At 37.6% G+C, this 121,896-nt stretch overlaps 2 protein-coding genes across 2 annotated transcripts; both read right to left on the bottom strand.

Moving 5' to 3' along the window:
• Positions 1 to 1,833: 1,833 nt before the first annotated feature.
• On the bottom strand, positions 1,834 to 60,764 carry GC (GC vitamin D binding protein; the record flags this gene model as incomplete). The annotated part of the gene is made up of 12 exons (XM_079710666.1): positions 60,683 to 60,764; positions 48,104 to 48,173; positions 47,391 to 47,523; positions 45,092 to 45,303; positions 43,816 to 43,948; positions 43,421 to 43,515; positions 39,421 to 39,550; positions 38,145 to 38,347; positions 37,295 to 37,424; positions 36,763 to 36,860; positions 35,011 to 35,197; positions 1,834 to 1,980 (listed from the first exon to the last, which is right to left on the bottom strand). Exons 1-12 carry the CDS (start codon positions 60,738 to 60,740, stop codon positions 1,834 to 1,836), a joined length of 1,596 nt encoding a protein of 531 aa, XP_079566792.1. The 5' UTR covers positions 60,741 to 60,764.
• Positions 60,765 to 105,026: 44,262 nt separating this feature from the next.
• LOC307053912 (E3 ubiquitin-protein ligase TRIM41-like) lies at positions 105,027 to 106,881 on the bottom strand (the record flags this gene model as incomplete). The annotated part of the gene is given in 2 exon segments (XM_079705378.1): positions 105,027 to 106,821; positions 106,823 to 106,881. Coding segments are annotated over 2 exon segments (1,854 nt in total).
• Positions 106,882 to 121,896: the final 15,015 nt, after the last annotated feature.

Below are 121,896 nucleotides of genomic sequence, written 5' to 3'. Positions count from 1 at the left end.
GAAGGTTATATGAAGATTGAAGCTAAACATCTTCTTCTTCATAACTTCACCCAAAGCTGCCTCAGCTCCTGAACTCATTTTCCTCTGCCCTTGCCCTCTACCCCACCCCCTATACTGGCAGGCTTGAAGGCCACATATTAAATGATTGGAGTTCTTTTCAACTCGGGGACACAGTTTACCATAAGACTCAGTGTCACAAGAGTGCCAGCTGAGCATCATAGAATTCCACCTCCATTGCCCTATTTTTCCAGTCACTGATGGCTTCATTTGTCACATTTGCTAATTTTGTCATCATTTTCATGTGACATCTGTAGTAACCTTGAAGACCATTGCTTATAAGAGTTCTAGGATAAAGTATAAGGATGCCTATATTTTTACAGCTTTACTTTAAGGTATTCAAAAACAATTGTTTGGGCTTCCCTGGTGGCGCAGTGGTTGAGAGTCTGCCTGCCGATGCAGGGGACACGGGTTCGTGCACCGGTCCGGGAAGATCCCACATGCCGCGGAGCGGCTGGGCCCGTGAGCCATGGCCGCTGAGCCTGCGCGTCCGGAGCCTGTGCTCCACAACGGGAGAGGCCACAACAGTGAGAGGCCCGCGTACCACATAAAAAACAAAACAAAACAATTGTTTTAGGTTGTTAGTTAACCAATTTAGGAGCATATTGAAATGGTGAGAGTTCACACTGCTCTAAAGCACACAGAAAGATGATTACATGTAATTTGCTGGAATCCTCCTTGTGTTTATGTCATCAGTAAATCTCCTGTAAGCAGTTTAGTTGTTCACACACTGAAAAGTATGTGGATTATGGAGAGTAAAAGACTGTGTGGGAATTTATAAAGATCAGGAGCATTGGCTCGCCCTGCTGAATCCAATTTTCTCTTCTTCATGATCAGCTTAGAATCAGAATAATATTGCTGAAATGGACTATTATTGCTGAAATTAGACTGTTAGTTTAACATATGAAAAAATCCAATTAAATGGCTTGCTCCAGGTTACACAGCTGGTAGATGCCAAGACCAGGCATGGGTTATAGATCTTCTGACCTCCTGCCAATTGTACCATGTTTATGAAGCAATTCTAAAGAACTCACCATTAGCGGGGATGGCATTCAGAGTGCCAGAGGCCATCAACTGTACTAGGCATGCAGGGAGTTTACATCCTTTGGAAGCCTAGATCCTGGCTTTAGTTTTTGTTTGGGGTGGTTGAATTCTTTTGTACGCTTATGTATACGTTCAGCTTAAAAGTCAGGAAAGGGCTAAAGATCAGGGAGTTTATGACTCTGCACTTCAGTGTCTCAACAGGACATTATCACAAGCTTTTGCTTTCAGTATATACTCGGTTGTATCATCGACAACAACAGTAATGAAGGCAAACATTCACTGAGAGCACAGGTACGCCAAGCACCAGATTAGTCACCAGTGATAAAGCAGGTAAGCCAGGTTCAGCCTCTACCCTCAATGAGCTCAGTGCAGTGTGGTCTGTGTCTGCAGAATTTTTCCTGAGCTAAAAAGTATAATTGGAGGCCAGCCTTTTCTCTCTTTGCCTCTTATTCTATTTTGTATTCATTACTCTTTCTAAATGTGAGATAATGCATTTAAGAAATGTTTAGTCTTGCTTGCCTTTTTTGAAGGCTCTGAGGAGTCTACAGTGAATAAAGAACCAGTGTTGGAAGCAGATAGATTCTTAATACTGCCTCATTTAAGGGGAAACCACAGGTTTGTTTTTTTTTTTCTGGTTTCTTCATCACCCCTGGCAACCTCAGATCTTGGAGTTCTCCTAAGTCTTACGTTCTTGTCTCATCCCTGCCAGTATCTAAAGGGTGCTAGATATTTCTAGACCCAGCTCATCTCTGGTTCTGCTTTCTCATCACCTGTTCTGATCTTGAGTGGCTGGGCTACATCCTCCATGGCATTTGCCCTGCTAGGCCGTGTTCTCTGGTTCACCACTCTGTTGGCACTGATATCTTGACTGGACTCACCCTGTTACACAGAACAAGTTATCAGTATACACCTATGTTCCTGCTAAATAAAATATGTGCTAAACACTGAATTATTTTTTTAAAAAAAAGAAAGAAAGAAAAAAGAAAACCAGAGAAATCTGTTGCAGTGTAGGCTTCTTTGGAAAAAGAGGTGGAGTGGGTAAAGGGATCGTTCGTACTAGGAACTAAAGCTAGTTTTTGCTCTGCTTTGCGCTTTAATTCTGCTAGGTTATAGCATCCAATGTTTTCAAAGTGATGATAGCTAGTGAGGTCAGAGAAGCACAGTGGCTCCTAGGAATTTTATTTGTTTCCATTGACTCGATACCTTTGGCCTTTTCATGTATTTTATGTCTTCAAGAATTTAAACAAATATCTAAGAGAAAATGGTAACTCTTGCCACACAATATGTAATACAATATTTTTATTTAGAAGCAATATAATTGATTATTGTGATAAATAATCATCAGAGCCAGTTCAAGAAGGAACCAGAAACACTGGCTTCTGCAATCTAGGTTAGGCATCTTTCAGAGTTACTAGTCTTTGTAGTGCTTTGCTAAGATTGGAAGTCCACCATGTTTACCTGGAGGCCTTCAGGTTGAGTCCCCATTCTTTAAAGGGGAATCCAAAAGACTACAGGCTACAACTCCAGACCTGAGGGCTCTTTCAAGGAGTTTTAGTGAGGATTGATTAAAGCAAAACACCTAGATTTCTTCAGGACTTACAGATCCAAGGCCTAGAACTATTTGCAGCAACTTAGACTGAAGAGGATTCCATGAGGTATCTCTGGACCCGTGTGCTGTTCTGTGTAGACTCTGAACCTATAAATAAGAGTCAACCTAAAGTCACTGGCTTATACCTTCAAATATCAGGAGAGAGGGGTGGTAGGAATAATGGTCTGAGGGAGTCCAAATGCCATGGAACAAAATCATAATAATATAAAACATAATAATTAATAAACAATAATTTCTAAAAATGACTGACATTTATTAGCTGCTTTACTTGTCACATCTGTTTACTCATTACAACATCCCTTAGAGATACTCTTATTTTCTCCATTTTACAGACAAGCAAACAAAAATATTGTTAATTGCCCAAGGTCTCATGGATAGAAAATGGAATTTTTCTTTGTGTCAAATGCAAACTGTTTGAACGGCTCAAGGTAGAAAAAGAGGACATTACTGTTTAACATTATCTTGTTCTTGCTATGGTAAGGATATTCACATCACAGTTTTAGATCTGGAAGATGCCCTTTGATTTAATGGTAGGTAATCAGAAACCCCAAATGGCCCATTTGGCCAAGATCTTAGTAATAAATGGCAGAACTGAATAAAACTCAGTTTTTTGATGACCAAGGCAAAGTTCTCCCATTAACTCTGATATTAGAATTCACGGTGTTATGAAGGTTGAATTGGCTACTACAATCATACCAGGAATCTGCTACCATCTAGTGGGTCAACTGAGTAATTAATTTTTTCAAAAAGTTTCAGATGTTGGGCATAGAGCAGCAACAAACACACACACAGTATACTGTTGTCAGAGAATATGGGGTGAATAAAGAATTATAGAGGTTATATAGTCCATTGTCAGCATTTTACAGATGGGAGTTTTGGGAGATTGAATGAAATCTCCAAGGTCACACAATATGATGGTGGCAAAACTAGGATAAAGCTCTGGTCTCTCTGCTTTCAATTTAGTGTTCTTTTTCTCTGGTATTCCACCAATGGGAAAGAAGGATTCCTTTCAATTCACAGAATACGGAATGAAAGTACTTGCTTGAAGTATTGTGAGGCTTTAAGTGCATATAATGTCATTCAAGTTCCCATTTTGGCAGTCAGTTCTTAGTTATATTAATAGAAGGAAAATCTGGTGTATGTAATATGGATATTCATCTATATCTCCATATCTGTATATTTTATGGCTATGTCTGTACCTCCATCTGTATCTATAATCTTTTTTCTAAGGTTAACATTAGAATAAGTTTCCATTTCTTGGGCCCTTGATAACTTATAATAGCCTAGAAGTTTGCTGGATGACAGTAGACTGCCTGCTCAGTTTTTTAAAAAGTTACTAAAATAAAAAAAGTTTAGTAAAGTACACATAATAGAGTATACAGCATACATTATATAAAATACACTTTATGCTATTGTAGTCATAGCAGTAGAGGAGTTATGTAATAAGTTTCAATGATGTTTATTTCAAAAACAGATTTTTATTTCTACTTTTGATAACTTAATTTTGCATGTCAGATAACATACAAGATCTACCGTGTTAAACTTTTAAATATTTAAGAACCGGTTTGTTGTCTCTATGCTTGAAATGGACAATAACTTAAAATGGTGGATTCTTCTCTCTTCCTCACATTTGCTAGTTTGTTTCTTCAATTCTTTTACCTCAAACAATGTATTGAATATCTGGAGGAGTTAAGAACTGTTTATTTAGTGGTGTTCTTTTGAAACACAGTGGAGCTAGGAGAGAGAGAAACACAGGCTTCTACCAGGAAAAAGCATTTCTTGTGTTTTGGGGGATGATCTTGTCTATATGTGAAATATTGGAGATTTAACAAAAATTTTTACTTCTTTTCTAATTTCTCCAAGCCATTCTCATAGGTGGAAGCCACTATCAAATGTCTTATTTGTTGTCACCTTCAATTTTGCAGTATGCTGGACACATTAATAAAAATTCCACCTCATTTTCAGCAATTTTATAACGACAGAAGAAAGAGAGAGAAGGGTGGGAGGGGAAGAGGGAGAGAGGAAGGAGGGAGGGAAGGAAGGAAATAAAGAAGAAAGAAAAACAAAAAACCTTGGATCCAGACAAAAATATATTAAATGAGCCTGGCTTTTAGAATATATAGGTAGAAAATGCCTTTCTGACCAAACCATGAACAACTTCTTCTATCATACCTTTGGGCATAATTTGGAGAATTTGGTCTTCCTAAACTACCAGACCCAAGGGGCAGAGACAGTGGTGTACAAGTTGAGTACATGGGCTCTGTGTCATATTACCCTGCTTTGAATCCCAGCTCCACCACAATTTACTAATGGGTAGCCTTCACCAAGTCACTTAATCTCCCTATGTGTCAGTTTTCTGATTTATAAGATTGGCATAATTATTGAACCTATCTCATAGAGGTTTCTGTGTGTGTTTTGTGTGAGTGTGTGAATATGAGATAGCACAGTTAAAGTGTTTTGAACAATGCCTGGCATAGTAAACAATTTTCAGCTATTAAAATAATTCTTATTAATGGGCTGTAGTTAGAGATCTTGAAGTAATCTAAGTCTAGCTTAGCTCAGTGGGGTCATGACTCACATAACATTTCTCTTGAACTAATCCCCATTCTAACCATTTAGAACTAATTCTGTTCCTTGGAGAATAGTTCTTCAATGTCTTGTAAAGAACAGGGTTTTCTGTGGATGTGTTAAATTTGACTCTGCTCTGTACTATGCGGGGGCTAGGCTACCACAGCAGGATGCAAATTAGTCTAATGCTGGAACGATTATTTCTTTTTTTTCCTCTGTAATTGTTTGAATTGCTTGACATCACAAGAGTAAGTGACAATGTAGGCTACTCTTCAACAGCATACAGACAATGCTAAGTTCTGGCCTAGTTCTTGGCTAACTGGCCCCTGGGCAGGAGACTACAGGCACAACTGGTCCCTGGGAATGATGTCTTAATGACAGGTTGGGCCTGGCCCAGAAGACCTGGACATTGGAGCCCTGGATGATTTACATTGGAGAATTCCTTGGGATACCACATCATATCCTCCCCATTTCCCTCAACTATTGTTATAGACCATGGGAGAGGCCTTGGACAAAGCCAGGGACAGTGTGGACCTGAACTATACATTGTGTGTAGGAGTGATAAAGTCCTGGCATAACATTTTGAGATTTTAGACCTCATTTCCATATCTGAGCTAGAATATTTTTTCTTTCTTGTTGGATCTCAAGTGCAGAAGGTTAGTTAATGATAATCATTAACTAATGCATGTTCTCTTCTTTAGTTCAGTTAATGCATGTTCTCTTCTTTGGTTCATGTAAGGCCCAGCTCTTATTTAATTTATCCCCATTCCTCATACCACATGTCCCTTTGCCTATAAGTAACCATTCTATGTGCTTCCTATGTATACTTTCATTGTGTCTGTTCTTGTTAAATACAAAATTTTGTTTTGTATGTATGCATTTTAAATTTATGTAGATGGTAACGTGTAAAAACGTCATTGCATTTCTTGTATTTTTTGTCAGCACTGTGATTTTAAGATCCATGCACATTGCTATATGTACATCTTCTGATATTTCTAACATCTGTGTAATATTCCACGGGGTGCATCCCTCATGTTCTACCTGTTTATTCTTCTAGGCTAGGGCTGGATATCCAGTTTTTTTTTGACTCTGTTTCCACAACAGTATCCTTCTACATATTCTCTTAGGCACCCATGTGAGATCTATCTATCAATCAATCAATCGATTGATCTATCTATTGATCTATCTATCTATTTCCTGGAACAGAATATGGAGTCAGAGTTTGTACCTATATGTAAGTGACTAATGGCCTCTTAGAACACATACACCAGGCTGCACTCCAACCAGCAGTGCACTGAGGGTTCCTTTATCTGCAAATCTCCAAAGCCTGCATTATCCAGTTTTCCAAGTTCATTCAGTCTCACAGAGGTAAAGTGATATCTCACTACTGTTTTAATTAGCATTTCTTTGACAACTAATGAGTTTGACTGTCTCTTTATATGCTTGTAAGCCTTTTGGGCTTCCTCACCAATAAACCACACTTTTATTAATAGGCTTTATTCTTTAGAAGAGTTTTAGATTTAGAGAAAAATTGAGCCGATAGTACAGTTTCCGTATTCCCTCCCCCACCCCCATAGAGTTTCCCCTAATAACATCTTACATTAGTATGTTACATTTGTTGCAATTAATGAACCATAGTTTATTCAGACTTCCTTAGTTTTCACCTAACATACTTTTCCTGGTCCAGGATCCCATACAGGGCACCACGTTACACTCCGTCTTCATATCTCCATAGGCTGTGATGGTTTCTCAGACTTTTCTTGTTTTTGATGACCTTGAAAATTCTGAGGAGTACTGGTCCAGGTATTTTGTAGAATGTCCCTTAATTGGTACTTATTTGATGTTTTTCTCATTAATAAATTGAATTTACGAATTTTTAAGAGGAAGACACCAGAGGTAAAATTTCATTTTCATCCCATCACATCAAGGGTACACACTATCTACACAATTTATCACGGTTGATGTTGACTTTGATCACCTGGCTGAAGAGTGTTTTTCAGGCTTCTCCACTGTGAAGTTTATTTTTCCCCTTCTTTTTCCATATTGTACTTTTTGAAAGGAATTCACTATGCAAAGTCCGTACTTAAGGAAGGAGCATCTACATAACTTATTTGAAATGCTTTTGCAGGGGAGTTTTATTTCTTCTCTCTTATTTGTTAATTTGTGCAATCATTTATTTATATTAGTATGGACTAATTTATGGACACTTATTTTACACTTTGGGTTATAATCCAATACCACTATATCTATTTTGTTCCAGACTTCACCACTGTAAACTCTTTACATTGGCTCCTGTGTCCCTTGGACTTACCCCAACCTTTGTGTTTTTTCTTTTTTCCTTTTTTTGAGCACTTTCATTCTTCCTAGCACTACAAGGGTCTCCAGGCTGATTTTTAATATTTCCTCCCCAGTCCTAGAATAGTCAGTTCTCCAAGAATTCTGAGATCCCTTTATTGGAGAATGGCATTAGAAACAAGGATCTGGGTGCTAAGTGTGTTCAATTGCTCCTGGACTGTTGTTTCCTTTAGGCCTTCTCAGGTGACAGAGCAAGCAAATATATGTGTGTAAACTAACCCCTGTATAGACACACGTGTATAAATATTTCTGTGTGTGGCCATCTGTATCTGCCTTAAATTAAACATGAATCTTACTGGTATCTTCAACTCTAATCCATTACCGCACTGATCATTTCTGCCTCCCCCCTCACTTATTTGTAAACTTCCCCTCCAACAGTGAGAGACCTGGCTCCTACTAACCTCCATCCACTTAATTGTTCACTTCCAGAATACATGTATAGCAATATCAGAATTGTTAACTTGTATCCCCATGGGAAATAACTTTATCAACTGGAATACAGTGTTTATGTGAAATTCCTTTTGCCTTTAGTCCTACAGACTTCATTCATTTCTCAGGTTATGTAGGTTGATATCTTCTCCCTCTATCCCTTCAGTGAAGTTGTTTGATACATGTGTAATATGGTTAGATTCTCTTGTCACAGTCTGTATTCTTTCCTGGGATCCTCGCCCTCCTAGGTGAAGATTTAGAATTGCATACATTAAGGTTCACTATTTGTGTTTTGTACATTTTTATGGGTTTTGAAAAATGTATGTCATTTATTCACCACTACAGTATCATACAGAATAGTTTTACCACCCTAAAAATTCCCTGTGCCTCACCTATTCATTTGATTGATACATTTTTATTCTTTTCTTTGTGGATTTTGTTATATTTTCTAAATTTTAATGCCTTGCTGGTTTTAGATTTGCAAATATATTCTTTATCTGCGTATGGCTGTGAAATTTACCGTGGTATCCTTTGTTGAACAGAACTCTGTAACATCAACATTTTGCCTATGATTTGTCTTTTTTGAATTTTTATTAGGTAGTTCCTGATTCCATGTTACAAATATATTTACCTACATTTTTTATTAACTCCAGAGAATTATCTCTTACTTTAAAGTCTTTTTTATAGTCTACTTCGCATGTGCTGTTTGATAGGGTTTCAATTCAATTTTTCTACATAATTAAAAAATTCTACACCATCCAAAATAATCCAACCTTTTCACATTGATTTCTGGTGCCATTACTATCGTGTTTTAAGTTTCCATGTATATCTGGATTTCTATTTTATTCTGTTTAACTCTTTGTATGTTATTATACTGTTTATTATTTGTATTATGTCCTAATATCTGGTTATGCACATTCCCACACATTACACTTAGTACCTGCAAAATACAGACCTGACCTGAAACTGCAGGCCCAGGTGTAAGAGTCCAAATGGAGGTCCACATTGCATATGTCAAAATATTTGAAATCAAGCTGACAAGCTGTTAAATAAATAAAGTATGTTCTATCCTCCTCGCTTGTCAAATAAATATACCTTCATAACAACCTGAAAATCTAGGTTTAAGTTTAAAATCCTTAGATGCCTCCAAACTCTGTACTAGAATTTGGCAGAATGTAGAAAGCCAGCCTCCAGCCCATGGCCTGTCCCTGTTTCCTTCCCAGTTCGAATCTGTCCAGCTCTCTGATGATCTCATTTACACGCATGTGCAGACCTTGGCCCACGTGTCTAAACCATGTCCGCATCTTCTGTAAACAGCTGCTTCTTGGCCTGCTGACAGTGTGGTCTGCCTGGAGACCTGTGCAGGTGCTGGAATTCTGCAAGGAATTCTGGCACCCTGGGTCCTAGAGTGAGGTCTGGAAGGAGGAGAAATGGATTATTGGGTGGGCTTATCCCTTTGGCCCCTTGGATGTCTGGCTCCATGGGGAGGGTCCTGGCTGGATGAAGGCTAGAACAGGATACCTTAAGGTGTGATGCCCAGAGCTGGTGCTTTGTGTACCAGGTCTAAGGGAGGTCCTGGTCAAGAACTAGTGTTGCTTTCAGGCTTTGAAGAAAAAAATAGAATTCCTTTCATTTAAATTCTAAAGAGACATAGTTGTTGCTTCACACAGTATAAGGTAGAGCTTTCTGTCTGAGGAATAAAATGAACTGTGTATGTTGAGAAGAAAGACATCTCCCCGCAAATCCCTTTTCTTTCTGTTCTACTTGATAGTGCAGATAAGAATCACAAGTTCCCTCTTTCTCAGCCCAGCTATTAAATGAGAATGGAATGACTTAAAACAAGGCTGGGAAGTATGTGGATGATGACTGGGGAAACAGGCCACCTTTTAACAAAACCTCACTAAGTGTGGATAGTACAGTTGTTTTGAGGTTGTGTTATGACCAGTTTTAAAATCAAATTATGTGTTTACTTATCTGTATATGGAAAAAAGTGCTCAATTCTGAAAATTCCACATCACTGATGTTCTTAGCATTTTATTCCATGGGTAAGATGAATCTTTCATTAAGAAGGGGAGGGTGAAGAGGGCAAGGTATAGACCTTGTTCCTATATTGGAAAGATTATGCTCTGAACCAGCAGTTGCACAAATCAACCTCTGATTGGGAGGGGTCAACAGTACCGTATTTCATATAAAGTAGCAGAAAAGGCTCAAATCTCATAGGTACGCAAGTCAGACAGAGAGTGGAGTTCAAATGACTGGTCATTTATCATCCTTCCTGCGCTCAAATGCTTATGAAGTAGATGAATGGTGACTAGTGATGGCCTCATTGCACTTGGAGCACAAACGAAGGCATGGAGATCTTGTGGGTAATGGGCTCTGATAGCCTGAGTTTCTGGGTAGAAGTCTGGTTCTTTGTCTGGTGTTTCCTTTATACAATCCATCAATTTAAGCAGAGGGGTGGAGGCAGCAACTGGTTTCACGGACAGGTGGTCCTGAGAGAACAGTCTCTTTTTCTTAGTTCAGTATTTAAACCATAGCACACCCTGGCTTCATGGTTGTTTTTCAAAAATAGCTAAGAAATAGAAGAAAGCTCTGGAAGATCTATTTTCAGGAACAGTGATGGATGCTAAATTTTTGGCAATAACGGTGCTGTTTTATTTTTTATTTATTTTTAAAAAAATTTTATTTATTTTAAAATTTTTAAAAATTAATTAATTTATTTATTTTTGGCTGCGTTATGTCTTCGTTGCTGCTCGCGGACTTTCTCTAGTTGCAACAAGAGGGGGCTACTCTTCGTTGCAGTGCGCGGGCTTCTCATTGCAGTGGCTTCTCTTGTTGTGGAGTGCGAGCTCTAGACGCGCGGTCTTCAGTAGCTGTGGCATATGGGCTCAGTAGTTGTGACTCGTGGGCTCTAGAGCGCAGGCTCAGTAGTTGTGGCACACGGGCTTAGTTGCTCCGCGGCATGTGGGACCTTCCTGTACCAGGGATCGAACCTGTATCCCCTGCATTGGCAGGCACATTCTTGACCACTGTGCCACCAAGGAGGTCCCAACGGTGCTATTTTTAAATTTTTAACGTGTCAGAAAAAATTTCCTCAATGTTTGCATTATATAACGATTGAAATGCTTAGAGCAATAGCAATTTAAAAATGCAGCTGTGCTAATGAAAAATTATATAAATGATTTTATATAATTGCCAATTGATGAGAGTATTGATTTTATTTGAATCAAAATTAATCACAGGTTTCATCATTGCTGTCTTTTGAGTTAATAAACTGATGATCCTTCACAATTTAATTCTCTGCTTTTTATATAGAAACAATCCATTAGAATTAGAGTAACAGCTGAGTATAATTATCGATTTAGCTTGAGTATATTAGGTATCATAACTGGGAACATATGAATGACAATGAGCCGTATATATGACAGACCAGATGAGAAAAACTTATTATAGATTAGAACTCATTTTTTCCCCTTCTATGTTAAGTTTCTAGCACTTTTGGCCTTACTCTGAGTTTATATTAACTTATTTTCATCTGACTAATTTTATAATATCTAAATTTATTCTATGAATGACTTCTCAGATTATTGATATTGAAATTAATGTTTAAAAATGTTGATGATTTTGTTTCTGCTCAGCAAGTCTACATTTGACTTAGGCTTCTGTTTACATTATTTCCCCAACCTTAGGAGTGTTTTGTTCTATTCTGCATGGCCACTGCCAATGACAATGACAAATATGTCGATCTTAGAATTTTCCAAATGAGTAAAATTTATCTTAGATTCTTTCATTCTATCTTTTGGTGCCCCCTCTCCTTCTCCAAGGCTTTTCCTAACTCCTTCAGCTATTCCATTCCTGAATAACAGCCATATTGGGGGGTCCATCTGAATATCTGAATATTCCCTTGGGGAATATATAGATAGACACCCCCCACACACAATCCCATATGGCTGAGCCAGTTGCTGGTTGTTCATGGCCATCATCTGTTCTTACTGTTCAGTGTCCTGTTCTGATTAGTCAGGACCTATGCCATATCAATTGTTAAGTATTTTGAATCTCACCCCCATTAATGGGCTTTGGCCTCATTCCTTTCCTAACAGAATTTGTTTTTAACAAAGTCTCTGTGGTTTCAGTTATTTACACATTTCTATGAATTTGGGTCAGTGTCTTACATTTTCCAGGGCACTGCACTGGAGCATAGCTGAGATGGTTTTGTTTAAGGCAGGGGTAATTTGGAAGAACGGGTAAGACCCCTATGGGATTTGTTGGCCTCAAAAATGGGCAGAGAAGACATGTCCTCATGCTGCGATCTGGTCTCCTGGAGAGTCTACTGTTCTAAAATATTTTCTCCCATCCATGTGTTTCTAAATTTTGAGTTATATATTGAGTCCTTTGGCTTCTAATTTCAGTCAGTATATTTCTTTAAGAAAACAAATGTTTCTGGGAAAGAAAATACTAAATTAAACCAACATAAGGTTTTTAGCCCAATTTGGAGACTGGATAAACATCAAATGTACTAATAAAAACACAAATGCATTGAAAATAGTCAAAAAATACATAAACATAAGATGTTATTATCACTGTCATTAGGACACTGGAAACCTTGAGGAGAATTTGAGTGAAAAGGGGAATTAAGTAAAAAGTACAAAAGAAAGTCCAGAGCTGCATATTGAAGGACTTGGAAGATGTATTCTGTCTCCTCTTTATTTAACCAGGTGGGTTGTCTAGAGCCTGACTGTAGATGTGACAGCATGACTTATTTCTCTTTTAAGTTTTAATATTTTTTAAATTGAAGTATAGTTGATTTATAATATTGTGTTAATTTCTGCTGTACAGCAAAGTGATTCAGTTATACATATATATGTATAAATGCATATATATGTATGTGTATATATATATATGCATTCTTTTTTATATTCTTTCCCATTATGGTTTATCATATGATATTGAATATAGTTCTCTGTGCTATACAGTAGGACTTTGTTATTTATCCATTATATATAAAAGCTTACATCTATTAACCCTAACTTCCCACTCCATCCTTCCCCCAACCCCCTCCCCCTTGGCAACCACCAGTCTGTTCTCTATTCCATGATTCTGATTCTGTTTCATAGATAGGTTCATTTATGTCATATTTTAGATTCCACATATAAGTGATATCATGATCTTTTTCTTTCTCTGTCTGACTTACTTCACTTAGTATAATAATCTCTAGTTCCATCCATGTTGCTGCAAATGGCATCATTTCATTCTTTTTTATGGCTGAGTAGTATTCCATTGTATATATGTACTACATCTTTTTTTTTGACATCTTTATTGGAGTATAATTGCTTTACGTTGTTGTGTTAGTTGCTGCTGTATAGCAAAGTGGATCAGCTATATGTATACATATATCCCCATATCCCCTCCCTCTTGCATCTCCCTCCCACCATCCCTATCCCCTAACCCACCCCTCTAGGTGGTCACAAAGCACTGAGCTGATCTCCCTGTGCTATGTGACTGCTTCCCACTAGCTATCTATTTTACATCTGGTAGTGTATATATGCCCATGCCATGCTCTCACTTTGTCCCAGCTTACCCTTCCCCCTCCCCATGTCCTCAAGTCCATTCTCTATGTCTGCATCTTTATTCCTGTCCTACCACTAGGTTTTTTAGAACCTTTTTTTTTTAATTCCGCCTATATGTGTTAGCATACGGTATTTATTTTTCTCTTTCTGACTTACTTCACTCTGTATGACAGACTCTAAATCCATCCACCTCACTACAAATAACTCAATTTCATTCTTTGTATGGTTGAGTAATATTCTATTGTATATATGTGCCACACCTTCTTTATCCATTCATCTGTCAGTGGACATTTATGTTGCCTCTATGTCCTAGCTAATGTAAATAGTGTTGCAGTGAATATTGTGGGACATGACTCTTTTTGAATTATGGATTCTTCAGGGTATATGCCCAGTAGTGGGATTGCTGGATCGTATGGTAGTTTTATTTTTAGTTCTTTAAGGAACTTCCGTAGTGTTCTCCATAGTGGCTGTATCAATTTACATTCCCACCAACAGTGCAAGAGTGTTCCCTTTTCTCCACACCCTCTCCAGCATTTATTGTTTCTAGATTTTTTGATGATGGCCATTCTGACCGGTGTGAGGTGATACCTCATGGTAGTTTTAATTTGCATTTCTCTAATGATTAGTGATGTTGAGCATCCTTTCATTTGTTTGTTGGCAATCTGTATAACTTTGGAGAAATGTCTATTTAGGTCTTCTGCCCATTTTTGGATTGGGTTGTTTGTTTTTTTGATATTCAGCTGCTGCTTATAAATTTTAGAGATTAATCCTTTGTCAGTTGCTTCAATTGCAAATATTTTCTCCCATTCTGAGTGTTGTCATTTTGTTTTGATTATGGTTTCCTTTGCTGTGCAGAAGCTTTTAAGTTTCATTAGGTCCCATTTGTTTATTTTTGTTTTTATTTCCATTTCTCTAGGAGGTGGGTCAAAAAGGGTCTTGCTGTGATATATGTCATAGAGTGTTCTGCCTATGTTTTCCTCTAAGAGTTTGATAGTGTCTGGCCTTACATTTAGGTCTTTAATCCATTTTGAGTTTATTTTTGTGGATGGTGTTAAGGAGTATTCTAATTTCATTCTTTTACATGTACCTGTCCAGTTTTCCCAGCACCAGTTATTGAAGAGGCTGTCTTTTCTCCATTGTATATTATTGCCTCCTTTATCAAAGATAAGGTGATGATATGTGCATGGGTTTACCTCTGGGCTTTCTATCCTGTTCCATTGATTTATATTTCTGTTTTTGTGCCAGTACCATACTGTCTTGATTACTGTAGCTTTGTAGTATAGTCTGAAGTCCAGGAGGCTGATTCCTCCTGCTCTGTTTTTCTTTCTCAAGATTGCTTAGGCTCTTTGGGGTCTTTCGTGTTTCCATAAACATTGTGAAATTTTTTGCTCTAGTTCTATGAAAAATGCCATTGGTAGTTTGATGGGGATTGCATTGAATCCGTAGATTGCTTTGGGTAGTACAGTCATTTTCACAATGTTGATTCTTCCAATCCAAGTACATGGTATATCTCTCCGTCTGTTTGTATCATCTTTACTTTCTTTCATCAGTTTCTTTCATCATAGTCTTATAGTTTTATGCATATGGGTCTTTTGTCTCCTTAGGTAGGTTTATTTCTAGGTTTTATTCTTTGTTGCAATAGTAAATAGGGGTGTTTCCTTCATTTCTCTTTCAGATTTTTCATCATTAGTGTATAGGAATGCAAGACATTCTGTGCATTAATTTTGTATCCTCCTACTTTACCAAATTCGTAGATTAGCTCTAGTAGTTTTCTGGTAGTATCTTTAGGATTCTCTATGTATAGTAAGTATCATGTCATCTGCAAACAGTGACAGTTTTACTTCTTTTCTGATTTGGATTCATTTTATTTCTTTTTTGTCTCTGATCGCTGTGGCTAAAATTTCCAAAACTATGTTGAATAATAGTGGTGAGAGTGGACAACCTTGTCTTGTTCCTGATCTTAGTGGAAATGGTTTCAGTTTTTCACCATTGAGAACGATGTTGGCTGTGGGTTTGTCATATATGGCCTTTATTATGTTGAGGTAAGTTCGCTCTTTGCCTACTTTCTGGAGAGTTTTTATCATAAATGGGTGTTGAATTTTGTTGAAAGTTTTTTCTGCATCTATTATCATATGGTTTTTCTCCTTCAGTTTGTTAATATGGTTTATCACGTTGATTGATTTGCATATATTGAAGACGCCTTGCATTCCTGGGATAAACCCCACTTGATCATGGTGTATGATCCTTTTAATGTGCTGTTGGATTCTGTTTGCTAGTATTTTGTTGAGGATTTTTGCAACTATGATATTGGGCTGTAGGGTTTTTTGTGACATGTCTGTCTGATTTTGGTGTCAGCGTGATGGCGGCCTTGTAGAATGAGTTTGGGAGTGTTCGTCCCTCTGCTATATTTTGGAAGAGTTCGAGAAAGTTAGGTGTTAGCTCTTCTCTAAATGTTTGACACAATGCACCTGTGAAGCCATCTGGTCCTGGACTTTTGTTTGTTGGAAATTTTAAATCACAGTTTCAATTTCATTACTTTTGATTGGTCTGTTCATATTTTCTGTTTCTTCCTGGTTCAGTCTTGGAAAGTTATACATTTCTAAGAATTTGTCCATTTCTTCCAGGTTGTCCATTTTTTTGGCATATAGTTACTTGTAGTCATCTCTCATGATCCTTTGTACTTCTGCAGTGTCAGTTGTTACTTCTCCTTTTTCATTTCTAATTCTGTTGATTTGAGTCTTCTCCCTTTTTTTCTAGAGTGTGGCTAATGGTTTATCAATTTTTTTAATCTTCTCGAAAACCAGCTTTTAGTTTTATTGATCTTTGTTATCGTTTCCTTCATTTCTTTTTAATTTATTTCTGATCTCATCTTTATGATTTCATTCCTTCTGCTAACTTTGGGGTTTTTTGTTCTTCTTTCTCTGGTTGCTTTAGGTGTAAGGTTAGGTTGTTTATTTGAGGTGTTTCTTGTTTCCTGAGGTAGGATTGTATTGCTATAAACTTCCCTCATAGAACTGCTTTTGCTGCAGCCCATAGGTTTTGGGCCATCGTGTTTTCATTGTCATTTTGTTTCTAGATAGTTTTTGATTTCCTCTTTGATTTCTTCAGTGGTCTCTTGGTTATTTAGTAGCATATTGTTTAGCCTCCATGTGTTTTTATTTTTTACAGTTTTTTTCCCTGTAATTGATATCTTGTCTCATAGTGTTATGGTCAAAATTTTACGATTTCAATTTTCTTAAATTTACCAAGGCTTGATTTGTGACCCAAGATATGATCTATCCTGGAGAATGTTCCATGAGTACTTGAGAAGAAAGTGTATTCTGTTGTTTTTGGATGGAATGTCCTATAAATATCAATTAAGCCCACCCTGTTTAATATATCATTTAAAACTTGTGTTTTAAATAAGTATTTTTATTTTGGTTGATCTGTCTTTTGGTGAAAGTGGGGTGTTAAACTCCCCTACTATGATTGTGTTACTGTCAATTTCCCCTTTTATGGCTGTTACCATTTGCCTTATGTATTGAGGTGCTCCTATGTGGGGTGCAAAAATATTTTCAATTGTATCTTCTTCTTGAATTGATCCCTTGATCATTATGTAGTGTCCTTCTTTGTCTCCTGTAATAGTCTTTATTTTCAAGTCTGTTTTGTCTGATATGAGAATTGCTACTCCAGCTTTCTTTTGATTTCCATTTACATCGAATACCTTTTTCCATCCCCTCACTTTCAGTCTGTATGTGTCCCTAGGTCTGCACTGGGTGTCTTGTAGACAGCATATATATGGGTCTTGTTTTTGTATCCATTCAGACAGTCTATGTCTTTTGGTTGGAGTGTTTAATCCATTTACATTTAAAGTAATTATCAATATGTATGTTCCTGTTACCATTTTCTTAATTGTTTTGGGTTTGTTTTTGTAGGTCTTTTCCTTCTCTTGTGTTTTCTGCCTAGAGAAGTTCCTTTAGCATTTGTTATAAAGCTGGTTTGGTCATGCTGAGTTCTCTTAACTTTTGTTTGTCTGTAAAGGTTTTAATTTCTCCATCAAATGTGAATGAGATCCTTGCTGGGTAGAGTCATCTTGGTTGTAGATTTTTCCCTTCCATCACTTTAAATATGTCCTGCCACTCCTTTCTGGCTTGTAGAGTTTCTGCTGAAAACTCAGTTGTTAACCTATGGGGATTCCTATGGGGATTCCCTTGTATGTTATTTGTTGCCTTTCCCTTGCTGCTTTTAATATTTTTTGTTTGTATTTAATTTTTGATAGTGTGATTAATATGTGCTTTGGCCTGTTTCTCCTTGGATTTATCCTGTATGGCACTCTCTGCACTTCCTGGACTTGATTGACTTTCCCATATTAGGGAAATTTTCAACTATAATCTCTTCCAATATTTTCTCAGCCCCTTTCTTTTTCTCTTCTTCTTCTGGACCCCTACAATTCGAATGTTCATGTGTTTAATATTGTCCCAGAGGTCTGTGAGACTGTCCTCAATTTCTTTCATTCTTTTTACTTCATTCTGCTCTGTGGTAGTTATTTCCACTATTTTATCTTCCAGGTCACTTATCTGTTCTTTTGCGTCAGTTATTCTGCTATTGGTTCCTTCTAGAGAATTTTTAATTTCATTTATTGTTTTGTTCATCATTGTTTGTTTGCTTTTTAGTTCTTCTAGGTCCTTGTTAAATGTTTCTTGTATTTTCTCCATTCTATTTCCAATATTTTGGATCACCTTTACTATCATTTTTCTGAATTCTTTTTCAGGCAGAATGCCTATTTCCTCTTCATTTGTTTTGTCTGGTGGGTTTTTACCTTGCTCCTTCATCTGCTGCATATTTCTCTGTCTTGTCATTTTGCTTAACTTACTGCTTTTGGGGTCTCCTTTTCACAGCCTGCAGGTTCGTAGTTCCCATTGTTTTTGGTGTCTGCCCCCAGCGGGTAAGGTTGGTTCAGAGGGTTGTGTAGGCTTGCTGGTGGAGGGGACTGGTGCCTGTGTTCTGGTGGATGAGTCTGGATCTTGTCTTTCTGGTGGGCAGGACCACGTCCACTGGTCTGTTTTGGGTTGTCTGTGAACTTAGTATGATTTTAGGCAGCTCTCTGTGAATGGGTGGTGTTGTGTTCCTGTCTTGCTAGTTGTTTGGCATGGGGTGTCCGGCACTGCAGCTTGCTGGTCATTGAGCAGAGCTGGGTCTTAGCATTGAGATGGAGATCTCTGGGAGAGTTTTCACCAATTTATATTACATGGGGCCAGGAGGTCTCCAGTGGTCCAGTGTCCTGAACTCTGCTCTCCCATCTCAGAGGCTCAGGCCTGATCCCCGCCTGGAGCACCAAGACCCTTTTAGGAAGTGTGAGGTCCTCTGCCAGTGTGCAGGAGTTGTTCCATATGTAGTTGTATTTCTGATGTATTTGTGGGGAGGAAGGTGACCTCCATGTCTTACTCCTCTGCCATCTTGAAGGTCCTCTGTACCACATCTTCTTTATCCATTCATCTGTTGCTGGACATTTAGGTTGTTTCTATGTCTTGGCTATTGTGAACAGTGCTGCTATGAACATAGGGGTGCATGTCCTTTTTGAATTATAGTTTTGTCTGGATATATGTCCAGCAGTGGAATTGCTGGATCATATGGTAGTTCTATTTTTAGTTTTCTGAGAAACCTCCATTCTTTTCCACAGTAGCTGTAGCAACTTACATTCTCACCAACAGTGTAGGAGGGTTCACTTTTCTCCACACCTTCTCCAACATTTGTTAGCATGACTTATTTTAATTACTATTATTTGATGTGTCATCTTTCCACCTATCACTAAGGTAAACAAACAACAAACAAAACCCAAGCAATTTATGGTAACTTTTCAACTAGAGGCTGATGACTGATCTATCATTCTCATTGTCCTTCTGAACTTCAATTCCCAGCTGGAATTTTCAGGAAAGTTGACTTGGCTGGTGAGATGCAGGAGAAGAAATGACAGATGGCATGCTTCTTGCATGGGGTGAGGAACATTACAAGGTAACCTGCCCTGGAGCTGATTTAATAGCAGCGAGCAGCATCTCACCTTCAAGAGCCTGTGCTGATGTTCAAATTTAGAGACTTGCCACTGACCAGTTTTCTTTTCAGCTCTACTTCAGTGATTCCTTTCTCTTGCTTGTGTCATTTCCTCCCTAGTTTGTGGGTATAGATGCCTGTCTTTCCTATTAGAATGGAAGTTCCTCTGACGATGGGGAGTGTCCTTTGTAAATGCTGACCAGATGTTCAATAAATGTCTATTTAAAAGGTAATGTATTCTGCAAAACATAACCTGGCTAGATCTTATTTCCTTTTGGAAATGGGATAAAGAGAAGTATAAAATAGGGTTTTCCACTTTTTTTTAACCCGATAATTAAAGTTGATAGTGAAATACCCAGTATTGCCAGTGTATATCCAGCTACCAATTTCAATGTCAGTAGAGTATGTATATAGGTTAATAGTATAGCGTCTGGAGTCAAACAATCTGGATTCCAATTCTAACACTGTAAATTAGTTGTTGACCTTGGGAGGGTTATTTAACCACTTTGTGCCTCAACTTCTCCATCTGTAAAATGTGGATAATAGTAGTACCTACCTCATGGAGGTCAATGAAACTAACGTGTAGATGGTGGTTTTAAAATGTCTACAAATTATTTGATACTCTATTCATCACACACACACGAAAAGATGCAGGCTATTTCACCTCCCATTGAAACTGGATGGATCTTTGCACTGCCTGTTGAATAGAATGTGGTAGAAAGGATGCTGCCTGATTTCTGAGGGTTGATTAGATATGCCATCATATCTTGGGCAACTCACTCTGGGAATCTTCAGCCACCACTTGCAAAGTCTGGCTGCCCTGAGGCTGCTGTATGGAGACCACCTGAATAGACCACTAGAAAGAGATGCCCAAGGAATCCCATTATTCCAGACCCCAGCTGTTTGATTCCTTCCAGCTCATGCCAGCTTATATGAATGAAAAATCTTTCAAGATCGTCCCAGCCCCAGCCATTGCCTGACCGTAACTATATGAGAAACTTTGAGTCCGGTCAATCCCCAGATTTGTAACCATATTTAATGATTTAATTATTGTCCTAAGCTCTTTCAGGGTGGCACGTTACAAACAATAGATAAGTGGCACAATTACAGAGCAGTATGTGCCCTACCTGATTTAAGGAAAGTGCTTAGTAAATGTTCGTTATTGTTAGATCAGTGTTTGCTGTTAGCTTGTTATCAGTGTGCTCATCTCCCTGAACCCATTTTATCTGTAAATTAGATGTATTAGGACCTGGATTATCTGCTTCATGTAATGGTGATGAAGATTAGATGAGATAATAAATGTAGGAAAGTCCTTTGAAAAGTAATACAGTATGTAAAAAGTGAAGTATTTTACTATTTTTAACATCGTTTAACCTAAGCTTAGAAGGAGTTTAATATTGAGAAGATATACTTTATCACTACTGCTATCTTTTAAGAGATAAAATGGGTCTTTTTTTCTCAAAATTTTAAACATTCTAAGGAGCTAAATGAAAAACTTAGATGGATCATTTGGTGTGCGTGCACAAAGTTGCCAAATTGACACAGTTAAAATCTCTGAGAATAAAAGTTGAAAATTCTGTATGTTGTTAGCTTGCCTCCAAGCTTTTCATGTTGTTCTAAATAGAGCTGTAAGCTTGTTTAAGGTGATTACATACTATCAATTTTATTAATATCTGATTTTAGAATAGATCTCTGCACAGCCATTTGCATTTATACCTGTCATCCACAAGGTGGCAGTAAAGATTCTGATTTGAAATGGCCATGCCCTCCTGAGGCTATCCATGGCGCAACATACAAGGGACAGAACAACGCAACCAAAAATAATTAATTAATTAATTAATTTGAAAAAAAGATCTGTGCTTCTGATAATTGAAGAGTGAGGACACAGACACAGGATTCATTGTTAGAAACTTTCTTGCTGGGGTAGAAGCAATATAGGAACCTCCAACCCCTGATCTATGGATGAGTAAGTAGGTCCTATCATTGACTGTAGACCAGAATTTGCCAAAAAAGCTTAAGTTATGAAACTAAGAGTCTTGTGGCAGTGGGTGTGGTGGAAAGAACAATTAGGTACTTTCTTGGACAAATGGGAAAAAGAGTACTTTAGATCCTGGAAGAAATGGACAAGGATGAAATAGCTTCTGGGAAAGGCCATCTTTTGACTTGATTATCTATGACTGGGCTTTCTATAATGAGAGACAAAAATTTCATTCTGTACTTGACAGAAGTTTCAAAATGCAACAGCAGATTGAGATAAGGCAGCGTTAGAAATTTTCCCTTCTCTGGTACAATCAGTCATTTAGCCAACTGGTGCTTAAGTGGTTGATCTCAGAGGCTTTCCTTTTTCTAAGTGGGGTGAGGTGCCACACTTCTGGAGCAGTGACTTGCAGTCTTGGCTAGCAGCTTCCATCAAGACTGATTAAATCTGAATCTCAGAGAGGGGGGTCCTGGGCACCGTTCTGTTTTGTTTCCCTTCAGATGATCCCTTCTTCAGATGATTCTAATATGCAGCTAGGCTTGAGAATCACTGGTCTATAGGGAGTGGGGATGAGACTTCTGTGGTGGGGAGAGGTACACAAAAGGGAGGCCTAAGAAGAGAAGCTTCTGAGCCTTGTTGTTTATTTTTAGCTATTTATCACTAAATGGAAATAAACAGTTAAGTTGATTAAATTCTCACTTCATTAGAGTATATTACATACTGACATAATAGAACAGCTTTTCCCTTATGTTTTAAAATTTAAATCTCCAGGAAAAGAAGCTTTGTTTTCCAAGAATTTCCAGTTAGGTATTAATACACTAATCCTGTGTAGACCACTTAAGGAGATGGTTCCCAGGTGATGGTTTAAGAATCACCTGTGGGATGACTTAGGCATCCAGAAAAACACAGGATGTTAGTACTGCAACTTGAGAGACTTTAAACCTTGCAAAGGGCACAAAAATAACAGAAGGCTTGTGTGATGGTTAAACTTAAGGTGTCAACTTGGCTAGGCTATGATGCCTTTTTGTGTAGTCATACATTAGTCTAGATGTTTCTATAGGTATTTTGTAGATGTGATTAACTCTCCCACCAGCTGATTTTAAGTAAAAAAGATTATCCTTGATGATGTGCGTGGGCGTCAGCCAATCAGTCAAAGGCCTTAAAAGCAAAGACTGAGGGCTTCCCTGGTGGCGCAGTGGTTGAGAGTCCGCCTGCCGATGCAGGGGACACGGGTTCATGCCCCGGTCCGGGAGGATCCCACATGCCGCGGAGCGGCTGGGCCCGTGAGCCATGGCCGCTGAGCCTGCGCGTCCGGAGCCTGTGCTCCGCAACGGGAGAGGCCACAACAGTGAGAGGCCCACGTATAACAAAAAAAAAAAAAAAAAAAGCAAAGACTGAGGTTTCGCAGAGGAGAATTCTCTGTCAAGACTGTAACGTGCGTGAGTTTCCAGGCTGTTGGCCTGCCTTGCGGACTTTGGACTTCCCAGCTCCACGATTGTGTAAGTCAATTTTATCAATCTCTATATCTCCTATTCTGTTTTCTTGGAGAAACTCTGACTGATGGAGTCTGTGGATTTCATTCTTAGAAACAAACTATTGTTTTGTTTGTTTCTCTCATGAGGACCAGTGTTTTTTGAGGAAGGTGATATGTAAGGTATAAAAAATTGAGGACAACTTATATAATAGACATTAACCAGTAAAGTCAGCTATGGTTGACAGTAGTAGGTGGAAATTCAGAAGTGTCTCTTTAATGTTGGGAAGCACTTAGGAAATAAACATAAATTCTGGCAATATCTTCTCAAAAAATCTGTTTCCTACCAAATGGAACAAATGCAGGCATTATTATGGGTATAAAGTCTAAAATTAAAATTCTTGTACTAAAATGATGGAATATTTGGGTCAGTGATTTTTAATATTAAAAAATGGTGAAAGGTGTTCAGAGTTTGCTGGAAAATATATCCAGGGGAACCATGACAACACTACTTCAACCAATCATGTAATATTTATTGAATACTTAGTGATAAAAAAACACCCAGTTCTGCCTAGTCAGATGTAAAAATACTTGACCAAAATGGACCAGTTTGTAAGCAGTTCATGAATAATTTGTAAATGTGACCTCTCAGATAAGAGCAGAGCAGAAGTTTTCAAAATTAATTTCACAGAGCCATAATTCTGGGCCATATTGAAAGGAAATGAGATCACTGGTTAAACGTAGACTGTAATAAATTGTATACCGTAAGTTGTAACTCTTCAAGGGACATACACTACATTGTGATTCCAAAACTTATTTGATCAGTGAGCACATTCTTCAGGTATGCCTATGAATCTTGCCTGGTGTGCTAGAAATGAAAGCTAAGTCTTTGTTTTTTACTAACTCTGCTACCTTGGGCCCTTCGCCCCCCTTTATGGAGTCTCATTCCTCTTATATCTTTTATCAATGCTGTTTACTTCTCAGAGTTGGTTTTGAAGCTTCAGCAAGTTAATTTTAGAAATGAAAAATAGACTTTAAAAGGTCTAAAATGCTGCCTACAAGTGAAATGGGTAGGTTGCTGCTTTTTTACTTCATGGAATCATCTAAAGAACTACCCTGTTCGAGGTTAATTTTCCCTCTTGGAATCTTTGTGGGAGGATAGAACCGCATATTCTGCTGCAGAAGCTGCAAGGGGCAGGCATTGGCTTTCCCAGTTCTTGGCAGCTGAAGTCTTGAGCACCTGATCTTGGTTTAGTTAATGAAATGCAACCTGCTGGGACTTAGAATCTTGAGAGGGGACCAGGGATGATTTTGGTTAATATGACTCCAGTTATATTTGCTATAAAACATGCTTCGTCTCTACCATAAAACTCTACATCTACCACGAGATGAATTTCAATCCCTTGAAGCAGTTAACTATAAATATAGAAGGCTTTCCTTGGCTTGCATTGGTTTCAGAGGAATATTTATTCTGAAAACATAATCTTTCTTTCAAAGCAAAATCTGTTGAGTTAGAACACCTTCAGTTTCCATGGGCAAATCAAGCACATAGAAAGAATACCTTATAGTGTATATACGGTAAACTGAATTCAGCTGAAATCATTGTATTTACAACTTTGACCCAATAAATTGCTCTGAGGACTCGTCTTTAGCAACAATAGACTGGTTCAGGCTCCACAGATTTTCTTTTTGCCAGGCAGATACTACCTGGCATACAACTTGCATACAAGTTGGCATACAACTTGCAGCTGGGAGCAAGAAGGTATCCTCAGGAGGTTGCTTTTTCTTTAATTAAAAACAAATTTTTTCTTTAAGAAGTGAGCTATTCCAGGCTATTTATGGTAGAAGGCTGTTAACTTTTTCTTAATGGTACATATTACGCCTGAGAAGCGATCAAGGCATGGAACTCAGTGTGCTGGGAAATGTAAAGTGGATGCTTATGCCATGAATCTTTTAGGACACAGCAAATCTAGAAAAAAGCAGGGGCTTGTGAGGCTGAGGCTGCCTCCTGTAGTGTCTTTGTGAAGGTCACAGGAATAGTGCTGGAGACGAACATGGTAGCATCATGCTCAGTAGCATTTATGGTTTGCATTATAGTTCAATTTATTTTGTTAACAGATCATCACACTTAACATTAACAATAGTACGAGGCTCTTGCAGCTGATAACAAGCAGGGAGTATCCTAGTTGTCTCCCTAGGAGCTCTGGTTTTGCTTAGGTTAGGCCGTCAGATGTCATTCCCAGAGTGGTTCCAGCTCTAGGTCTGTGGGAATAATGGAAATAAATGTTAGAAAACCAGAGCTAATGGGCGACAGTCATCCTACAGTTCAACAGATGCATATAAGGTCAGGTTATTATGCGTAAAGATAAACCTGTCTAGCGTGACCCGTGTATCCACTACAGCCCACCTGATGGGTCCAGAGTCAGTGTAAGAAATTCCCAAGGCCTGAATATAAAGCCATCACTGTTAAGCTAAGGTACGTCATACAGTTTTTTTTTCTTTGAACAAATGGTGTATGTAAGTTTCTGATGTATGAGTATGAATAATCACTGCCAGAGCGAAAAAACCAACCAATGCACATGAGGCCCCTCAGTCATGGGACTGAGATAATAATTCAGTCGTTATTTTAGTAACTCACTGAGTGTAAGCTTTTAATCAAATCACCTTCTACTTTGTAATGAAGCAAATGTGTCTCCCCCTTGTTTATTTTCTTTTCCAAGACACCACAGCAGAGTTGTATCATAATTCTATTTGCACAGTGCAAGAAATTCCATCTTTCATTGACCTCAATGAGTTTATGCCTTGGAGTGAGGATGAGAAAGGAGACACCTCCAGGCTTCCCTCATATGTTTCTCTTGTGGTGTCAGCACCTAGTTGTGCTGAGTGTGATTCTAGTAGTATTTTCCCTCTGACTCGATTCTGCAGCATGAGCTAACTCCTTTATCTGTTGGCAACCCAAGGAACACTAATTGTTTCCAAAGCTGAAGGAAAAAGATAACTGGCTTTGTGTGATTTATTAAAAGACAGTAATTCCTTCTCCAATGGGGCATGCAAATATGGTCACAATCAACTTGGGGGTTAGAAGAAATTGATCAAGGGGCCCAATAACTGTCAAGATAAGTCAGTTTTATAAAAAGACTTTAGTTAAGAATGAAATAGCATCAAGCTGTTGAGTGAAAGACATGAATTGTGGGTGTACCTAAGGATGGGAACACCTTGAGACAAAGGCTTCAGCTTCTACAAGCTGTTCAAATCTCTAGAGTGGTGTAGGCTTTCAGTGAAAAATACATAGCCAGCCAAAGTTAGTTTAATGGATTTAGGAAATGCTTCATGCTAAATAATGTGCCACTTCTGTCATCAAGAGCATAATTGTTAGAGTAAGAAAAACCATAGAAGAACTTGGATATATTCTACAGCAATTTAAGATATGAAGAAAAGGCTGGTCTATGGGGAGAGGGAGGAGGGAAGACAAGTGCTCACTACTTAGTTTGGAATCAAAGTCAAGTGCTGGATTCAGAGCAGCTCACAGCTGCTGATAATTAAATGACTCCAGGATAGTCCTTCAGAGCTACAGAATTCTACCTGGAACCCAAGAATCATAATCTGCTGGCTGTGTTCTAGAAACCTAACAGAACTTTTAGGTTATGGCATCATTATTTCTAGACTTCAAGTGCCCGAGTCCCACAACCTTGTGAACAAGGTATAATTTGCTCTTTCAAAGCCACAATTGTTCCAAATATAACAACCCTTTATAATTTCAGATTGTGATTATAATAAACAGGCAGTGGGTAAAATAGAGCTTGAAACCTATGGAAGGAATATGTGAGTGATTTTTAGGGCTTCCTTCTAGCGGATCAAAATGTGTTTGGGTGGCCAAACAATTGGGTGATGCAGAAATTGAAGGACTAATTAAAGGCCATAGAAAAATATTGACTAATGTGAGAGAAATGATAAAATATTTATAGAAGATAGTGACTAGAACCAGAAGAATCAGTATATTAGAACCCTTCATTAATCTGTCACTGAAAAAAACAGTTTACCTGTTGACTTAGCTAGCATTAAATATTTCAGAAAGTTGTTAGGTTAAAAAAAAATCTCTTAATCTATCAAATTAGTGTTACCTCTCCTTCAAATACCCTGTTTTTCAATTTGTGCTCCCAGGGACTGAAAGAATATGAATATACATGAGACACCAAAAAATGCACTGAGTTCTTAGAGAATAACATAATCTGGTGAAAACAAATTCAAAGGTGAAGTTATATGGCTTTCCAAACAACCCGAATTCTTATTAAGGCTAGGGATACCTCAAAGGGTGGGAGGTGAGAAAACTGTTGTGTATTGGGATTTTAACTCTATAGATTATATGTGGATTGAGATGAAGGGAGACTGAATTAATTTAAATGAGGGAAAATGATTAGTTTAGCAGCAACAGAGACCATATACTATTTTTAACTCTAGAATAGTTAAGTAACTTCGCTTTTAATTTTTTTTTTTTTTTTTTTTTTTTTTGCGGTACGCGGGCCTCTCACTGTTGTGGCCTCTCCCGTTGCGGAGCACAGGCTCCGGACGTGCAGGCTCAGCAGCCATGGCTCACAGGCCCAGCTGCTCCGTGGCATGTGGGATCCTCCCAGACCGGGGCATGAACCCGTGTCCCCTGAATCGGCAGGCGGACTCTCAACCACTGCGCCACCAGGGAAGCCCAACTTCTAATTTTTTAATTGAGGTATAAGTGACATAACATATTAGTTTCAGGTGTGGCCTTTAGCCTTTTTCTCCAGAAATAGTTCAGTGAACTTACTTTCCCTTTAAGACACAATATTCATATGCAAAACACAAGAATATATAGGCAGGGAAACTTGTTTAGTTTAGATTCATATTGCAGACAAAGAATGTTGCCTGCCATGCCAATAAACAATAAATGTTGCCTGCCATCAGACACTGCAGCTGTCCTGACAGTGTGCCCTGAGGGGAATTCAGGATGGAGAAAAACAGAAAACTTTCGGTGCTCTGGATGCTGGTCCTATGCATATCTAAAGCAATAATTTCAATGATCCCAGATTCTTGCACCTTCCCATATAATAGAAAAGAACTAAAATCATTAACTTGAGATGTCTGTTCTTTGTGATTAGCAATAATCTTTGATGTTCAACTTCATGTTTATTTTTTCAGCAAAAAAACTCCTATATATCCTGGCTCCTCCCTTACCTCCTCAGAGCTATCTGAGAGGCTGTCTCCTGGGCTATAGTCCTCAGTAAGGTCCCCAAATAAAACATAACTCACAACTTTCAGGTTGTATGTTTTTCTTCAGTCGACAGTTGTATCAGTAGTAGAACTGGCAGCAGTAACAACTTTGCTAGTATTACTGCTATTTTCTAGGAATTTTATATGCATCATCATTTCACTTAATCATTACAACAATGCTGAGACGTAGATATTACAATTTATTTCTTACAGAAAAGGGAACTGAGCTCTAGGCCGTATAATTTAAGTTTATAAAGATAGACGGAGAGGGGATTCTAATCCAGATTGGGTGACTCCAAAAATGAGTTTCCTTGATCATCTCCATTGCAGTACCTCTCAGAATGTTAATTTTCTTTTGTTGTTTCTAATGATTCATATTGTTGATAGTTGGAAGCTTGAATTTCATTAGTCAAAGGCTTTTGCTTCCGTATCATTTTAGGAAAAGGTATCAGTAAATCAGCAAAGTTAAAATTTTACATCATTGAAAAGCCTGGTTAAGATCTGAGATAAACCAAAACCACTTTTTTTTTTTTTTTTTTTTTTTTTTTTTTTTTGCTGTACGCGGGCCTCTCACTGTTGTGGCCTCTCCCGTTGCGGAGCACAGGCTCTGGACACGCAGGCTCAGTGGCCATGGCTCACGGGCCCAGCCGCTCTGCGGCGTGTGGGATCTTCCCGGACCAGGGCACGACCAGGGCAGGGCAGGACCTGCATCGGCAGGCATACTCTCAACCACTGCGCCACCAGGGAAGCCCTAAAACCACTTTTTAAAATCATTTTTTTAAATTTCAGAAGCAATATCTTTAAAATGAATACAATTAAATCTAGAGAGAAAATATTTTTGTAGAAATGTGCACAGTTGAGGTCACCTTCAGTTTAAAGTATGGAGTTCTATTGAAATTATTTTATACTTTTAATATCTTTATCAGGCATTTTTTAATGGGTGAAAATATAATATCTGAAAGAAGCAAGTGGTACTATTTCAACAGTGTTGCTTTAATTTGAGGAATGCAGCTTTCCTTCTGAGAATCCTGCCATGTTATCTTTAAGACTTGATGGTCTCTGTCTTCAAACTCAGTTTTTTCTATTGAATGCGTTAAAATCCCTGAAATGATCTCTATACTGTCATTATCTTAGATGTGAGGTTAAGATGGATATAGTACCAGGCTGGGGATCTGAATTCTAGTCCTAAATTTGTCAGAAGTTGGTCGTGTATACTTGCGTAAGTGCCTTGACTTTTCCATATGCTTAATATTCTCGTCTCATAAAATGACTTTTAATAATTGTTAGAATAATTTGGACAAATAGTCTCCTTCCCATTATGATTTTAAAGATACATTGTACAAAGCTGGGTTCTTTGCTGCCTTTAAAAACCATACTTACCTAAGACAATACACATGCATCAGGACTATAGGGTATTCATTTCAGCATCAATCTGAAATGAAAAAAATTATTTAAATCATGGAGTGTTTTGTTTGTAGACTGGTAGGTCATTTCAGAAGGTATAACAAATTTTTTTGAACCTAGTTTAGAGGAAAGGATTCTTGTCAAAATGCAGTTTTATATTGAACTTTTTTTTTTTTTGCGGTACGCGGGCCTCTCACTGTTGTGGCCTCTCCCGTTGCGGAGCACAGGCTCCGGACGCGCAGGCTCCGGACGCGCAGGCTCAGCGGCCATGGCTCACGGGCCCAGCCGCTCCGCGGCATATGGGACCCTCCCGGACCGGGGCACGAACCCGTATCCCCTGGCATCGGCAGGCGGACTCTCAACCACTGCGCCACCAGGGAGGCCCTTATATTGAACTTTTAATTGACCATCCTTCACATCCTTATTTAGTTTTACAGTGTCCCTGCTCTTGAAGAGTTTACAGTATTCCAGGAAAAAAGACAAGGAAAAAATGATAATAGTTAATAGGTGCTAATTATTGGGTGTGCACTGAATGTTAAAGCAAAACAGCTTGGGTGCCAGGGAAGGATTCCCAGAGGAGGTGGTGTCTAAATTGAATCCAGAATCTTGATGAAAGATCGAGCCATGTTATAGGGTGCGAATAGGGCAATCTGGGATGAGTCATTAGGTGCAAAACCTTGATGTAAGAGCAACTTTAATGTACTTGAAAAATTGCAAGTAGTTCAGGAGAACCAACACAAGAGGAGCAAGAAGTAATGATCAGTTTGGAGAGGAAACCAAGGGTCCAAATTCTTTGATTAAAAAAGAAAATTGGACTTCAATTTAGAAGCAACAGAGAGCAATTAGAATGTATTAACAATTTTGTGCTTTGCAAAGGTTATTTTGACCTCAGTATAGAGATGGAATTGGGTGTGAGGCACTGGAGGAAGACTGGAGATGGGAGACCAAGGGTGTAATTCCGGCAAAAGATTGCCTAAGAGTACTGACAATGTAGAAGAAGGTATCTACTGAGAGATATTGAAGAGTTAGAATTGATAGGATTTGGCGTTTAGTTGAATGTATATAGAAGTCAAGGATTCCATTTTAGACAATGTGTGAATGATGATAATATTTATACATTTAGGAAATAAGAGGGGGTTTTAAGGGAAAGACTTTGGGCATGTTGAGTTTGAATTTCTTGTGGGACAAGAGAAGCCCCCATGGACAGTTGGATAAAAATGTTGGTGCTGAGGGGAGAGATTCTGGCTAGAGGTAGAGATTTGAAGATTGAAGGCATGTCCATGAATGAGAACACTCAGGGAAAATGTCATGTCATGAAAAGTGAAAAAGATCAAGGAAAAACTCTGGAAAACATGGAAACTTAAGGGATAGGTAGAAGAGGAAGACAATACTAAAGAGAGTAAGAAAGTAAGAGTCAGAAGGAAAAAGGTAGAATATGATAATGCAGATGACAGTTGTTTCAAGAAGAAAAATAATTGTGGGTATCAAGTGTTTTGCAGAGAAGGCTGGTAAGATAAGGACTGAAAAATGTTTATTAGATTTAGCAAGAAGATTTCAGTGTGACTTTGCCATTAGTGGTATGGTAGCATCAGAAGCCGTACTGCAAAGGGTAGAGGAATTAATAAGAGGTGTAAGGAATGAGAGTATATACTGTTCTTTCAAGAATCTTGGCTGTAAGGGAAGGAGAAAAGTAGCTAGGGCGTAGTGTCTAAAGTATCTTAGTTTTTTAAGATCAGGAGATAAGTAACTTTAAATTAGAATCATTAAAAAGGTATTGTTGAAACAAAAGAGTATAACTAATGAAAGAAGATTCCAAGGAAGTGGGATGAATGGAATTCAGAGTGATACTACTGACCTGGTATCATTTTTGCTATTTTAACAATAATTTTGGATTTTCAGTCAGTAATTAATAGTCTTCTGGTATCGGTAATTTGCCTTTGTCATTATTAGCTAAATTAGGGCTGAATTCTGACAACGACATGGAGTGACAGTAACAGACTCATGAAATAAACTTATGATTTTCCTTATATAATCTCTGTATATCTCACTCAACCCATGTGTAAAGGGGAATTATAATGTTACCTAACATTTAGAATTGTTTTAGATCATTCTATAAATACATGTAAAGCTATTAATATTCTGCTTAACAAATAGAAATGGTTTAATAATTGCTAACTATGACACTGAGGATTATAAAATCTACTTATACTGAGAGATGTAACAATTTTTCCTGAAGCATGAGAGAGAAGAAAAGGGGAGGGAGAGAAGGAGGTGAAGGGAATGAGAGAGGAAGAGTCAGTCTCCTCTTTGCCCAGCTTCTCTTGGCTATTTGCATTTGACTGTCTTCGAAATTTTAATGATCAACTCCAGCACATAACAGTGGCTTTCTGAAAACTTTGGGAAATCTGTTGGGACATCTTAGGGATAGCATAGTAATGAGTTTTCAGAAGAATGAACAGGGATGCCTTGCCTGAATGATGGAGAGAAATTAAAATCAAGTCTAATTTTGCAGCTGTAAGTTTTTCTACAGTCAGTGGGCCTCTATGGAATATAAAAATGGACCAGTTCTGAGTGCCATGGTAGAGCCAAAAGAAAATTACACTGATGGTTCTATTTCCTGATCATTTCAAGATCAGGGTGAGCGCAGGTAGGGGTAGATGACCACACAATGAAACACTGATTTAGTATGGTTCAGAGGCCCCTTCTGCCACTCTTCTAGCAACTGGGCCAAGTATATTTAGAATGGCAGACAGAAATGGATCCCTGGATATAAATGACTTGGAGTGAATGTAGTAGATGGGCACTACTTATAAGGAAAAGAAACTGTCAAGCATTTGGACAAGGAGATTAAATGATAAACTAATGATAAATTATAATCCAAATTATAGGGTAAATGGGACAAATATTTACACTAAGCATTGAGAATTAAAGTGAATGCTGTTCTAGCAGATAGAAGTCAGAAAGCAGAGGTGAGCACACCTACCTCACAATGAGATTAATGTAGAAAGACAATCAAAAAGGCTAACAAACACCAGAGGGTCTAATGTCCGAGGGCTCTAAATAATCAAATGTTCATGAGTATCTCAACTCCATTCCTCTCACTGTTCTTTAGCAATTACGGGAAGTCTGGCTACTCAGCAGCAGCACTGCTATAAATTTACTGGTTATAAAGCAAGAAAATAGAACATTACAAAACTGCCTTCTCATCATGGTTGTTGAAAATAAAGTTTTAAAATGGCAATGTGTTATAATGAAACATATAGTGAAAAGCAGATTAAAGAAATGAAAAGCAAGAGGCTTGAAGGAAGCATGTGCTTCATGCATAAAGCTCAGTTTGTCTTGTATGAGGTCAAAAAGAAAAGTGTGTAGCTGGATGAACAGATGATGGGACTAGAGATGGGTTACAAAAGTGGTATTTTTGACAGAATATAAGAAAAGGATTTAGGCTTTTTTTTTTTTTTTTTTCCTTGATGACTGCATGAGACCGTCAGAGCAAATTCTGCTGAGAGAAAACACCTTTTAGGTAAGGTGACTTTTTTTTTTTTTCCCTTCTGGAAAAGGCAGCCTAAGCAGCTATTTATATTACACAAAGCCACTTGGTAGTCCAGGAAGGAACTGTTCGATTTAGTTGCCTTATCTAAATGTTTTAATGCCGATAATGACCAAAATATCCTAATACTCCAAGTGTTGCAGTTTTTTAGAATCTTACTTGTTTTGAATTTTAATGAAAGGTGAACATGAGATATTTCTCAGCAGAATTTACAGAACAGGCTTTTATTCTGTTGTACTCTTTTCATCTGGAATTCTGACTTTACAAATTATTACAAACAAGGTTGGCAAATATGTTTGGGATTGGAGTGTATACATTGAAATTGGAGGAGAAATCAGAATCTTCAAGGGTATAGAGAAAAAAGACAAACAATATGATGTAGCTCGATTTGTTAATTTAAGGCTTTGTTTGGCAGTATACGGTGAAAAACAAAACTTCACTAAAACGTTAAGAGAATTGGTACGTATAACCCAAAACTTAAAAGAACAAAAACAAAGGCACAAACAGCTTTTCACAGTCTAACTTCCCAAAAACCACTTCAAATATAAAAGAGCCTCTACTGAGAAGAGAGAAAGACATTTTCTAGTTGGTAGAGAAAGCCAGACTAGACTCAGTAGAAATTATGAGGAGAATATCATGGTTTAGTTTATAGAAAAATGTTCTCATAAATGAAGCTACTGGGCAGTGAAATAGTCTACCTCTAGAAGAAAATAAATCGACTGTATTTAAATGGAAGCTGAATGACCTGTGGAAGGGATTAACAGTAAGAAATGAGCTTCAAGGTTTTTTTCTGACACATAAACTTTTGTGATTTTTATTATTAAGTTTTTGGATATTATCAGATGTGCTGTGATAGAATAGAAATAGAATAGAAAAATAAGAGAATAATAAAATGAAACCAGGCTTTGTTGCTTTCATGGTTTAGATGAACAAAAATTCATGTAAGTTCTTGAAAAAATTCTTTAACTTATAGAAAGGGACTTCTGATTGGCATTAAATCACTGGCCTAAGTAGTATTAACTTTTACACTATAGTTAAATTATTTTTATGTAAAGGCAAAAATGATGGGTCCAAAATGGATCATAAATGTTTCCTTCCCAATAGACAACAAAACCAACAATAGTTAAATCCGGCCAAAAGGGATACAACTTAATATCATGAACTTTAGAAAGAGGTGAGCAAAGGAAGATACTATTTTGGTATGGCATAGAGTTGTTCTTTTTTTTTTTTTTTTTGCGGTACGCGGGCCTCTCAGTGTTGTGGCCTCTCCCGTTGCGGGGCACAGGCTCCGGACGCGTAGGCTCAGCGGCCATGGCTCACGGGCCCAGCCGCTCCGCGGCATATAGGATCTTCCCGGACCGGGGCACGAACTCGCGTCCCCTGTATCAGCAGGCAGACTCTCAACCACTGCGCCACCAGGGAAGCCCTCATAGAGTTGTTCTTAACCCTGCCCCTATATTGCAGAAATAGAATGGGTGAGACATCAAAATTCTTGGAATTGTCACTAATACCTCCAAATTAGCTGTAAAGTGAAATGGAGTGCACTCTTTATCTTTTTTGACTATTCTAATATAGCATCCTGAAATGACTGCTGGAGAATAATGGGTCAAATGGAGGATGTAAATAAATGGATTACTGCATCTGAAAAGGCCAACAAAACATTTCTCCATGAATAGGACAGGCAATCAATAACAAATGAGTAAATCTTACTATATAAGTTCTTAATACTATGCAGTGATTAAGTAGAGGGTTAAATTTTCTTACCTCTGAATTGCAGTAGAGAGGAGGTGAGTTTATAGAACAACACTTGGAGGCAAAGTCTGAGCGCTTGTCAACCAGCTCTTCGAGTTCTGTCTCTGTGGCATCAGGCAGTTTTCCTCTTAGTCTCTCTGCCAGTCTGAAAGGCCAGTTTTATGTAAAGTTTTACTAGATGTGTTTTATAAACATGTCTAGTACAAAATGATAGCCACTTCAGATCTTTAGCAACAAAAAAGGAAAATATAGTTGCCCTTCTTAAGAAAACTTAATATCTGTGGAATGATTTTTAGTGCCTCAATTTGAGATTAGAAAGTGAAACCTGTCTCTTGAGATCATGAAAGTAAACATACAAACTGTTGCTGAATTTGAATTCCCGCCTTTCCCCTTTCATTCGCTCGGTTGCATCAATCAGCATGGATGACTTCCTCCTCTATTCTCCCTGACCTTTCATCTTCTCTCAAGTTCTAGATTTCAAACTCCTCAAAGAATACTTCCCTTACAGGACTTTGTCACCTTCATGTATACTCCCTCATTTTATGTAATTTTCCCTTCAGTTTGCCTACTTCTCAACTAGCTATACTAGAAAACACAAAAAAGGTTAAAAACTTAGGCTCTTGTTTTTACCTCTACTATTAACTAACTCTCTATCTCCCTTTCAAGACGGTGCTAGGATCTGAATTCTCTTGATTCTCTCCCAGTTTGATTGGTCTATGATCTTGGTAACTCTCTACCCTCATAATGGTTTATGACTCCGCCTGGTTTACGACTTTCTCCAAGAAATACTTGCCAGCCCAGTCAGTAGTGGGATTGGGAAGTAGTAGAGACCCAAGTTTTTTTTTTTTTTTTACTCCAGTGGTGTGGATGGGTTTTTGGGCCCTGGGAAGAAATAGGTGGGTCCCCGCTAGACCCAAGTTTATCTGGAGTTGGGATTAGTAAGATGGATACAGGGAAAGGACAAGAGGGTAAGGAGGACTAGCTTGCTTATAAAAGCGTTATTGAAAAGAGTTTGTCCCAGCTGAGAGGGAAAGCAAGTCAGACCAGAAGGAACTCACAGGATAGGGAGAAAAAGGGCGTGTATGGGATTGTAAATACCTAGACTCAATCTTCTCTACTTTCAAAACTCAAAATGTCAATTTTACTGCATTAACATTTTTAATGTATTGAGATTATATAAATTATCACTCAGTTGCCCCGTAATCCTGGAGTTCAAAACTGTTGGCAGAGAACTTAATCTCGCATTATCTGTAACATTCTATAACGCCTCCATAATCTATTAATTATGTAATTTCTTGATAACTGGGAAATAACCATTTTGAACTTAAGGATTTCACAGGTTTTTTTCTTTTAGAGCTTTGTTAAGGTAGACTTGATGGGGGTCACTGAAGAAGGTGTCATCCTTTTGGGATTCTTTATAAAGGTCTTTTTGTGGGGTTGTATTTGTGCTTGCTTGATCTGTGTTGTTTAAAATGATTTGAAATGAATCTAAGAAATTAATCAAATTGAGAATGAAATGATCTTCTCAACAGAGATTTTCCAGGAAGCCAGTAAAACTTTCATTATTATGTTAGTGTTAACACTTATTTATAAAGAAATGCCTTCCTTTTTGACTTAGCACATCTAAAGTCTTCAACTCTGCTTCAAATAGCAGTACTGGGCTACTATTATTGATAAATTTGGAGGAATCAGCCAGAACAAGTCCCTTACTTTTTCTTGTACTCAGTAAATGTGTTTTCTGAATAATCGGCACACAGTTCTTGTCCCTTTTCAATGAAAGAAGATAGTTCTCTCGTCAATTGAGGGCCCTGTAAGAAAACAATTATTTGTCTTGAAACACTGTCCAGGGAGATGTTAAATCAGAACTCCATGCAATGTATCAAGGTGAGTGTTTATTATCTATATCAGATATTGGCTAACATTTTCTACGTAAGACCAGATTGTAAATATTTTAAGTTTTGTAAGTCCTATACAGTCTCTGCTGTACCTACCCAACTGCCACCATGGCAAAAAAGCAGCCATAAACAATAAGTAGAGCTATATGCCAATGAGACTTTATGAACACTGATGTTGGAGTCTTATATAATTTTCATGTATAATGAAATATTATTATTTTTAGAGCATTTAAAAATGTAAGACCATTCTTAGATCACAGACACCAGGCCAGATTTGCCCTATGAGCTGCAGTTTGCCAACCCATGATCTATAGCAAAGTTGATAAAGAAAATGTAGCACATTGTACCTTAGCATTGAAACAGGCATTAGAGTCTTCAGAGTGGCAGCATTCATCAAGGCTTTGCAGGGTTGGCTTAAGTATTTTACTGAGGAATACTTCTGGGATATGAGTCTTCCTACTTAGGTCAAACGTATACCTAGCATGAAAGAGAAAGGAGATAACACTCTTTAACATGGGTAGATTTGTGTAGGCATGTCATGTTTTGAAATTTGACATCTATTAAGGCAGAATACCTGCCTTCTTAATTAAAAATAAGATTTAATTAAAATTGACTCCAAATCAACAGGTTTGAAGTTAAAATCAATATTCTCATTTGAATGCAAATTAACAGTTGCTTTGAAGCTATTGTAACTAGTTAATTTAACTCAAGTAAAATGCTGTATGTAGTACATATAAATTTGTTTATATATTTATATATAAACAGATCTACTTCAAATGCCTATGGAATTCTTTTATGCAACTATAATACAATGAACCCTATATAAAGCATCAAGTGAGTAACTTAGGTAGCTTTTCTGTGAAAGTAGTTTGTGTAAATTCTTCCATTGTCTCATCCCATTGTTTATGCATTTATAAAAACAATGAGTACTTAGACAAATGTAAATTAGTTTCAATCCAAATTCAGTCTAAATCCTGCTCTCTAATACTTGTAATTGGTTTTGGGGCCTGTTGACTTAATTGAGAAATATTTTTACACCTCAAGTATGCGCATACTCGTAGTTCATGCAACTCAGTATACGCAACCAATGGTTTATTTTAGTTCTTACCTGGAGGAAAACAGATAAAGGCTTACTATTTCTTCGTCACTTAATGCTAGTGAATATCAATACTGTCAAATTAGATCAACCCTACTTACTGATCCAGGACTTTGGTGTTTCCTTTATCACACACATCTTTGTTTGTGGGCAACTTGACATCTAGCAGGTCAGGGTTTGGGGCAGCTGGCATGAAGTAAGTGCACACAAAAATGTCCATGGGTGTTTTTTCTTGACAACAGTCCTTAAACTTAGAATTCTTTGTGGATAAGTTGTCACAGATTTTTACTGTGTATTCAGGCAGCTACAAAAGCAATTGTGAGTTTGTGCATTGTTAGTTTTCTAGTTAATCTAATTAAAAATAAGGAAGGCTTACAAAAGTCAGTGTGAATGCTCTTTCAAGGTGCATTGGTAGGACATTTGCAGAGGGCAGTTTGTCAATGTGTACTAAGAGCCTTAAAGTATACAATCTGATTTCCACGAATTTACTCTCAGAAAATAATTATGGGTGAAGGGAAGATTTAGCTATAAGGCTATTAAGGGCAGCATTGCTTAACATATTAAACTGAAACAACCTAAATCCAATAAAAGGGGACTGGTTAAATAAAAAGATGGCATATCTAGGTAGATAAATGCAGCATATGCAATACATACATAGAGTCCCACTTAGCCATTATAAGTCAGGTTATAGAAAAACACCTATGGACACAGACAGGTATCCTTAATGAAAAAAGGCCAGGTAACAAAGTATCTATTGCTAAAGAGGTCCACAGACATGTAGTGACTTTTATTTAAGTAACAGTTCAAATTTTTATCTACTTGAAAGGATTATATAAATGAAAGGTGAGAAATTTGGATGACTATCAAATTTTAATAGACATAACAAAAACAGACGCTTTTAATAATGGTTGTAGTGTTGTCTAATAGAACAGCATAACAAAAACAGTCACTTTTAATAATGGTTGTAGTGTTGTCTGATAGAACAGATGATGAATGATGAAACAAATAATTTCTATCTGTACTGTGCAATACTGAGCATTTGAAAAGTGGCTAGTGTTACCAAAGTTGAAGTTTAAACTTTAATTTAAACTTAACTATATATGACTAGTAGATCTGCATTGGGCTCTGTAGGTAGAGTAAGGTCTTGGGAATCAGAATCTTGTCCTTGTGTGTGGACTTTGCCACTTGCTAGTTGTATGACTTCAAATTATTAATCCTTGCTAATCTTCTGTTTCCTCATCTGTAAAATTGAGTTAACAGTATATTTAAATTTCATAGGATACATATGTGGATTCATTGAGATGATGCATGTAAAAAGCAGCTTAGGAGAATGCCTGCCACTCAGTATGTGGCTCATGATGATGATGATTTTCTTACCTCCTTAGCCATGCAGTCCTCAGAGGCAGACTCACAGCACTTGGAGAGGATTGTGGTAACACCTTCAGCCAGTGGCAAAACATCCTCCAGATTTGCAGTAGGCACTTTTTGGGCAAATTTTATGAGATGGCTAAACAGTTAAAAATGAATTAGTAGTTTACCCATATTCTCAGTTTTTTGGGTTTCATTATGAACACAGAGTCGGGAGGAGTAATAGCATAATTTTAATTCCTCAACGGCTGCATAGAGCACAACTGCTATGTGATGGATCCTTTGTGCAGCAGTCACTATTCAGAATTCAGTCATCCCCAGTGAATCTTTTCATATTTTCAGTACTGATATAGAGCTTCTCTTCTGGCTAGATCTACGTAGTTGAAGCATGCCTTTAAAATGTTAGATCTAACGTATAGCTGATTCACTTTGTTATACAGAAGAAACTAACACAACATTGTAAAGCAATTATACTCCAATAAAGATGTTTAAAAAATAGTTGTGATAAAAAAATGTTAGATCTAGGGGGCTTCCCTGGTGGCGCAGTGGTTGAGAGTCCGCCTGCCGGTGCAGGGGATACGGGTTCGTGCCCCAGTCCAGGAAGATCCCACACGCCGCGGAGCGGCTGTGCCCATGAGCCATGGCCGCTGAGCCTGCGCGTCCGGAGCCTGTGCTCCGCAACGGGAGAGGCCACAACAGTGAGAGGCCCGCGTACGGCAAAAAAAAAAAAAAAAAAAAAAAAGTTAGATCTAAAATGGCAATAAAGAAAGCACTAATGTCTATTCATAAGGCCAGCGTTGTGTTTTTGTGACCCCTCATAGTGTTTAAAAATTTTCATTAGTTCATTTAGAAACTACAGATAAAAGAAATAATGAAGACCTATAGCCCTAGACCACAGAGTTAATAAATGTTGATGTTTTGGTGTATTACCCTGAAGTATTTTATAAGGCTTACAAGGTATTTTATAAGCGATTATGCTCTACTATACCATTCACCAATTTTCCTTTTTCACTTAATATATCAGGAATAGGTTCTATATCATTCTTTTTAAATTGTGGCAAAAAACATATAAAATTGGCCATCTTAACCATTTTTAAGTGTATAGTTCAGTAATGTTAAGTATATTTACTTTTATATAACAGACCTCTAGAAATTTATCTTGCAAAATTAAAACTAGATACCTGTATATACTGCCCCCTCCCCACTGATCCACCCTCAGCCTTTGGTGAGCTTCTACCTTTTTGCTTTCTTTTTCTATGACTTTTATTACTTTATTCTATATGAGTGAAATCATACAGTATTTGTCCTTTTGTGACTGCTTATTTTGCTTAGCCTAGTGTCCTCAATGTTCATCCATGTTGTAGCATGTGACAGGAATTTAAGACTATATAATATGTAATATAGGTATGTATTGTATGTATGTGTCACACTTTATCCATTCATCTGTCAGTGGACATTTGGGTTGCTTCTACCTCTTGACTATTGTGAATAATGCTGCAATTAACATGGGTGTGCAAATATCTCCTTGAGGTTCTGCTTTGAATTTCCTTGGATATATATGCAGAAGTGAGATTGCTGGATCATATGATGACTCTATTCTTAAATTTTTGAGAAAACTTCATACTATCTTTCACAATGGCTGTACCATTTTGCATCCCCATCAGCAGTGCACAAGGATTCCAATTTCTCCATATCCTTGCCAACACTCATTTTCTGTTCTTTTGGTAGTGGCCATCCTAATAGGTGTGAGATGATATCTCATTGTGGCTTTGATTTGTATTTCTCTTATGATTAGTGATGTTGAATATCTTTCCACTTACATATCTCTTGTTGAATCATCTGTTCAATTATTTTTAATCAAGTTATTTTTTGTTGAGCTGTAGAAGTTCCTTACGCATTCTGGATATTAAACCCTTACTAGATAGATGACTTGCAAATATTTTCTCCCATCCCATAGATTGCCTTTTCACTTGGTTTTTTTCCTTTAAAGTGCAGTAGTTTAAGCTTGATGTAGTCCTATATATATATTTTTGCTGTGACCTATGCTTTGTTGTCATTTCCAAGAAACTGCCAAATCCAATGTCCTGAAGTTTTTTCCCGATGTTTTCTTCTAGGAGTTTTATAGATTTAGATCTTTAATCCATTTTGAATTAATTTTAATATATGGTGTAAGGTAAGGTTCAACTTCATTCTTTTGAGAGTGCAAATTCAATTTTTCTGCACCATTTGTTGAAGAGACTTTTTTCTCAATCGTGTAGTTTTGGCACCCTTGTGGAAAATCATTTGGCCATATATATTAGGGTTTCTTTATGAGCTCTCTATTCTTTTCCACTGGTCTCTCTATATCTTGTTATGCCCATACCACAGTGTCTTTATTTTTATTTATTTATTTATTATTATTATTATTTTTTTGTGCGGTACGCAGGCCTCTCACTGTTGTGGCCTCTCCCGTTGTGGAGCACAGGCTCCGGACGTGCAGGCTCAGCAACCATTGCTCACGGGCCCAGCCGCTCCGCGGCATGTGGGATCTTCCCGGACCAGGGCACAAACCCGTGTCCCCTGCACCGGCAGGCGGACTCTCAACCACTGCGCCACCAGGGAAGCCCCCACAGTGTCTTTATTACTGTTGCTTTGTAATATGTTTTGAAATCAAAGTGTGAGACCTCCTACTTTGTTGTTCTTTTTCCAGATTGTTTTGGCTATAAGGAGTCCCTTGATATTCCATATGAATTTTAGGGTGATTTTTTTTTTCTGTTTCAGCAAAAAAGAAAAAAATATGCCATTGGGATATTGATAGAGATTACATTGAATCTGTAGATTGCTTTGGATAGTATGGATATTTTTACAACATTAATTCTTCCAATCCATAAGCATGAAATGTCTTTCTATTTGTAGTTTTGATTTCTTTTAACAATACTTTGTTTTCATTAAATATTCTTTTAAAATATAATTATAACAAACTGTATGGCATTCTCTCATAAATGGATATATCATGATTGATTTAAATATGCTCTATTAAGAAATATCTAAGTTTTTCATATTTAAAAAAAAATGTGGCAGCAATGTTTTCAGCTAAATCTTTGTCCACACTCAGTGATAGTTCCTTGGAGTAAATTCCTAGACATGAATGCAAGTATAAATTTATGATTAAGACATATATGTATATTGTTATAGGGGGTTTTATACTATGAATTCCTATGCTCTGCATGCCAAATACTCTAAATGCAAGGAAAACTAAAGGGAAGTTTTAGAGAAGATGCCATTTAGTATTTCAGTAGTTCTAATGGAAGATTATTTTTAAAGGACTCATGAAAGTAAGTTTCTATGCCCTTTGGGGGAACCTTAAGATCTGGTGCCAGCATGAATTCTTTCATTACCATTAGAGGAAAAAACTTGTGGATCAGAGTAAAAGGAATTAAAGAGACTCTAAATACTGAAGATATAAAGCTGGCAAATCTAGATGTCTGAGAAGTTGAGGGAATGTAAACATAGAAACTGTCAAAATTGTGAAATTAACAATAGCCATACAAAAATCAAATTGAAGCTTATAAAGAAAGTAAGTAATTAGAATAAATTCATGAAGCCTAAGAGATATACACTATAGAGCACAAAGCTTCATATAACAAGAATTCAGGAAGTTTTTTCCCAAGAAAAACATGGGCAAAGCAAGTAACACGTGATGAATAAAAACGATTGTTTTTGCTTGTGTGTTTGTAATGCATGCTAATATGAATACTGAGGAGATAATATCTAGTGGTCTACCAGTCTTCCCATATGAGCATATGGAAAAGGTTGATTAAAATCAAATTATGTTTTAGAAAAGTTTTGTTCCTTATTCATATTTTGTGTAGAGAAAAGAAAAAATAACTGGGCCCTATTTGAGGATTATTGGAGCATAACACTATGGTTTGTATCTTCTATTACAAACATTTTCTTAGAGAATCCTAATATTATGGATCAATAGTGCAGAAACAAACAGCTATACGTGCTGATGGTGCTAAATCTTTACCTGAGCCTTGATTTCTCCTTCCCATAAGCAGAGTATTGTGAACAGATTCTATTTGACATTGTGGTGAGAAGTGATAATTGTTTAAGCTGAAGTCTCTAGAAAATAAATGAGAGAATGTCATTAGATGGTCAGGATCCATTGAAAGCAGTGTACAGGAATGGCCAAAAAGAGACCATTTGGACTCCTTTTGATGACTAGAAAACTGAATTCTGACCAACAGAACTTTTTCCCCAGAGGTGGTTGTGTGTTTTTCCCAATTAACAAAATACGAAAGAGGCATTTTAAAAACGTTTACGGATTCCAGAATCGGAATCTTTCTAACATTATTTGAAAGGAGTGGCATTAATAGAAGAAGAAGAAAAAAGAACATAACTATGTAACAAAATGACACTTACCTCTTTCAAAAAGCATACTGTTGGGTTTGGTGAGGTACAGCATGACCCTACCATGGAGAGAGAACTCTTAGTGTAACTGACTAATAGTGTCAAAGGAGCTTGTCCATAATTAATGGAATATTCATACATAAATCTGTGGGAGGAAAAATAGGATTGGTCAAAACATTTGTGGCAAACAATCTTTTTCAGAAGTATTTTGATGGAAAAAGGGTGCATGTTAGTTGATATTTATAATATCTAAAAAGCACTAGGGATTTAGAGAAAGGGTTATAATTCTAATCACTTTTAATCAGTATCTTCATTTAAAAAATCTTTTTAAAATTTCCATGTAGATTACTTGGGAGGGGTCATTTGTCCCTTTATTCCTTTAGCGTCTGCCATATGCGTGGCCTATGGTAGCTGCTTATTAATGTTGGTGGAAAAAATTGAAATGAAGGTAATGGAATTATCTTTCATTATCTCTTTATTCTAGACAATTGTTGTGTATAGGCTTGTTTGTTGTTGAAATTATTTTAATTTTTGTGAGCATAAGCCACTAAGTGTCTAAAGAGACTGAGATCTTAGGCAAAATCCTCCCTGAATTTACAGGGATGGGCAAGCCAACCAACTTTTATGAAATCATGACCTTGACTTCATACTTCTAAAGCCAGTTTGAATGATGTTGCTTTTGACTTCTGTGTGTGTATATATATTTTTTCTATTATCATAATTTTTTTCCAACTTTATGATCTTCTGAGAGTAAAGAATCAATATATAATCGGCTCTTCATGAATGTTAAATAAGAAGGTAAAAGTAATATGTCCACTAATGTGGTACAACAAATGTCATGTTCACAAGTGTTTCTGGGAATGTACTGTAAGAATGAAAAAAAGCTGTTTATTTCTTATGCTCTACTGGAAATTAAATACTTGTGCACAGCAATAAAATTCTGTCAGATGGAGTATGCAAGGATCCCTAACATAAGAGGAATCACAGTAGCTGCTGTCAAATATTTGAACGTGTCATGTAGACAGGGGATCCAAGTGAGTCTGCTTCAGATACTAGAACTAGGATGAGAGAGGGTAGGCGTTTGGGAAAGTTGACTTCATCTCCATCTGAGAAAGCTATTTGTAATAGGCACTGACAGAGATGGGATGTTGTGGGTGACAGTCAAGTTTTTGTTATTGGTAATTGTCCGGGTTGCGGTATAAGAGGTGTTTATATAGAATAGGGGGTTAGATTAGACATGTATGTTATTTTATGCCCTGAAGTTTTACATATGATGAAAGCAGCTTACTGATCAGCAAACCCCTTGGGATCTTTCCTGAATGCCTCACAGATCTCATCATTTGTTGGCTCTACATAGGTAGGAAATTCTTGTGGCTGGTGCTTCAGGGCAGCCATACAGAGTTTCTTTTCAAGGCCCTCTTTGGTGCAGCACTCGGGAGTTCCTGGATGCACTGGGAATGGAGAGTCACTTTCGCAGGACTTAGCAGACAATGCTGAAGTCTAGAGTGAGAAAAGAAAAGTAAACTCACATATGTGCAAGTTTCCAGGCTTATAGTTCTCCATTTAGTAAAACAACTTAGTCTTAAATTTTAAAATTCTCATTAGTAACAAACTGGCCATGACAAGCTGCATTATTCTAGTTATAGGCTAGTACAGGGTCTTATGTGAAGACTCAGAGTAGGACCAAAAGAGAACCTTCATTAACAAGTTAACTGTACGTGATTGCAGCTGTTAGAGGTTTGATCCTCTAGTTCAGTGTTTATCCACAGGGATATTAACATCTCTAAGGATGAGGGAGGTCATTTGAAAAAGCTCCATTGATTCTGAAGTGATCTCCCATCTGTATTCTGTTCTAAATACTGATGGGAATGGGGACCTCCCTCTTCCCTCCTCCCCTCCCTTTCTTAAATGAACAGGCTCTTAATCCTTGACTGCTTTCGTCTTCAACATTGATTTGCATACCCCTATTCAGTGGTTCTTTAGCCTGCTTTTGCATCAGTGTATAAAACTAAAAAATGCCAAAAAAAAAAAAAAAAAAAGAGAAATGCCTGGGCTGCATAACACAGAAATTCTGATCAGTACGTCAAAGATGAGGCCTGAGGGTCTGTTTTTTCCCCAAAGTCCCAAAGTTTATTCTCCTATGCATCATGGGTTGAAGCACTGGTACAACTTAATTTACTGCCTCAACAGTGGTACATAGATACGTGTGGGCAGACTAAGCCCATGGTAAGAGTACCACCAAAGCAGTTGTAGCAACAAGATGTTCTTTTTGGAAAGAATTTGATATCTGGAATAAAAATGTGGAATAGAAATAGTCCCATGGAAATAGAAATAAGCCCATGGAAAAAATTGGAGATTTACATGGGAAAAAGATTTTGACATCTTTACAGTTATTTTATAAGATATCTTTTGAAGATAAAACTTCTAAAGATCTTTCCTATCGATGAAGGAAAGCAAAGCAACATGATAAATCATTTATGTAAACCAAAAGTAAACAGTGAATCTTTTCCCATTTCTTTCCCTGGCAAGTTTCCTGTTTTTCCTTTTTTATTACCTCCTTTCAAATAAAAAAACAAAGTTTACAAAGAAAGTAACATATTTGTAGAAAAAATTGCTTTGTAAAGCAGGAAAAAGGTGTTATCCAAAAAATGTCAATGCTATCTCTGTTCTTATGATCTGTCTCTAACAATCTTGGATGGGTTATGACCAAACATTTCTGGTCAAGGGATGGGTTAGCAAATATATAAAATAAAATGGAAATAAAAATGTGTCCTTTTTTTTTTATTGTAGTTGGTAGTTTGCTTGTTTATTTTAAGATAGTGCAGAAGGTTGTGTTGAAATGACATATTATTTGTGGAGTTGTTGGTGGGAGAAAACGATAAAGTTCTTAGGATGTAGATAAGGGCCAGGTAAAGAAATTAATAGGTAAGAGTTATAGAATATATTCTAATCAGATCTTTGGAGCATTGTGTCTGTTGGCTAACTGCTGCAGTCTTGAGCAGGGAGACACTTGTCTGTAGAGGTCTTTATCAAGATGCAGCTAAATGTCATTTTTATTCATCCTGATGACAGTATCAGTAAATTGCTAGAAATACCTGTAGTTTCACATTTTTCAGCTGTTGTCTATATTTTGAAAACTGTCATTTCAGCATTTTTTATTTCTGCGTGTATACTCTAAGGTAGAAAACTCAGAACTGTGTGTGTATATACAGGGCAATTTTTGAACCCCCAAATAACTTGAAACCAACACTAAGTTTTTCCAGGGCAGCTGGTACCAGTCTTGGCATGATACAGATATGGGTATTGGTAGGCTTCTAAGATACACAGACTATATTAGAATTATTTCGAGAGGTCCATGAATTAATAATACACACCCCAGTTTTCTCATTTGAACCTTGTAGGACTAATGGGCAGAATTGGTTTACTCTACCAGAATAAATTTGGGCTCTAGGATAATAGACTTTGTATCTCCCTCAAACTTGGAGTAGGTGGGTTGCTGTCTAAAATTTCCCCAAGATATGACATAAAGGCCTGTCTTGACCCCCTTCTATGGGCCAGCATAGACATGGCCAACCACACAATCCTACCCTGTTGTCATAACAGTCAGGGTCGGCCCCCTCAGCACAGCAGGCTTCTGTCAAGGAGACAACTTCATTCACAAGATGACTGATCTGTTCAAAGGTGCCACTGGGAAATTTTCTGCTGTATAGGACCATTGACCTGAGGAGAAATAGAAATCAATGTATGCAGAATTTTTTTAAATTTTCACATTTGCACATATTTTAATATGAAATCTATTCAAATTTTTAGTGGAATATTGCACACATGTTTTTGACTAATGAAAATATGACATTGGCTTTAAAAATAAGTTTATCTAGAACAAAAACGCATCTTGTAACAGTAGAACTTGGGTTTGAGAGTTCCATCAAACCAGCCTCATGTTCTTTCCTCTCTCAAGCCTCCCCAAATGAACCTGTCCTTTACCTTGCTGCCTTTGTTTGCCTGCATCCTAGCATGTACTATTTGCCTTTTAATTCACCTTAGAAAACTGTGCTTACTTGTTTTCTCAACTCATTAGTATACTTGTAACAAATTGTTAGACCATATTAACAATAGTTCAACTGGAATCTTTGGATGTCCTCCATTTGCCTGACATCTCTGCCCACTTTGACCCTGGGGCTCTATCCTCTTAATCTTAATGGAGATCAGTTCAGTCCCTGACGCAGAATTGAAGATACCTCACACTTAGCTTCATTCAAGGTCAGGTAACCAGGAGAGTGAGCGAGTACCTCATACTTACAAAGATGTGAAGTCATCTTTTCCCAGGCTGGTGAATTCCTTGCAGACTTTATCTTTCTCATAATCTCGACCTAGGAACCAGAAATACATATAAAAAAAGTATCTTTTTCCTTTTAAATGAATGTTGCATTAAATGTATATATACAAAGGGATCATCCACATGATTCATCAATGGTGAAAGTAACATTTTTCTCAATACTTATATGCAGTTTCACTTTTTGGTTCCTTTCTGTTTTAGCACAATGGATCAAACTTTGATGGCATGCTATAAACTTTAATGAAAATTAAAGAAATAAATTAAGAAAAAGAATGAACTATAGAGGGCAGACAACAGAAGCAAGAAGAACTACAATTCTGCAGCCTGTGGAAGGAAAACCACATTCACAGAAAGATAGACAAAATGAAAAGGCAGAGGACTTTGTACCAGATGAAGGAACAAGATGAAACCCCAGAAAAGCAGCTAAATGAAGTGGAGATAGGCAACTTTCCAGAAAAAGAATTCAGAATAATGATAGTGAAGATGATCCAGGACCTCAGAAAAAGAATGGAGACAAAGATCGAGAAGATGAAAGAAATGTTTAACAAAGACCTAGAAGAATTAAAGAACAAACACCTAGAAGAATTAGAGAACAAACAGAGATGAACAATACAATAACTGAAATGAAAACTAGAAGGAATCAATAGCAGAATAACTGAGGGAGAAGAATGGATAAGTGACCTGAAAGATAAAATAGTGGAAATAACTACTACAGAGCAGAATAAAGAAAAGAGAATGAAAAGAATTGAGGACAGTCTCAGAGACCTCTGGGACAATATTAAATGCACCAACATTCACATTATAGGAGTCCCAGAAGGAGAAGAGAGAGAGAAAGGACCCAAGAAAATATTTGAAGAGATTATAGTTGAAAACTTCCCTAAAATGGAAAAGGAAATAGCCACCCAAGTCCAAAAAGCGCAGAGAGTCCCAGGCAGGATAAACCCAAGGAGATTTCTCAGCAGAAAATCTACAAGCCAGAAGGGAGTGTCATGGTATGTTTAAAGTGATGACAAGGAAGAACCTACAACCAAGATTACCCTACCCAGCAAGGATCTCATTCAAATTCGACAGAGAAATCAAAAGTTTTACGCACAAGCAAAAGTTAAGAGAAATCACCACCACCAAACCAGCACTACAATGAATGCTAAAGGAACTTCTCTAAGTGGGAAACACAAGAGAAGAAAAGGACCTACAAAAACAAACCCATAACAATTAAGAAAAGGGTAATAGGAACATACATACTGATAATTAACCATAAATGTGAGTGGATTAGATGCTCCAACCAAAAGACACGGGCTTGCTGAATGGATACAAAAACAAGACCCAGGGCTTCCCTGGTGGCGCAGTGGTTGAGAGTCTGCCTGCCGATGCAGGGGACACGGGTTCGTGCCCCGATCCGGGAGGATCCCACATGCCACGGAGCGGCTGGGCCCGTGAGCCATGGCTGCTGAGGCTGCACGTCCGGAGCCTGTGCTCCGCAGTGGGAGAGGCCACAGCAGTGAGAGGCCCGCGTACCGCAAAAAAACAAACAAACAAAAACAAGACCCATATATGTGCTGTCTACAAGAGACCCACTTCATACCTAGGGACACATACAGGCTAAAAGTGAGGGGATAGAAAAAGATATTCCATGCAAATGGAAATGAAAAGAAAGCTGGAGTAGCAATACTCACATCAGATAAAATAGGCTTTAAAATAAAGACTATTACAAGAGAAAAGGGAAGGACACTACATAATGATCAAGGGATCAATCCAAGAAGAAGATATAAGAATTATAAATATATATGCACCCAACATAGGAGCACCTCAATACATAAGGCAACTGCTAACAGTTATAAAAGGAAATTGACAGTAACACAGTAATAGTGGGGGACTTTAACACCTCACTTACCCCAATGGACAGATCATCCAGACAGAAAATTAATAAGGAAACACAAGCTTTAAATGACACAATAGACTGGATAGAGTTAATTGATATTTATAGGACATTCCATCCAAAAACAGCAGATTACAGTTCACAAGTGCACATGGAACATTCTCCAGGATAGATCACATCTTGGGTCACAAATAAAGCCTTAGTAAATTTAAGAAAATTGATATCATATCAAGCATCTTTTCTGACCACAATGCTATGAGACTAGAAATCAACTACAGGGAAAAAAACGTGAAAAACACAAATACATTGAGGCTAAATAATACGTTACTAAATAACCAAGAGGTCCTGAAGAAATCAAAGAGGAAATCAAAAAACACCTAGAGACAAATTACAATGAAAACACAATGGTCCAAAACCCTTGGGATGCAGCAAAAGCAGTTCTAAGAGGGAAGTTTATAGCAATACAAGCCTACCTCAAGAAACAAGAAAAATTTCAAATAAACCATCTAACATTACACCTCAAGGAAATAGAGAAAGAAGAATAAACAAAACCCAAAATTAGCAGAAGGAAAGAAATCAAAAATCAGAGCAGAAATAAATGAAATAGAAACAAAGAAAACAATAGCAAAGATCAATAAAACTAAAAGCTGATCCTTTGAATGTAAACAAAATTGATAAACCTTTAGCCAGACTCATCAAGGAAAAGAGGGAGAAGACTCAAATCAATAAAATTAGAAATGAAAAAGGAGAAGTTACAGTGGATACCGCAGAAATACAAAGCATCCTAAGAGACTGCTAAATGCAACTCTATGCCAATAAAATGGACAACCTGGAAGAAATGGACAAGTTCTTAGAAAGGTATAACCTTCCAAGGCGGAACCAGGAAGAAATAGAAAATATAAACAGCCCATGAATATACATAAGGTAGAGTAGGAATTCTTTTTTTTAAATTGGAGTATAGTTGATTTAAAATGTTGTGTTTCAGGTGTACAGCAAAGTGATTCTGTTATACATATATCCACTCTTTAAGATTCTTTTTTCATATAGGCCATTACAGAGTACTGAGTAGAGTTTCTTGTGCTATACAGTAGGTCTTTATTAGTTGTCTATTTTATATCATATGATATTGCTTATATGTAGAAATTCTTGTTTTATGGTTTGGAGTGGAGGTGGTAGTGGTTGGATACTGGCTGGGGAAGATTTTGTTGTTGTTTTCTGTTTTGTTTTGTTTGTTGTTGCTGTTGTTTTTTGCGATACATGGGCCTCTCACTGTTGTGGCCTCTCCCGTTGCGGAGCACAGGCTCCGGACACACAGGCTCAGCGGCCATGGCTCACAGGCCCAGCCACTCCGCGGCATGCGGGATCTTCCTGGACCAGGGCACGAACCCGTGTCCCCTGCATTGGCAGGTGGACTCTCAACCACTGTGCCACCAGGGAAGCCCGAACAGCTTTTTGAAGTGAGTTTGTTTTGTCCTTAAAATATTCAAATGGAGTTTAAATAACGGTATGTATTAGATTCCTGAATTTAGTACACAATCGTATCCTCATGATCTTTGAGATCACTTCTAAAAGCTTACAAAATCACCCCTTTTAGAAACAGTAAGAAATTATACAGAATGTTTTTTCTCCCAAAGCTTATGGTTTCAAGCCACAAAAAATACTCAAATAACTCCTTTGTTCTTAATGCAAAGGAAATAGCTTTGCTTAATAAACTCTCCCTATAAAACTGCAGAGGTCACTTCTGTTTTATTGTGACCATGCAAAATGAGAGCCTGCATTCAATGGGGGCACCTCTGAACATTTAAAAAACTATTTTGTTCTAACTTTCCAGATTTCTCACTTCATTAAGAAAGTAGAGTTTCATTCAGTGTGTTGAGAACGTGAGTGCCTGTGAATATGGTATAAGTGGAGACTACAGTTTATCTCCTGATTTAGTTAAAGCTATTTAAACAACTGAGATTGCACAGAAACACATTGGAATCCATGGGTGTTAGGTGCTGCTTTAGTTAGAATGCAATGACAGAAAACTGGGAAACTAGATCAACTACACAAGACTTTAAATGGTTTTGGAACCATTTTTCCTGGAATATTCAGTCTTGGGCAAAACAGAAGCAAGGGAAAAAGCCCAAATAGGCATTGAAGAAATTCAGAATTAAAATATGAGGGTAAAACTGCTCTTACAAAAGTAACCTGTAGAGGAAGCCGTTGCACCATGTATTTTTCAGGTAGATTACCTGAAATATTTCTGATTAAAAAAAATTCATCTAGGGCTTCCCTGGTGGTGCACTGGTTGAGAGTCCGCCTGCCGATGCAGGGGACATGGGTTCGTGCCCCGGTCCGGGAAGATCCCACATGCTGCGGAGCAGCTGGGCCTGTGAGCCATGGCCGCTGGGCCTGCACGTCCGGAGCCCGTGCTCCGCAATGGGAGAGGCCACAACAGTGAGAGGCCCGTGTACCACAAAAAAGAAAAAAATAATAAAATTCACCTATTCATTTATTCAAAGAGAAGACCTGGAGCTGAACTGGTTAAGCGAGTATGTTAACCACTTTCTCATCTTTCAAACGTAACAAATACTGAACTTAATTTGCCATGAGATTGTTCTAAATCAATTCCCTATTCCATGGAGTACTGCTTAATGTTTTCACACCAGTTGAACTCACTTTCATTTATATAATTAAATCCTATATCAAATGAATTGTAAATGACATACTCTGTTCTTTAATGTGCCATGTGGTTATGAAGAGGGCAGTCTGGACTTTGATACGGCACTAGTAAATATTGGCATAATCTTAGTGACACTGGCGAAATCATTTTCACATTGTGACCCCTAAACACTCAATGTTTACAAATGTCGTTAACAGAATTGTTGCTTTTTGCAACAGCATGTCCCTTTTCTGTCTGTATTGTGAAACATTCTGGTCAGTTGTGCCTAATTCTGGACTTTTGAAAACATTTGGTTTACTTTGGGGAAATCTTTACTGCTTCATGCATCTCTCCTCTCCTAACACAGCTGACAATACTCATTCATACATGCAACAGGCATGTCTTGAAGACTTACTGTATGCCAGGCATTGGGTTCAGTATTGAATATACAATAAAGAGCAAAATAGACACATCCTTGCCCTTATGGAACTTTTAATCTAGTGGGGATAGACAATAGGATACTCATTGTTATGGTACAAACTTTACTAAAAAGGGTATTTTGAATGCTTTAACTATTGTTATAATTATTCTCTAAAACCAGTTTGGTCCTCTAGAAAAGCTGTTTGTATACCGGGAGCAATGGTTGGACCCTATATATGTTGAGTTGAATAAAACCGCTTATACAGGATGCTAGGAACTGTCTTACGTTGTTATTTTCCTATTCTGGAGAATCATGGGCTTTCAGAACTGTTGGGCATTTATATTTTTGAAATTTTATTTCTTTGACATTTTTATTTCCATTCTGCACTGACAGACTCATCTATGTCCGAAGAGGTCAGTGTATTAGTGCGTTTTTTTTTTTTTTAACTTAAAGAATATGGTTTGTAGTATTTGTTCAAACTAGGTGGGCTAGATATTCAGAGTAGTGGTTTTAGTTGAGAAATTAAATATTGTTGGGCTGGTTTAGGAAGTTGCCCTGATTATTGGAACTAAAGAAAACTGCTGATATGTCATTAAAAACATTGTCAACGAAGAAGTGGTATTCAAATTAGTCCTTTTATTTCATTTTTCAGGCTTTTTGTGTCTCATTTCCATTGACATTTTAAATCACTATTATATAAAGCATTGATCTGGTTTCATATTGATGTTTGCAAGCAGGGGTGCAATTTTGAGCTTACGTCAATGGAAAGTAAACCTAGAGTTCTGCATGACATCTATAGATTAACTATCTAGAGGAAATTAACTGTACTTCTTAGGACGCCATCAGTGGAATATTTCAGATGTTGAAAATTCAAAACCAGTAGAAGATATAGGGGCAATGGGTCAGTTGCCCCGATACTAAAATTGCCATAGAGGATGGCCTCATAGACTCACTCAAATTTGATGCCTTTGGTTTCAACATGGGTGGTAGCCCATATAGATGCTACACCCACCAAAGTCCCAGAGGAGGCATTCTTCCTCCTCACATCTCATTCCACCTTGCTTTTCCTTCACAAGTTGAGCACCTTGTCATCAACAAATGCTTTTGCAGAGGTGAAGATAAGGGAGCAAGTTTCCCTCTCCCACCTTTGGCATGAGTGAGGGTGGTGTCTTTGGTATCCTGAATTGGAAACTTAGAATGCATCACAGGGCTTAGTTTTTAAAACAATATAAGAATAAATAACATGATAAAGCACATACAAGAAACTTGAAAGCCACCAATATTTAAGGAACTGAGGTCTGATAGTAGAGATAAGAATAAGAATACAACACCAATAGCAGCAGTAGTGATCATTGCCATGGAAGAGATTGAAACAAAGCATATGAACCCATGGAATGGAAGAGAGCTTTTAGAAAACCTCATGAAAGGAACTATTACTTGAAGTGGACCACGAATGATGGGCAGGATTTTAACAGGGATAAGTGAATTGGGAGAGGAATTTTAAGTGGAGAGAACATGAAGAAATATCTGAAGTTAGAAAATCACCAGTCATATCTGGAGAATGAGTAATCCAATAAAACTGAAGCAGTGGAATTAAATACTAGAAAACTTGATCACCAAAATTTTACTTATTTTTTAAGGTAATGGGGTATCGAAATACATTCATGGAGAGGAATGACCAACTCAGAGCTGTACTCAAGGAAGAGTAATCTTGGGATCTAAGTGAAATAGTACCTTGTTATTAAGGCTGTTCTGTGAAATATGTTAGTCTATGTAAAAATACCTAGCACATCTCCTGCCTAACATGGTAAAAACACAATGAATGTTAGCAACTCTTCTAATAGTACAATCCAGTGATGATACCTATATGCCCTTGTGATAAGGATCCCATGTGACTTGCTCCAGTCCTTCTCTCAGACAGTAGGCTAAATTACTTTCTGGTCAGAAGGAAATGGAAGAGAAGATAAAAATAGAAAACTCCCAGGAAGCATGGAAATGAGTTAACATGTACCCCAGTTATCTCCTGGCCGATTCTCCCTGGATCTGACCAATGAGATTATAGTCTATCAACAGTGAGATGCTTTCACTCAATGATCCTTTCCTTGGGGAAGTCCCAGCCTGTCACAGAACCCAGAAACCTACAGTATTAGGTTTCTATTGCTACTGTAATTCAAATTCAGTGGCTTAAACTTACTGCTTTACATTTCTACTGGGTAGACTGACACAGGTCTCTCTGGGCTAAAATCAAGGTGTCAGCAGGATTGTGTTCTTTCTGGATGCTCTAAGGGAGAATCCATTTCCTTGCCTACTCCAACTTCTAGAGGTGGCCTAGGATTCTAGGCTCAAGGCCTCCTTCCTCCATCTTCAAAGCTGGCAACTTCGTGTCTCTTTGTGCCTTTTCTCTTTAGCGACATCATCCTCTGACTGATTCTGTTTTGCTCCCTTTTTGTGATTACATTAGTCTCACTCAGATAATCCAGCATTGTTTTTCTACTTTAAGGTCTGCTGACTAGCAACTTTTATTCTGTCTGAAACCTTAATTCCCTTTTGTGATGTGAGCTAACCTCTTAGCAGGTTCCAGGCATTAGGATGTCAACATTTTTGGTTGTACCCACCGTCACATGACTCCAAACAGAGACCAGAATTGGGGTGGGTTTGTATCAGGCAGTCTGACAGCTAGAATCGCACCAGTCAGCTATACATGTTCACCCCTAGTATTTCATTTACCTCCCAAAAGTGATCCTAATTTTTATGTATTTCATTTTTGGACTCCACTTACCACGTTATGTCAAGTTTTGCATTGTATTTTAATATGAGTTGATTGGGGAAGGGATGGGAGGTAGAGATTTGGTTAGGGAAGCCATTACGATAGCTGGGTAAACGTTAATAAGGGCCTGCACAAGGACAGTATAAGAAGGTGGGGGGCTTCCCTGGTGGCGCAGTGGTTCAGCGTCCTCCTGCCGATGCAGGGGACACGGGTTCGTGCCCCGGCCCGGGAAGATCCCACATGCCGTGGAGCCTGTGCGTCCGGAGCCTGTGCTCCGTAATGGGAGAGGCCACAGCAGTGAGAAGCCCGCGTACCGCAAAAAAAAAGAAAAAGAAAAAGAAAGTGGAAATGTAGTAGACAAAAGAGCCAGTGTTCCCAGGCTTTGAGAACTAGATCTATGCAGGGGGTAAAGGAGACAGACAGAAGGGAACACTGAGGAGGTTCGGTACAAGGCTGACATATTTTAGGGCTGAAATTTATAGAATATAGAAATGATTGGATACTGATAACAAAAATGAATAAAATAAAATCCAACAGTGCTCTACAGGATTGAACATAAATGATTTAGAGGTGATAGTGCCAGGAAAACAGGAAGTTAGAAGACAGAGCTGGTTTCATGGAATAGGGATGAACTGGGATTTGGATCAGTTATGGATGACCGTGGTGGACAGAATGAATTTCACTTACTTCCCCCTAAATTGGTGTCAATGATTGGTTCTCTCTTACACTTATACTAAGATTAGTGAAAGTATTTCAGGTATGTGTCTCATGAGAGGCAGCAAAGCAGTGATTTTGAGTGACTGTCTTTGTAAACCCAGTGAATTGATGTAAAATTCTGATCCTGACACTTACTAGCTCAGTTACTTTGGATAAGTTACTTAACCCCTCTTTTCCTCAGTTTTCCCCATTTATAAAATGGGGATAATAGTACTGAGCTCATCACGGTGTTGAAAGGATGAAATAAATCTATCTGAAAGATTTTGAACATGTTAACATATTGTAAATAAACTATTAGCTATTTTATTCAGCGGATAAAATCTAGTGCCAATGCTTCACAGTAGATACTATATATAAAACTTATAATGAAAATAACAAAAGACTTAAAGTTTACTCCTTCCAGGATATATATTATGTGTCCTAGTTGATATTTAATTTTCCTTAAATACTCAAAACTACCTTATGAGGTAGGTACTCTAATAACCTTGGTTTTGTGATTTTACACACAAAAAACTACTACACATAATATATGGCAAGTAGTGTTCTAAAACTGAGAATTCCAGCAAGGAACAAAAAGTCCTTCAATTCATGGAGCTGACATTCTACATCTTACTTTCATTACAATAAACAAATGAACAGCTGGTAATAAGGTGATGAGTGCTAAAAATAAAAGCAAAATAAAACAAAAACAGGGTAAGGGAATAGAGAAAAATGGAGTAGTAGGTGCTATTTGAGGTAGATTGGTCAGGGAAGTCTTCTCTGTATGTGAACTTGGAGCAGACAGAGGGGATCCATGTTCTAAGATGAGTGAGGAGCTAATGCAGATCCCTGGGGTGCAGAATACAGAGAGTGGGAGCTAGTGTGGAGGCCAGTGTGGCTGAAGCAGAGTGAACTGGGGGGAAAATAGAGAGGAGGGTAGAGTGGGCAGAATAAAGAAGTTAAGTGACCATAGATACTAGGGGGAAGGTAATCAGTTCCTTTTAAGGATTTCTTCACCTTCTTTCATCATCTTCAAACTTGTGGCCTTTTAAAGTATGCCTACTCATCCCCATACCCCATATGTGATGGTGAATTCATACTGGCATTGCACCTCATAGCAATGAAGCATAATTTTGCTATTAGGTTAACATTACTTTTTTTTTTTTTTTTCTGTACGCGGGCCTCTCACTGTTGTGGCCTCTCCCGTTGTGGAGCACAGGCTCCAGATGCGCAGGCTCAGCGGCCATGGCTCACGGGCCCAGCCGCCCCGCGGTATGTGGGATCTTCCCGGACTGGGGCACGAACCCATGTCCCCTGCACCGGCAGGGAGACTCTCAACCACTGCGCCACCAGGGAAGCCCTAACATTGCTTTTGATGATGAAGTTAGCTACCTCTTTGACTTCAGCTCTTCCTCCTTTCCTCCTTTCCTTTCTCAGCTAAGTCTCTTTAATGCTTTTACTCTGGGTGCTTTGTGAACTTGGATCAGGCCATATTTGTTCCTAGCTCAGGACATTTGCACCTGAGTTCCTCAGCTTGAAACATACTTCTAGATATTTGCATGGCTATCTTCTTTTCATCATGTAGATCTCAAATCCTGTTGCCTCCTCAGTCACCTGAGGAAGTGACTAAGCACCAAAATAAGCATAAAATTATGCTTATTTTGCAGAGAGCATATACAGACATATCTGGGAAAGTATCAATAGAATATCTTCTTATTCTAAATTACTTCTCTTTAGCATTCTGTACAGCTATGTTCCTGAATCAAACTGAGGACAATTTTGTCTTTCACATGCCTCCTGATGAAGGGGTGGCAACTTGTAGAAAAGAGAAACAGTGATTCAGTGGTGGTTTGGAAGATTGGGATGAACCACATTGTTTTAGGGCTGTTTCGACAGGTAAGTGGGAGAAGGAGAAATACAGCTTCCTCCCCACCTCAAGGGGAATTGACTTTCTTCTTGCTATTTGATACCATGTTTAATAAAATTATGCCGAGAATGAAATGCTTAAAGCAAAAGGAAAATATTCTTGCCAATAGCTCTTATAAACAGCAGTGCTTTGCTTCCTGTAGCATTATTTCTTTGGTAATTGTGTAGCAGTATCAGTAGCCTTCTTGTTTCTTGGGAAGAGGGAAAGATATGATTTAGATTAGTGCTTTATCCATTTCAGTTTTGAGTAAAGAAGCCAAGTGGAGGCAATTGGAAACATAACTTTCTTGCCTCTCACAGGGTAGCTAAAGTGGATATTATAATACCATTTAGATTTGGCATATTTGGTAAGCCCTTCTCTCTCAAGATGTACCCAAGGGCTTGTGAACTGAATCCCCAATGCCATTTGATAGAAGAGGATGAGCCTGACTGGAGCTAACGTTCATATTGTATCCACTTTAGAACTGAGGTTTTCCAAAGACTGCTTCCGTGGGATATAGGCATTTTAGGAAAGAGCCCATGTGTTTGGGAAACTTTATTGTATTGAATAAAGTTAAATTATCTTGTTTTGATTTTTCAGAACTCTTAGAACAACAAAAACATTGATTATGAACCAACCAAGAAAGACTAATGTCTGGCTTATTTCTTAAATATGTTTGGCCTTAGAAACATCTTTCCAAAATGAGTCTTGAAGGAAATACACCTTGGAAAAGAGTCTCTAGACAAATGCTGTGGGTGGTTGGTCAGCTCTGTAGAACTAGGCAGAGAACTGCAACCCAAACCAATCCTCCAGCATCCAAAGTTCCTCTCAACTCTTTCAATCTGTACACTTCCTGCCAGGAGTGAGCACACCTAGCTTCCAGGTAAAACACTGACTTGGTATTTGGGTTATGCTCAGGTATTACAGAACAGAGGACTGATGGGTCAGGACTACTGTCCCCAAGTATTGGACATTTATTATGTAGGTAATTGTACTTTATGTCTCAGGAGTCATGATCTGACCTATGGCACATAGGTAATCTAGTTCATTGTTATGTTCAGACCTTCAAGAGAGCTTACTTGAAGTTTTTAGCATCTGTTTCATCAGAGGCTGAGAGAATGCTAAAGGATGTTGAAATAGAGGTTGCAGAATACTGTTATTCTCCAAAGCACTGTAATTCTTTGAAGTGAAGCCAGTGTACATTTACTGAGTCAGTAGTTCAAAATGGCACATTATGGCATCCACATATAATTCCAGGACATAACCATTACTGGACTTTCTGTGTTTTGAAAATCCAGATCTGAACCTACTTCAGGAGGACTTTTCAGGTTCAGATCTGCCACAGGGAAACCATGGGTGAAGGAGTAAGCTTTCAGGGTTCCTTGGGACCTGGGCTATTCAGACGTCTTGTAAGGGACATGAATAAGACAAAATTTAAAATAATTTGAATGACAAAAATGAGGTATTTTTTTAAAAAATGAATGTAAAAAAAATAAGGTCAGGAGTAAGGTTATTCTTGTCATCGTTAATAACTTGATTCCTGGGATACACGCATTTTATTCTACTGGTTAAATATTATTAATATGAGTATTAATGTATGACTTGGGTAAAACAGTTAACTGGCAGCACTACATGAAAATTTTAATTTTTGAAGCCAGATGAATGCAGATTCCTTTTATAAGCATTAAAGAATCAGCCAGAAAGTAAATTGGAACTGATTATGAATTTCGCAGCTTGGGAACTTATAAAGTTGTATACTGCTCAAAGACGAAGACACCATTTGATGAATGAACTTAATGAAAAATATAGCTCAGAGACCTTGATAGTCATATTTCTTAGCTAATGAATTCTTTTATGTGAAATATTTTAGAAACTATAATGCATTTTCAAATATTACATATAGAGGATTCCTTGAAGAAGATCAAAGAAATCTGTTGACTTCATCATTGATATGGTATATTGCACTCTCAATGGCAATGAATATTTGAAGTCTGAAAAACAAAGCTCAGTGATGGATCACAGCCTCCATTTGCGTTCTCCTTTAACAAATAAAAATATTCTAATTTTGAACCATTTTTTTAGATCTTGGTTATCAAGAAAACAGGGAAAGATAAGTGACAAATTATATAGTTTTTCTTTCTTTCATGAGATTCTTATCGTGACTTCTTGGCTATTCTAATTGAACACTCTGTGTGGCATTTGAGCTCAGATTAACCCCCCTTTGATTCCTTACCTCTCTCTAGAGCATGCACAAATGCTACAGCAAGCAGGAAAACCAGGATCCTCTTCATTTTTCTGCCAGCAAGTCCTGTAGCACCCCCGTCTCCTGTATGTTACCCAGTTAAAAAAAATAGCATCCAAAAGTAACCAATTCCCTTTTACTAATAAGATTCCTGACTGTGAGCTAATCAATTATTAATCTCTACATGGAAGGAAGGGCAGTCATCCTTGGGCCACAAGAGATAAAATATCATCAATCAAGGCAAATAGACAACCTGGGGAAAAAGTAGTGGAAAATCTAGGACATTTTAATCATTAACTTTGTCAAACTGCAAAAGAGTCAGGGTATATATAGATTTCCCCCCCCCACTTCTGCTTTTTGCTAAAGCTTATCTAACATATTTATGGGCACATTTTCCCTCCCTCTTTCTGTGTTGTCTTTGGACATTCCCTACCCTTCTCATGTGTATAAATGGAAACTTGGAGGTGTCTCTTTGTTTAAACCTACTACAAATAAAGATTATCTTAAAATACCACAGACTAGATGTTTAATAAGGGCAAAAAAAGTGAGAACCCAATTTATCCCAATTGCTCAAATCCATAATTTTAATGCTATATATTTTATTGAAGATGATTGGGATAGTACTTTATATTTATGTGCTATATTACACATATATATTTCTAAAGCACTGACATACATATTAAAAATAACCCTTGAAATCACAAAAGTTAGTGGCAAATCTTGGACTCCCCATAGCTAATTTAAAGTTCTTTTTACTAGTACTATACAACTAGTATATTTTAGGATAATATAACTTGAGAGCACACAGTTGGCCTTGTAGAATGCAGAATCCACCATCTTCATTTTACAGAAGAAGGAACTAAACCCCAGAGATTCTATGGCTTGCCCAGAAAGGCACAGGTAGTTGTCATTCATTCCATCATTGGAAACAGGTCAGCATCTCGTTCTTGCAGTAGTCATCTTTTCAGGAAACAGGGTCAGATAAGGGTTGGGTACACCAGCTCTGGAATCAAATCCCTACTCAGCTCTTATCAGCTATATAACCCTTGGAAAATCATCTCTCTAAGCCTCATCTCTCTCCTATGCAAAATGATGATAACTTCTAATACTTTTGTTACAAGAGTGTTGTGAACTTAATTAAGATACTGTGCAAGGTTTACCATAATAACAAACACATGGTAGCATGCATTAATGTTAACTATTGCTCTTATTCTAGTTATTGCCCCCACTTTTCACTGGCTCTCCAAATTTATAATATCTGAGAAGGTTATTGAAACTAATGAGGCCTAGAACTCAGTGGAAAATCTTGAAGCCAGCTTGTATTATGAGTTTAGGACCATCACAGATAAGTGGTAAAGAATCCTGATATCAATTTAGTAGCTAAGGATTAACTGCATAGTCAGATTCCATCAAAATCTCAAATTGCATAAGCAGTTACATTTTTAGTAAGATTCTCCGCCTATATTGAAAATTGTTGAGTGTTAAGTTCAGAAAATACAGTCCAGGTAGTTGGAAAAGGATAACTAAGCAAGATTAAAGCAGACATCTCTATAAAGCCAATGGAAATTCACATGCTAGAGGAGACTAAAATATACTCTAAATATTGCTAGGGGCAATATGGGAAGATAGCCTTACTGTTCAAGGACCAACTATATGCTGTTCAAAGATGAACTTTTGGGCCTCCCTTGTGGTGCAGTGGTTGAGAGTCTGCCTGCCGATGCAGGGGATACGGGTTCGTGCCCCGTCCGGGAAGATCCCACATGCCGCAAAGCCATGGCCGCTGAGCCTGCGCGTCCGGAGCCTGTACTCCGCAACAGGAGAGGCCAAAACAGTGAGAGGCCCCCATACCAGAAAAAAAAAAAAAAAAAAAAAAAAAAAAAAAAAAAAAAAAAAAAAAAAGATGAACTTCCTTCCTACTACAAGTCTTCTAAACTTTTCCTTTGGCTAAACTCTTAGTTTACTTTGCAAGTTAATTTAAAAGTGTGTTTTAATCTTAGTATAGATTATTTGGAAGTGCCAAATAATCAAGTGGAACTAATAATCAAGTGTTATCTTAAGTGCCAAAACACTTAAAAATAACTAAGAAGCCCAGAACTCAGAAACATTATTAACACATTATAGTTTCCATTTTAAAGATAATACACATATCCATTTTTATAGAGTTTTGTATTTAACAGTATTTCATCTTCTGATGATTAGTTCATTCAAAGATATACTGGATTGTTTCCCATTAATTTTGTTACAGTTTACGATTAGCCTGTTCTTTCATTTAAAAAACAATTATAACTATCTCTGATTTTGCAATAACATCTACCACTTTTGTTTAATGATAAACTACATGTAGCAAGAGTTGCAACATCTCATTTAGGTCCTCCTGAGAAATCTCTACACAAGCTGCCAAATGCATTCTCTTGGCTGAGTTTACCTTTTTCCAACTGAAAATCAGCACTCATGTGCTAATAGCTAAATACATGAACCTTCTCTCAGTCTTATTTATATAACTCTCCTTTAATTCTTTTACAAGTTGATAGCTCACCGTCATTATGTTGGAAAGAAATAATTGGCTTAATTGAGACATCTCATCTTGCCATGACTACTCTAGTAAGTCCAATGGGGGGAAAAAAGATATAAAAGACCAAGTGAAATCTTCTGCCACAGTTACAGCAGTCGTGACAGCAACTCAGAAATTTATAATGGAAATAGTTATTTTAGAAGAATTATTTATTAAATAAGCAGTAGAATTTCACAGGAATTTTTTGCCCATAAAGAATCAAATAGCATATACAGAAGTCAAAATAAGTTGTTGTACACATGAAATTGATAAAATATTGTAAACCAGTTAAAAAGCTGATTAGAAGTAATCTCCTACCTCTTTATCTTGCCATTGGCTTCAGAAGAAATGTAAGTTTTTCCCTAAACAGGGCTAGTTCTAGGCAAAATTGTGAGATAAAGCCCATCTTTAGTTCTTTCGCTATCACATTCTCTTCTTGTAGTAACTCTTAGATCTTACACCCGTTACTAAAGGAGTATCTTTAACATTTTTATGCTGCAACGGGCTGCTTAAAACTCTATTATAGTAGTCCAGTAGAAATGACCTTCAAATCGATTTCATTTGCCAGAGTGTTTTCATTCAGATTCTCTTTATGTTGTTAAAATGCATCATCAGCATCTTCCCCTGATAAATGACCTGGTGAAATGGATATTAGTAGCATAAAGTGATAACCTTAAAGTTGATGTGCAGAGCAGGAATGGAAGACAGTCTAGATTGCAGGGTACTCTCATAACCCAATCACTTTGCTTTTCTCGACTCCCATGAGAAATTCCAATATCCTAATAAGTCTCCCTTTTTACTTAAGCCTATTCAAGCTGCATTTATTTGCAATTAAAAGCATCCTAACTAATGTATTTTAGACCAGTCTTCTCTCTGTTGCTGTCACTATTTTTCTGAAATGTGAACAGGATCATGTTATTGCTTCCCTACTTATAACCCTTCAGTTAAATGCCTGTGCTTAAAGTTTGTGACTTCATGCTACCTACCTCTGTAGGGTACTCTTGGCATATTAAAATTTAGTACAGGTGAACTGCTTGTGGTTCACTGAGCACATTGTGCTGCTGGGCCTCCAAAGGTCTTTGTTCACACTCTTTTCTTTGAAAGAGACCCCCTTTGGTATTTTGTGTGATTGCTTTTATCTTTTACTAGAAGAAGGCTTTCACTTATTCATTTAACATATATTTAATTGACACCACTTTACACCAGCTGTCATACAAATAGTTGGTATTATAATGGTGTACATAACTACCTCATGGATCTTCTAATCCAGCTAGGAAAGCAGATAATGAAAACAACAAACGTGTTGAGTGGTGAGTGTGTGGAGGACGGAAGCAGAAGCGGAGGCGGTAAAAGTAGATGCAGGGAGACCAGTCTGAAGGCTGCTTTGAAGTCCAAGCAAGGGATGACAGTGGCTCAGCCTGCGGTACTGGCAATGGGATGAAGAGACTCTACCTAGAAGACAGAATTACGGGGGTGATAATTGACTAGATGTTGGGAGGGAGTAGGAGTCAGAGGTGATTCCCTAGGTTTCTGGCCTAAGCAAGTGAGTGGGTATTAATGCCATTTTCTGGGATAGAACAAACTGGAGGAGACACATAGTTTGGGGGAAGATGTGTTAGGGAGAATTTTGATTAGGTACATGGATATACAGTTGGCTCTCAATAGCTGCAGATTCCACATCCTTGGATTCAACCAATCTCGAATTGAAAATATTTTAAAAATTCTAGAAAATTCCAGAAAACAAAACTTGAATTTGCTGACCATGGCAACTATTTACGTAGCATTTATATTGTATTTACAGCTATTTACATAGCATTATATTGTGTTTACAACTATTTACATAACATTTACATTGCATTAGATATAAGTAACCTAGAGATGATTTGAAGTATACCAGAGAATGTGTGTAGCTTATATGCAAATACTGCACCATTTTATATAAGGGGCTTGAGTATCCTTGGCTTTTGATATCTGTGGGGATTGTGGAAGCAATCCACCCAGGAGAGATCAAGGGTTGATTACCACCCTGGAGTGCAGAAGAGATCTGAATTTCCAGGCTGCACTGTGTCTTCCTTCTCTGAGCTGTGCTCTCCCATAGTGCTCTTAGTCTAGCTAACATTTGTTCATCTAGGTATTCCCAACAGCTAGCACAGAAACTCAACATGGTAAATCCTGAGAAACAATCAGTTTAATGGAGGAATTTAAATATCTGATGAGTTTGTCAATCCTCTGTTTAAAATGAAGGACTATGATAGAAGTCTATAATTTGATTTTGCTCATTGAAATCCAGGTACAATTTGAACACATCACTGTTTTGATGAACAAGCTAATTCATTTATAATTTTACTTGAATTTTTATGCAAATCCGTGAATGATTCCTTTGTATTTAAAACAAAAGAGGCTATTATATAAATATTTTCAACAGAGGGCAGAAGTTAGAAAAATCTCACAAACACAAATGGTTTATTAAGCAACATGGCTTCATTTATTTTAAAAGGAAAATTTGAACTAAAATTAGAGAAAATTGTCTTCTACCCTGGCTCCATCTACCAAGACTGCAGTAGTTTAAGAAGTCTTATATGATAAATTGGCAAATCATCAATTTCCCAAGAACACTTCCATAAATAAACACACATTGCTAAAGAGAATCATAGATATTTAAGAGAAATGCTTATTCAGACTAGAAAACAATTTTATATTCTGCCTGGAAAGACAAAGAAAGAAAGAAAAAGAAAATAAAGGAATCCAGGAACAAGGTTCATCTGAGCTTTCCTCAATAACCTTGGACAAACAGCTACATATTTCTGTCTCTGTTTGATGGAATGAAGAACTCCATAGTCGCCACTGTTATAAGCATAGTCATAACTACTAAACTGTCAACTAAGTATTCTTAGTACTATTGGGAAAAAGAGATGTCTAGATTCAGTTAAAAAGAAATCACTTTATAGCAATTTCTTGCTCAGCTATTTTCCAACACTGAAGCCAACTAATTGGTGAAAACAGGTCTGCCTATTAAAACTGCAATTATTTTCTAGAGCATTGCCAATGGTGGTATATTTTTTGTATCATTCATAGAGAAAGAGGCAGAGGTTGATAAAAGAGAAAATGAGAGAATGGGGGAAAAATAAAAGATAAAAGAAAATGAGAATGAGAAAATGAGTCTACTTATGGTAAAATATCTGTTGTGAATAGTACAGATTGTGCCCAAAATGTACATATTTCTCTTCCAAATTTTAAAATACTTTCTCAGAATAGGGTCTATAAAGATAGACTGTGTTAATATTCATAGCCTGTGTTAAACTTCATTAAGAGTTTCTAATAATGCTGTTTCCTATATATTCTGTAATAAGCAGGACTCTATAGAAGAAAGTTTGGCAATTTGAATAAAAAGTGATACTTAAATTGGATTATATGGGTTTGAAGTTTTCAGGAGCATATTTTGACACTAGTTAATATTAGATAATCTAATAAATTCTACTTGGGGGAAATGTATTACCTTGGTTTTCATGAATTTCTTTTTAGGTGGGTCTGGAAAGTTAAGAAATAGGAAATTTTATGAAACTAATTGTGATAGGCAGAATAATTCCCCACAGACCTCTCTGACGCCCATCCCCCCAACCCTCCCCCCCCCCCCAAATGCCCACATCCTAATGCCTGGAACTTGTGAATGTTATGCTACATAGCAAGGGGGAATTAAGTTGCTGATTGGATTGCTATAAAATAAGCAACTTTTCCTGGATTATCCTTGTAGTCCCAATATAATCATAAAGGTCCCTTAAATGTGGAAGAATAAGGCAGAAAATAAGAGAGAAAGCTGTGAGGATAAAAGCAGAGATTGGAGTAATGTGATTGCTGGCTTTGAAGATGGAAAGGGACCATGAGCCAAGAAATGTGGGCAGCTTCTAGAAGTTGGAAAGGGCAGGAAAACAGGGATGTTAAAATTTCCAGTTCTTGAGGATTTTTTCCATTTTTTCTTATATTCCTCTACTGTTGTAGAGTCTTGAATTTTGAAGCTCTGTTATTATATACATACAGACTTATAACTGTTATCTTTCTGATACATGTCCCCTTTTATTGGTGTGTCCTTTATGTAATACTTTGTCTTGGTCTCTTTTGTCTAATATTAATATAGCCATGACAGCTTTGTTATACTTTTATATGGTATATCTTTTTCCATGTTTTTACTTTGAAGCTATTTTTGTCTTTGTAAAGTGACTCTCTTGAAAAAGGAGTATAATTGCATCATTTTTATTAAGACTTATCTCCACCTTTTGATTGGAGTGTTTAGTTCATTTATGTTTAATGTTATTATTGATATAATTGAATCTATCATCTTGTCATTTTATGTACTTGAATGTTTTCCATTTTTCTCTTCTGTATTTTGTTCCTTTGTTCTTTTCTTGCTGAATGTTTTATTAATTTTTTGCAGCTTCTTCTTTTTTATTTTTCAGTGGTTGCTCTAGGACTAACAATACTCATCTTTAATCAAAGTTTATTGGTTTTATATCTGGCACTTTCTATTTCACACTTCTCATTTCACATCTGATAGTTTTTATTTCCTACTTTCCACTTCATATTTCATTCCCATTTCACATATTTTAAAAGCTTACACAGCATAATACCATTTATCCATCCCATCCTTTGTACTTTGTCATACTTTGTATTTCTTTGTTTTATAAACCTTTCTTTCAAAGATATTCTTTTTGCCTTATATTTTATGTAGCCCTTTAAACATGTTTTCCTATTAACTTCTGACAAGTAGTTAGTGGTCATTGTTATTATTGCTGTTCTGTATGTGGTATGTCTTTTTTTTTTTCTCCAGTTGCTTTCAAGATTAGCACTTTACCTTCGGTTTTCAGTAGTTATTATCTGATGTGCATGGTGTGGTTTTTTTCCCTATCTATATTGATAAGGGTTCATAGAGCTTCTTGTTTCTGTAAGTCAGTGTTTTTCATCAAATTTGTGAAAGGTTCAGACATTATTTTTGAAGGACTTTTCTGCTTCATTCTCGTCCTCTTCAGGATAATAATTACACATGCTGCCAGTGGTGTATTAGACTATTTGATATTATCTCACATCCCTGAGGTTCTACTCGGCTTCTTTAACCTTTGTTCTCTCTGCTCGGCAGTTTGGATAATTACTGTTCATTAGTCTCAAGTTCATTACTCTTGTATCTCCAATCTCATTCAATAAATGTAGCATTCTTCAGTTTTTGAGTTTCTATTTGATTTTCTTAGTTTCTGTTTTGCTGCTGAGTTTCTGTTTACTCAAGACCGTATTTGCTTTAAATGCTTTAAACATATTATCTTTTAAATCTTTCTCCATATTAATAAAAGCTGCTTTGTTTGTAGTCTTTGTCTACTAAATACTATGTTTGGGCCATCTCAGAGTTGGTTTCTATTGATTTTCTTTTAAAATCTGGATTATCAGTGATATTTGCTCTAAGTGTAGAAATTTTTTCACTATACACTGTACTTTATTGAAGATATGTTATAATAACTCTGTATTCCATTATATTCCTGTGAAGATTTGAATTTTGTTTCAGTTGGCACTTCTGTTACTGGCCCAATCATCTTAAACTCATGTGAGCTTAATATTCTCTTTTCTTAGGGTGGATGTGTGGAGAGCACAGAGCGTTTCCCAAGCCCCTGTAACTTGGACAGTCTTAACCCTTCTAAAACGTTATTACTCTTGTAAGGATGTAGATTTTAGGCTCTGTACAGGTGAGTCTGGAGTAGGCCTTACTCTACAGTGAGGTCTCTACTTCCAAGGTGTAGTCTTTCTAGTGTCTTAGCTGGGTGCTTTGGTGTTTAAAAAGGTGATAATGAGGTTTTCCCACTATCAAGGTGGGGCCTCCAAAGTCTTCTAGCACTGCTTGACCTCTAGTCTCTTTTCCTTTCTCAACAACTTACTAGCCACTTTTTGGTAAGCCATATATATAATTATATGTATAATTTTATATATAATTACATAATTTTTATATAAAACTATATATATAATTTTCTTAAAGCAAAATTACTGAGATATAATTTAAATTCCATAATGTTTACCTATTTATCATATAAAATTGAGTGGGTTTTGGTATATTCAGAGTTGGACAACCAGCACCCTATCTAATTTTAGAATATTTTCATTACCCCAAGGAGAAGCCCTATAGTTCTCCTTTTGGCATGATAGTATGAGGAGCTCCATGGACTTGCTCCCCAAAAACTGGTAAAAATCTATGGAAACGATTCTAAGGGCATGTAGCAAATGAAAAGCTTAATTAAGAAAATCGACTAAACTTGGTAAGAAAAGTGACAGTCTGTGGAATCTGAGCCAAGACCTACTCACTCACTCCTAGCTCCAGCTCAGCAAGACAAGTATAACTAAGTACTCAGGGATCCCTTTCACCCCATCTCCCAGTTAGAAGGCTATTTTCTTGAGAGGGGCAGGATGCTAGCATTTCTCCTCATACATTTACCTACCTGTTGCTTGGGCTAAGTTTCAGGTGAGTGTGGCCTAAAAGTTGGTGCCCTTTTTCCTCCCAGCACCCACTTGTGGGATGTAGACTCCACCTTGGGCCTGGCATGACTAATTGCCCTTGCTTCGGTTTGTAGGCAGAAGCCCCAGGACAAGAGAGACAAGCCAAGGAGATTTGGGGTTGATGCCTGCTCCCTCCGCTGAGTGCTCAGCTCAGCTGACACTCTATACTTTCTATTTTCCTATTAATGTCCTAGAAAAAGGTATGGGGATAATTTTCAGGATCTTAAATTTGGCAATGGATTCTTATATATGATACTAGAAGGATGAACAACAAAAGAAAACACAGATAAAATTAGTATCCTTTTGAAGTGCAAATTTTTTTTTTTATCAAGAAAGTGAAAAGACAACCCACAGAGTAGGAAAAAAAATATTCGCAAATCATTTCTGATAAGGGTCTTGTATCCAGGGAATTCCCTGGTGGTCCAGTGGTTAGGACTTGGCACTTTCACTGCTGAGGGCCTGGGCTCAATCCCTGGCTGGGGAGCTAAGATCCCACAAGCTGTGCAGTGCAGCCAAAAGGAAGAAAAAAGTCTTTGTATCCAAAATACATAAAGAACTCTTACAATTCAACAACAACAATCCAATTAAAACTGGTAAAGGATCTGAATAGACATTTCTCTAAGGAAGGTATACAAATGGCTAATAAGCACACGAAAGATGCTTGACCTCAAGTCATCAGGAAAATACAAACCAAAACGGCAATGAGGCACCACTTCATACCCACTAGAATGACTATACTCTCAGTCAGATAATAACGTGTTCTTGGGGATGTAGAGAAATTTGAACCCTCATAAACTGCTTGTGGGGATGTGAAATGGTGCAGCCACTTTGAAAAATCATCTGTAAGTTCCTCAAATGGTTAAACTTACCATATGGCCCAGCAATTCTACTCCTAGATTTCTACCCAAGAGAAATGAAGCCATATGTCCACATGAAAATTTAAATGTTTATAGCAGCACTATTCATATTAGCCAAATGGTAGAAAATCCTCAACTGTCCATCAATCTGAATGGGTAAACAAAATGTGGTATATCCTTACAGAATACTGGGACTGAAATACGGATACATGCTTAACATGGATTAACCTTGAGACCGTTATGCTAAGTGAAAGAAGCAAGTCATGAAAGACCACACATCACATGATTCTGTTCATGTGACATATTCAGAATCGGCAAATCTATGGAGACAAAGTAGATTAGTGGTTGCCTAGGTTTGGGGGAATGGGGGATCCGTGTGGTGATAACTAAAGGCTATAGCATTTCTTTTGGAGGTGATGAAAAATTTTTTAAACTGACATTGGTGATGGTTGCATGTATCTGTGAATATACTAACACTTTAAATGGATGAATTACATAATATGTGAATTATTTCAATAAAGCAGATATTATTTAAAAAAAAAACACCTTACCCATTAGCAAGCCTCATATGTCTTTTCTCTGTGCACACACAGCCCAGACTTCTGTGTGGGACCTATGGGGAAGCTATGCCCCCTGAGTATATTTCCTGACTGCACACAGATTCTTCCCCTCTGGTAGTCTACTCTGAAAATTCCACTGTTTAAGCTGCCCTAAATTCTAATCTCTGCCTCCTCAGCTCAGTGGGATCACTGTGCTCCACTTTTGGATTTCAGTTTGATACAGCAAGATCAGGACATTTTACACAAATAGAGAATCAAGGTAACCTTGGAACTCACCTTTGTCCTTACCCAGAGGGATCTCAAACTTATCTGTTGTCCAGTCCTGAAAACAGGTACTTCATTAATGCTTTCTTACAGCCTGAACTCTAGTATGGTACTTGACTTTCCTGCTATTCCTTTATACCCAGAAGGGAAAATACTCTAAGTATAAACACAATTACAAATAACTAAAATATAAAAAAACGTTGCCTATAAATGTTAACAATAATAAATAATTACTCAAGAACTTTACTGGCATATTCTAAAATTTTAAAATGACTAGACTTTAATTTTTTTTACAACTTTATTGGAGTATAATTGCTTCACAATGGTGTATTAGTTTCTGCTTTATAACAAAGTGAATCAGTTATACATATATATCTGTTCCCATATCCCTTCCCTCTTGTGTCTCCCTCCCTCCCACCCTCCCTATCCCTCCCCTCCAGTCAGTCACAAAGCACCAAGCTGATCTCCCTGTGTTATGCGTCTGCTTCCCACTAGCTATCTACCTTAACGTTTGGTAGTGTATATATGTCCATGCCTCTCTCTTGCTTTGTCACAGCTTACCCTTCCCCCTCCCCATATCCTCAAGTCCATTCTCAAGTAGGTCTGTGTCTTTATTCCTGTTTAACCCCTAGGTTTTTCATGACATTTTTTTTTCTTAAATTCCATATATATGTGTTAGTATACGGTATTTGTCTTTCTCTTTCTGACTTACTTCACTCTGTATGACAGACTCTAGGTCCATCCACCTCACTACAAATAACTCAATTTCGTTTCTTTTTATGGCGGAGTAATATTCCATTGTATATATGTGCTACATCTTCTTTATCCATTCATCTGTCAGTGGACACTTAGGTTGTTTCCATCTCCTGGCTATTGTAAATAGAGCTGCAATGAACATTTTGGTACATGACTCTTTTGAATTATGGTTTTCTCAGGGTATATGCCCAGTAGTGGGTTTGCTGGGTTATATGGTAGTTCTATTTGTAGTTTTTTAAGGAACCTCCATACTGTTCTCCATAGTGGCTGTACAATTCACATTCCCACCAGCAGTGCAAGAGTGTTCCCTTTTCTCCACACCCTCTCCAGCATTTATTGTTTCTAGATTTTTTATTATGGCCATTCTGACTGGTGTGAGATGATATCTCATTGTAGATTTGCATTTCTCTAATGATTAATGATGTTGAGCATTCTTTCATGTGTTTGTTGGCAGTCTGTATATCTTCTTTGGAGAAATGTCTATTTAGGTCTTCTGCCCATTTTTGGATTGGGTTGTTTGTTTTTTTGTTATTGAGCTGCTTATAAATTTTGGAGATTAATCCTTGTCAGTTGCTTCATTTGCAAAAATTTTCTCCCATTCTGAGGGTTGTCTTTTGGTCTTCTTTATGGTTTCCTTTGCTGTGCAAAAGATTTTAAGTTTCATTAGGTCCCATGTGTTTATTTTTGTTTTTATTTCCATTTCTCTAGGAGGTGGGTCAAAAAGGATCTTGCTGCGATTTATGTCATAGAGTGTTTTGCCTATGTTTTCCTCTAAGAGTTTGATAGTGTCTGGCCTTGCATTTAGGTCTTTAATCCATTTTGAGCTTATTTTTGTGTATGGTGTTAGGGAGTGATCTAATCTCATACTTTTACATGTACCTGTCCAGTTTTCCCAGCACCACTTATTGAAGAGGCTGTCCTTTCTCCACTGTACATTCCTGCCTCCTTTATCAAAGATAAGGTGACCATATGTGCGTGGGTTTATCTCTGGGCTTTCTATCCTGTTCCATTGATCTATCTTTCTGTTTTTGTGCCAGTACCATACTGTCTTGATTACTGTAGCTTTGTAGTATAGTCTGAAGTCAGGGAGCCTGATTCCTCCAGCTCCATTTTTCGTTCTCAAGATTGCTTTGGCTATTCGGAGTCTTTTGTGATTCCATACAAATTGTGAAATTTTTTGTTCTAGTTCTGTGAAAAATGCCAGTGGTAGTTTGATAGGGATTGCATTGAATCTGTAGATTGCTTTGGGTAGTAGAGTCATTTTCACAATGTTGATTCTTCCATTCTAAGAATATGGTATATATCTCCATCTATTTGTATCATCTTTAATTTCTTTCATCAGTGTCTTATAGTTTTCTGCATACAGGTCTTTTGTCTCCTTAGGTAGGTTTATTCTTAGATATTTTATTCTTTTTGTTGCAATGGTAAATGGGAGTGTTTTCTTGATTTCACTTTCAGATTTTTCATCATTAGTGTACAGGACTGCCAGAGATTTCTGTGCATTAATTTTGTATCCTGCTACTTTACCAAATTCATTGATTAGCTCTAATAGTTTTCTGTTAGCATCTTTAGGATTCTCTATGTATAGTATCATGTCATCTGCAAACAGTGACAGCTTTACTTCTTCTTTTCCAATTTGGATTCCTTTTATTTCCTTTTCTTCTCTGATTGCTGTGGCTAAAACTTCCAAAACTAGGTTGAATAAGAGTGGTGAGAGTGGGCAGCCTTGTCTTGTTCCTGATCTTAGTGGGAATGGTTTCAGTTTTTCACCATTGAGGACGATGTTGGCTGTGGGTTTGTCATATATGGCCTTTATTATGTTGAGGAAAGTTCCCTCTATGCCTACTTTCTGCAGGGTTTTTATCATAAATGGGTGTTGAATTTTGTAAAAAGCTTTTTCTGCCTCTATTGAGTTTATCATATGGTTTTTATTCTTTGATTTGTTAATATGGTGTATCACTTTGATTGATTTGCATATATTGAAGAATTCTTGCATCCCTGGGATAAATCCCACTTGATCATGGTGTATGATCCTTTTAATGTGCTCTTGAATTCTGTTTGCTAGTATTTTGTTGAGGAATTTTGCATCTATATTCATCAGTGATACTGGTCTCTAATTTTCTTTTTTTGTAGTATCTTTGTCTGGTTTTGGTATCTGGGTGATGGTGGCCTCATAGAATGAGTTTGGGAGTTTTCCGTCCTCTGCAATTTTTTGGAAGAATTTGAGAAGGATTGGTGTTAGCTCTTCTCTAAATGTTTGATAGAATTCGCCTGTGAAGCCATCTGGTCCTGGGCTTTTGTTTGTTGGAAGATTTTTAATCACAGTTTCAATGTCATTACTTGTGATTGATCTGTTGATATTTTCTATTTCTTCCTGGTTCAGTCTTAGAAGTTTATACCTTTCTAAGAATTTGTCCATTTCTTCCATGTTGTCCATTTTATTGGCATAGAGTTGCTTGTAGTAGTCTCTTAGGATGCTTTGTATTTCTGCAGTGTCTGTTTTAACTTCTCCTTTTTCATTTCTAAATTTATTGATTTGAGTCCTCTCCCTCTTTTTCTTGATGAGGCTGGCTAATGGTTTATCAAGTTTGTTTATCTTCTCAAGGAACCAGGTTTTAGTTTTATTGATCTTTGCTATTGTTTTCTTTGTTTCTATTTCATTTAATTCTGCTCTGATCTTTATGATTTCTTTCCTTCTGCTAACTTTGGGTTTTGTTTGTTCTTCTTTCCCTAGTTTCTTTAGGTGTAAGGTTAAATTGTTTGTTTGAGATTTTTCTTGTTTCTTGAGGTAGGCTTGTATAGCTATAAACTTCCCTCTTAGAACTGCTTTTGGTGCATCCCATAGGTTTTGGATCATCGTGTTTTCATTATCATTTGTCTTTAGGTATTTTTTGATTTCCTCTTTGATTTCCTCAGTGATGTCTTGGTTATTTAGTAACGTATTGTTTAGCCTCCATGTGTTTGTGTTTTTTACGTTTTTTTCCCCCTGTAATTGATTTCTAATCTCATAGCATTGTGGTCAGAAGAGATACTTGATATGATTTCAATTTTCTTAAATTTATTGAGGCTTGACTTGTGAACCAAGTTGTGATCTATGCTCGAGAGTGTTCCGTGTGCACTTGAGAAGAAAGTGTAATCTGCTGTTTTTGGATGGAATGTCCTATAAATATCCATTGAATCTGTCTGGTCTATTGTGTCATTTAAAGCTTCTGTTTCCTTATTTATTTTCATTTTGGATGATCTGTCCATTGGTGTGAGGTGTTAAGTTCCCCCATTATTATTGTGTTACTTTCGATTTCCTCTTTTATAGCTGTTAGCAGTTGCCTTATGTATTGAGGTGCTCCTATGTTGTTGCATATATATTTGTAATTGTTATATCTTCTTCTTGAATTGATCCTTTGATCATTATGTAGTGTCCGTCCTTGTCTCTTGTAACATTCTTTATTTTAAAGTCTATTTTATCTGATATGAGTATTGCTACTCCAGCTTTCTTTTGATTTCCATTTGCATGGAATATCTTTTTCCATCCCCTCACTTTCAGTCCGAATGTGTCCCTAGGTCTGAAGTGGGTCTCTTTTAGACAGCATATTTATGGGTCTTGTTTTTGTATCCATTCAGGAAGCCTGTGTCTTTTGCTTGGAGCATTTAATCCATTCACATTTAAGGTAATTATTGATATGTATGTTCCTGTTAGCATTTTGTAAATTGTTTTGGGTTTGTTTTTGTAGGTCCTTTTCTTCTCACTTAGAGAAGTTCCATTGGCATTTGTTGTAGAGCTGGTTTGGTGGTGCTGAATTCTCTTAGCTTTTGCTTGTCTGTAAAGCTTTTGATTTCTCCATCGAATCTGAATGAGATCCTTGCTTGGTGGAGTAACCTTGGTTGTACAGTTCTTCCCTTTCATCGCTTTAAGTATATCATGGCACTCTCTTCTGGATTGTAGAGTTTCTGCTGAGAAATCAGCTGTTAACCTTATTAGAGTTCCTTTGTATGTTATTTGTCATTTTTCCCTTGCTTCTTTCAATAATTTTTCTTTGTCTTTAATTTTTGCTAGTTTACTATGTGTCTCAGCGTGTTTCTCCTTCGGTTTATCCTGTATGGGACTCTCTGCGTTTCCTGGGCTTGGGTGGCTATTTCCTTTCCTATGTTAGGGAACTTTTCGACTAGAATCTCTTCATATATTTTCTTGGGTCCTTTCTCTCGCTTCTCCTTCTGAGACCCCCTATAATTCGAATGTTGTGGTGTTTAATGTTGTCCCAGAAGTCTCTTAGGCTGTCTTTATTTCTTTTCATTCTTTTTTCTTTAGTCTGTTCCACAGCAGTGAATTCCACCATTCTTTCTTCCAGGTCACTTTTCCATTCTTCTGCCTCAGTTATTCTGTTATTGATTCCTTGTAGTGCAGTTTTCATTTCAGTTATTGTATTGTTCATCTCTGTTTGTTTGTTCTTTAATTCTTCTAGATCTTGTTAAACATTTCTTGCATCTTCTCGATCTTTGCCTCCATTCTTTTTCTGAGGTCCTGGATCATCTTCACTATCATCATTGTGAATTCTTTTTCTGGGAGGTTGCTTATCTCCACTTCATTTAGTTGTTTTTCTGGGGTTTTATCTTGTTCCTTCATCTGGTACATAGCCCTCTGCCTTTTCATCTTGTCTATCTTTCTGTGAATGTGGTTTTTGTTCCACAGGCTGCAGGACTGTAGTTCTTCTTGCTTCTGCTCTCTGCCTTCTTGTGAATGCAGCTATCTAAGAGGCTTGTGCAAATTTCCTGATGGGAGGGACTGGTGGTGGGTAGAGCTGGCTGTTGCTTCGGTGGGCAGAGCTCAGTAAAACTTTAGTCCACTTGTCTGCTGATAGATGGGGCTGGGTTTCCTCCCTGTTGGTTGTTTGGCCTGAGGTGACCCAACACTGGAGGCTATGCAGGCTCATTGGTGGGGCTAATGGTGGAATCTGGGAGGGCTCACGCCAAGGAGTACTTCCCAGAACTTCTACTGCCAATGTCCTTGTCCTCACGGTGAGACATAGTCACACCCCGCTTCCACAGGAGACCCTCCAACACTAGCAGGTTGGTCTGGTTCAGTCTCCTATGGGCTCACTGCTCCTTCCCCTGGGTCCTGATGTGCACACTACTTTGTGTGTGCCCTCCAAGAGTGGAGTCTCTGTTTCCACCGTTCCTGTTGAAGTCCTGCAATCAAATCCCACTAGCCTTCAAAGTCTGATTCTCTAGGAATTCCTCCTCCCATTACTAGACCCCCAGATTGGGAAGCCTGATATGGGGCTTAGAACTTTCACTCCAGTGGGTGGACATCTGTGTTATAAGTGCTCTCTAGTTTGTGAGTCACCCATCCAGCAGTTATAAGATTTGATTTTATTGTGTTTGTGCCCTTCCTACCGTCTCATTTAGAGGCTTCTCCTTTGTCTTTGGGTGTGGGATATCTTTTTTGGTGAGTTCCAGTGTCTTCCTGTCAATGATTGTTCAGCAGTTAGTTGTGATCCTGGTGTTCTTGAAGGAGGCAGTGAGAGCACGTCCTTCTACTCCACCATCTTGAACCAATCCTCCTTGTCTGTTTTCTTAATACCACCATTTGATAATTTATACATTCATATGTATATTTTTTAATAATCTGTTTTCTCTACTATAGGTAAGCTGTGTGAGAGAAAGGACTTTTTTGTTTATTGAGGTTTAGCAAATACTTAGAATTGGGTCCTCTACATAGTAGATGCTCACAAAATGAGTGCATATGAATATTTGGGGCCCAAGTGCCTGTCTGGCCTTTGGCCTATAGAGAGAGCTCAGTGAGCTCTGTGAGAAGTGTCAGGTCCATCTATTCCCACCCACAGATGTTTGATTAAATTTAAAATTTAATGTTCTAACCAAAGACACTAGTGTAAAAAACATGGAAACTTGTGCAGAGGTGTACTCAGAACTCGGTGCACTGACCCGTTGTTCATCCCCTACAAAAGGGAGGTGGAAAGGGTGTGCTGTTTCACATCACAGGAAGAATAAAGCTGAAAATATGATTTCCTGGAATTGCATCTCAACCTATTTTTAGGATTCTTCTGTTGTCAGGAAGTCAAGATTGTTTTAACCTTTTCTTGAGAATCCCAAGACAGTACCCGCTTTCAAAACAAATTAAACTTTTATATAGGACAAGGTTGCACAGAAATTGCTCAAGTATTTTGTGAACTTCTTACAGTAAGAACACCTTGCTTTTATTTCTCCTAGTCACATACATCGGAAAATGATTGTAAAAGTGTTGCTATGGTCTGAAAGTTTGTGACCCCCCCACCCCCAAATTCAAGTGGAAATCCTAACTCCATTGTGATGGTATTAGAGGAGGGTCCTTTGGGAGATTTTTAGGCTGTCAGGATGGACCCTCATGAATGGGATTAATAATCTTGTAAAAGAGACCCTACAGAGACCCCTAGCCCTTTCAACCACATAAGGATAAAGTCTGCAACAAAAGAGTGCCCTCTCTTGACCATGCTGGCACCTGGTCTCAGACTTCCAGCCTCCAGAACTGTGAGAAATAAATAATTGTTGTTTATTACTGGGCAGCTCCCCAGTCTGTCGTATTTTTGTTATAGCAGCAAGAACAGACTAAGACAAGTGTCTAGGGTTCTCTGATGTAGTACATGGTGACACCTCACAACCACATAAAAGTGACATACTGGTGTGGACTTACAATTAATTGTTTTCTCCAAGTAACAATTAATTTCAGACTATTTCTTGAGTCTCATTTCATCCTGTTCTCAATTATGTTAACTATGGATATTGCCATGTGGTCTTTCATTTTTACTTTTTCTTCACCCTTCAGAGTTTGAAGGCATTGTCTTTCAAAAAGAGCCATGAAGCTTTCCTACTCTAGCCTAAACACTGCTTCAGGCAGCCTTTAGGACTCTCCCACTCCAGGGTTGCCTGATTTCAATGTTCCCCAGCACCTGTGAGCAGACCTACACATTCAAGATTCCTTTACTTAGAGCACAGTACTAAATGCAGTTTATTTCATACACTATCTACTTACTCTTGATATTTTTTTCCAGCTTTTACAGTGCCTACATTCCAGCTACTTTTTAGTAGCTTCTAAATAGTAAATGTCCTTTGTTCTTTTATTAGAAGGTATCACCAGTCATTTTCACCCACTGGGCCCTATAGCCAGTAGTGACTGCCCTACAGTTTTATTGTCATTCAGAGTATCATGAGTTTCCGGATTTTTGTTTCTGTGGGACTCAAAATGCTCCACCTCTGCCCCCAACCCTCCTCACCTCCCCTAACCTAATTCTTTCAACCAGTACACAAAATGTAGCTTCATGTTGAATGTAGGGATAGAGTATATTCTTACCACCAAGGCCAGAATGGTTACCTTCTGTTCAGGCTGCTATAACAAAAATAAAATATACTGGGTAGCTTACACGGCAAACATTTATTTCTCAGTTCTGGAGGCTGGGGAATCCAAGATTAAGATGCCAGCTGATTTGGTATCTTGTGAGGGTCCATTTCCTGCTTCATAGAAGGCTGTCGTCTTTCTGTGTCTTTACATGGTAGAAGGGAGCTCTACCCTTATGAACTAATCACCTTCCAAAAGCCCCACCTCCTAATGCCATCACATTGTGGGTTAGGATTTCAATATAAGAATTTTTAGGTAACAGAAATATTCAGCCCGTAACACTTTAATTTCTAAAATTCCCGACCAGTAATATAATGAAAGACAGAATAGAATAGTGGTTCAGAGTGCATATCCCCAGAACCAGACTACCCAGTTCAAGTACTGGCCACTAACTAGTTATTTGACCTTGGTCTAGTTACTTAGCACTTCTATGTGTCAGTTTCTTCATTTTAAAATTATAAGATCTACTACATACAATGTTTAAGGATTAAATGATTTAATACATAGAGAACACCCTGAAAGACATCTGAACACTCAATAGGTGTTAGTTATTTGTATTGCTTGTCATTATATTTTGTATTTCTGATCCAGTTTCAATTTTTCAGTGTATACTCTAAATAGCTATCTAACCAGTTATTACACCTACTACATACTGGTCATCTTTGCTGTAAATACAAAAAGAATTTTAACTAATTTTCGTTGACACCCTAAGGATCTTAGACAAAATTTAAAAAAGAGAACGTCAATTCTCCCAATAATTCAAGTCATTTATTATGTTCTAATAATTAATGCTTAAAATTGATTATATTCAAATAAAATTTTTGTAGTAGTCTAGGTTTTTTTGGGTAATATAGATGTTTTGTACCCAGCAATTTGAAAATCGGTGTCTGACTATGCTTTTATGATGCTACTCTAAATTTCTTTTCTTTTCTTTGTTTTTTTTGGAGACCCCGAGCAGCATGTGGGATCTTAGTTCCCCGACCAGGGGTCGAACCCGTGCCCCCTGCAGTAGAAGCACAGAGTGCTAACTACTGGACCACCAGGAAATTCCTGCTACTTTAAATTTCTTGACCAACCAATATATAACAATTTTCAGTCAATTTTCAACCAGACTATTTGTTAGTTAATCACACAGAATATAATATTTTACATGATTGTTGCAGCCTACAAAACTTGCATAATTGAAATTGTGCAAAATTTGAGATTAATCATAAGGAAGAATAATCAATATTTGCGTTTTTCAGTTAAGTTGGCACTGCCATGTGTTGAGCATAAACACAGCTGGGAATTGAAATTCATGATTTCATTTGAGGGAATTTGCATTATCTCAAATCTTGTGTATAAAACAAACTTGTATTAATATTTTCAGAGCATACTATTGATATGTCAAATTTTTAAAATTAATATAAGTATAAAATGCAAATGCTATTTTGTTTTAAATTTTATTATCACCTAAATTATTTGTCTTATGTTCTTTTGTTAATCCTCGAAAGCTATCAAAACAGTTTCTAGTTTTGTTTACTTGTGCAATAGTTCCAAGTAGGGCAACTTTTGACTGGAACCTAGGTATTCCTTTGTATTGGTAGTTGTATCAGAAATCCAACTTGACATTGGTAAAAGGAAAATTTGCTGCATGTATATGGGAGTATCTCACTAACAGAAGCCATTGGGGTTGGTAGGTTCCAAAGACAACTAGAAATAAGTACTTGAACCTCCTCAAGACCCGCTGTCTCTTTGGCATTTGTTCATACATTATTCTGTGTGCACTTTATTCTTTTGTGCTCTAGATTGCCTCTTTTAGTAGGCTGGTAGGAAACAGAGTCACTAATAACTCCCCAGACTTCTATTTCATAGCCACAAAAGTTTGGTTGGCACTGATTCTTATCACTAACTTGATTTAAAACAAAGAAGGAATAGTTGTAATTGGATTGACTTTCATCAGGTGCTCATCTTTGCATCATTTAGCTTGGCCAGGAGAGGAGATTACTCTTATTAGAAGTACAGCATGTCCTTGGACATAGAGAAAAGAGAGAAATGGCTCTTTTTTAGGGTCTATTGTGTATCAGATATTGTATCCAACAAACTTTTGGATATATTACAAGTGAAGGTGTTGATTTATTGAAGTCAGGTGATTAGCCCAAGGGACTATGACTTTCCCATATTTTGATGACATTGATGGCCCCAAATGAAAGGCTATCTTATACCCATACCTGTTGCCCTATAATTTTGCAGTCCCTACCTTCTCTTTACTCTGCAATGGTCTTGTGACTCTCTTTGTCTAACAGAATATGGCAGAGGTGGCATGTGCTAGTTCTGAGTCTTTGTGCACTTCTGCTTGCTCTGTGACTCAGGTGGACTTGCTTGCTGTTGTACCTCAGCCTTGCTATAATAACATGCCTAATCTAGCCTGCTTGAGGTCTGTGAGGGACACAGGAGTCCAGTCCATGGCCTGGACCTAACTGTGTCCCCAAATTGAATCATGTGTATCAATTTCAGTATAAGCTATGACTGATGTTGGGCTCAGGGGAACACCTCTGTGACCACTGGTTGTGGGTCTCAACCAGACATTGAGTCTTCATTCAGGAAATGAGTGTTCAGGGAAAGAGTGACACTCTGTGTATTATATGGGTTCTTTGGTTGGTCACTCATGGAAGAGAGTGGTTACTCTATGGCACACGGAGGTCCACACTCCTAAGCAGATGGCTCACTAGGACCCTACAGAGTACTTCTGCTGCTGTTACTGCCTATGCCTCTTTTGCCAAAAAGAAAATCTAATCCTCAGGGTTACAGGGAAAAATGCCCTTGTACTCATGGTACACCCATGGCTCAGCCAAGAGGTTAATTTAAGCCTGATGTAAGTCTGAGATCTTTAAAACTACCAAAGCCACCATTGCCATGGGAGACCCCTAATCCTGATGATAATAATTTGAGATTCTCTGGAAGAAGAAACTTATAAATATAAGCAGGGTGGAGAGTACCTCCTCCCTCACCTCAGGTCTAATCAGCAACTACTAAAGACAAAATAAACAATAAAACAGAAAACCAAACAATAAAACTCAACCCAGATATTGGGAGATGAAACAGAAACTGAAAAAGAGGTTTAAAGCTTAACCCAATTGGAAAGCCAAAATTTGCTAAATGAATTCATACAACAAAAATATAAAAGGGTGCAAAATGGTCTTTCACTGCTAGTCTATATATTCTGCATCAACTTTAAGATCTACTGAAATGTACCCATTAGCAAACCTTCATTGATACTGGTACTCAAGTTACAGTTATAACTTGGGATCCCACTAAATTTAAACAAGATACTCCCTATGGTTTTAGGGGAGTTAAACACAAAAGAGTTAAGGTGAGGTATACCTATTTGTTCTCCATCAGAACTCTTGCTTTGCCTAATTTACCCACAGTCATAGCATTTGTTGCCTTAAAATATCTCATAGCAGACACTGAATCTCTGACACAATGAAGTAAAAATTACTTTAAATCTTTGATGCTTAAAATTGGCTGACAAATAGGACTCCATGGATCTTCCTCACCAGTTAATTTAATACAGCTCAATATAAGTTAAAACAAGGCTTTCAAGCCTTGTTAAAGCCCATTATATAGAACCTATTGAGAGAAGGGGTGACTATCCCCAGTGATTCCCATTTGACAGTCCAACTTGGCCTGCTCTTAACCTAAAAACCAATGAATGGCACCTCACAGTAGATTACCACAATCTTAATGATGTGGTCCCACCTATTAAGGTCCCCATACCCAATATTATTGAAATTACTGATTCTGTATAATCCACAACCAGTAAATACCTTTCAGTCACAGATTTTGGCTGATATGATGCAATATTTCAACAGCCCCTCAGCTGCAGTTTACCTTGGCCTTAGAAGGAATACAATATACCTTCACCTGGCTATTCATGGGGAATCTCAACAGCCCACACATCAACATCACATGCAGTCTTTGTAGGAAGGATTTTAACCTTGTTCAACTCTCTCCAGGAGCACAGTTATGGCATCACACGGCTAGCATCCTCCTCCAAGGACATTCATTTGACATACTCTTTCATACATATAAACATTCACAAAGGAGCTGACAAAAAGGAATGGACCATTGCCACACACAAAGTACAAGGTCATTGCTACCTCAATAAAATTTCTGGGCATTATTTGATTAGTAAGGGTCTCTTCAGTCCTGGTGCTGTCAAAACAAAACAAACAAACAAACACTATTGACCTTCTCAGCACCAGCACTGTTAAAATAATCCTAACATCTTTTAGGCCTTTTGGATTCTGAAGGCAACCTAATTCTCATTTATAAATTCTACTCAAGCACTTTATGTTGTTACTTGCAAATTTGCCAACCTTGAATGGGGTTCCCTACAACAAAAGGGAATCTAGAATCTGACAAAATCACAATCTAGCCATAGTGCCATCAAAAAACTCATGCATTGTATATTCCCATTGTATGCCTCCCGGGGTTTCTGGACCATCCATGATAGCCAAAATTTGTCCCTGAGCCTCCAGTGAAAGAAACTGTCCTCCTTAACTGAATTCTGTAAGCCAGCAGAGTTGAAATTGTTATCTGTACACTGAGCTTTCCTGAAAACAACTCTCACAGGTCCTGAGTCCGCAACCCACTCACTGTACCAGGTTGCCCATTAGGCCCTGGGTCATGGAAACAGCACCTTTCAAGCTAAGAATGGTTGCTAGGCCTCTAAACTAAAACAGAAATGTTACCTGCAGGACAGAACTAAACCTGGGCCCTCTGCCTTATGTCACCTGCAGGAGGGGTGGTCTCCCTAGTCCTCAGTCCCTTGCCAGATGCTATGGTTTTGGAGGAGGTCACCCCTCTTCCAGATCACTTTGGCTACATGGGGTGCCTCTTGAGGTCAACTAAGTGAACAGCAAAGGGTGTTTGTACACTTTACCAGTGGCGTAGCTTCTATCACATGTGAAGGAACTCACTGGAGTTCTGCTGCTTTTCATCCCTAATAAAGGATGGGCCCCAAGGATTAGCACAGCTGGCTAAACTTCTTGCAGTGACCTTAGCACTGGATGTCCTGGCTAACAACCGGCCCCATCTGCACAGTTTTACAAACTCTTGAGTCACTGACTATGGTCTCCTTAGGCAGAAGGTCTGGCCAGTAGTAGCAACGATTCCTTATCCAAGGTAGTCTCCTTTAGGGTTAAGAATTCTGGAAATTTCTTGCCTCACAGATACCCAAAATATAAATCAACGTCATACATGTCTGTAAACAACTAAAGCCACAATATAAGATCTTACCAAAGCACTCCTTGTACCTCTCAGTTCCAGACATTATTGATAATGACCAAGGCATTCATTTCACTTCTGAAAATATACAATGCCGGGATCTTGGACAAATCATCTCACCACCCTTACTGGCCTCAGGCTACAGGTCTCATAGAGTACCATAATGGTTTACTTCAGTTCAAATTCAATGAAGTTAAACATGGCACATTTCGGTCATCATTAATCAAGGGTGAATTGTAATACAGAGTCTAACTTCATTTTTGATGATTGTCTGCTGACAGTTTTTAAGCCTCACTATTCCCCCTTCTTTTGGCCCATATCTGGACAAGCTGATAAGAAATCTGGAGTATTTCCCTCATTTAATGTTGGCAGCAAGTTCAAACCACATTTGTAGTAACTCAAATCTCCTCCCCACCTTCTAACCATCACAAAATCCAAGCCCAAGCCAGCCTCCTCTCCCTGATCTCTTAAGCCATTTTTTGGACAGGCTTGGGGAGTCCTCCCCAGAAAGTCTCACTTATGTGAGTAATAAACCTTTAATACCCTCTTGGTATATGTATGGTGTTGTTAGTCTCAATACCCAAACCAGATTTGTGTTCGAATCTATCCATCTTCTGCTTGGTGACAACATATACATATTTAAGTAATTTCTGCCTAGGATATAAAATATTTTCTCAGTTTCCTCGGTTATTTTTTAAATTAATATATTCATTCTTTTAACTGAGACATCCCTAATAAAGAATGAGCCCTAAGCATTAGCACAATTTGCTGAACTTCATATATAGTCATCTTAGCACCGAGCACCCTGACTATTGTCTGAAATTTTATATCTTAGGGTATTTCATTTATAGAGGAATATACTGGCTGATTCTCATATATTTCTTTCTCGGAAGTGTCAGATTTTGTTTCAAAGCCTATCAACTGTTTACTTCACCTTTTGTGGATATAGCATGTTCTCATTCAAGTAAGGCAATCATAGACATTACTGAAAATACTAATATCACTCATGACAGATGAAATATAGTAGCTTAGGTGAAACTTGCATGAAGAAATGTGATTTTTTTTTCAAATTACATACTTAACAAGATCAATCCATGTCATTGCTAATTTTATGTGGGAAAAGTGATTTGTATAATGAAAATTAGAGTACATATTAGTTTTGTACTGTAGATGATTTTCCTTGAGTATATTTTTATTGAAAAATTACTATCTTCTAATTTCAGGTATCCAGGGAGCACTGAACAGTGAACATGAAAGCCTTTCTGGCTGTTACTATATTTTAGTATTTATCTTTTGCCAAACTAAAATAAATACAAACTACAAAGTGAAAATGACTGCTTTATTCCTGGGGTTTGCTTTAAAAGTACGGTAGACAATAGAAAAACACTGTTTGGTGCTCATACTTTAGGCCCTAGTGGGAACCTGGGCCTAAAGATGTTGGTGAGATGAAATCTGTGGGAGTATTATGAACTATTTCTGGCCAAGGATATTTTGGTTACTGCAGTGTAAGACTTCAGGGAAGATATCCACAGCACTATGTAAGCCACGGACAGAAAAGATGTCTGTTTCACAGTAGCCAAACTTTTTCTCTCATACACAGGAAATTGGAAAGAATGAAATTCATTGCTTTATGTGCTCTTGAAAAGTAAAAAGAGAAAATGGAACAGAAATCTTTTATCTCTACCACACACAAAATAATTTCCTTTGCATTTAAACAGTTTTTCTTATAATTTCTATCAAGTCTTCCATATTGATTTGTCTGGTTTTTCAATCTGGCTTATCTGTTCAACTTCAGATTATTTCTCTGAGCTGCCTCATCTCCCGTTTTTTTTTTTTTTTGTGGCTGTTCTCATTTTATGTCTAACTGCAGCCATTCCCATTTGAGTCATCTTAGATTTATGTACCTGTATGTTTCTTTAAAGAGCTTTAGGAGCTTCCCTATGCTATTGATTATAGCATGACTGATAAACTATTGTAAATTCCTAGAATAGGTGGACAGGTCATCTTTCTGCTCAGGATTTATTATGAACATCATGGAATTTTTTTTCTCAAACACTCTTTTTCTGGCTTGAGGCTTATACAATTTTGGTAGAATATTTTCATATCTATTTTTCTTAACTAAATTGATTTCCTGTGGTGATCTTATAAGAGGCTTATATTTTGCAATTTTGAAGTGAGGTTTAAATGAAAAAAGAAAATCATAGTATTTTAGACATCATTGATTTCTATTCTCCTAAGCAATGATAATTTTCAAACATAAAGAAGTTCTCATAAAACAGTTTTTTTTTTTTTTTTTTTTTTTTTTTTTTTTTTTTTTTATGGCTGTGTTGGGTCTTCGTTTCTGTGCGAGGGCTTTCTCTAGTTGTGGCAAGTGGGGGCCACTCCTCATCGCGGTGCGCGGGCCTCTCACTATCGCGGCCTCTCCTGTTGTGGAGCACAGGCTCCAGACGCGCAGGCTCAGCAATTGTGGCTCACGGGGCCAGCCGCTCCGTGGCATGTGGGATCCTCCCAGACCAGGGCTCGAACCCGTGTGTCCTGCATTAACAGGCGGACTCTCAACCACTGCGCCACCAGGGAAGCCCCTCATAAAACAGTTTTAACTTCAAAATAAGTTGTTTGTGATACGGATTTTTGGAAAACATTTACACTTAAAATAATGTGATATAGACACTTGGAATAACCAAAAATATAACTCTGAAATGAAAATCATTTGCATAATCTTTTGATACATACAATTTCATATTTTGAAATTTTTTTCATAGGTAAGTTTATGAATTGAGAATTTATCTGAAATCTTATTTTATTTGAAAGTTTTCCATACCATATTCCAATAACTTAATACATTAGTATGTCTGTCAAGCAAATTTACTTATGCATAACTAAAAGTAATTTCTATGTCAATGTTATATTCTTAGTAAATCAAATGTTTGAAATCTTTGGGTATAAAGAATGTTTTACAGCTTGCAAGTATGAAGTTAGCAATATAAGAACTTTCTAGATACATGTTCCAGTAAATCACAAAATGAGGCTAAAAACCTCTAAAAATGCAGCCTTTCTGATCTGTATAATATTTATGATTGTAAGTAATGTGAAGCCAGCTCTGTTTCCAGAGCACATTCACTGATAAACCCATGTGAATATAGAATGGACTATAGATTATAGTTCTTAAATCTCTGAAGTATTTCCTGTTCTCGTTTGTGAGTTTTCAAGTCTCAGGTTATGTGCCAATCTTCTGTGGTACCCTCTTCCTCTTTGCAATTTAAACCATAGTGTCGTTTCTCCTTTATCTTTTCCTCTAGGCACATATTCTCTTTGAAAATGCCTATTCCCTTTAACCTTATGGAAGACAGCACATGAGGATTACAACTTATTAGTTACATTTGGGAATTTTCCTATATAAGTAGAAGAAACCAACATTATGTGTTGTGTTCCAATAGGTACTATATAGTTATGTTGATTATGGCAGTAGAGTTTAACCTAGTTTTTAAAGGAAGGATCTCTTCTTTGCAAGTCTTTCTGTTGCAGAATATATTTGCTAAGTGCTCTATTCTCTTTCTGGTCTTTGCTACCTACAGTTTTATTAATTCATATATCTGAATGATGATTATGACTTTCTAGACTTTAATTCTAGGCTTTAATACACACACACACACATCTCAGGAAATTGGATATTAATGGATCAATTCTACTTATTTATACCAAACCAAATTCAGATTTTAAAAAATATAAGTGGTTGGAAATCTTTTCTGAGAAACTCATTTATGTTCATGATATTATTTTGTTGGATCTATAGAAAATGATACACCTAAATTTTATTTAAAGTAATGATTATCAAACATTAATCACTTTGAAATCACAGAGGGTACTTGTTGCTATGTGTACTCCTGAGCTCCCACCTAGAGATTCCAGCTGAGAAAATCTGAAGTTGGGGAGGATGTTAGAAAGGAATTCTAAGTTGGTGGTGACCAGGCTTTGAAAACATATTAGCTTCTCAAGCCTTAATGTGAATACAAGTTACCTAAATTACAGATTTGGATTGAGTGGATCTGGGTGGAGCCTGAAATTCTGCATTTTCAATCACATCCAAGGAATTCTGGGTATCAAGCCCTTCAAGAAGCAGTTCCAAAGGATTATTCATTTTGAGTGACAGCAGAAGTTTCCTTTTAAACTGTGTTCTGAAGGAGGTAATTAAGGAAATTGGCTTTATATACAGTTCTGTCTTCTGTATGATCTTTCTGTATTTTTCACATATATTCACTTTTTAAACATTTTTCATTCATATACTAAGTATTTATTGAGTGTATACAGTGGGGGTAGGCAGCTAATATGGGGTGAAAGATATGCCTCATCCCCTGTGATAGTGGAGAGTAACACAGACCATTTTTGTTGTACTAATCTTATTTTTCAGTTCTGAGATAAATCTTTGGTTCCTTGAAGAGAGGTAAAACATGTTGGAAATGCTAAAGACTCTGTAGATCTGGATCATGTTGAGGACCTGGTGAGAAGAAAGGCCAGGCTTCTCAAAGGGTTCAGATGAGCCAAAGAAAGTCTAGTTAGAGTTTGCAGCAGCTGCATTTATGTGCTTAGCAGGCAGCCCTGCCTTGCATACATTGACTCAACTGGTTTTTTCAACACTAGTGACCCACAAATGCCTTAGGAATCAGAAAAGATTCTGACTTTCCATTCCTTTTGATCCCCTTGTCATTATCCCAAGTTCTTTTGACTTAGTTGTTTTTGCTTCAGGCATTTCTGACAGCTAGACCACCAGAGCTATGTAGTAATAAGAGTTGCATTGTGAAATCATTTCCTCGTTATATTTTATCTTCAGCTTAAGTCTCTGTTACATATTATAACTATCCATAGGCTGGCCCCTCATGGTGTTAGTGGCCTGGTTTTCATAGAGGACAGAGTCCCCAAGCAAACTTGGAAAGGGGAGGTTTGTCTTTGGATCCCACTGTCCAGTTTCCATTAGCATTCCATTCTCTTCCTTCTCTGGAGAGCTGACTCTGATCTGGATCCTTTGCAGCGTGCCCTCCCTAGTTTGAGGGAAACACCAGACTAACTTTAGCTCTCCACGCATTAGTTAAGTGGCCTTGGGGAAACTCCTTTCGACCTTGAAGCTCATTGCAACTTAGACTCTGAAGTCAGAAGTGCAGTTCCTAGATCCACGTCTTAGTTGTTTGTGATCTTAGAGAGTTTTCTTGTTATGATTCAGATTCCTCATCCATAAAGTGGTGAGAAATGCTTATCCTATATTAAGAAGATTTAATTAAATAACATCTGAAAATTAAATGTTTACAAAGTGACCTTACTTTACCTGGCATATAAAATATGCTTAGTAAATGACAGGAGTCTGGATAGTGTGGTAGTAGTGGTGGTTATTATTGATATTATTTTTATTGTTGATATTATATTATTTTTGTTGTTTCTTTTGTTGTACAGGAGCTTTTTAGTTTGAGGTAGTCCCACTTGTTGATTTTTGCTTTGTCATTTGTGCTTTTGGTATCATATCCAAAAATTTCTTTGCCAAGACCAGTGTCAAGGAGATTTTTCCATACATTTTTTTTTTCTAGGAGTTTTAAGGTTTCAGATCTTATGTTTAAGTCTTTAAATCATTTTGAGTTAATTTTTGTGAGTGGTATGAAATAGGGGTGAAATTTCATTTTTCTGCATGTGGTCAACCTGTTTTCCCAACACCATCTATTAAGGAGACTATCATTTCCCCATTGAGTAGTCTTGGCTTCCTTGTAAAATACTGGTTGACCATATATATGTGTTGGTTTATTTCTGGGTTTTCTATTATATTGCACTGATCTAAGTGTCTGTTATTACATGAGTACCATGCTGTTTTGGTTACTGTAGCTTTGTAGCATAGTTTGAATCCAGGAAATGTGATGCTTTTGACTTTGTTCTTTCTCAGGATTGCTTTGGCTGTTCAAGATCTTTTGTGGTTTCATACACATTTTAGAATTGTAATTTCAATTTCTGTGAAAAATGTCATTGGAATCTTGATAGGGATTGCATTGAATCTATAGATGGTTTTGGGTAGTCTGGACATTTTAATGATATTAATTATTGCAGTCTATGAACACAGAATGTCTTGCCATTTGTGTCTTCTTCAATTTCTTTAAGCAAAGTCTTATAATTTGCATTGTACAGATCTTTCATTTCCTTGGTAAAAGTTATTCCTAAGTATTTTGTTGTTTCTGATGCTATTGTGAATGAAATAGTTTTCTTTATTTGTTTTATAGATGTTTCATTATTATTGTATAGAAACAGTCAGTTTCTGTACATTGACTTTATAATATATTGCCACTGCAATTAGATATCTTCCATATTTTCATAGATTGAATTCTTGGAAAATTTTCATTTTCTTTGGCATTAAGGTGAATTTTGCACACAATATTTTGGACTCCAAATAAAATAAATAATGTAATACTACTTTAAACTTTCCTATTAGGATATTTTGTTGGCTGATTTTAAAATTTATTTTGAAACAATCTCTTTTAGGTACTTTTGCCTTTTTTTGAGTAAATTCTGAATCTTTCAAAAAAATTTTTTTCTACCTTTCCCAAGATGTCAGAATGTTTATATGACATTATGGCAATGAGAAAGGTTGCTCAGATTTCAGAATGATCTCTCCATAGTATATGTTCTAGAAAGGCCAGTGTGTTGCAATATCTGACTAGTGTTTATGTCCCAGTAATGATAGTTTTCACTTTTCCACTTACATTTTCAGTTTAAAATTTTGTTGAACAGCAGCAACATTGTGTTATCTTTTTGTTTTTTGACAATAAACAAAATACTCCCTCACTTAATTCCAAACATAATATTTAAGTGAATCAAATTCTGTATTTTATTTTCCATAGCTATAAAATATAATTTCTTCATATCCATTATCTACAGAGATAATTTATGGCATAGAAATGAGATCATGAAGGAGAAACGAATTTTTCCACAATTTATTGAGAAACCTTTTAAACAGTGACACCTTATAAGGAATCAAGCAGATGAAAAATGACAAAGGCTTGTAGAAGTGCATACTGGTGGAAAAAATGTGCTTTGTAGATAAATTATAAATAAAATAGTTGATGAATCAGTGTCAGAAGTAAAAAGATAAAAAAGATTTACTCCTTGTTCTCATTATTAAATTCTGTAGTCATGGAAAGCAGTAGGGCCTGATAGATCATTTAAAGTGAAGGGATAGGGCTTCCCTGGTGGCACAGTGGTTGGGAGTCCACCTGCCGATGCAGGGGACATGGGTTCGTGCCCTGGTCCGGGAAGATCCCACATGCCGCAGAGCGGCTAGGCCCGTGAGCCATGGCCGTTGAGCCTGCACGTCCGGAGCCTGTGCTCCGCAGCGGGAGAGGCCACAACAGTGAGAGGCTCGCATACCGAAAAAAAAAAAAAAAAAAAAGTGAAGGGATAATTAGTTTTAGGGACTTGGGTAGGGGATGATGTTGATTTTCTAGTCTGTTTGCTATGAAGCTCCTCAGAACATCTCCAAAGAGGCTGATTCTGAAGCAGGTTGTAAGGAGGAAGACATTATGTGGACCAACAGGTGTGAATAGTATTCAGTAAGACCCTTAATAATCAGTAGTGTTGCACTCCAAAAGAGATCTGCATTCAGCAAGTAGACATGGCCTAAAATCTGATTCCAAGATTAGAGAATATCTATCTTTCCAACTCAAAAAATACTTTAAGTTGTGATAATAATGATGATTATCTATAAATTAGGAGGCAGGCTCTCACCAGACACTAAATCTGCCAGCACCTTGATATTGGACTTCCCAGTCCCCCAAACTGAGAAATGTTTGCTCTTTAAGCCATCCAGTCTAGAGTATTTTTGTTATAGCAGCCCAAACTGATAAAGACACTTGTGGTATTAGATTTGTTCAGTACTTTAAACCTACCCAGGAGATAAAATTGAACTTAACACACACACACACAAGCACATACAAATGAGTATAAGTTAAAGTGGGTAAATAATTTCTTAAAACTGCATGTCAGTCTACAATTATCTCAATAAAAATTTCAGCTACAAAAATGTAGTAATGATTAAGAGGAGCATGTGCAACGGAGTCAGATCACAGGAGACAAATCCTGGTTCTAAATTTTATTGCTATCTTGACCTTCAATTTCTTCTTTGGTAAATTGGTCAGTAACAATAGTACCAACTTCATAAGGCTGTTGCTAGAATTAAGTGAGGTAATTAACACAAAGAGCCTAGCATATGCTGCATAGTGAGCACTAAATAAAAAGTTGAAATGCTTAATATATTTTTTTATTCCCAGCATATTTTGTAAGATTTCTATCTCAATTCAGCTCGTAAGATTAAAGTGAAACCACAGCAAAAACCATCAATTTGTCGGCAGTTTAGAACCGAAAGACACAAATATCCTGGGGCCATGTTGAATGTGAATCCCAACTGATTTATTAAATCTCTTGAACTACGTGAGGATAGTCACATAAACTAAAGTATCTTTTTTGTTTTTTTCAGAACAATTGGAAAAAAAATTTTTTTTGGCATTTCTCTCAAGGAAAGTAAGCTCTGTAAGTGAATTTGGAAAACCTGAGCTTCAGTCCATCTCCCTCTCCTTGGGAAGTAAATGTGTGACCTTAGCAAGTAGTTGAGCTTATCTGAGCCTTAGTTTTTTCTTAACCTTAGAATCAAAACAATAGCATACAATTTATAGTTAGGAATAACATGTTTTGCAAGCAGTTTACAAATTATACTAGATAGAGCATGGGAGTAGGAATTAGAATGCCTGGGGTCAGGCCCTGACTTCTCCATATACTCCTTGAAAAATTGAACTCCCTGAACTTCTGTATTTCCTAATTTTACTTAGGATTAAACTGCATAGGATTGCTGTGAGGAATATATATGTTCATTTATGTATAGTAAGTGTCATGCAAATATCAATTTCTTCTATTATGAAGTATTGAGGCTTTATAAGCACTCCACACACAAATAGATCTCATAAGTGTTATATAATATACTCGCCATGAACTCTTACACATTTTATAGCACTTATTCAGTTCCTCAAACTACCCTTGATGTTCTTTGAATTGAATTTAGAGCCACAGTGCAAGCAAAACAAGAAAATTAATCTTATTAATTTATAGTTACACTTTATAACATAGATAGTAAAAACTGACAAACTAAGTCCAAAATATTAGATTCCTCCTACATAAGTTTCCAAGCTCATTCTGGAAGTAAAGCCGTAAGAATATGATTTTGGGTGGTTCAGCTAAAACCATTTAACCTCAAAGCTGAGTCCATTAAAGAAGAAATAAATTCAATTTTAATAAAATATACTTGTGATAGAAGCAGGGAGTTAGAGGAGGGCAATGGAGACTAATTTACAAATGAATAAGTGTGCCAGGTATTACCTGGTAGAGGTAGGGACAAAAGTCCAATAGTAAAGAAGCAAAATTTGTACTCATTAACCTCTGGCACTGATTCTAGAACAAATGTTGAGTTTGAGAGTTAATGACAGGAATGCTATGATTGCTACATTGTATTTTATGGATTGTGAACCTTTTGCTCAGAGAGCTCAAGAAAATTACCTTGAATTTCACAGCCAGCAAGTGGCCAAGCTAGGATTCAAATCAGTGCTTTCTGACCTCAAAGTTCCTGCTGTAGACACATATGCCTACTGGTTAAGTAGATACATTGAACGAATCTGCTTAAAAATAAAGTGGTCTGTGAAAATGGAAAATATTGTTGAGTTGATCTTTCTTCTTCTAGTTTGGAAAGATATCCAGCAATGCCCTTACATAGATGTCAAATTCCCATTTACATGCCAGTTTTCAGGCATGTCTACCTTTATACCTGGATATGACAAGAGAAGGAACCAGCATTTCAGGGTGTACCATGTACAGTTACCAAAACCATATTTGTGTACACAGCCTGAAGAACCAGCCAAAACTCCGAACAGCATCCTGTAGGAGTCAATGAGCTAATTCCTTAATAAGCCTAAGAAAGATCCTAAGATGGTTTTAGTTTCCTGTTTTGCCTCTGGCTCTTCATGACCATTTTTGAGTGGCAATTTCTTAATAACTTAGATATATGAAGGAAGAGGTGATTTCTTTTGTCAGAATATGAATTGTTGCATTAGAAAGAGCAACAATTCATTTTCTGAATGAACAGAAATTTTTGCCTGTTACAGTAACTGACTATTTTACATATTCTCTTTTCCTACCCACAGTTTAAACTTTTTACATACACACAATTTCTCATATAAAGTATCACTGAGTTTTTGAAATTGAAGTATAAAAGCAGTCTCTCATATAGGTGTAGGATATTAGAATAACCATAAATGTTATATTTGAACGTTCGATTTTTCCAGAAGCCATGACAAAAGAGGAAATATAACACATACAAAAATTCTTAACATAGAGAAGAAATACTAACACACATATCAACTTATTATTCTTTCATCATTCTATAGAATCATTCTATCATTGTATTCTATTCATCAGAATGAAATGCTGATCACAGAGTTCTGATCATTCATTGTAAAATCTCAGATGGATGTGACTTTTCTACACTCCACCCCCCATATTTATTTTGTGGACTCTTACTTATTTTTGGTTTGAGCAATGAATGATGGGGGCAATAAAAGGTGACTATCATGGCTGCCAATTGGCTTCAGTGACCACTAATAGGCCACCAAGTCCCAGCTTTATATTTTCTGCCTCAATGTTCCTCTTTTTATATTTTTTATCTTAATGAATGAAACTATCATCTCTGGTATTTAAAACAGAAACTTTGACATAATCCTCAACTCCTTTTCTGTCACTCTTCCATCTTCCCTACATTCAATCAGTCAATAGGATATGTTTATGCTATCTCCTTAATATCTCTTCAGTTTTCTCTGCACAGCTCCTGGTATATATGCCAGTCTCCTAATTCAGGCCATTATCCTCTCTTTCTTAGGTCACTCCAATAATTTCTAGATGCTTTTCTTTCTTGCCTTATTCAGTTCTGTTTCTTGGCATTTTTTATCAGCTTTATCTCTGTTGACAAGAAATATGTTTTCTTCTCTATATCCATAATACCATTCATCTCTTTATTAATGATAACTGCTATTTCAACTATATCCCATCATTTTGCTTGAAGACTTTATACTGGAACTCATTGAATTTCTGTTCTACTTTGAACATAGCTTTCTAGAACTGGTATGAAACTCTTATTCTAGTAAAATTTTTCTTCCCATGGGATTTCCTGGTTTCATGCCACTGCTTCTTATAGCCTACATATTTTCTTCTTTTTTGGTGTATTTTTATGGGAGTCCAGTTGCAAGAAAATTCTTCAGAAGGGTGAAATGTACAGTAAATTTTGAGTCTTTATGTTTTTATTTTGTTTTTGAATATAGACCTTTATATTCAAAATAGTTTTCCCTCAAAATTTTAAAGACATTGTCCCCTTGTCTTTTAGCATACAGTATTGGGATAAAAAGAATGTGATGTCTGTATGTATCTCATGCCTTTGTAGGTGAGATTTTTTTTCCTACCTCCAGGGAGACATTAACATCTCAGTATAATTGACATAGTGAAATTTCAGTGATCTAAATAAAAGCAAACACAAAATTACCCTGTAGGAATATTGCTCACAATTCAGGGTAATAGGACTCTCATGAAAATAGACATTTTACATTGAAATAAGCTCAATTTAAAAAGTACAAATACAGAAAAATATCCCAATATTAGAGATAGTATTTGCAACATAAATCATTCCCATCTCTTATAAGACTTTAAGGTAATAGATCAGTCTCACAGAGGTGATAAAGTAATTATGTTTAAAGTTATTAAAATGATACTCATGAAAACCATAATGAAAGAATATTATGTTTTGGAAAACGTTTATTTTGACAAAGAGCCAAATCTACTCTTAGAAATAAAAAATTGTATTGAAATAAAAAAAGACATCTATATGCAGTAGGCAGATTAAATGACAAATTAGATATAGCCAAAGAGCAAACTAGTCTGTTGGGGTATAGAACTAAGGAAATCATACATAATGTCACTCAAATCTATAGAATGATGGGAAATATGAAAGAAGTTATGAGATAAGGAAGATAAAATGAGAAAATTCAGTAAACATCAAATAGTAACTACAGAGGGAGAATATAGAATAAGGAGATACAGTATTTGAAGTGATAAAAATTGAAAATATTTCAAAATCTAGGAAAATTACTAATCACACTTATATTTAGGAAGTATTAATAGCTTCATATTAAACCTCTGTGAAGACTACTTCTCTCTTAGAAGTCCTTTTAAATGCATGCATTCAGTTAAAACTGCCTTTGCCTAGCTAATTACTACACATATGCTTCAGAATTCAATTTAAATGTCAACTTTTATGGGAAGTCTTTGATCTGTCACATTCAAGTAGGGGCCACGTGTACATGAGCTTCTCTGATTACCTTTATCTTAGATACCCTGAGCATAGCATTTCCAGTTACTCTGATCTTAGTGTTCCTCAGCAGATTCTCATACATTTAATGCTTACATGTGTGTCCTCTAGAACGTATCTTTTGATTGATGAATTTTCACTGACTAGCACATAGCAAGCATCCATTAAACATTTTTGAACGAAATTGAATTTCACACAACATGCAGCTGCTCTTAAGTACACCATAATTGCAAGAACCTCAAAATGAATGTCAAGGCAAGGCTTCCTATACGATTTTGATGTATCACAAAGTCACTGTCACATATTAATTTATAGCTGTATGTTATAACTTAAAATTTATGCATTATGGTATTTAGAGAAGATAAATCCTATAATCATGGCAGTAAGAAAAAGGTTAAATTACTGTGTTCTACATGAGAAGATATCCACCTATTATGATGTTTCTCAAGCTTGACTAATGGATGGACTTCTTTAAAGAAAAGTGTACATGAATCTGCACAACTGATTTTATTCACCTGTTAAATTATTAAGGCCTACTGAAGACATAGCAAGGAATTATTTTTGTTGTAATTTATTTAAATGTGTGCAAATATAGAATTAAATTACTTTTATAAATGTGACAAAACCATAAAAGCAAATTTAGAAATTAAACATAAACAAAGTCTATAAAACCACAAAGGAAAATTAATAATATAAACTCGATGTGATACATGATACTGCTTTGCTGAAATTAAATCTATTTGGTGTTATATCTTGAGTTCAGCATGCCTCTCCTGATACATGGCTTATGATATCTAAATTCTTCCACTGTTTCCTATTTTAAATTACTGTGGAGTCAGTTAGCTTTCACTTGGGAGGTGGGGCAGGGTTATATCTTTTATGTGTTAAATCTCTTTTGTTCTTTTCTCATCAGCTTGGGAAAATTAAAGAAGTATTAATTGGCCCTTCCTCAATTATAAAAACAAATGAAAACCCAGGCACTGCGATCTTTAGTAACCTGTAGGTCACCTAATTGTCCCAGAATGTTTCTTTTAATTTCTGGATTATCTCAGAAATTGAAACATTTTAAAGTTTTCAGAGAAAACTCAGAATGCTAAAATTATGTCTTCATACCTCCAAGTGTCCCTGGGCCCCTATCAGAGAGACTCTGCCCTACTACTACCTTGACAAGTGTTAGTAAACCAAATAATCATTTTGTCATTGGAATTCTGAGTCCTTGAATTAATAAGGGATATTACGAAAAGCTAAAGATAAATGCAGAATGTATAAGATAGGAGTTCTTTTGAATCCAGAGTATTTAAAATTGAGATAATACTTTCCTTTTCCTTCTAAGTTTATAAGCCTGATTCATCTAGAAGTGTTTTCATCTGATTTTGCTTTTCACTCTTTTTAAATTGCATGGTCTCCTTGAAAAATAACTTTCCTCACCATATGTGGTGATTATGTGATCAGTTTAGGCTATATACTTCTTAAAGATCATTTCTTCCTCAGTGCCTCAGTGTAATTTTTGTCGTATATCAGTTACTTCTAAAGGATAAAAGCATGAAAATCAGATTGTTTAAAAAAAAATGAGATATCATCTCACACCAGTCAGAATGGCCATCGTCAAAAAATCTAGAAACAATAAATGCTGGAGAGGGTGTGGAAAAAAGGGAACACTCTTGCACTGCTGGTGGGAAGGTGAATTGGTACAGCCACTATGGAGAATGGTATGGAGGTTCCTTTAAAAACCACAAATAGAACTACCATATGACCCAGCAATCCCACTACTGGGCATATACCCTGAGAAAACCATAATTCAAAAAGAGACATGTACCAAAATGTTCATAGCAGCCCTACTTACAATAGCCCGGAGATGGAAACAACCTAAGTGTGCATCATCGGATGAATGGGTAAAGAAGATGTGGCACATATATACAATGGAATATTACTCAGCCATAAAAAGAAATGAAATTGAGCTATTTGTAATGAGGTGGATGGACCTAGAGTCTGTCATACAGAGTGAAGTAAGTCAGAAAGAGAAAGACAAATACTGTATGCTGACACATATATATGGAATTTAAGAAAAAAAAATGTCATGAAGAACATAGGGGTAAGACAGGAATAAAGACACAGACCTACTAGAGAATGGACTTGAGGATATGGGGAGGGGGAAGGGTAAGCTGTGACAAAGTGAAAGAGCGGCATGGACATATATACACTACCAAACGTAAGGTAGATAGCTAGTGGGAAGCAGCCGCATAGCACAGGGAGATCAGCTGGGTGCTTTGTGACCGCCTGGAGGGGTGGGATAGGGAGGGTGGGAGGGAGACGCAAAAGGGAGGGGATATGGGAACATATGTATATGTATAACTGATTAAATTTGTTATAAAGCAAAAAAAAAAAAAAAAAAAAGGAAGGCACATTTTTATTCCAAGATATTGAACAAGATTTCTTGCAGGGTGGAGCATCTAATATGAAAGTTACCCAATTTAACCTTCATTGGATGAAAAAAATAATAGATTTAATCACCCATGGCATGACTTTTTTTTTCTTTTTTGCGGTATGCGGGCCTCTCACTGTTGTGGCCTCTCCCATTGTGGAGCACAGGGTCCGGACCGGCAGGCTCAGCGGCCATGGCTCACGGGCCTAGCCGCTCCACAGCATGTGGGATCTTCCAGGACCGGGGCACGAACCCGTGTCCCCTGAATCGGCAGGCGGACTCTCAACCACTGCGCCACCAAGGGAGCCCTACATCCCTTTTTAAAAAAAATCATTACCACGATGTAGACAATGGACAGATCCATTACCCACAAAAGTTTACTAGAAATGCCACACTTCCCATGTCAGGCTATTACTGATCTGCTTTCTGCAACTCTAGGTTACTTTGCATTTTCTAGAGTTGTATGTAAATAGACTCATACAGTGTGTGTTCCTTTTTTTTTCTCTCTCAACATAATTTATTTTGAGATTCATCTATGTTGATGTCAGTATTATGGTTCGTTATTTTTTAGGGCTGAGTAATAAGCAATTGTGTGGACATACCACAAAATTTTTATCTATTTACTGGTTGATGTTTCCAGTATTGGCCTGTTACAAACAAAGATGTTTTATCATTTCCCTGTAAATTTTTGTGTAGACCCGTCTTTCATTTTTTTTAATCATTTGGTACGCATATGTTTAGCTATTTAAGTAACTGCCAAGTTGTTTTCCAGAGTAGTTGTGTCATGTTACCTTACCACTACCTGTGTATGAGTTCTGTCTGCCTTAAATCATAACCAGCACTTGGTATGGTCAGTCTTCTTAACGTTAGACTTTCTAGTAGAGATGTCATCGTATCTCACTTGTTGTCTGTATGTATGTCTTATTTTTGGTGAAGTATGTTCAGATATTTTACCCACTTTTATATTAGGTCATTTGCCTTCTTTATATTGAATTGTAAATGTTTTTTATTTACTCTTGGTGTAATTCTTTTGTCAGATTTTTGTTTTGCAACTGCTTCCTCCCTGTATGTGAATTGACTTTTAATTTTCTTAACAGTATCTTTTGGAGAGCAAAAGCTTTGTTTCAATGAAAATTCAATTTCATTTTTCTTTTATAGACTATACTTTTTATATTTTATATAAGAAATATTTGTCAAACCCATTAAGATTTCTCCTATTTTTTCTTCTAAACTTTTACAATTTTATTGCTTAAATTTAGGCCTATAGTCCATTTCAAAGTTTTTAGTTTTATTTTTTGGTATGAGGCAAGGGCTGAGGTTTTGTTTTTGTTTTTTGCATATAGTTATCCAGTTATTCGCTAAATACTTATTCTTTCTCCATTTAATTTCATTGGCAACTTCGAAACTAATCATAGTAATCATACATGTGTGGGTCTATTTCTAGATTCTTTATTTTGTATCATTGATCTGTTTTTCTATCTTTATGCCAGTACCATACTGTGATGATTATTATAACTATAAGCCTTTAAGGTAGGTGGTGGTAGTTCTCCAACTTTGTTTTCGTTTTTCAAAGTTGTTTTGTCTATTCTAGACCATTTGCAGTTCCATATGAATTTTAAAATCAGCTTATCAATTTCTAAAACAAAGCCTGCTGGGATTTTGACTGGGCTTGCATGAATCTATAGATTAATTTAGAGGAGTATTGACATCTTAACAGCATTGTGTCTTCCAACATTTAAACAAGTATTATCTCTCCATTTATTTAGAGAGTTTGATATTTATACAGTTACCATGTCTTTTTGATGCATTTAGATTTATCTTTACTGTTATAGATTGTGAATTTTCCTTTTTTCCCTTTTTTCTTTATTGTTTCTGATCTTTTATAATTTGATGAATTTCCCCCTCATTTTTCTAATTTGAAAGTTAAATTCTTTTTTTAAACATTTCTTTTGATATTGCCCTGTGAAACTAATTTATATAATATAAAATTTATCAGTGGCTTATCCTAGTACCAAAGAATATGAAGAATATAGATCTTTGAGTACTTGGTTCTAATTGTCAGTTTACCAGACTGCATGCTGCTTTATTATTTTCTCAGTATTTTATCTTTATATTAAAAAAATTTTAACCCCACGTAAGCAATATTATTACTATTTATACCATAATTCAGACCATAATTTAAAAAATTACCAAACTGTTCTTTCTCTTTAACCTCCATCCCTTCCTGCATTTTTGCTGTCTTTCTGAGATCTTTTGTATGTTGTAATTTTGGTTTGTGAGCTCTTATACTTAGAACTCTATTAGAAGAATTCTTAAAGGATTTACTTGAAATTGTCCCCTAGACTGGGTTTGTATTTGCTTCTGCTAGCCTGCAGGTATAATTCCAAATGAATTGCACTTTAAATAAAAATGATCACCTTGCATATTTTAAAACTGTGCAAAGTATATGGTTTTAGTCCCCCAAATTGTATAAGCTTGGCCTCTGGTTACGTTCTGAATTCCTGTTTTTAGCACAGAATATGTCCTTATTTTTTGTCAGTGTATCTATGCATTTAAAAAGTGTTTTAGAACTATTTCATGTAGCATTTAAAAAATTACAGAAGAGTTCAGGATAAACAGCCCATCATTCTGCTGAAAATGGAATTCTATACACCTAATTTTGGTACAACTCTTCTATAGCTTCATGGAAACAAAATTTAGAACTCACAGCACTGATTTCATGGTAAATCTCCTGGGAAAGGGCATTTTCTCCAACTGGCAGCTAGGTATGGCCCTTCAAAATCTGCCAACATTCGGGAGAGATCAATACCATGGAGGGACAGGCATTTATATTTCACATAAATAAAAGCCCATAACTGGATGCATTACTACATGAAGTTTTATTTATATTTTTAATTGAGACATTAATTTACTTTTATTAATTTATTTTTATATTCCTTAATGTGTGCAATCTATAGCAGTATGGTATGTGCATTACTTGGTATTGATACAAGACTTAAAATATTCTTGGCCAATTCTTTAAAGTGCTTCATATATGAAGCACCTTTCTCTGCTGTCCTTCTGTATGTCTTTAGTATTAAAGCCATTCATGGTGATTCCTTCGGCCTATCCTGGGTTTCAGGGAAGACCAAAGTGCTTCATGAATAAGTAGTAACATAAAAACAAAACAGAAAATAAAAGCACAAGGAAAACATCTTCTTGATTTATTACATGTGGATTCTGAATTTCTGTGGACTATTCAGACCCTAGTGATTTCTAACAGCAGCATGAAAGAGATACTGTAGCACAATCAGCTTGGGTGGTCAGGGTGCACAACAAAACAAACTTTCTCTTAAAGGCTCTAGATAACCTGTCACTCGAAGCAAATTCTCATATCTGTAATATCTACTGTTACTAGTAATAATACATCAATAACGAAGCTTAGAAGATTTCTGACAGGGACTCTATAAACATCCTCTTTTCATCTTTCCATCACAACTTCTACCACTTCAGCCCTTGATTTGTCTGACCTCAAAACAACAAAAACAGTTCAATATTTTTAAATGGAGCAATTGGTTTTCCTATTCAGAAAAATTTTGGAATTAGTCCTTTGTGTTGGTTGCTGGCCATGTTGATCATATGTTCTTATTTAATTTACTCATTGTATAAAGTACAACACCTGGGTAAAATATTTGTGTTGATTTCTCAGAGTAAGAAAAGCTGCTTACCTGAGTAAACCCCTCTGTACCTAATATAGTATAATAACCAATCCAAAATCATAATAATTATTTAGGCTTTATGAGGCTATCCAACCAAGCAAGTTATTATCTAGTACTAGTGTTAAATTTTGCTATGTTATAGTAATCTAGTTTTCCCATTAAATAAGTATAAAGACATTTATGTATTTTTAGCAGAGTTTGCTAAATTCTTAAGCTATTCCATTTATTTAAACCTCAAGGATGTTCTTACAAGTTGAAGATAAAAAGTTTGTTGAGGGTTATTTCAAAATTTGTCTTTAATTTGGTTGCTGCAAACAAGAACTGCTCACAAATGGTTACTACCTGACTTATTTTCTCTGAAAATATGACAGATAAACAACATTTTTATTTCATGTAATATTTGGTACTATAGATGTCTTCAATATGCAGAATATGTGAATTCTGCCATTCATCTGTTTAAATTACATATCATAGGAATCATGTATCTACAGTGTTCCCTGTCTATAAGAGTCTAAAGATTGCAGCAAAACACTACTTTTTCAAAATGCACTCAAAAACTGTTGTTACTCTATACTAGATTTGTTTTTTTTTTTTTTAAGCAGCAAATAAACTTTTTATTTCCGCAACACAACCCATCTTCCCTTTCCCCCAGGAGCATAAACTGACCCCAGCCATCAAAGCAGAGGACAAAAGCTGATAAGTGACAGAAGGCAAAGGGTTACTAGAAAAATAGATTCTGCCCAAGGCTCTCCTCCCAGGGATTCAAATCCCTGTCCCCAGGCTCCCCTCCAGGGCTCACCAAATGGAACTAAGCACAAGAGAGGCTGGAAACCTGACAAAAGGAACTCCACTGAACAAAAGGGAAAGGAGCCTGGCAGTGAAAAGACCTGAGGGTTCGGGGAGGGGAGGAGCTTTGCTCCTAGATTAAGTGCTGAAAAAAAGGAAGGGGTGGGGGGAGGAATAATTTATTGGGTGATGTGACATATGGAGTTTCGATCATGTCGGCCATTCCAGATCTCTCACTGAAGCTAAATTCTGGCCAGTCTATGGAGGTAGAAATTGGGGATGGAAGAAAAATTAGAATCCTTCATACTTCCCCCAGAGAGTAGACTGTTTATTATCCAGGTCTACCCTTTTCTCAGCCTGCCTCCCCCAAAAAAGCTTACAAATCCCTTAGCTAAAATTTACATCAGAAAATGGAATTGGAAATGAGGGCTGTCATGAGTCTTGCCCAAATCCTCCAGTCTCAGAACTGACATGAAAGTTGAACAGGGATGGGGAAAGGGAAGTTAATAGTGAGATTACAATCTCCCCTCATCCCCTACTCAAAAACTCAGATCCCTGGGCAGAGGGAGGGAGAGAAGACCAGGCAACTGTTTTCATCAGGGACCCATGCAGACCTGTTGGACAGACTTAGTAGATGAGAAGACTGAGCTGGAGGCTGGGGGCATTCATTAGGCTCCTAGAGGAAGAAGCAGGGGCCTGGGGTCAAGGAGGAGCAGGAAGCAACGCAGTCACAAATAGAGGAGCCTTTGAGCTCCCAAACTTATGGGCTACTTTCCACCACCACCCGCCCCCCCCCCCCCCCAGTGCTAACCAGAGGGGCCCCTGCGGGTGGCAGGTTGATCAAGGGCAGAGCTTGATACGGGTACCCTTGGAGAGCACCCGGAAGAAAGGGAAGACAAGCTCGCCCAGGAAGGCAGCCGAAAAGGTGTGCACATGAGCCAGAGTCTCTGCATTGTAGAAGCCCAGGCGCCCGGCCTCATAGTCCAGGTACACACCAAAGCGCCTTGGTTTCTCACTTGGGCTCAGCAGTGTCTGCTCCGTTGAGCTCTGTGCCTGGTAGCGTTTGCCATTGGTGCCCACACACCACACTTCCCGCTGGAGCAGGGGCTGCTGGGGCAGGTGGAGCCGGCGGCGGCGGTGGTGATGGCGAGAGGAGGAGCTGGCATCACTGCTGCCCACAGAGGACCCCCCAGAGCCCACCTTCTCCTTATGATGGGTTGATTCACGGGCAGCACTCACTGCCCAACCCCGCCGCCCGCCCACCTCTACCTCCCAGTAGTGTCGGCCAGAGCGGAAGCCCTGGGCCCCCAGCACGCAGCAGTCTGCCGAGAAGCGCTTGGAATGGTCAGCAACCTCCTGCCGCTGCTCTGCCAGGCGGAACCCCCGGCGGTCAGGGGACAGCATCAGGGCCGGGTGAGCCATGTCAGGGTCCAGCGTCAGGTCCACTCGGGCAGCCTGACAGAACATCCGGCTCATTTTCCTCACGATGGCGTCTGTCAGGAAGTCATGGCTATGGGGTTGACACGGGTCAGGGGACCAGACCTCTGGGGGCTGCAGCTGTACCTCTTCACACCTATTGAAAGTCTCCTTGATGCCCTGGAGCAGCCGCAGGCCCCCCTGCTGGCTCCGCTCCTGGGCCTCAGCCAGCAGGCGGCTCAGCTGGGCAGCCTGCTCTGAGAGGCGGCTGGCCGCTGCTCCCGCGCACCCCAGCTGAGCTTCGTGCATCTCTCGGAGGCACCGCTCTAGCCCGGCCTGCTGTTCGGCCAGAAACCGTGTCAGCCGCCCAAATTCTGAGGCCACAGCTGCCAGCTCTGACTTCATCTGGCTCTTCAACTCTGTCACCCGCCTCTCCTCCTTGGCCTTCATCTTCTGCACAGCCTCCAAGTGCTTCCTCAGTGGTTCCACATGCCCCTGCGGTTTGGCCTTGTACTCCTGCACCACCTCCTCCAATGGCACCATGCTGTGCTGTTTGTGGCTCCTGGATTCTCGGCACACCACACAGATGGCTTCTTCATCCACCTCGCAAAAGAGCTTCGGGGCTTCTTGGTGTTTGGGACAAATGCCCTGCTCGTTCCCACGGCTCCCTCGACCAGGGGTTGGGTGCATCTGCCGAATCACCTGGACCATGTTGGCCAGCTGCAGGTTGGGGCGGAAGCTCCGCCTGGGAAAGCTCTTGCGGCACTGGGGGCAGGTGAAGCACCTCCGAGGGGCTGGAGGCGGGGTCAGTGGGGTGACAGGATCTAGCTCCTCTTCCTCGTCCTCCTCCAGCACTTCCTCCTCATCCTCCTCGTCCTCCCCCCTCAGGTCCCCCTCCACGTTCCCCAAGTAGTAGTCCAGGTCTTCCTCCTCCCACACGTAGTCCATGTTTTCCCAGTTGGACCCGCCCATGCCACTGGTCCAGAACACACCTTCCTCTTCCTCCTCGACTTCCTCCTCCATGTGGCCCTCACAGTCTTCATCCCGCATGGGGGTGTCCCAACCCCCACTGGCCTCCACTTCCTCCTCCTCTCTGTCCTCCTCCTCTTCCTCCCGGTCTAACTCGTCCCTGTCCTCTTCATCCTCCCCTCCCCACAGCTGGGTTACACACACTCGGCAGAAGTTGTGCCCGCAGCCGATGGACACAGGGTCCGTGAAGGCACACCGCCTCCTCCTGAAGGGTCTGCACAGGGTTGGGTGCCATGGCAACGGCAGCCATCTTAGTGTCCAGTCAGCCAGTGTAGACGGGCGGTGGGGGGGTGGGGGGCGGGGGGGTCTTCCCTCTCAGACGCCCTGACGACCCAGCCCCACCCCCAGCCCTGCCTCTCCACACCTTGCCTCAAGCACAGCCAGAGAAATGTCCTCCCGACAACCCACCCCTCCGCACAGAGTTCCCTACTCCCAGACGACAACCGTGTCCCTGAGAGGGGAGGGGACACAGCTGAGCGATACCGTCAAGTCCCTCAGGTGGACCTGAGTGCAAATCTACCCAAAAGGTCCGTTGGCCTCCTCATAAACCCCCGCCCCTCCTCACTTCCTGGCTCCGCCCCCTCATTTCCGTCCCCCCAACACTTCCGGTGCTGCGAGCCAACCAAGCTCGCGAGTTCCATCCGCGGTCACGCTACATCTCTCTCTACCCCTCTCCCTACCCTTACCCGCCCCGGGCCCCTGGGTGACAGAAAACGGTGAGAAGACGCTCTAGCAGGCACTCGGGAACAGGGCGGGAGACCTAGAAAGACGGAGGCGCACGCCTCTGTGATGCGAGGGAGCAAGGAACGCAGACGAAACAGAAAGCTCGGCCTCCCCCATCGCCCGCCACTGGGGATAAACGTCGGGGGACGGTGGAAGGGCTTAGCGCCCGTCTGCTCTCGGTGCTATGACCGCATCGGCCCGGCGCCATCCTACCGACCGGACACAGAGAACTGCAGCAGGGACTCCGCACCGCCGATTATACTAGATTTGTTATATCAAGAAGAAAATGCTTCTTTATCTTGCTTAAAATTTATACTTTCTATTGCCTTATCTAGATTACACCAATCTTGCTCTTTAAAAGACTTTGTTGGTGTCAGAATTTGTATTCTAACTTATGGTTCTGCTTATGGCTATATTTCACATTAGCATTAAAATATACCAGTTTAGATTTCTTTTGTCACCCTCCCAAGAGCATGTGTTTGTTATGTGTTGACACTGGGTATGGTGATGAGGAAGCCAAGAACACATGGATGAGATTAGTGTTTGTGTAACTCAATTATCCAAGTTCTGATTGTTTCAACTGGCACAGCGAACCTAGCAGGGAAGGAAGAAAACTGTGGTCCTCTCTGCATTGGAGATGAAGGTCTGTGTGACTGGGTTATCATTTTTGCTAATGGGCCAGGTGCAGTTAATTACTGCTTTTATCAATGTTCATTGACCCATTGGAATGCAATTAATAAATTGTTCTGTTGGCTTAAGGTGAGGGGAAAATTTCAAATTTATTTAAAAAAAATTTTATCTTTCTCTAACTTGTGATCTTATGCTTTATGTATGTATATATGTAGGAAGACTCAAATTCAGTTCAAGGTGACTAACTGAGCAAACTTACAATTTAAGAAAGATCACAAATTTTTAAGTGTACAACACAGTATTGTTGACTATAGGTACAATGTTGTACAGCAGATCTCTAGAACTTATGCATCTTGCTTAACTGAAATTTTACGCTCATTTATTAGTAATTTAAGAGGGTAAATCTCATGTTAAATGTTCCTGCCACAATAAGATAAAATATTTTTTAAGAGATCGGTTAGCACTGATATTGGCTTTTGAGTTATACTGGTTGTTCAGAGACTGATTTACCGTTATTGAAACACAACAAGATTTGACGTGTTAGCTTGGAATTCTGAGTTTGCTAGTTGATGAAGTTTGACTTGTTTCTCACTAAAGGCATTCATCCTGTTAGGCTGCATGTTAAGTGTACCAGGGAGCAGAGTGCTTAGTCACCACAGCACCCCCTCAAACCTTCTTACAAGTCAGAAAAAGCCCACTTAATGCCTGCCTGCAATCAACCACTCCAGAGATTCTTTCACGTACTTAACTGGTGCTATCATAAGTACTAGCCTGAGCACTTTTTTATCACTGTCTTATTTCTCCTAAAGATTGATTGTTGCACGTGATTTGTTTTCCACAAGCACAAAATGCCACTGTGATAACAGAGCAAACTTGTACTATCTGGAACAAAGGGGGCAAAAATTAAGGCTGTTAATAAGAGGTAACTTGGAGATGCTTTGTTCTAAATCTGAAAACAATTAGCTTAGCTCAGCAGTGAGCTTTTCTTCCCTCGTGGTCCTTTCTGGGGTTACTTATTTAAAGTGGTGGGAGCATCTCAGGGCATTTGACCAGGTGTCAATGAAGTGAAATGGCCTGTGTGTTGGTTTTGCCACTTACAACTACTCATCAAAGGAAAATATCTCAAATCCCAAGAATAAATCAAGATTTAAACTTTTATTTTTCTTAAAATTTAATGCCAATTAATTTACTTAGTACCTTCATACCTGGAAAATGACATACGATCACCACTGTGAACCTAGTACCAGAAAATAAATTTTACTATTTACCTACTCTGTGGAAGATATGATGTGCTATAATTTTCTATTTATTCTTTTCTTTTTAAAGATTTAATTTTATTTATTTTTTTGACTGCCTTGGGTCTTCGTTGCTGCATGCGGGTTTTCTCTAGTTGTGGCAAGCAGGGGCTACTCTTCATTGCGGTGCATGGGCTTCTCATTGCAGTGGCTTTTCTTGTTGCAGATCACAGGCTCTAGGCACGCAGGCTTCAGTAGTTGTGGCGCACGGGCTTAGTTGCTCTGTGGCATGTGGGATCTTCCTGGATCAGGGACCGAACCCGTGTCTCCTGCACTGGCAGGTGGATTCTTATCCACTGCGCCACCATGGAAGTCCCTCTATTTATTCTTTTACGCCCATTTCTATAAGATATCCCTTTACTGGCCTCCTAAGTCAGAATTAGCTGCATCAGAAAGCACATTATTACACCTAAATGGAAAAGTTTATAACACATAATTGTAGCTTGGAAGAAAGAATACTCAGTAGACCAAATAATTCTGGCACACGATGTGATGTATAAGCTTAGCTTCTTGATAATTCAGAATCAATACAACCTGGAATGATGAACCACTGGGACTATGCATTCCTCAAAATAGACATACCTTATGCATAGTGATGTTCAAACAGGTTTTTCAAGAGGCACTTAAGGCACTTAAGGGTTATACTAATCATTGACCCTTACCTCTGTTTCCATCCAACTTGTAGACTTTTATTACCCTCATTTTACTAGATATTCCTAATTGCCCTTCTCCATACATGAATACGCAAAATTTCACAAAACAAATATTTGCACTTAGAATGTCAGATACATAAAGATCCAAATACACACTGGCACATTGGGAAAGTGGGAGAACACTGACATGCCAGGTGATATTGCAGGAAAAGGGATTGTACATGTACTTTTATTCTTTATTTCTAACAAAAGCTGTAAGTCTGGCACATAGGAAAAATGCTGAACAGATTGACTAGGGCTTGAAAGTTTGAAGGGACCTGCTGGATAAGGCTCTTGACACAGAAGGGTCATAAACAATGTTGGGAACTTGACGTTTTTGAATGAGAGGCATAGTGGGTCTAAGGTGGGAGGGGGAGGACTGGAGCGAGATCACTGAACTGCCTTAGAGATGTTGTAGCACCTCTACCTTACGAGGGGAGACCACTGCTCCCCACTTCTCTCTCTTTCCAGATTCTTATTATCGTGTTGGGTTGTTACAGGGACCTTTGATATTGTCTGTTCCAACTATTTCATTTGGAAAACCAAGGTCCAAAGTCCTCATTTGGTCCTCTTTACTTCTCTCACAGTCTAATAAAATAACCTCTTATTAGTTTCTGTATCTCTTGATTTTTCTTTACTGCAAGATGAGCTGTCCTGAAGCTCAGTTCCATTCTACGCAAAACTGACTCACCATTTTCATACAGTAAAATATATAAGCTATATAGAATATTAAGTGGCTTCCAGTATTTGACTTCATCATTTTTCCACGTGCCTCATTTTCCTGATGGGAGGGTTAAGAACAATGCCCCAAGCACGGTTAAGTGCTAAAGAAGTATTTAATGTTATGACAACTCCCCTCTCTCACCATTACTCATTCCTTTCTACATCTGCTTTTTTTTGATTGTATGGTTCCCTTTACCTGCAGTGTCCTTTCTGCTATTTTTGTTTAGAGAATTCTACTGAGTACCCAAAGCCTTTCTTCACTCTTCTCATCCATATGTATGTCTCCTTTTTTGATCCTCCCAGTCTTTGCTTATACTATTGTTATTAGAAGTCTACCTGCATTCTACTTGTATTATGGCTAGCTGTGTACATGTTTAGGTGGATAGGAAAAGAAAGTTTTGCAGTGTCATCTCTATGATGGGGGGATCATATCTTGTCTCACATGGAATATAGTATATAACAAAGGCTCAATATATGTTAGATGAATTGCCAAGATCATATTGCTAAGGCATGAAAAAACATTTGTAAGGGGTGATTCTGGGCAATTTTTTTTCCATTTCCTCAAATTAGGATTATAGACCAAAGTGGCAATACACACTTGGAAGGATTCATTGCTACTTATTTGAAGGAGTTAAAATACATTTAATATACTATAGTGTTTCACTTGTCTCATTCGCTTAATATAGATGTATAGAAACAACATATGAAAACTGGTATCAGGAAACTTTTAATTCACTAAAAGTAAGTCAAATAGTGACATTGCAAAGACCAGAATTCTGGGGTCCTGACTCCCAGATCACTGCTACTTCCATTCCTCTTCCTGCTAGATCCAGAGGCAAGCAGACTCAGGAGGGAGATGAGCTGTTTTAGAGACAAGTAGTTTATATTCCAGAGCAGAATACAGTGAACGTATTATTCTTGTGCTTTTTTATCCCCCCCCCACCACAAAGCAATTCCTAGATTATTATTCAACAAGTGTAGCCCCTGAATTCACCTTCTAACTCACACCCAACTTTACACATCCTTTAACAGAAGTGGCTGATGTTATGTCCTTCTGCCTTATGTTCTATCAGACACTCCCACAGAGGTGCTAATAAGCAGTACATTGAAGTGATATTTACAGTTTGATGACCAAAGGAAAGAATCGACGATCATGTGTATTCCTCTTCTGGATTAAGGAAAATTGACACAATCTAATTATTTCAAACTTGGCATACTGAGTCTGTAGTGACAATATGAAACTTCTCTGGTTTTTTGATCCTAGTCTAAGGAATTGTCATTTTGTTATGCTTGGGATCAATATATTTATAATTTGTGTGCTTATAAGTGATCCTGGGAAATCACCAAACCAGTATATTACTCCTTTCTAAGTTAGTACAGTGAATGAGACTTGATTCTGTGCTTTTCAAGTGATGTATCTGAAAACATTGCCTATGGAGCACAGACTCTTTTATTACTAACTACATACTCATACCACTTCATTTTTTTCAGTATAGTTCATTCCTCAAGCAAATGAAAATAATAAGAAAAAGCACTAACAATTATTAAGAAAAATGCCCATAGGTGTTTAAATAGTGATTTCATGTAAAAGGCAGCATTTTCCTCTTCCCCTCTGAGTTGGAGGCCCAGATCTCCTGGCCAAAGGGAGGGGTCAGCATTCTTCATCTTCCCGCTTCTAGGTTATTCCAGTCTCACAGAACGACTCTAGTTGAAGTTATTAAAAAGCCCAACTCCCTCATTTCAGTTGGGATCTCAGTACTACTGGGAAAATATTTTCCTCAGTCCTAGTTACCTTCATTTCCCATTTTTCACATCACTTTTTTTTATAAACGTACCACTCACCTCAGGCCCCAGACTCATCCCACAGCATCATTCTCATTGACTGATCTTGAAACCCACTTCAGTGTGAAAATAAACATTCTCAGGCAGAACTCTTTCAACATCCACAACATCTGCCTCAAAATGTACCCATAACTTTCTTAAGTGTTTTCTTATTTTCTTTCTCTGGGAAGAAGGTATTTTTCTTTTTCTTTTTCTTTTTCTTTTTTTTTTTTTTTTGCGGTACGTGGGCCTCTCACTGCTGTGGCCTCTCCCGTTGCGGAGTACAGGCTCCGGACGTGCAGGCTCAGCAGCCATGGCTCATGGGCCCAGCCGCTCTGCAGCATGTGGGATCTTCCCGGACCGGGGCACGAACCCGTGCCCCCTGCATCGGCAGGCGGACTCTCAACCACTGCACCACCAGGGAAGCCCAAGAAGGTATTTTTCAAGGCCACGTGTGTCTTTTTCCTTGCACCCATCTCCTCCTGCCTTTTCTGGAAAATTGTTTCATCAATTTCCTGTCTTGTAGCTTGGACTTCCCTACCTTTTACAAATGTTTAACTTTTCTCACCCTAAATCAAAACCTTTCTTCATCCTGATTTTAGCTCAAGTTATTAGCTAATCTCACTTTGCTTAACTACATGCTCTATTAAAAAGTAGTTTTCAGCCCAAGTCTCTGCGCAACACCTATTCATTCACCACTTGACCCAAATACAACTTTTCTCACCATTGTTGAAAACACTCTCTCAAAAGTTGATAAAGATTTCCTTCTCACAAAGTTTGGTCTCAATTTCTAGAACTCTACAACCTGAGTGACGACTGGCTTCTTTTGGAATATCTCTTCTATTGGTTTTCTTCACTCCGTTCCTTGAAAGGTTCTTTTACCTGAGCCTTTGATTCCTCCCTCTTTATCATTCACATCCAGTTATCAAGGTTAATAGCTTCTACACCTGCAGGAGTCCACCTTTCTATGACCAATGTTATTCTCCTGGTTGACATTATTATCTCTTGTCTAGACCACTGCAGTAGCTTCCCCAAATCTTTCTTCTTCTTATAAATATGTTCTTCACAATAGTCACACTATTATTTTTATTTTTCAGTAGTTTTGTAATCTTAGTAAAAATAACACATGATAATACATATTATAAAAGTAGTCAAACGGCACTGAATATAACAACCACAACAACAAAAAATGCTCAGGAAATACCACTACAAACACTGACACCAATTGCTTATTGAACACCTACTGTTAGGGTGATCTCTATAAACATTCAGGTGATTAGGTATGCAGTCAACAGGTACGTGTTTATCTATATCTATATACACACAAATTTAACATAAATGTTAATATACCTATGTTATTTTTAAAAAACACAAATATGATCAAACCATTCCCTTGTTTAAGCAATCTTGCTTATTCACTGTGATTGAAAGATTGAAATTTAAAATCTCAGATAGGCATTCTAGTGCCCTACAAAGTCTAATTCCAGTTTACCTTTCAAATTTTGCCATTTCCCATTCCGGACCACCCAGCTTTCTCTGGACAGTCTACTTTGTGCTACCATGTCTTTGAGCATTTTGTTTCCTTTTTCCAGGGAATAACTTCCTTTCTTTCTCCATTTGATGAAACCTTACTTTTCTTTGGCTCAAATGCCAATTTGACTTTGAATCTTCTCTCATAAAGCACAAAGGATGGAATAACTCAAACTGGGAATATAATATTACTTAGTAAACATTTCTATCACAGCTATTAGAAAATTCTACTTTGTATATTAATTACTTATTTGTCTATTTCTTATCACTAGATTCTAAGTGTCTAGAGGGCAAAAATCTTATTTGTCCTTAATTCATTAAACACCCAGTCTAATGAATCTCACTTAGTAAGGTATCAAGAAATATTTGCTGAATTGAGTTGTACAAATTTAAAATTTATGGCTCTTTTTGTCTACTTGGTATAGTTTAATGAATATAAATGAGTTTGTACTTACTGTAGTAATACCAGATGGTTTGACTACATCAACCTATATTCTCCAGAAATTTTGTTTTCCCAAATATATTTCTAGAATCCCTAGGAATGCTTACATTCATACCCCAAATGTCTCCTGGGATGGACCAATTTGTAGATCCTCATTGAGGACACTTTAATTTCTGGCTAATGGGACCATTGAATTAGAAGCTTTCCCTTGCCAGCTGGAAGAATCTTAACTCTCTTCCTCTATAAGCCCCATAGTGTCAGGGAAGGTGGTGATACATAGAATCTGAGCCTCTGCCTGTAGTCTTTTCACAGCTGCTCTGAGCAACTTAGGTATGCTGACACTCTGGCTGCTGCTCTGATGTTGCCCTTGACCTCTATTACTCTCAGATATATCTGCTTGTGTCTGTTCCTGCTACCTAGAGTTTCTTTCCATATCCTCCTGTTTATATTTAGTGTTCATCTGATCCTTCAGCTGGTACCAGAACCCCCTCTTCTTTGCTTAGCTTTTTGTTGGTGGGGAAGTTCTTACAGTAGACAGGACCCCTAGTGATGGTTTTTTCCAACAAGCACTTTTAGAATAGAGAGAGTCTTCAACACAATGCCCCCACTTGGTCTCTCTGCAACTGGGCTCCTAATCAGATGCCCTTTAACCAGTTCCTAAGTTATGTCCGTATATATGTGAAACCAAGTTGTTGACAAGGTTCAAGTTCTTTTGCCTTGAGCTTTTGACTTCCGATTGAATCAGGGCTCAGGACTAGACACATATGTCATATAACTAGGTATTCTGTGATAGTTAGGGAGACTTCATCATCTAGAGAAACTCTGATGGGGTATTGTCTGCTTTTATATGTCATTGCATAAAAGTCTCAGTACTATTTCAGCCAAAGTACTTTATCACATATAAAATCATGGTTATAAAGAATCATTTAGGTCTTATAGGCTGACTAAATATATTTTCTTAGAATTCTCTATATAAGTGATTGTGCTATGTAAACCTATAAACCTCTAATGACAAGACACTCAGTATTTTTTAAGATAACTTTTCCATGTCTTTCAAGTAATAAGTTTTATTTTTGATTCTGATACTTTCTATATATTTTAACTTGGGCAAAATAAAATCCTACTTGATAATAAACTATAATGGAAAAGAATCTGAAAAAGAATCTATCTATCTATATGTCTTGATATATATGCACACACACACACATATATATATATGAATCCCTTTGCTGTACACCAGAAACTAACACAACATTGTAAATCAACTATACTTCAATAAAAAAATTTTTTTAATAAAATTTAAAAAATCCTACTTGAATGTCAGTTTCCATATCAGTAAATCTTCTAAATATGTCACTTTCATGGGTTTGTTGTGAGAAGTAAGTTATGTCTGTACACAGTAGGAACCCTCAAAACAGTTATTATTATAACTACTATACTATTACAGTGATGATTTGGAGAGTTCTGATTTTTTAGAAAAGACTTTCAAAATTTTTAATTTAAAAAGTCTTTTAAAATTGTTATTCCTCTCATCTTCTATATCTGAATATCAGTTCAACCTCTTAGAACAACTCTTTCCCACATGCTGCTGCCTGTTGCCACAGACTTTAAAGTTACATTTCCCCTCAGATATTACTGATTTAATTAATAAAATATTTCATGCCTTAAATTTTTAATGTTAAGATTAAATTTATACTTTATATGCTACCTATTTCTTAAGTAGTATATAAATTTTTCATCTACTCATAGACAAATTCACCTTGGTTGCAGGAAAATTCCGCTTGATGAGAAAATGTCTTTTGTAATCTTAATGTTTTAATGAAATGTCACTTGATTGCCTCTCTTTTTATAAAATAGTAAATATTTTCCTTTACTATCCCAAGAACAATTTTTGTATTAAATATCAGAAATATCTTCTGAGTACAGGAATTCAAAAAGCATTGGTAAGTATTACCTAGAAGAACAATGGAATAATGGAGTACTTCTAAGAGCATAGACAAGTGTGTTTTAGGCTGTTTCTTCTTTGTGTTTACATGAAGCCAAGGGATGTGATGGTAGAATCTTTTGTAGTCACTTTAAGGACATGGTCTATTGGAACCTACAATTCATTCACTCTTCCTCACTCCTGTGTTGTTCTCATTTTCTTACTTAGCTCAAATTCTATGGCCAAACATTAAAATCACTCCTTTTAACTAACTTTCATATTCTGTTCTGTTCTCTCCTCTCCCTCTCCTCTCTGCATTCTCCCTTCCCCCTTCTCCCCTCTCCTCCCCTCCCCTTTCCCTTCTCCCCCTTCCCTCCCCCTGCCCCTCCCCTTTCCCCTCTTTCTTTCACCATGTTTTTAAATTTGCTTTGCAAGACCTCAAATTTGATTATATCTCTCTGTTTCATGACTGCATCCTCAAAGATGGAGTTGTCTGAAGAGAAATATTAAACCTTGTTTTCTTCTCAATTCAAATTCATGGCCACTAACAGCAAATTAGTATTAATGCTTCCTGGAATGAATACTATATTTTTCTAACCATTTTACCCTTCTGTTCCCCTAGATTACCATTTCCTTTTTTTTCCCCTGGCTCTTCCAACCTCCATCCCCTTCTCCCCTATCTTCCCTCTTGGTTGATGACCTTACCACCTCTTTCATTAGGAACATAAATGCAACCAAAAGGTAATTTCCAAAAACTCCACTCCTAGCCCCTGCCTTGCCCATTTTTACTAAAGGTAATGTCCCTGCTCCTCAGGCTAACGTCTTCACATGTTTACCAGATCCAATCTTCTCTTGGTCACTCAAGGACATTGCTCCAGTGATTTATCCTCTCTCTCCTGCATCATGATGATTTTTCTATTTTTCCAGCAGTTCACAAACATGCATGTTTATTTTTCCTTTCTTAAAAATATGTATGTGTATAAGCTTAGCCACTTTCCTTTCCAGTTATTGTCCCACTTCTTGGCTTTCCATTACAACAGAATTCTACAAAAGAGCAGGCTTTAATTTTTTATTCCAAGCCACCTTCTCTCAGCCAGAATTTTGGCTCTGTTACTTCTGCAAAATTATTCTTTCCAATGTTACTAGTGATGTCCTTTTTGCTGTAGTTTTCCAATCTCATTTTACTTCACCAACCCAACAGCAGTTCTTCTCCTTTAGAACATGTTCTTCACTTGTCTTCCAGTATATCACACCCACCTGGCCTCCTGCTTACTTCACTATTCACTTCTTTTCAGTGTCTTCAGTCAATTTCTCTTCATGTTGTTGATCCCTTTATGATGTATTACCTCAGGGCTTAGTCCTTATATCCTTTTCTACCTACATTCTTTCTGCGATGAACTCATCTAATATCAAGACATCAAATGCTTTCTTCATACTGACAACTCATATTTATATCTTTAGTCCAGAACTCTCCCATGAATTCTACACTCAAACCATAGGCACCTCATACCTAAGTTGTCCCAAGTTAAGATCTAGATCTTCCCCCACAAACATGCTCTTTCACAGTCATCCTGATCTCAGGCAAGAAGGATCTCATTTCTCTAGTTGTATGGGTCACGTCTTGGCATCACCTGTGACTGTTTTCAGCAAAGCAGACAGAACGATCTTGCCCAAGTATTATTTGGACTCTACCACTCATTTTATCATGTTCCTCCAATAGTTCTCCCTTCTTATAGGTACAAAAGCAAAAGTCCTAACAGTGATCAACAGACCTTATGTAACTCATTCTTTAACTTTCTATCCTTATTTTCTGTTCTTCCTGTCATTTTTTCTTCTCCAGGAAGTCTGACCTTCTTTCTTTTTTCCCAGACGTAACAGGTTTGTTCCTACTTCAGGTTCTTTGCCCTGGCTGTTTCCACTGCCATAACACATTTCCCTACAATATCCACAAACAGATGTGCCAGTATTTCAGGTCCTTTTGGGTTTTTTTGTTTTTTGTTTTTTTTTTTTTACAAATTCTACCCTTTGAAAAAGGCCTTCTATGACTACCATCCTTTTAAAATGTGTATCTTCCCTTTCTCCTCCATTATTTAACTCCATTTCCTGCTTTATTTTTCTCCAATGGTGGTGGTGGTTACATAATTTTTTAAAACTTATTTTGTTTATGGTGTATCTCACACTCATCAGAATAAGGTTCATGAAGGCAGGGTTGCTGTCTATTGCAGTCACTGCAGTATCCCCATGTTTACAAGAGTGCCTGGAAAATGGTAGTCACCTAGTGAGCAGCTGTTTAATAAATAAATGAAGGCATTAGATGGTTTATATAAACTTTGGGTAATGTTGTAAAGGAGCACACTATCATGAACAAATGATAAAATGGAAATTATTTTTTATAAATTAAGGAAAATATTACAAGTATCTCGATCATCTAAGCAGCACATATGCATTACCTATAAAATAAGTAACAGCATAATTTTTTAGTACTTCTTTTACTTTTCTAGAATGTGGAAATTTACATGTATGAACTTGGAAAGGGAGAGGTTCTGGGGCTGTTTGTTGAATCTGATAAATCCATTATTGATGTTACTTTTTATTAATAAAAACAATTCTGGAAAACTGGAATGATTAGTATTAGTTGTATGCTTTCCTTAAAACATTTTTATTATGGAAATATACAAAAATTACCAACTCATTGCAAATCCCATGCACATTATTTCATTTGTGTTTTCCAAGTACCTTTAAAAGATAGGGATTTTTAAAAACACAAGATTTTTTAAAACACAACCTCAATACTATTATCATACATAACTATAATGCCTTAATATCACAGACATCTAGTCAGCTCTTAAGTTTCATCAAATGTTTCATTTTTTAAATAGTTTGTTTGAATCAAGAGCCAAACAAATTCCACAAGTCTGTTCCCCTCCTTCTTTTCTCCAACTTGTTTTTTGTTGGGGGTGTGTGTGTGTGTGTGTGTTATTGTTTTGGTTTAGCAATGTGTTCTAGAAATAACTTCTTACCAGTTTAGAGCTAATCCTCATTTCTTTAACCACTACGTATTACTCCATTGTTTGGATATTCAGAATCATGCAATCGGTTCCCCCCTGCCCTCACCCCCCCACACACACACATTTGGGTTGCTCCTTGAATTTTGCCATTACCAGTAGTGCTGCAGTGAATAACTTTGGACATATGTCTTTTAATAGTTTACCAATAACACTTTGGAAAAGTTTCCCATAGGTAAATTTCCTGGGTCAAAGGAAAAGGCTTACTTTGTTATTTGTCAGATTTCCCTCCACAGGGTTTCATCATTTTGCAGTCCCACCAGGAAACATATTAAAGTTCCTGTTTCCCCAAATCTTGCCAACAGACTACGTTATCAAAATTTAGAAATTATGCCAAACTGATAGCTGAGTAATGGTATCTGAGAATAGTTCTAATCTGTATTTATCTTATTAAGAATAAGATTGCATATCTCTTCATGGACTTCTAGCATTTCATTTTTGGGGAATTGTTTCCTTGGTTGGTGTTGTTTCTCTCCTCTACATTTTAGATGTTTTTTTTTTTAACAAACTAGGAACATTTTTCTCTGATGTAAATTATAGATAAAATTTCCCAGCTTGTCATTTGTCATTTTCCATTGCTTATGGTGTGTTTGGCCATGCAATGTTTTTGCTTTTATGTAGACAAACTTGTCAACATTTCCCCACATTTCTTCTGATTTTTGAATTCTAATTAGGAAAGTCTCTCCACATCCAGTTTATAGGAAAATTCACTCATCTATTTTTATTATTGTATAGTTTAATAATTACACTGAATTCTTTGATTTATTTGGAATTTTCCCTGTATACTCTGTGAAGAATTGATCTATTTATTTTCTTTGTCCATGTGGCTATCAAATTATTCCAACACTATTGGAAAGTCCACTTTTCTCCCTTCACTGATTTGAGAAACTGTGTCTTTATTATATACTGAATATCCATATATATAACATCTATTTCTGAATTTTCCATTTAATTCCGTTGGTCTGTCTACTCATGTTCCAATACCACACTGGTTTATTTAGAGGAGCTTTTATATCTGGTGGGGCTAGTCTTCCTTATTGTTCTTGTTCAGTGTTTTCCTGGCTATTTTTAATTGTTCTTTCAACTGAGCATATAACAACTTGCATAACTGCAGGAAAAGCAAGGAATTTTTAATGATATTTTTGTTGGGATAATCTTCAATTTATATGTTAACATAGGGAGAACCAATATCTTCATGATATAAGCCTTCCTACTCAAGAACTTGTCTTTCATTTGTTTATGTCTTTTCTGATTTAGAAGAATTTCATGTTTTCCTCATATAGTTTATGTTTAGATATTTATTATTTGGTGTTGTAAATGGAATCTCTGCATTATAGCTTCAAATGGTATTAGTTTTCAAGTATAAAGTATATTGATTTTTTTCAAGTTGATTTTACAACTCGTTCCTTACTAATTCATTACTTGTACTTTTTTTTATTGGTTCTTTTGGGTTTCTCTATATGTATTATATCAACTACAAAGAAATATTCTTACCTCTTTATAGAATTCTTTTTTTTTTTCTTTTAGATCGGACATTTTATTATTTATTTATTTATTCTTTTCCTTTTCTTTCTTTTTTTTTTTTTTTTTTTGGCCATGCCACACAGCTTGCAGGATCTTAGTTCCCTGACCAGGGATTGAACCCTACATGGCAGTGAAAGCACCAAGTCCTAACCACTGGACCACCAGGGAATTCCCTCTTTATGCAATTCATATACTTCTAATTACTTTCCTTTGTCTAAATGCCTAATGTCAACCAGAAGTAGAGATTGTGGACTATCCCTGTCTTATTCCTGACTTTGGTAGGAAAGTTTTTACTATTTCCCTTAGCTTCCCTAAGTTGAAAACTTTAGAAGTTTTATTAGAATAAAGCCTTTGTGTGTGTGTGTGTGTGTGTGTGTGTGGTATGCGGGCCTCTCACTGCTGTGGCCTCTCCCGTTGCGGAGCACAGGCTCAGCGGCCATGGTTCACGGGCCCAGCCATTCCGCGGCATGTGGGATCTTCCCGGACCGGGGTACGAACCCATGTCCCATGCATCGGCAGGCGGACTCTCAACCACTGCGCCACCAAGGAAGCCCAGCCTTTTTTTAGTTGAGTGATTTTATAATTAAAGTTGTGTACTTTGTCAAATGCCTTTCCTGCCTTTAAGAAGATAGTCATATAATTTTTTTCCAAACCTCTATACTGTGATAGAGTATATAAATTATTTCCTGATACTGTGTCATTCATATATTCTGGGGGAAAAAACATTAATTTTTAATGTTATGTTGAATTTTTTGCTAATATTTAATATTTTAATTGATATTTATATATGATATTGAACACTAGTTTCTTTTTTTATTGTTGATGCTTCAAATTAGGTGTTATTTTTATATTTACTCTAACATTTTTTGTTATCGTCTTCAGTGGGAGGGTTATTC

Source organism: Hyperoodon ampullatus, assembly GCF_949752795.1.
Source record: "Hyperoodon ampullatus genome assembly, chromosome: 1".
Taxonomy (NCBI): domain Eukaryota; kingdom Metazoa; phylum Chordata; class Mammalia; order Artiodactyla; family Ziphiidae; genus Hyperoodon; species Hyperoodon ampullatus.
The sequence above is the reverse complement of the archived record's forward strand: the minus strand, read 5'-3'. Positions and strand labels throughout refer to the sequence as shown.